Raw genomic sequence first — 144,179 nt, forward strand, 5'->3', positions numbered from 1 at the left:
GGTCGCAGGTTCGATCCCTGTATGGGACTGCTGCATATTCCTGCATTGCAGAGGGTTGAAATAGATGGTCTTCAGCATCCCTCCCAACCCTACAATTCTATGATTTATGAACATAGGATGCCACGAACTCTACTGCCCCAGCTAAACAGACTGCTTCTCTGTAGTGGGGAAAACAATAGTCTCCTGACGAAGAGTCTCTGGCACAGAAAGCTCATCCTGCACATTTTTTCAGGTCCAAGCTGGTACATAATTGGCCATGTGGTTTTAGAAAAATCAAGAACAAGCTTGTCATCCTGCCCCAGTTTAATGATTTTACGTGTCACAAGACCGGCATCGGGAGTCTTCGTGTTGAGGCAACTGGCCTTCAGTTTTTTGATGTGTTGATTTAAACAATATCTGAGTGTTTTAGCTCACTTCCCACCAGTGTCTCACAAGATTCACCTGCAAAACCCGCAAGGTGTAGAAACATAGCCCCCTCCGCAATAAGACAGAACAAAGGTGGTGTATGATTGGGATGGAGGAGGCTTGCTTACGTTCTGCCAGCCTGCAATGTGACCAGTCTTCTCAGTTGTGGTCACAACATCCATATGCAGACAGATTGAGAAGAGCTCTCTGTGCCAGGTACAACCTGCATCAGAGTTACAGGAATCAGCAAGAGGCCAGGCAACTTCCCCAAGAGTGTGTATATGGCTAAAGAGGCAAGAATTGTCCCTGGCCAGGCTGTTGTGCTCTCAACCCTTAAATGAGAGATGGGGAAGCCACGGCTTCCCAAAGGTTCCTGGGCTATCCAGTCCTACAATCCCAGACCACACTGGCCATGCCAGCTGGGGCTGGTAGGAATTGGAGTCTAACAAGGGTGGGTGGACACCAACTCCTCGCACCCAATGCAGAGAGAGGCGCTGATGGAACCGTTTTACCTTTACCAAAAAGAAGAGCCCATGGCACTAGTCCTGAAGATGCGAATACTGCAACGTGTGTGGGGTGCATGCCATGCAAACAAGGCTTCATCAGAGTTGGTAAAGGGACCAAAGTCGCCCTGCCTTCTGTCTTTCCTACTAACAAACTAATGGCAAAGCATCTCCCCTGCCCATTGACTCCGTTCGTTTGCCCCCCCACGTTCCAAATTAAAAGCCTCCTGACCACGTGACCCTTAGTCCTGACGGGGTCCAGGCGACAGCTGGAGGCTCCTGACTCCGAAGGCTTCGGCGCTCTCCGCCTCCTCCTCCTCCTCCTCCTCCTCCTCCCTTTTGCGTAGGAGGGGCGGGGGCGGCTCCCCCTCCCTCCAGGCCCCTCCCACGGCGCCCTGCTTAAGGGCCGGGGTCCGAGCGCCCTTAAAGGGACAGGCTGCGGAAGAGGACCTTGGTGGGACGCCAAGCTCTTGGCTGGGGAGCAGGGAAGAGCGTGGGCTCGAGGCGCGGCGGGTAGCAGAGCATGGCAGGAGCGGCGGGAAGAAGGAGGGGAGGTGGGCGGCCGAAGGGCACAGGCGAGCTCCTGCCGGCTGGAGCTTGGGGAGAAGAAGGGAGGCAGCGGCGGCTGAGCGTCGGGGGAGCGCGGGCGGTACGCCGAGCACGCGAGGGCTCCTCCGGCCACTCCGCCGATTAGCTCGCAGGTGTGTTCCGCGCTGGGATCCGCCTGGCTTCTCCCGGTCCCACCTCGGGTGCGTGCTGGGTGCTTTAGAGCCTACGAGGCACCCTCTGCCTCTTCGGGCCGCCTATGGGCGCCGCACGTGGGGACACCTCGGTCTTCCGACGGCGCCGCTTCTTTAAAGGCGAGGTTGCCCTGCGTGTCCTTTCTGGGGAAGGGGGGCGATCGAGAGGCGGACCGAGGCCACCGGGCGAGCGGAGGCCAAGGCCACTCGCCCGCTTCCCGCCCCGAGCGCCCTCCCTCTCCCTAAACTGGGAGCGGTGCCCGCGCAGACGGAGCGAGGCAGCTTTAATCGGAGCCACCTGTCCCCCTCCTGGGACTCGCTGGCCCAGCGCCTAGGCGCCAAGTTGCAGGAGGGTTCAGGCCGGGTTAGAGGGGAGGGGAGGGGATGGCAGCCCGGCCGGCCCCGCGCGCACGGAAGGACATCTGCCCGATCTTTGTGCCAGCGCCCTGCGCAGCCTTGCTGCTGTCTAAGATCCTCTCCGCCGTCCCGCCCGCCTCCTCTTCCTCCTCCTCCTCGGCCGCGGAGATGGAGAAGAGCCGCGGAGGGCGATGAAGCGGGCGGGAAGGAGGCACTTGCTGGCATCCCGGGCGCGCGGCCGTCTCGCCTCCTCCAAGGGCGACCCTCGACGGAGGGCAAGTCCTCCGCCTTGCTAGCCGCCGCCGCCGCTGGCTGCCCAAGTTGGATCTCGCCACCTCCCTCGCTCCAAAGCCGTTGGGATCCCTCGGTCCCGTCCCCCGCGTCCCCACTCCTTGCAAGGATACGCTGGTGACCCCCGCCAGGCAGCCACGGAGAGCCCTTCGCGCCACTCGTCTGGCTCCGTGGTGGCGACAGGGAAGGCGGGAGAGGACGCGCGGAAGAAGGAGCCGAGGGTCGCTTATGCCTCGCCCAGCCAGCCGCCAGAGGGTTGGCGAGCGGACAGGGGGGCCGACCCCCGACAGCACCCGCCTCTTCCCGAGACCGCGAGGAGCCCAGACGTGCCCCGGAGACCAGGGGATGCAGCCCTCCGCCGCCGCACTTGCCCTCTAGTAAGTAGCCCCGGTTTGTTTACTTCTCCCTCCGCCGCCGCCGCAGCAGCAACAGCGGCGTCTGGCTAGTAAGTAACCCGAGAGGCGCCCATCCCGCTGCCACCTTGTCAATGTCACGCCTGGAGTTGTTCCTGGAGGGCTTTGCGCAGCGCCAAGTCCGTGGCGCTTTCCCCAAGTTCTGCACCCCCGAGGAAGAACTCGCCCTCCCTTTAAAAAACAACTCCCTTTCCTTACTATCCCTCTCTCTCGCATTCACTCTGAAAGCAGCTCCCATCCATCCACCCTCCGGGTCGTGTTGGGAACGTTTCCACGAAACACCAAGGTTGGCTTGGTTGGAAGGCAAGAGAGTTTGGTTGGGGTGTGTGTGTGTGTGTTTTGGCGCTCGCTTGTTCTCCCCTCCTAAATCGCCGAGTGTCGGTATTTTTACATCCCCCCCCCACCCCCCTTCCAGCACCTTGCGTAACATCGCATCAGGCAGGACACTTTGCATTTATTTTTGGTTAATCCATATGCGACCTTTTTAAGCTGCAATTTTTTGCCTCGCTCCCTCCCTTCTTCCTTCTTGCGTGTCTGAGCCGGAGCCCGGGAGGGAGGGAGTCTTGTCCCGGTGACAAATGGTCCTCTCTCCCTCTCCCCCCCCCCTCCTCCATGTTCCTCCTGGGCTTCTGGCATTTGTCTACAAACGATTAGGGTTCTAATTGGTATTGATAACGCTCTTCCTCCCTCCCGCCCCGTCTCCAACTGTTGCTGCGGGAGGAGCAAAGGGGAGACAGGGGGAAATTACATAAGAATGCTATGAATAATACGGTTTCTACTAATAAGGCGGACATACATTAGAGCATCGGGGTCTTAGAGGAAAGGTAGCTGTTGGGAACGAAGTTTTTTTTGGGGTGTGTGTGTGGCGATTATTCATGCGCATCCGGAAGTTTGGGGGGGGAGAGAGAGAGGGAGACCTTTTGGGGGGTAGAGGAACAAAAAGTCAGACAGGATAATGGGGCAGAGTGTGGCATGTCATGGAAGTACCTTCCTGAGGGGAAGAATTACATCACCATCATCTTCTCCCCTCCTCAAGTATCCTTGGAAGCGCTACAGAAGTACTGTAGATTCTCCTGAATCTCTCCCCCTGTTCCTTTTTCTCCTTCTGTTCTGTAATCTCAGTTTTCCACTTTGTCCTCTGTATATCAACAACGGGCACTATTCCCTGCTACCCAGTTCTAACTAACTTTCCTCCCTTCCTTTAGTTATATTCTCTTAAACTTGGCGGTGGGGTTGTTTCCTGGAATGGGATCATTATAATGCAAGTGATCCTTCTAGCCCAGTTAAAAGACATCAGAATCTCAATCGTGGAGGAGGGAAACCTGTGCTTCACTCCATCCTCAAATTTAGGATTTTAAAAAGTTTGTAGCTTTGGTTAGTGCGGTACGGTGGTTAGATTATGGGGCTAGGACCTGGGAGACCAGGGTTCAAATCACAACCCAGCCAAGTTGGGCATCCTTGGGCCAGTCACTGTCTCTGAGCCTAACCTACTTAACAGGGTTGTTGTGAGGATAAAATAGAAAGGGGGGCGGGTAACCCCCTTGAGCTTATTTTCAACACATAACAGTAGTAAATAAACAAAATATAACTCTCACACAGATAACAGGTAGATTTAAACGTACAGATATTTTAAGGAATTTTCATCATCCACAAAATTAAGGGGAGTTAAAATAATTTCCACTGACAGTTGTGTGTGTTACCTGGAGATACGTTTTGGAAGGAGAGGAAGGTGATAGTAAAGTGAGGTTTATAAATAAGGTCGTTTTGTTCCCCATAACCACCTGCCATGACTTTATATGAGTGGCGAGAAAGAAACTGAATCTAAAATGAAATATTCTCCAGGTTGGTTGGATATATTTTTTTTTAATGGGGGGTGGGGGGAATCATACCATTAAAAAGAAAAGAAAAGAACAACAAATCATACCATCAAGTAAAAAAACTGAAAACTGAAACCTTAACATGGGAGAAAAAAGCAGAGTTAAAACCTTCTTTCATATATTAAAGATGCATTAAAAGCTATGCAGAATCGGAATGTTTTCACCCGCAGCCTGAGCGCTGTCAGGGATGGGGTTAGTCTCACCGCCTTTGGAATTAGAAACTGGAAACTCTGCTCCTACTGGAGGTGAAGAGGGGGCACCCAGGAGGTTCTCTTCTGCAAGCTCCATGGATATACAAGGGAAGGATCTGTTCAGTTTCCATTCATTTCCACTGGAACTCTTTGCTGCTGTTCTTGGGGTTTTCCTTCTTCTCTTCCACCTTTCTCTGTGTACTCTTTAGCAATCCACAAAATGTGTGTGTGTGTGTGTGTGTGTGTGTGTGTTGGCAAATGCAGCACCAGCAAAATTCACTGTTTACGGCAGCACCAACAAAATTCACTGTTTACGGCAGCACCAACAAAATACGGCTGCGACAGGTTTGCCTATGTATATTATAAAACAATATGCTTGAAAGGTGTTCCCTACAAACGGAGCATTGCATGCAAAATGTTGGGAGCTGTGATAAGGTAGATGCTCTTCCTCTTCTTCCTCCTCCTGGGAAAGAGAAATACGCAGTACTGGGTTTTGAGGGCTTTCTCAAGAAGCCATCAGCCTTCACTTTCCTTGAGCTCCACAGAGGTGAAAACGTTGCCCTTCCATTGCGTCCAATAGCAAAAAATCTCTCCGACTTCAGGACCAAGGCCCAAATCTGCTCCCACATTTCATAAGGTGGCGGTGGGGACATAGGCCAAGATTTGCTTCCACCTGAATTTATTCCCTGCACCCACGGCCTCTGCCTTGTTTGAAGAGGGAATGTAGTAGCTCTGAAATGCCTTGGGGTTGACCACCCTCAGCATAGCAGCAGTGACTTCCCAATCCTTTCGGCTCATAATCTCCCTTTTAAATAATTTTCCTAAATAAGTACTTATGTGATGCTTATTTAGAGGGCTTTAGGAAATATGGATTAAAGAGGCTGTTTTTTCCTCCCTCTTTTTAATACATTTTTAAAAAGTACAGTCAGAGCAGGGGGTGGGGGGTGGGACTCTGTAGCATGCAGGAAAACTGGACAAGCAGGCAGGGAAGCAGGATCGAACCATCACCAACTGCTCTTCCTGCTACGTATTTCCTGGGGAAAGAAGAGAGAAAGGCAGAATTGGTGGTGTTCCGTGCGGCCACAGCTTGAAACTGACAGAGGGAAAGCACAGCACAGGAGTCTATACTTGCTTACAACTCTCATTCTTGAAATATTTCCTTGGGTCTTTCTCGTTCCCTTGTAGTTTGGCAAGACTTGGATCACTTGACATACCAGTAAAAATAGGAAAAAGGTATATTTGAATTTAGCACATTTGGAGCCTCTTGGTCCCTTTTCCATCCATTCTGTGCTCTGGGTTGAAACAGCAGCATCGTGGAGAGTCATCTCTGAGACACAGGGGTGATTGGAACTGCTTGATTCCAGCCGTAGCCTGAGATGGGTGCATCAAGCCTAGATAGTTACTGACTTTATACATTTTCTCAGTAGTTCATCTTTGGGTTCTGTTTTGCCGCATTCCTTTCACCCCACAACAGGGAGGAATACCTTACAATTCTGAATTGCTGGTCCTCTCTCAGCTCTTCATATCTGCTGTTCAAATTTACTGTCCACATTCTCCTGCCCTTGACATTACTGAAATGCTACTAAACATTTCAGGTCTCAGCCTTTGGAAGAGTTAAACAAACACAATTCTGTTTACGCTCACTAAGTGCCATCCTTGCAACAATCTCCAAATCACTTTAGCTCCAGACACTTTTGACTTCTTCAGCCTTCGTCACACTTTGCAGAGCTAGGCAGGGCTTTTTTTCCAGCCAAGACTCAATTTTGGCACCTCTCAGTGGGCGCCATTCCCATTATAAGAGAATAAGGGGGTGTTTATGGCGAGTTTCAGCACCTCCTTTGCTAGAAAAATAGCAGTCATCCTGTGTCAGTGGCGTGGTTCTGTCCCCAGCAGAATGCTTCAGAGAAATTGCTCGCCTCGCAGCTCCTCTGTGAAATGGCGACGTTGCATGTAGGTTGTGTCAAGGGATCCCGATACAAATGCAGGGAGATGGACAAGTGAGTGGAAAGCTGGAGAAAGATCTAATTGGATTTATGGAAAGCAAACCAATGAAACCTGATCACAACCACCCACCTGCAGCAATATTGTTGTGCTTGTGCTTCCTCTGTACAGTGGTACCTCAGGTTACAGGCGCTTCAGGTTACAGAGTCTGCTAACCCAGAAATAGTACCTCGGGTTAAGAACTTTGCTTCAGGATGAGAACAGAAATTGCACAGCGGCAGCGGGAGGCCCCATTAGCTAAAGTGGTACCTCAGGTTAAGAACAGTTTCAGGTTAATAACAGACCTCCAGAACGAATTAAGTTCTTACCTGAAGTACCACTGTACAGTGGTACCTCGGGTTACAGACGCTTCAGGTTACATACGCTTCAGGTTACAGACTCCGCTAACCCAGAAATAGTACCTCGGGTTAAGAACTTTGCTTCAGGATGAGAACAGAAATCGTGCTCCGGCGGCACAGCAGCAGCAGGAGGCCCCATTAGCTAAAGTGGTGCTTCAGGTTAAGAACGGTTTCAGGTTAAGAACGGACCTCCAGAATGAATTAAGTACTTAAACCGAGGTACCACTGTAGTTGAATATTGCACAGCTCCATGCAGGTAATTGTGACGGGACAATCTGGAAAAGATGTTGTGTCTATGTGGGCAAGTAGCTTTTTCACGGGTCTCGCAACTTCCTATTGCTGCTGTTGCTGTGCAATGCGTTGCAGCTGCCCATTGTTGTGTCAGTTAAACAGACCGGCACGCTAATGGAAATACCGTTTTTTGCATGACCACCCCTTGGAAGATACTAATTCAGTTAATGACTTTTCTCTTTTGCAAACAGTGGAGGCTATCAGTGGGGGTAGTTTTTACTTGTTTTATGGTGTGTTTGTAAATTGCCTTGAGATGTGTGTAAAAGGCAATCGATAAATTAGTAAATGATGATGATAGATAAGAATAACAGAAGCCTTAGCTGGCAGTATCTGCAGCTGTTCACAAGTACTGAATATACTTTCCCACAATTTCCCTCTGCATTTGCTTGATCAGGGATATTAACACATCAAAACGATTTTCACGTGAGAGAGGCGCTTCCCGCATGGAAGCTGCTTACATAATTCCTGTGAGTAGTTCATCAGCTGTGATGAATGCTTGGTGGCTATTTTGATACAGGTATGTTCAGCAGGAAGCCACAACTGACGGTGCAGTGGAATAGATGCATTGTCACATTCATATTTGACAAACTGCACATGGCACTCATAAAGTTTCCTAGGCAGAAGTGATCTCCATGTTAATACCTTTTTTCTGAATTGCCTTCGATCAGGAACCCCCAGCCTTTTGGGGCCTGGGAGACACATCTGAAATCGAAGAAACTGCCATGGGCACCTCAAAATACCCATTTTGCAAAAGGAAAACTGACTAATCAAGACATAAATGCCAAACAACAAGCAAACACCTATACTCCCAAAATAAAAAAGATAAAAAGCTGCCTGCCAAAAAGCATTCCCCCCAAACAAACAAAATACATATTTTAAAGTAAAAAAATAAGAAGGAGCAGTGGAAACCTTGGTGGACACCAAGGGATGTCTGAGGACACAATGGTGCCTATGAGTGCCATGCTGGGGACTATGGTCTTAAATCTTTATGTCCCATTCTCTTGGTATCTCTGCCAAGAAAATGTGTGGCAGGTGGTTACTGGGGACAGGGCCTTTTCAATGGTGGCACCCTAGCTATGGAATGCTGTCCTCATAGAGGCTTGCCTGGCATTCACTTTGTGGTCTTTTGGGCACCAGGTGAAAGCTTCTTTTTATTTCTTTCGCAGGTTTTTTAAATTTTAAAACCTGCTTGGAATATCTTCTGGTGTTGCTTGAGAGTAGTTCTCTACTAATTCTAATCTCTGCTGCTGGAGTTTTTATGCTTCAGCATTGTTGTTTTTTATTAGATGTCTCACCTGCCCTTCACCACAAGTTCCCAGGGCAAGCTGCAACAGTGTAAAACAACAACATTGGAACCAGCTAAATTGCTAAAACAATTTACAATTAGAAGCATAGAGGGGTGCCCTTAAAATACAGGTATATGGTGTGTCAAAGGCCAGGGCAGGAAATATTATTATTATTATTATTATTATTACTTCTCCACCCACCTGGCTGGGTTTCTCCAGCCACTCTGGGCAGCTTACAGCATATCTAAAAACATCAAGCTTTAAAAATCTCACAATACAGGGCTGCCTTCAGATGTCTTCTAAAAGTTGTGTACTTCTTTATCTCCTTGACACCTAAAGGGAGGGCGTTCCACAGGGAGAGCGCCACTACCAAGGAGGTACATGTTTAGTATACAACTGAACTGATTTGCCTCAGTGTGTCATCTCAACCAGGCGTGAGGTCTGTCTCTGCCCCAGACAAGCCAATAATTATAACCAAGGTTTTGTTCACCATATACAGCTTGTGGCCTGTCTGGAATGAGACAAACCTTGAGCCCAGGTTCAGATAACATTCAAAGCAAAACCATGGCTTTGCTTGCAGGAGTGCAGCAACAGCAGCAGGATCAGAGGAACAGCAAAATAGCCACAATCTCCTCTCCAGCAGCTTGTGCATTTGTGCTAAGCCATGGTTTGGCTTCACATCACTTGTCTCTGACTGAATATGTCGTTGGACCCTGAGTCTTAAGCAAATAACATTTTCTTGGCAAAGATGACTTCTCAACAGAATAGAGGCTTCTTTCACCTGTCCAGTTGGAGGAAGTAAAACTTCAGAATATTATCCTTGGCTAACTAGACTGCCTTTTAAGCAGGCAACAATTCTTATTTCAGGGCAGGTCTGTGTATGGAGCAGAATGAAGTGGCAGAGTCCTGCAGTTTTAGAAGTGACTGTACCACTCCAGATTGCATAGGGTGGTGGTGGGGGACATGATTGGATGCCCGCATTTAGAAAGGAAGAAAGCAAAAGCCCTTGCAAGTTACTTTGCTATTTAAAACTGCCCTAGGAATAAGCTGGGCTGTGTAAACTTGATTTTTAAATTGTATATGGCGGGAGGGGTGGGACATTCACAAATGTACTCTGAAACAGTGCAATCACTTGTACCATCTTGTTCTGCTGTACTTGTTGATTGAGCCTCATTCACACAACAGCTGTGTGTGCCTGCCTCGCATTTGTTTTCCTCCCCACCCTCCTTGGAATGAAGAACTGAGATTGTATGATTGACTCGCCTGTGGCTGATTTGTGATTTGAGCCCGGGCTGCAGATCCCAAGCCAGCTGCTGCCTTTACGTGATGGGTTTTGGAAATGCTGAGGAAGATGGATGCCCTGTGAAGTTGCGGGGGGGGGGGGAGGTTTGGAGTTATTTCCATGAGCTGGGCTAGCCATGAGTACCCAGCGATATGGATGCAACACTGATCACAACTGCTTCTCTGTATTAACTGTATCAGTTAGGTTCCCCTTTGTGCTTCTAATCTCAGAATGACAGGAAGACCTAATATCCCTATTGTATAAGAATCTCTGTGTGAAACTTAAATGGGCTACCACCCCCTGTGCCCACATGAGTGGGAGAGAGGATTATTCCATGCAGCAGGAAACTGTCTCAGCCTTTTCTCACTCCTTACAGAATGCTGTGATGTCACAGCATTCTGTAAGGATTGGGGCGAGGGATTTGACGTTCTCTTGCATGAATTGGACCCGAGTCTTTTCTCCCACTTATGTAAGTGTTTTCTTGAGGGGTAAGACACATCCTACAAGAGAGGATGAATTCTTTTTCAGTTCTACCTCTCTTTCAAATCAGAACCAGTGAAGGCAGTGAAGGTCCTGTGTGAGTGCCTGGAGGTGGTTGGAGGATGGATGGCGGCTAATGGATTGAGGTTGAATCCTGACAAGGCAGAAGTACTGTTCTTGGGGGACAGGGGGCGGGCTGGTGTGGAGGGCTCCCTGGTCCTGAATGGGGCAACTGGTCCCCTGAAGGACCAGGTGCGCAGCCTGGGAGTCATTCTGGACTCACAGCTGTCCATGGAGGCGCAGGTCAATTCTGTATCCAGGGCGGCTGTGTACCAGCTCCATCTGGTACACAGGCTAAGACCCTACCTGCCCGTGGACTGTCTCGCCAGAGTGGTGCATGCTCTAGTTATCTCCCGCTTGGACTACTGCATTTCGCTCTACGTGGGGGCTACCTTTGAAGGTGACCCGGAAACTACAATTAATCCAGAATGCAGCAGCTAGACTGGTGATGGGGGCAGCCGCCGAGACCATATAACACCGGTCTTGGAAGACCTTCATTGGCTCCCAGTATGTTTCCGAGCACAATTCAAAGTGTTGCTGTTGACCTTTAAAGCCCTAAACAGCCTTGGCCCAGTATACCTGAAGGAGCGTCTCCACTCCCATCGTTCTGCCCGGATGCTGAGGTCCAATGCCAAGGGCCTTCTGGCGGTTTAGGATCCTAGATGGGCTTCCTTTCCAGGTTGATGAACCCCATCTGTCCCTCACTTCTCTCTACAGCACATTCAGAAACCTCCTTCTTGACTGTTGGGTCCAGTCTTGGTCTCATCCGCTCAATCTGCCACATCTTCGCAAGTCCCTAACTCGCTGAGGGTTTGAGACCCATTGGCTACCCTCACCTGGTTTAGCCGGTCAGTTGAAGCCATTTCCAGGGTGTGGCCACTGTCGTATACTGACAGCTTCTAGGAGCCACAGGTGAGAGCTGAGTACAGGGTGGGGTCCAAAGATGGACAAACCACCCGAGAAGGAGCACAACATGTCCCCCACTAGCAGTATTACACTTCCCCTAACACCCCCTACACTTTTTCAGTAGGGAGCCAGATTTGACTGGTGCTGTTGCGAGTTGGTTTGGTTTGGTTTGGTTTTGCCCAAATGACTGCAAAAAGAAATGTCCTCGTTTTGTCTGTTGTATGGACTAATCCAGCCTTAAAGGTGGGGCCAAAGTGAGTAAAGGATGACGATTTGAATAGGGTCTGGAGTTTAGGTATGCTTGTTTACTTACACTCAGTGAAAGAATTGTCGTCTCTCTGCTGGTATATCAAAGGGAGAAAAACAGAGGGGGGGGGCTTGGTGCTTCTAGTGCTACTTTTGGTCCCATCTTTGTTCGAAAGGGGTTGTTGCTGATCGAAAGAAGTAGATCAGTTTGTGCCTTGCTACTAGTCAAGAGGACATAGGTGGCGCTGTGGGTTAAACCACAGAGCCTAGGGCTTGCCGATCAGAAGGTTGGCGGTTCGAATCCCCGTGATGGGTTGAGCTTCTGTTGCTCGGTCCCAGCTCCTGCCAACCTAGCAGTTCGAAAACACGTCAAAGTGCAAGTAGATAAATAGGTACCACTCCGGCGGGAAGGTAAACGGCGTTTCCGTGCATTGCTCTGGTTCGCCAGAAGCAGCTTAGTCATGCTGGCCACATGACCTGGAAGCTGTACGCCGGCTCCCTCGGCCAATAAAGCGAGATGAGCACTGCAACTCTAGAGTCGTCCGCAACTGGACCTAATGGTCAGGAGTCCCTTTACCCTTTACCTTTATTAGTCAAGAGGGTAAGCGGGTCCTGCAATGAGACATTGCAGTGTGGTACACTCCTGTTCAGGGTGCCAGACCACTTGCTCCATTCCATTCCTCCCTCTCCCCCAGCTTTTCATTACTAAGAATCCTGTGGTTGCTGAGCATCTTCTGTTCTCAGTGGTCCATTGGGGAGATTTCTCTCCCCTTTATCTTCCCCTCAGTAGTGGCAGGGTGGAGTTTCAGAGCTGCCCTCTTCGCACCACCAGTGCTGCAGTTTACCTGGGATTAGGGTGGTGTGGTGGTGAGGTTGAGGCTGCACGGGTGCCCTGGTCTAGCCAAGTCTGTGTTCCTCCAGTCCATGTGCCCACACAATCCTGACCTTGCAGCCACCCTGCCCATCTCCATCTAGGTCAGCTTCATTGATGATGGCAGTGTTGGGAGGGAGGCTCCGCAGTGCAGCCCAGCCACACAAGCTGCTACTGCTTTCCCCTAAATGTATTTCATATTTCTCCAAACCCTGAGGGTTATGCCAGACATGCCGACACCTCTCTTCTGTTTCTCGGCAGTCCCATTTGGGCTTCATAGCTGATGGCGCTCGGCACTAGAGTTTGTTTTTTATGAGATTTATAAACCTGCCCATCACCAAATGGTCCCAGGACAGGGTCCATACATTATTAAAATCAAATTAAATGCAATCTAGGCAGAAACGTACCCGCCATCTAAAACATTAAACCTACTGCAAGTGATGGACAAAGTTTGCCTGCTTTTGCTTGGGATGTCCTTAAACCGTGGAGTGTTGTCAGAACTTCAGGACCTCCCCTGAACTGGCCAAAGAGAGAACTTTTCCAGGGGTTTATTAGACCAGGTGAATGTTGTGATCTCCATTATCTGCTTCTCACTTATCTGAACTTATTGATTATTCCATAGTCTATGTTGTCCATGAGCTCCTTATAAGTGTTGTTGCTACAACACTTCAAACTTTTCATATTCGCAAATTCTGGATGTCCTTCAGAATATCTGGGTGTCAACAGAACATTGTGTCAAGCAAGTGTTATTACCACACTTTGCAATGCATTTCCCCATCACTTTCTTTATTGCCAAAAAGCCAGTTTAGGACAGTGGGGTTTGTTACGCAAGAGCAGCAAATCAACTTTGAGTGTGCTTGTCTGGATTTTCTGCAATGTGATTGAATTCCCCTTGAGCCCAGCACCACCAGAACTGAAGAATTCAGAGCCATCCGTTTGTTTGGAGTTCCAAAAACAAACACACAACAAGCTCAAAGTCCTGCTACACAAACCAGGTTACTCTCCCCTTGCCAGCTTCCTTAATTTCAGGGGAAGTCACTTCATTGTTGCCACTGCTAAATATATGTGAATCAGAAATCCTAGCTGATCTACCTCAAATTACCCAGGGATCTACCACTAGATCATGATCTCCCTTCTGCCTACCCCTAGTCTACAGAACAGAAGATATATATACTGGTTAAGCAGTAATTCCTCTCCCTGTGGAATATTGGGGCTGGTAGTGTTCTGTAGGCGGGTATTTAGAACTTCTAATGGATTTTTTGCACACTGTGAATCCCAGGATTCTTTGGGAGGGGGCAGCTATCACAGTTCAGCTATCAATGGGCAGTTCAGCTAATATAAAGCCAATCTCTGTATGTAATGTAGATGTTGCCCGCAGGCTCGTGAAGGATGTCTCCCCAAGCTTTGCTTTTCATAATGCTCCTGAGGGGGAGAATTGGGAAAGGCACTTTCACAGATCAGGGGTGTCTCCTTTGAATAAGACAATGGGTGCTATTGAGATTTGGAGTGCCTGTGACATTGCGTTGCAAGCTCAAGATGTTCCAAATGGGTGTGAATTGCATCCCAGTGCATTGTAGAATCAGAAAACAAGGCATCAACCCTTGTCTCGGAGGTGCCCTTTCCCCAGGTTCTGACCACTTGTTGTCAATCATGGCACTCTGGTGCTCTGCAAGCAGAGCTGAAGGGTTCTTCTGGCTGGATTTCCAAAGTCCCAGCAATGTACTGACCTCAATTTAATTCTGTATTTAGAAATGGAGATGGCATCCTCGTTCTCTTTATCCTGTCCTTGGCTGTTTTTTGTGTGTGTGTGTGTGTTGCAACTTGGCACTTAAGGAGATGCTACTGTTTAGCCCTGGAATAGTGTGTATTTTAGAGCTAGGTGAATTGATCTTTGCATTTGCCCTTAAGAAGTCGCCTCTTTTGTGTTTTATTTTTTGCAGGTTAAGGGGCTGCTGTGAGATACAGGGGACAGTGAGATGAGGAAAGAGGTGAACAATCTGGCCCCAGCCCAGCAAAGCACTCAAGTATGATTATTAACATTATGCTTGTGAATAATCCCATTGAAGTCTGTGCTTAGTTTAAGCACATGCGTAAGTGCTTTGCTGGATAGGAACCAGGGTGCGCTGTACCTTAGAGCAAGGTCAAAGAGTTACAGGGCACCTTTAGCAAATTTCACAAGGGCGACCCTTTTTGGTCTGTATGAACCAGTCATTTATTATTAGTATTTTATTTGAAGAATTCAATTTATAAAAAGGTAGAGTGACCAAAAAAAGAAAGAAAAAAGTGAGTGAGAATGATAAAAAAAAGGGGGGGGGATACTCTGTTACATTTCCATACATTAGTATATAGATGTTTATAATCTTTTTATCCTAATACACACATAGTTATTGATAACCAAATATATTCTGTGTAAACTCATTCCAAATATCATTGTATTTATCCAAAGAGAGTCTGCATCTATAAGCTGCCCATTCATATGTTGCCAATATTGTCATGTTGTCAAGTCATTGATTAAGGGGAATTGTATCTTTATGCTTCCAATTCATCTGTATCTGCCTCTTGGCCACCATTAGGACGTAAGGAATCCATTTTCATTTTTGGGCACACTGCAATATCGCAGCCCCCCCAAAACCAACTTTTTTTTAATGGCGAGTTCTCAGCATGAAATTGTGCACTTAAAATGGCCACTGTACTCTTGCAGGGGGAAATGGGATGTTCTTGTTTTTCGGGACACTTGTGGTGTATGCGCACACACACAAACACCCGCCCGCCCCCATAGCTCAAATGACATTTCATGTATGATATGTTCAGGGGATCATAACATTACTTTTGTTGTTCATTTCTGGTTTTCAATCTATCTCTCTGGCTCTGGATCTTCATCTTAGCATTGAGTAGCGAACTTGATGTTATGAAGGAACCATGGAGTTTCCAACCTCCTTTTCACTGTCTAACATTAATATGCTCAAACCACCTTGCTATGGTGAGCAACCTGGCTGCTGAATTTTGCACTAGCTGAAGTTTCTTCTTTGGTCATGACTCATAGTCGAGTAAGATTGTCTTCCATAAACATGGTTTTAACAATGAGTCGTAAGGGACTGTGGAGGCCAATTCTGGATCCACACATCCTTCCACAGTGGGGACATTGGTTTCCTGGCAGGGGTTGATCACGGTGTGGATTTGCTAAGCATGCCTCCCTCTTAGCACATTTCTCCCTTGCTTCCTGAGTTGCGTCCTGAGTGTCTTCAAAGCCCATGACACCTTTGGTAAAGGCTGTTCTCCAGTTGGAGCGCTTGCAGGCAAGCGTTTCCCAGTTGTTGGTGTTTATACTACATATTTTAAAAATTTCCCTTGAAACAGTCTTTAAACCTCTTTTGTTGAACACCAGCATTAGGCTTCCCATTTTTAAGTTTAGAATAGAGTAGTTGCTTTGGAAGACAATAATCAGGCATCCACACAACATGACCAGTTCAATGAAGTTGATGTTGAAGAATCATTGCTTCAACACTGGTGATCTTTGCTTCTTCCAGTACAATGATATTAATTTGCCTTGTCTTCCCAAGTGATGTTTAAAATTTTTCGGAGACACGTTGATAGAATCTTTCGAGGAGTTGGAGATGGCGTTTATAAGTGGTCCATGTTTCACAAGCATACAGTAAGGTTGGTAGTACAATAGCTTTGTAAACAAGCATTTTGGTTTCCCTGCGAATGTCCCAGACCTCAAACACTCTGCACTTCAATCGGGAGAAAACCACGAAAGACCAAAGTCTGTCCCTGCTTCTGTGATACTTGAACGTTGGCTCTTCTTCTGTTAAAGATTAAGTCCTGGTATCAAGCAGGCCGGTTCTGGTGTGCATAACTCTTCTCACTAGACAGAGGTAGCCTTGAAGCTGAAGATGGAGCTACAAAGCAGCTGAAGCATGATGCAGGAGTTTCTGTAGTGTTAGTGGTGCATCAAATCTGATACAGAAGAAACTTATTAGCCTCTATGGGGAGAAAGTGCTGCCTACAGTGTGTTTAAATGTCCTTGAAGTGAAATTAAAATGGGCGAATCTTGGATTTAAGAGACTCCGGGCCTCTTTTTTTGGGTGTTTTTTTTTAAACTGGTCTCAGGTAGTTGATGCCATAATCACCATGAATTATTGATCACAGGGCTAAAAATACTTGGAAATTCACAGCAATGAATAGAAGAGCCTTTCCTACCAGCCTGGCCCAGCCCAGGCAGGGAGGCTGGAGTGTGTAAACTTGAGTATGTCATGTTACGATGCCTTCACAAATTTGATGCAGTCACAATAACTGCGAATGTCAGCTCTGAGAAGGTATCAGGTGTCTGTTTGTATTGGCTTCAATGCCTTCTCCATTTCCCCATGCTGAGGTTGAGGAGGATCGGGCAGGCACTGGGACCTAGGAACTACCTCCTAGCTTAAGACGCTTGAGAAACTGGCCCAGGATAGTAGCATCATTTAGGTCCCACCTTTTCTCCTTGCTGAGAGTCAAATATTTCACTGCCCCTTGCTTCTGCGATCCCAATACAACTCCTATACGTCCCCGTGGCAGGCCCCCTTTTGCCCCATATGTGCTGAGGACCGACATGTCTTATGCTCATGCAATGTGGCAAGAAATATGAAGCCTGCATTGTAATAGCACTGATACGCATCACATTTCCTGCTGGCAGAATGGGAGGTCTCTGTTCACAGAATCTGGATCCTCCCTTTTCTTAAGTTTGATGCTTCTAATTTGTTGTTGTTTAGTCATGTCCGACTCTTCGTGACCCCATGGACCAGAGCACGCCAGGCCTTCCTGTCCTCCACTGCCTCCCACAGTTTGGTCAAACTCAAGCTGGTAGCTTCGAGAACACTATCCAACCATCTCGTCCTCTGTCGTCCCCTTCTCCTTGTGCCCTCCATCTTTCCCAGCATCAGGGTCTTTTCTAGGGAGTCTTCTCTTCTCATGAGGTGGCCAAAGTACTGGAGTCTCAGCTTCACGATCTGTCCTTCCAGTGAGCACTCAGGGCTGATTTCCTTAAGAATGGAGAGGTTTGATTTTCTTGCAGTCCATGGGACTCTCGATGCTTCTAATAACAAGGGGTTATGTACACAAGGGTAGCTGCGGCTGGAAGCCCTGCAACCCTCGCCAAGGGTAGGAACCGCCTGTAGCTGTTTGGTGCGCAAGCCTAGGCCATCAGGGCTGGCCGAAAACATTTTGCCGCCTGAGGCGCAAAGGACAAGATGGAGCTCCCCCTCCTCCATTCGTTGTACAAAGGCCAACCAGATGGACGGTTAACTCTTAATTCAATGTCCGTGTTGAGACAGCATCCTTTGCCACACCTGAGGGCAGCAAGTTAACATGGTGAACAGGGCAGCCACCTTACGTGGCTTAGTCCTGCAACAGAGGGGAATGTCTGGTGGTTCAGAAGGAATAGCTGGGGAGGAGGCAGCTGCTATTGCCACCAAAGCCCTCAGTGGCCTCCCTCTGCATCTGAAAGGGTGTGAAGGAGGGTGGCACATCAAACAGGCTACAGTTTACTGCAATTCTAATTCCTGTTCCTAGTGAATTAATAAGGACCTTGATGTACTACTGAATTGTCCTGGCTGTTTTCTCCTTTGGGTTCCCCACTTAGGCCTTAAAAGCCTATCCTCTTTTCTTTCTTTTTTTTCCTTTGCAAAGCTCAGATGCATACTTGAGTACTGAACCTTTTATTATCAAATTTTCATTAAAAGTTTTCTGCGTAAAAAACAGGAAAATTCAAACTAATCTAAAGAGGGGGTGGGGAATGAAAGAGCAGAAGTAAAGAGAAAAGAATAAAAAGGAGAGGGGGGAAACGTTAAAAAGAATACAGAGCCCTCTGTCAACAATACATTTTAGCTTTTATTCTGTGTCATGAGGGTGGACCCTCCCAGCTCTCACCTGGGATCCTCACTCGTCTTCTGCCTAATCTCCCACCTTGAAATATCTTCTTTTTAAAAGCCTATCCTCAATGCTAGGCCATCCATGTTGTTTTCCTTTTAGGAAGCAGCCTTATATCAGGTTTAAGACTCTTTGGCTATCTAGCCCAATCTTGTCTCATCTGACCTACGGGACCTCTCTTAGGATCTCAGACAATGAGGCCTACCTGCTATCTCACCTAATCCTCCTAACTAGAGATACCAGTGACTGAACTGGGTGCCTTCTGCATCCAACACATGTGGTCTACCACCGAGTTATAGCCCTTCCTTGGTATCAGGTATGAAGGCGGGGGAGACCTACCTGCAATGCTTAAAGGTGCTCTTATGTTCTATTTGGCTGGCTGGTTCCTAAAAAATAATAATGGGGGGAGGGAACAAAAGAGGCAAAGTTGGCCTTACATTAGGATTGTCCATCTCTTTGCTTTACCTTGGACATTTAACAGCAGCCAGACTGAGGACACCATTTAGGGAGAAGGAGGTTGGGAGCAGACACTTCTGGTCTTCAGGCTGCATGTGATAATTCCTCAGGAATATCCATGTCTCTTGTCACGAAGTATTCTAATTTATCGCAATTTTATTAAAGCCAAAAAGAGTGAAAGGAAAGGAGGAAGCGTGGAAAAGAAAGAAAAGCCCATCAGCTCACATTCGCAATGCAATAACCATCAGTTCATCTGTCTTAGTTTACACATAAAGCTTGATCTATGTCATCCAAATGTCCAGATAGGTATCCAAGTGAAGTTAGCCTTTATAAAAAGTAGTTTGAAATGCAGCAAGGGCATTGAGGTCTTCTGATAGCAGACATTTAGCCTTCCAGGTTTGAAGTAGAAATCTCTTAGCGGCCCATAATGGTTCTCAACACCCTTTTTCATTGTTATGAAGTATACAAGTAACAAAAACAAATGCTCTTTGAAAGATTCCAGATATGAGCTCCAAGAGCAGATCTTCAAACCTTGCTCTGCAGTTTGCGCTACCAACCTAAAAATCCACCCGCCCCCCTCAGCGCATGCATTTGAAAGAGTCTGAAGCAGCCCCCCTCCGCCTGACATGCAGAAATGAAAGAGCTGAAACATTTCCCCCATCATTTTGTCTCTGTGCCAGGGGAAGTTGATACAGTGGTACCTCGGGTTAAGAACTTAATTTGTTCTGGAGGTCTGTTCTTAACCTGAAACTGTTCTTAACCTGAGGTACCACTTTAGCTAACGGGGCCTCCCGCTGCCGCCGTGTGATTTCTGTTCTCATCCTGAGGTAAAGTTATTAACCCAAGGTACTATTTCTGGGTTAGCGGAGTCCGTAACCTGAAGCATCTGTAACCACTGTATTTGTTTGGAATGCATGTTTTAGATGCATTATATTCAGTGCTTTTTTTCAGGGGGTACACTCAAAGGTACACAGTAATGGCACCTCTTTTTCATTGTTAAAAAGTGTGGCACTTACAGTAACAACTACATGGCGAGTATCGGCACCTATTTTTCTAGGGGGGAAAGCAGGGATTATATTAGATGCAAAGTCTACTGCAAGGATAGCCAACCTGTTGCCCTCCAGAGGTTGGGCTAAAACTCCCATCATCCCTAATGAGCCAGGGGTGCAAAGATCCGCCTGGCACACACCGCCCCGGTTGCCCAGTCCCAGGCATGCAGGAGGGTGGAGCCGTCCGCCTGCCTCGGCGTCTCGCTGGCTCAGTCGCCCACAAACTCATGGCGCAGAGCCTCCTGCAGCAGAAGAGCCTGCTGTGGCGCTCTGACCGATGGGCAGGCTCTTCCTCGGACTCTCGGGCCCCGGACTCTCGGGCTGGCACCCCTGAGAGCCCGGCTCCCGGGTGCCCCACACCCTTAGTGCCTATGGGTAAGACGGCCCTGCTGTCATGTTTTGAACACGCATATGATGAACAGAATGCACCGGTGGGCGTACGGACAGGTTTGCGCTCCCCTCATTTCCTCCTTCCCAACTTCTGCGCATTCATCCATTATATGTGCATGGAGCCTATATGCATGCAGCGTTGCATGACTTGGAGACTTAAGCACCAACCAAGCACCCTGATTGCACCTCCTTGTGTATATAACTTGCGGAGATGTAGACTCTGTGCATACAGAACTGATGAATGCATGCAGCAGGGAGTGTGTGTGTGTGTGTTTGTGTTTGCAATCCTCCTTCCTCTCATTGTGTTCGTTGCACACTGCTCTAAACCAGTGTTTAAACATGCCACATTTAAGCCAGAGATAAGGATGGAAAATGATCCTCACATTTCAGCAGAGGTGCAAATCTTGAGTATCCAAAGCACCCTACAAATCTTAGGCCAAAGCCTAATACAGCCAACCCTTTAATCGTCACATCTGAATGTTTTCTATGGTGTGTGTATGGGGCAGGGGATCGGATATCCAATCCCTAGAGAACTTCAGGGAGACTCTAGTGCCTTCCCCTGTTAGGATTGACCCACTTGCATTGGTGTTGCTTAGTCTGATCATCAGAACTCCCCCATTCATAATATATATTTGGTCTCTTCCTCTCTTCAAAGTAACATGGAATGGCTGCATTGCTATAATTTGCAACAGCACAGAGTGCTTTCCTGATTTGTGCCCCCTGGGATACGCTGAGGATGATACCTTTCCGTGGAGATAGGCAGCCATGTGATTGTCATCATTAATCCCTGCTCTCCAGGCTGCATATGGATGAACATGTTTTGAGAAGAGTTATAACGCCAGTCGCATTGTGATGGATTTATTGGCCTTGTTACTTACCAAAGGAGGCCCTGCCATGAGGCGAGGCGAGGCGGCTGCCTCAGGCAGATGATTTTGGGAATTGCTAATGGTGGCCGTGTGGGGAGATAGACAGATTGGGCCCATCCAGGACCATAAGGTGGTGCTGTGCAAACCTCGTCGAAAGTAATTTCTATGGGACTTGTCCAGAAGAATTTTCTAGTAGAGTGGGTGACATAGTATTTTGTGTGTGTGATGTATTCCTCTCTAGAAAACAACAGAGAAAGACAGTGTGCAGGAGGGAAATCTGAGATTGCACTCATTCACTCGCCACACACCCAACTTAAATGCATTAATTCATGCTCTGTGCATAGAACTTACTGCACATGTAAAAAAAGGGAATTTACTGCGCATGCATTGTGCACAGAACCGGATACTTTTGTTTAGTGCACAGGTTTGAATTAACGTGTGGAGGTCAGGGATGGGACCCCATCTAGCGTTGCCGTATTTTGAAGAGCAAAAAAGAGGAGACATTTGCTGACTTAACTATCGATCGCTAGGATGACACTACCCATGAAAAAGAGGACATGTCCTGGAAAAAGAGGACATATGGCAACCCTACCGTGGACATGAATCTTACTCTCCTACCTGCGCACGTTCCTTCTTCCTCGGTTGTTACTTGAAAAGGGCTTCTACCTTTCTATCGTGTTGCATCCTGCTCTTCCTCTAAGAAGCAGCCCAGTTCAGCAGACCTGAGATTATCCCATTCTCTGCCCCCGCCCCAAATATATGAATAGTGAACATTTTCTATAGTGCTTATATAGCAGCCCCATCCATGCAGGAAGGGGCAGAATCGACAGGCTTGCAGGCTATAGAAACTTAACTAAGAGCAAGTCCCATGAAACTCAATGAGGTATACTTCGGACATGCGTAGGGAATGTGCTGTGAGTTCCTTCGTACTGGAAGGAAATGCCATAAGCAGACTCTCTTAATCACCCCTGCTGGAACAGCATCAGAGGTAATTATCTCCAGTACAATCATTACAGTTGGTATTAATAGTCGAAAGAACACTTGGGGTGGGGCAGAGAGCACTTTTTATGCACACCATTACAGATGTGAAGTTGGGTTATATCACCCCATTCATCATTTTTAGCAGTTGCTCACATTTTAGGAGATCTGCCCCGCAATATGAAGCAAATGTACTGTGAAAAGAGTTTATCCAGATTTTTTTTCCTTTTAATTGTCGCAAAGCAATTTCTCCTTCAATTATAATGGAAAATAGGAATTTTAACATGAATACTTGGAGGTGCTGCAATTTGGTGAAAGAACACATGCAGAGAACACAGAATTATCTGGGTTTCCCATCATTCCTAGCATCCCCAAAGATCTCAGATTGCAACGTTGAGAAAGACCTTTGCCTGAGACCTTGCAGAGTAGACAATATCGCAGGGCTGGTGAGCATCTAACCCTCCCGATTTTGCTGGAATCCCTGACTATTGGCTATGCCGGCTGGGCTGATGGGAGATGCTTAGTCCTGCCACACCTGGAGAGCCCACAGGTTAGCTCCCCCTGCAATACTGAGTGGTTTGACTCTGTGCAAGGCAGATTTCGTTCATAGGATGAATCACCGACGGTGTATTCTGCGCTTTGATTGAATTACTCCATGTGCCACAGCTCTGTACTTAAATAATATAAGAATTAAAAGTGGTATGGTTTGGGTCCCCTAAAGCAGGCATGTCCAAAGTCCGTTTTGGGGGCCTAATCCGGCCCGCTGGTCGATTCCATCCTAAAAAAAAGCTCAACAATTTCAGTCGGTCCTCATGCATGTTCACTTCATCAAATCTGGCCCTCTTTGAAAAAAGTTTGGGTTCCCCTGCCCTAAAGTGTGTATAACACAGTCACAAGTCCTTTGATGTCAATGTTAGCTGTTGTACCTTGACTATCCGGGCTCCACATCAATGTTGGCAAATTTTGTTTTATTAGTGTTGGACATTCTCTCTCTGTATGTGAGAGAGAATCAATTGTTCCAGAAACAGAGAAGTTGTTTCAGGAATCATCAGAAGGCTGAGATTGTTTTTTCCTATGCAAGGACATTTTCTGTGGGAACTGTTTTTTGGACATGCACAATGTGACAGGAAGTACTGATAACAACTGTTCTATGTAACTTGTAGCTTGTTGTGAGTCTCTTGCTTGCACCTTGCGGGGAGAGAAGCAGAGAGAGAGAGAGAGAGAGAGAGAGTCTTGGACTCTTATTGGACTCAAGTTTGCCTTTACCATGGTAGTGGTGAATGATTGCATATATTTGCTACCAATACACTTTTATACCTGTCAAGTAAACTTCTGCACTTGACTGAATCTTTATGGCATCCATGAGTGTTTATTGTCTACTGTGTGTACCTTCAACCCGAAGGAAGGAGCTGCGTTGAGCTGTAACTCTGCTGAGTATGGATACGGGCACACATGCACAGCGAAAGTGATGCCGGACCCAATCCTACTAAATCATCCATCAGAAGTTGATGGATTGATCCATCAATTAGTTTACGCAGTTCCCCTGGCAGGGGTCTTAATGCAGACCTGCAGCAGTGTTTCACTTAAGCCAGATGAAGTCTGGGGTCTGGGTGGCACTTAAGAAAACAGTGCAAAAGTTAAAGGGACAGTGTACAGTACATGAAGAGTGCAGCGCAGATGACCTAATATGTTTGGCTTCACTAATGCAGGGAATGGCTGGGCAGTTTATAATATGCCAGATTCAAAAGCACCCCTGCTAGAATATGGTTTGAGCCCAACCTAGTTCAAGAGAACGATCTTCTGAGTGTGTGCATGACCTTCCAGTGGCGTAGCGTGGGGGGTGCAGGGGGTGCCAGCTGCACCGGGTGCAACATCTGGGGGTTAGGGTTAGGGGGCGCAAATCCACAGGTTAGGGGGCGCAAATTACTTGCCTTGCCCTGGGTGCTGACAACCCACGCTATGCCACTGTGACCTTCTAGTATCCATCTTCTGAAAAGAAATTGGGCCTGGTGGGCAAGTGCCGAGGATTGTGCTGGGAGGTGCCAGGAGTGCAACTACCCTGGGCCCTGCCAATGCCCTGTTTCCTCCAGTTGTTTCTCAGCTAAGTGCTTGCATCTGTCTAAATGGAGCCCAGCAGGCAAAGGTCCGCCCAGCAAGGGATGTTCTCCCCACAAAGCAGCACCGTATTTGGAAATCCAGTTTTTAATTACAGTTGGTGCTTCCAAGACTCCTGCTGGCAGCTGACATCTTGCAGCAAAAAGAGAGAGGAAGAGGGATGGAGAGGAAACCAGGATTAGTGACAGAGCAGGAGCCCAGGGCAAAACTGATTCCCGCCCTCTTCCAACCCCGTTAATGCTTTGATTATCACTGGCCAAGTTTTTGCCGTTAAATTTTTGCATTTCCTTTTCCAAATGCTAACATTTGCGCTTGGGGCATCAAGCTGGTGTTAGCATTGGGGTGGAATGGAATTTTGCTCAGTGAACGTTGGGCCTGCCAACTTGCTCACTGGCCCTCTTCCTCCTCCTCCTGCTGCTGCTGTGCCTTTAAACTGTAACCTTGCATGCAGAAATTCAGTCCATGAGGTTTTCCTGGCACAGAGAGGAATTGTTTGGGACAGGTTTTGCTTGCTTAAATTTCTGCAGGCATGTCTGTTGTAAAAGACACAGGAACCAGAGACAATAAAATAAATAAAATTCTGCATCTCAGGGATGGGAGTGTATTACATATGTCTACAACACACACTGCAATGTAGTGTGTGTTTATGTATGTGTGTTGGCAATATTTTCCTGAGATGTTTCCTGTATCTTGATGGGGGAAAGCTTCACCTGTTGATTTTCTACCTGCTATGTCACTTTTGAAGATACAGAAAGCTTCCAAGGTGGGGGAAAATGACAACCCTAATCAACTTGGATGGCTTTGAGAGTGGTTGTGGGAAATAAGGATGAGGAATGTGGTTTGGTAGCCTCTCAAAACTTATAGAGATGGATGGAAGAACAATGTTTAATGGCTGAATACAAACTCTGTTCAAAGTAAAAATCTAATCACTCTTATTAGAGTTTTAAAATGGTATGATGTGCTACATTCTAAATAATTTTTGTGATTTGCTTTGAATTTATAAAATGTTTCGAAAGATGGGTCATTATAGATATGTGTAAATATAATGAATAAAACCTAAATAGCCAGGAATGAAATGGTTGTAATGTGTGTGAGGGTGGTATTCAGCTAACTTTTTTTAATATTTAGAACAGACCCATTAAAGTTAATAAACATGACTACTTTGTCATGCTTATTATGAGTTCATTAGGAGTAAAACCTAGTTGAAAACCACCCAGTTTTTCTCACAGCTGAGTTAAATCACAATGCCAGAAGCTGAGAACAGCCAAATGAGGGAGTTGACGCCTCACCTGTTGGATCTTGTGTGAAGAGCAGGGAGGTTAAAAAGTTTGTCAAGCTTCCCCATTCTGTGGGCTGTATTTTGGGAACACCTGTCTGAGCTACACATAGGATTTCATCCGAAGGACCCAAAAACCCCCCAGGTAATGTAGCACATTCTGGTAAAATCCCTCAGTGGGATGGAAGCCAGCAGAATTCCTCTCAGTCCTTGTAGCTTGGGTAGTATGGCCTTGATGCTCTGCATATGTGCTTAGAAGTAGGTCCTCTCAAATGAGTTTGCAAAGAGGCCACTTTGGCAAATAGGCAAGGTAGTAATTGGATGAGGCAGTAGAGTTCAACCTTTTCAGACCTGGGACCCACTTTTAGCTTAACCATGCATTTGGGAACCTGCTAGCTTGCTTCCTTATTAATTTATTTTACCAAAAATGTGTATGGTGTTAGTGCCAGTGTTTGGACTTTACCTTAGTTCAGGCTGCAACCCACGCTTGGTTCCTCATAATAATAATAATAATAATAACAATAATAATAATAATAATAATAATAACAATAATAATAATAATTTATTATTTGTACCCCGGCCATCTGTCTGGGTTTCCCTAGCCACTCTGGGTGGCTTCCAACAAGCATTAAAAATACATCAAAATGTCACACATTAAAAACTTCCCAACCTTCTGCTGCACGAAGATCAGTCTTATTACATGGTTTAGTAACTCACACAGTTTCAGAAAAGTGCAAGGCTCACAGCTAGATTCCATAACTGCTTGTCTTGGGTTTCTGCGGTCTGTTGAAGCAGTTGAATTGGAGCTGGGACACCAAGCTAGAGCGGTTTGATTTGGTTTGGCCATTTCTATGCCGCTCAAAGCCATTTTGGAAAAGGGAACTGCAGGGACCTTTTTGAGGCAGCTGAGAAAGTTGAGCAGAGAGGGCTCTTCAAGCTGCTGGCTGCGACAGGGACCTTGTCCCCATTTGCCGGCAGTAGAGCTGGGGAACCTGTGGCTCTGCAGATGTTGTTGGCCTCCAACTCACATCGGCCCTAGGCAGCATGACACAACTGCCAGGGGCGATGGGAGTCCAGTCATATCTGCAGGGCCATGGGTCCCTCACTATCCTATGCTGACTAATGGGCAGCCCTATGGCTTGCAATTATTGCAAGAAACATTGATGTATTATGGCGTGAACGTGTGGCGGTGGGAAATGGATATGCATGCCTGTTGAAGCACCGCTATGCTAATCAAGTTTCCCAGACACTCCTAAAGGTGCTTTTAAAAGATGCATATGCATGCATCTTTTATTTCCGCGCTTTACGCATTTGTGAACACTAGCAAAAGGGCAGGTGTTTCACGGAGCCATCCAAATGAGTAGCCCGGCTCTAAGTGAAGTCAATGGAATCTGAGTGTGATTGTGCTTAGGATTGGGGCGTGGGGACAAGGCTAGCTTTAGGGACCGCTCCCAAACCTGTGTGTCTTTTGCCCTGTAGCATTCGTTCCCAAGACCTGCTGTTTTAACTGCTGCCTCATCCAAAGAAGTAGTTAGAGCTAATTTCTTTCCCTTGAAGTGTTTTAAATTTTTTATTATTACCGCTGGTACTTAATCTTTGAGTTGATGGAACTGAAGGTGCCTATCAGGCTGTGAAATAATTTTTTTTTAAAGAAGAAGAAATGAAATGGTGAAGACAGGCTACGTTGCGGCAGCTCACAGCCAAGGGACAGCAGGAGTCATAAGACCAGGAGGATGGGCAGCAGGGGGAGTGACAAAATTGCTCCCCAACATCATTTTAAAAAATAAAAAATTGCTCAAGGACACTCAGAGACTGAACTGCTATGGAACCAAGGGCAATGTGGAAGGAAAGGAGAAGAGGGTTTTTATTAACTGCTCAGGAAATAGAGGAAAAAGAATTGGGGAGTCATGGAGCAGATTTCCTTTGTGGCTGGAGGGGGGAAAACAGAGAGAATGTTTAATTTGCAGGGGCACTTTATAACCCAGTTTTAGAACTCTAGTGGGGCACCATTTTCTCTCTGGGCACTTCCAGGTGACCTGTCTATCAAGCATTCATCCTGATTTGTTTTTAGAGTGATTAGACAGTGGCAGCCATTATATAATGAGCCTTTGTTCTGATTTGTTTGAGTAATGTTTAGGTAGAATTGCGTCAAAATAAGTGTGGATCCCCCACTTTTCGGTGCATTTCCCCCTCACTTTCCTTATCGGAAAAATAGATGGGGGGAAATAGATGGGAAAGACCTCCCAATCAACTGTAATTGTGCAATCTGAATTTACTGGTATGTGACTGGTATTTGCCACCCAGCCCTACCGTTGGGTAAAGTGAGGTAAATGCCTCAGAGAGCAGGTGCAGAGAGATGGGAGCCATTACATCCCCTTGGCTGCTCCTTCCAGACCTTCTATTTTTTTCTCCACAGAGATGGGTCTTTCCATATCAAGTGATCCAACATTTTTAACTCTTATGCCTTGGTGAATCATATTCATTTTATTAATCACTTTTTAAAATGTTTTTTAAAATGTTGGGACGCGGGTGGTGCTGTGGGTTAAACCGCAGAGCCTAGGACTTGCCGATCAGAAGGTTGGCGGTTCAAATCCCCACGAGGGGGTGAGCTCCCATTGCTCGGTCCCTGCTCTGCCAACCTAGCAGTTCGAAAGCACGTCAAAGTGCAAGTAGATAAATAGGTACCACTCCGGTGGGAAGGTAAACGGCGTTTCTGTGTGCTGCACTGGTTTGCCAGAAGCGGCTTAGTCATGCTGGTTACATGACCTGGAAACTGTACGCCGGCTCCCTCGGCCAATAAAGCGAGATGAGCGCCGCAACCCCAGAGTCGGTCACGCCTGGACCTAATGGTCAGGGGTCCCTTTACCTTTACCTTTAAAATGTTAAATTTTGTAACTTAAAAATTACAGTAAGTCATATCATATTAAAGCCCATGACATTTTGAAGAGACTGGTGTTTTTAGTTTTGACACATCTCCATTTTGGGCTGAGCTTTTAAGGTTTTTGTGTAGCCTGGCAAGGCCAAAATGGTCCTTGTTTTTTGGGGGAAAATTTCAAACCCTCATAACTCACAAATGGCATGGGGAAAAGAGTAGAATGTTAGTTTTAGTTATGATCATTCAACAAGTGTACAAAATTTTTAGAAAATTGGATAATATGAGGTTAAAAAAAAGTTGCATCACTTGATATTTACGCTACATGGCCTGCCTTCCCCCTGCCCCCAAACTAGTCTGCTGCCTCAGCAGTGTAAGTTTAGTGTCATTTCAAAGAAGAAAATTTTATTTTATTTTTTAGTACTGTTTTCATTTTGAATTACATGGGAGGCACCATACTGTTTTCATGGCTTAGGTTCTCAACCTGTGGGTCCCCAGATGTTGTTGGACTACAACTCCCATCATCCCTGAGCTCTGGCCTTGCTAGCTAGGGGTGATGGGAGTTGTAGTTCAACAACATCTGGGGACCCACAGGTTGAGAAAGGCTGGCTTAGGGCCTCTGAAGGCCTTAATCTGGCCCTGTGCCTCAGGTACTGTGGAAGACATAATATCATCACTAGTGGTGAAGTCAGGCTCTACTGCCAGTCTGGATGACTTCTGTATGTGAAGAGGGGAGGGGGGTGCCTTTTGTTCATTACCTCAGGTAGCAAAATGTTTTGGGTGGCTCTTTCCTTTCCTCCCTTCTGCTTTGAGGGAGAGCTGTCCCAGCTGAGAGAAGCCTTTTGCCTAACTTCTCCATATTGTTCCCAGTCGTTCTTTATTAGCACCAACATCCATCTTAACATTTTTCATTTCTGCACCTGTAATTTTCTTTCACCTGGGAAGTACGGTGTGCCATAGAATATCACCGAATTACACTTTACAGTGGTACCTCAGGTTACAGACGCTTCAGGTTACAGACACTTCAGATTACAGACTCCGCTAACCCAGAAATAGTAACTCGGGTCAAGAACTTTACCTCAGGATGAGAACAGAAATCGTGCTCCGGTGGTGTGGCGGCTAATGGGAGCCCCATTAGCTAAAGTGGTGCTTCAGGTTAAGAAAAGTTTAAGTTTAAGAATGGACCTCCAGAAAGAGTTAAGTTCTTAACCCGAGGTACCACTGTATAGGCTCGGGTGTGTGTGTGTGAGAGAGAGCAATTTCTTAGACTGAGCATCAGAAGAAGGGAAACTGAGAGAGGGTGGAGGGAAAACCTATGTGATGGCAGAGCAGAAAGTTCGTCCTGCTTGCTGCACCGAGGTGGTATTTTCTGTATCAGGGGGTGGCTAATGTGTTGTTGTTGTTTTTAGCCTGAGAGCCGCATTCACTTTTGGCTAACCTTCCAAGGGCCACTTGCTAGGGGACAAAAGTGTGTGTGGCTGGCCACACTCTCTCATGCACAGGGCACACTCGCAGAGAGATGTGTGCTGATCAGTGTTGTGTTATGGCTCCCTCTCCACTCATCAAAAGATCAGTTCATAACTGTTCCACCCTCTTCGTCTCAGAATTCAGGTGCATCCTGGAGGAGCAGAAGGGGTAAATGTATAAATAGTATGTGGGGTGTATATCTGCTTTGGATGAGGCCCAAATATCACCCTGAAGTGGGCTGCTCTGCAAGTATTCAGACCTCCTCCAAAGCAAAGTAGGTCTTATAATTTGGGTTTGTTCAAAGTGAAGTGATCAGCTCTCCAAGCTTGAGACCCACCCACTTAGGGTGTTTGGACACTTTTCTGGTCAATGGGATATCTTTCTGAACCTCCCACAAGCTCCCCATAAAACGAGAATGCTAGGGAGGCAGGGAGGAAAGTGGGTTTTGTGTGAGTGAGTCAGTGTCATTTTGTGACTGACAGCTACAGCTTCCAACTAGGGCTTGACTTTACCAGGGTTCTCCAGTTGCAATTGGAGGGGATGATTACTCTTCTAGGAGCCGCAAAGTTGAAACAGTTTGAATTGTTGTTGGTGGTAGTGTTTTGCTTGTGTGATCTTATTCCAGTCCAGACCAAAGCTTTCTTGAAATCAATCCTATTCTTGCATCCTAATTCCTCTTGACACTTGCAGTTGTTTGTTTATGCCTGAGTGCTAGCAATTAGGCAAGTCACTTCCTTTCCCCCTCCACTTTCCATCCCATTCTGACCCTAGTTGCATTTGGCTGAAGTCAGGGAATTAAACACTGGGATGTCTGTGAATCTTTGGAGAACACCAATCTGAAATTTGGCAGGTTTTCACCCCTTCAGAAGCAGCTACACTACCTGTAAGTTTAATCCAATTCTGGCAAAAAGGTTTTTAAAAAAACCCAATTTTTTTTTTAGCCATTTCTTGATTTCTTCACTATAGTCAATGAAGAGACACATGGAGCTTTGGAAAACCAAAGCCACCCTTCACTGTAGATCTGAAGCAAAGCAGGTCTCATCCGAAATGGTCCGAAGCAGAGCAGCCCCTTACCCAAAGCAGATTTGCAAAGCATAACCCAATTAAATTGCCCTCGATGAAGCATAGACTTGGCTTGAGGAAGGGCAGTTTTCTTCCACTTCTGCTAACAAAGATCTTGCTTTGAGAGTATCCACTGTTAGGGTAAGATGTGCTGATCTTCCAATTCATGCAGCAGAAGGGGGAGAGAGATCCAGAACATTGTGTGACTGGCGGTTGCTGGCAGGGATGCCAATGAGTGTTGAATTTACAGTGATGATTTACAGTGCAGATGACTGATGGAATGGGAGAGTCTTCCCTCTTAAATATTTGATTGTCAGCTATACAAAGCGCCAAGCAATTTAGCCTCGAGCCTTTTGCATTGGAGTTTTTTTTTGCTTCTTCTTCTTTTTGCCTCTGTCTATCCTGTGTGTTAGAAGAGTCATTATTCTAACCAAAACAGGAACATAGGGAGCTGCCTTAAAGGGAGCCCAGACCATTGGTCAATACCGACTGCACTGGCTGGCAGCAGCTGTCTAGGGTTTCAGGCAGCTTCACCTGGAGATTTCAGGGACTGAACCTGGGATGTTTTGTCTACCAAGCCTATGTGCCCTATAAAATATACCAAAGAAGAAGAATAAAAATGGAGATCTCTGCAGTGAATGTTTTAAAAAGGGAATATATAATACACGAGCAGAGATTGAATGACGCTAAGAAATCAAAGAGACCCGTTAGGAAAAAGCTAGAACGAGGAAGCATTGGGAAATGGCCACTGGGTGGCAGCAGAGGGAAATTTGGGTTGAGGAAAGTGTAGAAGTGGCTGGGATTAGATCAGGGATGGGGAAATTTGTGGCTTGGCAAAGGCTGCAGGAGTCCATCTCCCATCAGCCCCAGACAGCGTGGCCAGGGGTGATGGGCTTTGTAGTCTTGTTAACTTCTGGAGGGCCACAGATTCCTCACTCCATCCCCCCACCCCCGGATGAAAGGGCGTCCAGGATGACGGAAGGAAACTTACCCGAGTGTGGATGTTTGGGAAGAACAGGGTTGTGATTGGAGAGGAGCTTAGTGGCAAGAGAAAAGGTGGAAATAGATTCAGAAAGGGCAAAGGATTGTGAGAATGGATTGACTGCAAGGCTGGGGGGTGGGATCTGGGGAAGGAGGGAGAGTGAAAGCTGGGGGCAGGCTGATAAAGAGATGGGGTGGAGGTTAGCTGGAGAGCTGATCTGACATAGGGAATGGGTGAAGGAGGTGCGGTTGGGCTTGGAGGGAAGAAAGCATGGCACCAAATGTGCCTTATATTAAGGGGTGGGAGGAATAGTGTAGCGACTGCTTTGTGGAATAAATCCACCTGTCGCTTTATTGCTCAGGGGCCACTTCACACGGGTCTTCCCCTAAATTGTTCTTTTTTTTTAATGTGCAACTAAAAATGCAAAGCATGCACACAGCAAGCAGGTGTTCAAAAGTGGCACATCATGCAGACAAGCTTGTCGGACGGCTGGGATTGGCTCCCTTGTCTCCCATACGCTCGGTGGCTGGCCCACGTTGGTGGCTAAACAGCTGTGTGCGGTTGACTTTAGATCTGCTGGCAAAACAGCATCTTTTAATGCCTCCCTCCAGCTCCCCTTCTGGATCCTTTGTCGCTGTCCTTTTCCGACCGATGTCTCTTTTGTCCTGGGTTGCAGGCAATCCATGGTGGACATGGGCAGAGCTCTGACAAACACCCTGGTGCTGTCCATGGTGCTGGGCTGTTCAGCTGTCCTAATGGATGACTCGCTGCCAAGCTCCGGGGAACCAGTGGTAACGGTGGCAGTGGTTTTCGGGGGCTCTTCCTACCCTGTCCACATCCGCAGCCGGCTGACGCACCAAAGCTTCCTGGATATGCCTCTAGAGATCCACCCGGTCACCGTAGTAGTGAACGACACCAACCCCAGGACTCTCTTGACCCAAATCTGCAACATGCTGTCCAGCACGAAAATTCACGGGATCGTCTTTGAGGACAACATCGGCACAGAAGCCGTGGCGCAGATTCTGGACTTCATCTCGTCCCAGACCAACGTCCCCATCATTAGCATCAGTGGAGGATCTGCTGTGGTCCTAACACCCAAGGTGAAAAAACCTTTACGTTATTTTGGGAGACTGGGGGTGAATGCAGTGCACCATTCATAAATGTGTCGGGTTATAGCAGTGGATAGCCACTAAGAACCTGACTCCTATCAGCAAAATATATAACTGCCCGTGACAGTCGTAGTAAAAAAAAAGAAAGTACTCTGAGCATGTGCAGTTAATATCTCGAACTCGCTTCTCATTGCATTTTGCTTGTTTCCTAAGTTGAGGCAGGCAACATCTCTCAACCTAACCTACTTTGCATGGCTATTGTGAAGATATAGAAGGAGGAATAAAGCTGGTGCAAAAGGGAACTTAGTGCTTGTATCCTAAGCATCAAAGTTTGCTTCCTTTAACCATAGTGATGTGTCATTGCACTATATAGTTTCGTATTTTTTCCTGGGTACCCCACCCCTGCATTTTAGTACAGTTCTAAGGTTTCAACTAGTCTTAATCTAGCCTGGTTATTGTTTTTTTTCACCGATGCATAATCCCTATGTTCAGTTGCACTCCAGAAGGAGTTGCCTTAGGCCTGTAGCCACAGGGGAGTGGGTGAGGTGCTGTGAAAAGAAGAGGGTTGTACATATATATATATATATATACACTATTTTAGTTTTATAGGTAAAATACTAAGGAGTCAGTATTTTCCCTAACTGCTCAGTTTAAAACAGCAACAATACTGGCTCCTACTTTATAGTGTTCTGCCCCAACTGCAAAACCACTAAGATCTGCCGGGATTTTTAAATGTTACAAAATAATGTTTATTTTATTAATAACGTGTTAAAATTATTGTTGATTTTATACCGCTCTCTCATAAACTTAGGCTGCCTTTAATATCTGTTTGTTTTGCCTTGATACTGGCCCCATCGCCCCATCGCCATCAACCTTTTTGCTCCTTCCTCACAAGACAGTCAAGGCTATAATCCTGCACTCACTTACCTGGGTGCAAACCCCATGAAACACAAAGAGACCTACTACTTTGAGTAGCCATGTAGACCATTGTATTGTTTAGTTAACTATACAGTGAATTCTTCATGACTGCCTGGACTTCAGCTTACCTGCGGTGTGGTAGCATTTGCAGAAAACACCTTGCAAAGAATACCATATCTCAGGTGAAACCACCAGAGCAAAGAAGCGCAAAGTAGCTTCCTGTCCCTCTCTGCTTGCCACCACACCCTTTCTGAACCTGCTCCAAAGGATTGGGGGAACCCCCAAAACAGATTTAGTGGGACTTGCAGGGAGATGAGAGGGAGGGGACATTGCACTGTGCAGCCAGAAGTCCTTGCACTGGCAGTGCTACTTGTCTGGATACCACCCATTCTGTATGGCTGTATGGTCCATCTCTCTCTCTAGGAAAAGTCTAAGGCTAGACGTTTGGGAAAATTATATAACAGAAGAAGTATTTGTGTTCTAAACAGGTTACTCTCATCCACTTGTAATGTGAATATTAATTCCCAGTATGTTGCCAAATGTCTCATACACCATACAAGCAAAGTCAGGCTGTAGCAGTTCCATTACAGTTCCATTTCCCTAAGCCTGTTGCTACTGTTTTTATGGCCAAAGGCTATCAGGGGTCAGCAAACTTTTTCAGCAAGGGGCCCTCAGTCCCTCAGACCTTGTGGGGGGCCGGACTATATTTTTTGGGGGGAAATGAACGAATTCCTGTGCCCCACAAATAAACCAGAGATTCATTTTAAATAAAAGCACACGTTCTACTCATGTCAAAACACCAGGCAGGCCCCATAAATAACCCAGAGATGCATTTGAAATAAAAGGACACATTCTACTCATGTAAAAACATGCTGATTCCCGGACCGTCCTTGGGCCGGATTTAGAAGGTGATTGGGCCGGATCCAGCCCCTGGGCCTTAGTTTGCCTACCCATGGCTATGAGCTAATAGTTACCAGCATGCAGAGGGACAGGGTCCAGGGTCCTGATAATCTGTGTTGTATTCTCCTGGCCCTGAATGGCCAGGAACTGTTGTTGTCGCTTTAGAGACCAATGATCCAACCAACCATTTATTTGTTAGCTGCTGCTAAAACTGTCTTGGTCAGGAAATGGAAATCAGATAAACTTCCTTTGATTATGGAGTGCCTACTGAAAACCTTCCGTACTGCTGAAATAGGGAAAAATGGACTGTCTCGCTTCGTAATGAGGGGAGGAAGCTGAGTAGCCAATGACTCTGTCAATATGTGATGTCCGTTTATCGATTTCTGGACCAATTGTTGTAAGCAAGTCCCAACAAGTTATTGTGCAGAGAATGCTAATGTTGAGGAGAGGCTAGTGGGAAGGAAGGCAAAATGCCATCTGTTCTGCATCCGTCCCAAAGCCATTGTGATGTAGCTCAGGTGGGCGAGGGTGGAATCCAGTCCCATGTTTCACCCCAGCATTTACCTCTTAAATCACCAGCTCAGAGCACGTGCAAGTTCAGCGCAGTGGTTGCTGTAGGGCACCCTGATTCCTTACAGGTGGGCTGTGCGCTGTGTAATTATTTTTGGCTTGCCTGCCTGTCACAGGATGTCAGCGGCGGTTACTGTCACCTGCTCAGGGGGAAATTTCTCTGAGCCTCGTTCTATGGCAGCACAACTTACATAAGACCAATATCATGTGTGATACTTACCTTGAGGGGTGGGGGAAGCCTTTAGGACATGATTAGGAACAATAAGGACCACCTTGGATCAGCCTCCTCACCTTCGCCATGTTCCATTAGTGCTCATTCCCCTGGCAACATGTGCTCCATAAAGCAATTCATGGAAATGTCCATCGCTGGCTACTAACAAGTTATTGCTCTCCAGTCAAAAAGGGCCTCTGGGTTATTGACAGGAGCTTGCTGCTGGGTCTCGCCAAATTAAAGCCATGATTTCTAGAAGAGCTAGTAGGGCGACGTCTCATCATGCGGAAGCTGATCCCTGTGGTGGCTGCAAGCAGTCCCATCCATAGCAGCCTATCTGTTACATGATGTAACAGTGGCAGAGGGAGAGCCCTGGTGGATCTTGCCACCACAAACCCACCCAAGCATGAGTCCGTGACAGTGGGGTGATAGCTGTCGCCTGCATTTCCAGAGGAGCATCTTACCACATGGAAGTGAACATCAGAGGAAGCGGCCAGTCTATGGTGCAGTAAGATCATTTTAGTCTCTGAATTTCAGGGTCTCAGGGTGGGGTGCTCCTTTAGATGGTAAAATGTATTCCTTCACTTCAACATGTGGTCAGCCCCACCCTGATGCATTTGGGGATCCTCCTGCTTGTTTTGCTAAATGGGGGGTGGTTTAACTTCTGCCCCAAAGGCCTCCCCCAATGGCATCACTGAAAGCCCACTTCCTGGCCAGGTCTTCAATTTTGTTAAACAAGTGCATATTCCTCTCATTTGAAGACCAACTCTGTCCCAGGTTGAGTTCAGTCTCCTGCTCCTCATATAATAGTGGTGGAAACAGGTGACACATTATTCGCTAACTGTTGTTGCATTGGAGTGAGGAAATAGCACCGTGCAATGAGATCATATTTCAATGGCTGTAGATTGAAGGTGAAGGAAAGCGAGATTAACACAGGGGTTGCCATTTTGGGAAGCCGCCCCCCGCCATGTACTTTTCCACCTCTGTTCCACCCTATCAGCACACACACACACACACACACACACACACGGCAGGAGCTCAGATGCAACGGAACTGTTGTTCACATGTCCACTGCAAGAAAGTAGTGTGTGTGTGTGTGTGTGTGTGTGTGTGTAAGCAGAGAGGGTCAGCGGGCTGAACCTTCACCCATCCTCTGTGCTTCCTGGTTGCCTTGTTTGCTCCAGCTCCATTTCTCTGTTTCTGTTGGTCCAGGTTCCAGAGGTAAACCTGGAATTGGTGTGTGTGAGAGAGACTGAAACAGTGGACTTACAGCCAAGTAAGGCAAAGGAGGCAAAAGGGCTCAATGCTCATGTCCTGCATGATCCTGTTGCTGCTAAAGGCTCCCTGCTCTCAACCCCAAAGTTAAGCGTACATGGGAACAGGCACACGAAAAGAAATACGCCTCCCACCATCAATGGTGGGCTATCATGGCTGAGGGGGCAGTGTGAGCACGACAGCCCTGCCAATGCAGCAACTGAGGTGCTCTCCATGGTGCTGAACATTGTGCTCTATTGGGAAGGCCTTAAAACACACACAGAGAGCCATTATTTCCAGTGTTTCTGACAGTAACCCAGATCAGTGCCTCGCAACTTGCTAGCTGTTCACACAAGGCTTTCCAGCACGTTGATCCACACGGTCCCTTTGCTTACCACTGTTCAAAGTAGTGTCATGTCTGTAGTGAGCAGGAAGAGAAGAGGAGAAGCTCCAGAAGGTGCCCCCTTGCCCCAGAAGAAGCTAATGCTCATAGGGAATGGACGTTGGTTATAACGTTGGTTGAGCTGCCTAATGTGTTTCCACAGTGTTTCCTCAGGGCCAAGAACAACAGGAGAAGTTCCTTTAGAGCATTAGCATATTGCATCCCCTCCCTCCTTGCCAACCTCCTTCCATGATGTGCGTCAGCAGCAGGTCACAAGTAAATGCTGCATGGATTACACACACGCGGCGACCTTTCTGAGCACCCAGGGCTTGCACGTTGAAGGAGAGGACGAGAAATGCTTTAATGCATGTGAAAGCATGCTCACCTCCCCCCCCCCCAATCTAATTTATTTAAAATAAACTAAAATAATGTGAGCACTTCACTCAAAATGACACCCAGGCACAATCAAGCTCTTAAAAAGAGCAGGGGGGGGGGGATGCTAATCACTGTTCCTCCCCACCCTTTAGCTAAACACCAAGTAATCATTTATATAGTTTCCATTTATAGCAATGCAAAAAGGGGAGGGTTACGCTGTTTCACCGTTCTCAACTGGATCTGATCAACAATTGAAATTTTGTTTTTCTATAAGCAGAATATTTTCATTTCAAGTGTTTTAATTCACTGATGCAAACACTGATCTCATAGGAATGCTGGCTCATTTTTATATTTTAGCATAGCATTTGAATACATTAAGGCATGATTATGGGGTTGCGTTTTGCAGCACAAATGTTGACTTTCTTGGGGACATTATAAATTGGGGTGGTCCTCCAGATGACCGTGCAGGATGAGGCCGATGAGAGCTGGAGTCCAGCATCATCTAGAGGGCCACAGGCACCCAGTCCCTATCATAAATAATCATCACCAACAGCTTGTTTCAGAATCAGTTCCATGTTTTTGAGCTTTATTGGAGTACTCTTAGGGGAAACTTGTTCGTTTTCACATCATATTGTTGGCGTTCTAGTTTTGCTGTCACATTTGCAGTAATGAAGTAGCACCTTCAGTTTTCATTAGCCGCATTTAGATTTAATGCTAATGTATGGCTTAGCATTACGTGCATGAGTGCCTCGCTTGTTCACTTCCTTCTCCCTGCCATCGTCTCCAGCGTTGGCCACAAGGAAGAGATCGGAAGCTTTTGCTTCCATTTTAAATAAACTGGAGCTTTGCATTACAGCTGAACCTTAAGGTGAAGGGACCCCTGACCATTAGGTCCAGTCATGGCCGACTCTGGGGTTGCGGCGCTCATCTCGCTTTATTGGCCGAGGGAGCCGGCGTACAGCTTCCGGGTCATGTGGCCAGCATGACTAAGCCACTTCTGGTGAACCAGAGCAGCGCACAGAAACACCATTTACCTTCTGATTCAGTGTTCCTATCCCACCATTCTGCTGATGTACACCTCTGGATCAAGGAGTCTTCTGTCAGTAGAGGGGGCATGACCCTTTATAACAAGCCAGGGAAGCTTCAAGGAAGAAACCTTTGTTGAAAGCTAGATCTCCCCTTCCCCCATGGCAAGATAGTCTTCAAAATAGCCCCTGTGGTGGTATCTGAGAGATGGAAAGACCACATTCACTGGAACTCCAGGAGCTAAATGGTGAGCAGCTATCCAGGTTGTTTGGTCTTCTCTCTCTCCCCTCCCCTCAGGGCAAGATGGTATGGTCCTTAGGTAGTGGAAGTTGGGGGAGGGAAAGGCAAGGAGCAGAATGTCACCTACTGCCAAACTAGTGGTTTTAATGTTCTTTAGAGTGCTCATTTTTCAGGGGAGATCTTTCTTCAAGGTCCTAACTGATTTAGGTTTGATCTTGGCAATTTGTTTTCCTCATTTTCATCCAGTCTTCGCTGCTGCTGCTGTCCTGGGATTATATACCTCTCTGAAACCCATTTGTTTTCTCCTTGCTCTTTCACTTGACAACCCCTATACCTCTGCTGCAACCTCATATTCCAAGGCAGGCCAGGTCCTCTTCAATCCACATTGACTATCTCAATTTGCCTACTAAATCTTACCTATGTGGTTTTGTCTGGAACTGCTTTGCATCCCTTTAGAAAACAATTATTTGGAAACTGCAGCAAAAAAAATCTTGCTGAGTTTCCAAGTGAGTTTCTTCCAAAAAAAAAAATAACAGAACACCTCTCCAACTCCAAACTATTTTGTAAATGTTTTAAAGATAAATACCAATCGGTTAATCTTGTCCTTAAGAGGGCCAGGCTGAGCCAAAGAGGGAGATTAGACAAATGAAAAATTCAGATGGATATCCAGCAAATACTGACTGAAAAACAGAGTATTCAACAAAGTCAATTCTCCATGTGATTTCCCCCCCCCCCCTTTGTGTTTTAATACTTGAAGGTTTGGTTCTGCTTTTAAAATAGAAACATACACAGAGGGTAAGAATGAACCCACTGACTGTTTAGGCTGATTGACTTGGCTAGGAAAATTTTGACCCTGCCAAATGTTGACTCAAATGAGCTTAAGTTCCCAAATGAAAATACTCTGGACCAGGCACAGGCAAACTCAGCCTTCCAGATGTTTTGGGACTACAACTCCCATCATCCCTAGCTAACAGGACCAGTGGTCAGGGATGATGGGAATTGTAGTCTCAAAACATCTGGAGGGCTGAGTTTGCCTATGCCTGCTCTGGACCATGTTTCATTTGTGGATTGCGACATTCTCCATTGCTTTGTAAAACGGGATGTTCTGGAAATTGTGTTGTAGGTGGCGGAGCAACTGAGTCTTTTGAAAGTTATTGCTCTGTGAGTATGTATGGGTGTGTGCATTTGCCCAGATAGCAAGAGAATCAAATGTTCATGTAGGAAACAAGAACAGACCAGGAATAGCCATTAGGAACTGGGGATGAAAGAGACCACTTGTAACAGCTGGCCCAGGCAAAGAGCAGCTGAGGCAGAACAGGAAATAAGTGCCAGAAGTGATGACACATCTTCTGCCTCTATATATCATCATATAAAGATTGACTAATTGAGTTCCACAATAGACTTGCAGATTTTAATGGTGGGGTGTGTGCTTCCTGTTTTAAAACCGGAGAGCTCTGAGCTACAGAGAGAGTTCTGCTGATGCACCCGGGCTTATGCAGCAAGCAGGTGGCAAATCTGGAAGCAAAAGGAAGGTTTTGCACCTCACTGCTCATATTAAATTGGGAAAGGGTGAGTGTTGAGAACAAGAGAGGCCATCAAGCCTGCTATTCAAGGTCTGTGAAAATAGCTAAGAATAGCTAATAGTTTTATTTTTAAAACTATTAATGTACCCCCTGTTACTAATCCATCTCTCTTCCCCTTTCCTAGGAGGCTGGCTCTGCCTTTCTACAGCTGGGTGTCTCAATTGAGCAGCAAATACAGGTGATCTTCAAAGTCCTGGAGGAATATGACTGGAGCTCCTTTGCCGTTATCACCAGCCTATATCCTGGATACAGTGTCTTCTTGGATGTGATACGGTCCTTCACAGATGCCAGCTACTTTGGCTGGGAAATCCAAGATGTCCTCACCTTTGAGATGTCCCAGGATGGGAGCAACTCCAAGATCCAAAGGTTGCTGCGTCAGCTAGATGCTCAGGTGATGATTGTGTACTGTTCGCGAGAGGAGGCGGAATACCTCTTCCAAGTGGCAGAACAGGCTGGTTTGATTGGACCTGGCTATATCTGGATTGTGCCTAGCCTGACCGTGGGGAACATGGATGTCCCACCTGCCTCTTTCCCAATTGGCCTCATCAGTGTGGTCACGGAGAGCTGGAAAATGAGCCTGAGGCAAAAGGTCCGGGATGGTGTGGCTATCATCGCCCTCGGAGCAGAGAGCTATTTTAGGACCCATGGCTACCTTCCCATAGTGGGTAGAGACTGCAACAACAAGACACCTTCAAGTATACCCACAAACAACACCTTCTACAGGTCAGCCCGGGCAACAGCCTATTAATTAACACGATTTAAACCCTGTTGGCTACTGGTGTGCATCAGAAATTAGAATTTGATTTGCAGCAACCATTTGTAAGGAAGATTTTGTGCCTTGGTAGTTAGAGAGACTTTGGTTTTCATACACTTGAGAATTCTGCAATCATAATCCTGCATTACGGCCCATTTTCTACAAATGCAATTCTCCAGCTTATTTCACATTCCATTCCATTTTAAACAGGCATGGCTCCCCCCAGGTAATTCTGGGAGCTGTAGTTAAGTGTGCTGAGAGTTGTTAGCAGAGTCCTATCCCCGCCACAGAACTACAATTCTCAGAGTGATATAACTAACAGTGTCTCTTCACAGGGAACTCTGGGAATTGTAGCACAACAGTAAAGCTCACCCAAGAGTCATTGCGCTAGCAGACAAAGGATTTTGGATACCACCCCCTTTGATATTTTGAAGCTCTTTGCTATTCTTCTTTCTGTCGTTTGAGCTGATCACCATAGTTTCAAGTGGGTTGTGTGGTCACTGGTACAGCAGTGAAGAATGAGAGAGGGTGGGAGGGAGAAAGAAAGAGAGTCGAGGAAGGCTCAACTGTTGTGAGTCAAGGGATGGCAAAAATCTAAAGTATGAAGAAAGCTAACTGAGCGAAACATTTTTTAATTTCCCGGTTTTAATGAACAGTTCTGGAGTGTGACACTCAATAATTGAGCAACGGCTTTAACTTGGGAGTTATGTAAATCTTGGGCTTTGCTACTAATGGGTACTTGCACAACCTTCAAGTCACTCTGTGGGTATAAATAATAGACAAATAAATGGGACTGGTGCTGGTGGAGCAGCCTGAAGATCACAACCTTGGAAGTATTAGATGTGGATGAGTCGGCTAGAAGGCAGCAGGGCAAGTGCAGGAGCCTTTAAGGAGGGAAGGATGATGAACCTGGATACATTGAATGAAGCTGAATCTGGGAAGATTCGGGGCAGACAAAAGAGCATCACAAAGCAGATCGCTGTGGAATTTGCTCCCACCAGGGGCAGTGATAGCCACCAACTTGGATGGCTAAGAGGATTGGACAAAACCATGGAGGTTTAGTCTGTCAAGGCCACTAGACATAGCATGTTCTGCTTCCACTGTTGGAGGCAGTGATGCAGCGGCGGAGAAAGCTGATCAGGCTCCTGGGGCAGCTCACGTGCCCTGCACCCAGGGGTGGGGCCAGCCACCTGCAGGGGCGGGGCGAGCAGGGGCAGGATGCTCCGTGGGGTCTCTGAGGAGTCTGCCTGCCTCCTCCCACTCAGCCGCCCTACAACTGAGGGGGAGGCAGCAGGCAGGCTGTTTTGGGCAGCGCGGAGCCTGCGGGCGCCCAAGCTACTGCGTCACTCCAGGAGAGATGCATGGCTCAAGTGCGCTGCAGGCCCCGCGGTGAGTGCCACCTGGCATTTTGTCACCCCCTTCATGGTGACACCCGGGGCGTAGAGTTGTAGAGTTGGAAGGGGTCCTGAGGGTCATCTAGCCCAATTCTCTGCAGTGTAGGAATCTGAACCCACAACCTGAAACCATACCAGATCCTGGTCTGCTTTGCAAATGCGCTCGCATTTTTATTGCTGCCGTGTGCTCTCCCCATAAGACCACCTGCGAGAAGGCTTTTCTACTAAATTCTTTCTAATTCGCTCTTGCATCTCTTGGGGAAAGCAATGTCTGAGCTCATAGGGAGGCGTAGGCATTTTTGGTAAAATGCACTTTAACCATCTTGCTCTGAACTGATGAGGCCTGGGTGGTTGTTGCAAGGTCAGCATGTGAGAGAGACGGAAGGGGAAATGTTTTCTCTCAAAGGAAGACAAATGGAGCACATTGCACTGATGAAATGGGGGGACTTCTCGCTTGCCCTTTCCCTCCTGGCAACATCAAAGTGCTTTTTGTTTCCTCCCGACAGGCATTTGCTCAACGTGACGTGGGAAAACAGGGACTTCTCCTTCAATGACGATGGCTTCCTGGTGAGGCCCACCTTGGTGGTGATCTCATTGAACCGGCATCGCCTCTGGGAGATGGTGAGGGCTCCTTTTTATTTTTCTGGGCAGCCTTCTCTGCGAGCGGAGGCACAGTCTCCCTTCCTGCCAGTGTAGTGTAGTGGTTAAGAGCAGTAGACTCTCAATCTGGTGAACCGGGTTCGCGTCTCCGCTCCTCCACATGCAGCTGCTGGGTGACCTTGGGCTAGTCACACTTCTCTGAAGTCTCTCAGCCCCACTCACCTCACAGAGTGTTTGTTGTGGGGGAGGAAGGGAAAGGAGATTGTTAGCCACTTTGAGACACCTTCAGGTAGTGATAAAGCAGGATATCAAATCCAAACTCTTCTTCATCTTCTTCTTCTGCAGGAGGGTCTACCCACCATTCAAGCTCCAGGCTCTCCTGCTTTAAGGGTTTCAGGGTGACACATACCAGTGCTTGTGGAGGGGAGGAAGGGAAGGAGAAAATCAATGAAAGAGGGGTCTTGGCTTTAAACCAGGAGCCAAAGGCAACCCTCCAAGTCTCTCTATACCTAGACCTCAGAACTCCCCCTAAGCCACAATCCTCACTTTCCCCAAGTGTTTTTACTTGGCTGAAATGTACTCTGATATTGCTTCTTGCTTGTCTGAATGGAGGATCGTGTGTGTGTGTGTGTGTGTGTGTGTGTGTGCAGAAGCTGCAAAATTTGCACCCATTGCTCCACCCACTTTTGTCTCTGGCCCTGCTCCCTGCTGGTATGGGACCCTCAGAATCTTGCCCAGAAGGGACTGTGGCCCTTGGGCTGCAAAAAGAGTTCCCTGCCTCTGCTTTAAACCAAAGAATGACTTGGAAGCCCCCAAGTTCTGCTTCCTGTTGCCTTTCCCAGTTGTGCTTTGTGCTCCTCCCGGCTCTTGCCATCGAGGTGATGACTTAACTGAATGATTAAAAGCTGAAAACGACGCTTTCTTCAGGATCTGCATGGCAATCCAATTTCATTTCATAAACAAATGGAAGCACCATGAAATGAAATGAAATTTGGGATTCATTTATTCAGTGTTACACAACTAATTTATTTAATTTGCGGCGCCTTGGTAATGTATCACATGCTACGGGGCGCATAGCTCAGTTGGAGAAAGAGGGCAGCAATGCCCTTGTTTGCGCGAGATTACTTTGTAGTTTCGTTCGTGTGGAATTGAATTAAAAAACAGAACTGGACAAACTATGTGAAGGCAAATTGGCTTAAGTGAGTTACAGATCAGAGATGAGGGCAACTGCGAAGCTTGTCAATCAGTTGCGTTCATCAGAAGTTGAGAACAAATTGGAACCCTTGTGGCAGGTGTGGCTAACCCACGGCCCTCCAGATGTTATACTCCAACATCAGTCAGCCCCAGCTAGCATGACATGGGGTTGGGGTGATGGGGGTTACAGTCCAACAGTATCTAGAGGCCCACAGGTTAGCTGGCTTATGGGATGAAACCGCTGGTATCCAGTGTCCTCCCTCAGGTATACAATAGGAGCTCTCCAAAATGCTGCACAATAGTGAAGGAAAATTTAAGTAACTTGATTCCCATGAATTCCAATACAGAGTGACTTGATCCACACCTCCTGGACTGGAACATAATTACCTTCATATTTTGCACTTCTCTGAACTTTTTGATACAGTTCTTGACTCGGAGAAAAGTACCAAAATGCATTAAAAGGGAATATTTTAAGATAAAGTGCATTTAGAAATTGAGATAAAACAGAATTTAAATAGGGTGGGGTGGTTTTTTTTTTTAGAATAGGTATTTTAAATTGAATATTCTTTTTTAAGCCACGGTTTAATGTAGAAACAGAATATAGAGCAGAGTTGTGACCGAACACATGCAAAATTGACATGGAGCAGAAATAGACTTACCCATCTCTACCTCAGAGGGAGAAAGGGCAAAAGATAGAACAAAGTTCTGTTTTTAGATAGTTTGATATCCTGCTATAGACATTGAACGTTAATTCCCCACCAGTATTTACACTTTGTGTGAGACTCTTCATTCTTTTGTCTAGTCCACAGGTCAAGTCCTACTGTTAGCCAGAGTGAGGCGGCCCCCTCAGGCAGATGATTTTGCATGTCGGGAAAGGGCAGGAAATTGTTAGTTGTTCCATTTATTATTGGGACATTTTTATGGTCTGGGATAGGGGAAAGGCCCTTGTCAGTTTCCTGCCTCAGGTGTAAAATAACTTAATTGGCCTCGGATACTGTGCTGCTTGGGGTAGAAAGGGCACCATTTTCTGCAAAATGTCACAGGGACATGCAAAGCTACCTTATACTGAGTCAGATCATTGGTCCATCTAGTTCAGTACTGTCAAAACTGACAGGCTGTGGCTTTCCAGATTTCCAGATGGGAACCTGAAGATTCCAGGGTCTTAGATTGGCCCTGTATAGTCAGGATTATAGTCAGGATTAATTTTGGGTCGTCCACGGTTATTGGCTTCATTTATCCTTGCATGGTTTTACCGGTTAGGAATGCTCCAGTAAGTGTAGGCTCTTGAACAGTGCCATAGGCCCAGTTTTGTGTCAGAATGTTCCAGAATCTGCCATTCCCCTGGCCTTACGTTCTGGCAATTAGACTGTGCTGGGGGTCCATACATGCAACCAAATCCTACTGCTGATTGGAGAACTGGCATTGTCTCCCTGCTCCATGGTTGGACGTTTGAAGCATTTGAGACTGGGCCATTATTTTCTCTCTTCAGAAGTGGCGAAACCTAAGGGAGGAAAATAGAGCCAGTTGCTTGTGATGGCCAAGTGTGTGTGTGTGTGATTATTCTATCTGACAAACATGTGTTACTAAATATTTCTGGTTGGGTTTTCTATTCTTTTTGGAAGAGTGCCATAAGTACTTTGGCCCGAGATGAAAGCTACCAGTGGAATAATATTAGTGTTAATTAAGTCAACCCTGCTGTTTGAGTAAATGTTTTCCATTGACACTTTCCCTTTATGATATGACTGGTTTGGGCTGTTAAAATGCTCTCTCGTGTATCATAGCAATTATTACTATTGCTTTGTCAATACTTCTCTTAAGAAACCAAGAGTACAATGCTATAAACACAGTCGATACAACTGCATTTGCAGTGTTAGGATGGACTTGTCCTAATATTCTCTCATTGAAGGTATTGAGGGAACTGCCAAATAGCATATAAAGAGAACACATCTATCTTCTCAAACAACAATAAGCCTTTATCCCATCCATCCTAGTTTGCTGCATTCCTTTTGTGTTTCTAAGAGCAAAATCAAGTTTGAAAGGTATAGTTTGAATTCACCAAGTCTGCACACATACCATACATTTAAAGTCTGTTCCCCACCCACCAAAAGGAATATTGGGAACTGCAATTTACACCTTGCGGAGTCACAGTTCGTAACAAACTACTGTTTCTAGAATTCTTTTGAGCTGTGGGTAGGAGAATGTGCTAAATGTGCTTTAAATGTATGGTGTGTACACAGCCTTAAACCTGCATGCCTCAGATTAAACATGGCAACTTCAGAATTTAGGTAACTACATTCTATAATTTCATTCTAAAAATTCATTTTTTGAGGAGGGATGGATAAATAAATAGTTTTCAGTTGATAATGTTCAAGTTTCAGTAGTGAAAGTAGCCAAGATTACTACCTAAATGCTAAGTGTGTAAAAATGTACATTATATGATTTTTCAATGAAATTTGGTTTAAATGGCCTGGCTTTAAAATGTGGCACATCCGATGAATTGGTTGTTGCTATCTGAGCCTACCAGGATGCTGAGATAATCTCTGGAGGTCCTAATTTGGGGCCCCAATTGATATAGATATGGTGGGCTGGTCACTGAGGAGGACAGGCTTTTATGATGCTTTGCTGGTGTCATTTCAACATCAGTTGAAAAAACTTTTTCATTCCTGCAGACGTTTTAGCTCAAGGATAATTTAGGGGTCAAGTTGCTCACAATGTACTTGGGGTGAGCTTTGTGAGCCCTGAGACTCATCTTTCTGAGCAGGTCTTGGCAACATCTCTAATGTCAAGTGATTCATGCTTGACTTGGACCATACTTCGATCTTATCAATTTATTGCAAAGCTTTTGTTGTCACAGTATATAAATAGACATAAAAATAAACTCTAATAAAAATGTAATTTCAGTAAGATCACAATAACTTGAGTAGATTTTAAAAATTCGGAATCCTAGCCACCACCACCCCTTTTTGCAACTTAGATCTAGCAAGGTTTTGACCCATCATTCCTTGAGATACCCAGGATTGGTTTCTGTAATAATCACCTTTGGGATGATTACAGAACTATAAAAGAGCAAGAGCTTTTTAGTGGAGTGGTCCTTTTAATCCATGTCATGGGAATCTCCTTGCTCATGGATACGAGGTTTGATTTCTCCAGGGAAGTACAGTTGTACCTTGGTTTTTGAACAGCTTAGTCCCTGAACGTTTTGGTTCCCGAATGCCGCAAACCTGGAATTGACTGTTCCAGTTTGCAAGCTATTTTTGGAAGCCGAATGTTCGACGGGGCTTCCGCGGCTTCTGATTGGCTGCAGGAGCTTCCTGGAGCCAATCAGAAGCCGCGCTTTGGTTTTCAAACATTTTGGAAGTCGAATGGACTTCTGGAACGGATTCTGTTCAACTTCCAATGTATGACTGTAGTTCTAGCCTCCAAGCTTCCTGGGGAGTGTGATATCCAGCTAAGTAACAGGTTGACCATGGAGAGCTCAGATGAGGAGCAGCAGACATAGAGTTAACAGTGGGGCCATAGAGTGTGCTCTGTCTGGTTACTGGAGCCAGACAGCTGTCCCAGAGCAAAAGAAAATCTCTCCACACAATGCTCTGTTTAAAACCTAAGTTCCTCCTGCCTGGAGTTATAGCTAGTTTGTGTTCAATCTCTGTAAATAAATAAGAGCCTCTATAGCCAATTGCTGCCGGGCCATTTCAAAATCTGGCTCATTTGAAACTAATATCACAAATTCTATTTCCAAAATGACTGTTATCTCCTGAAGTCAGTTGCAGCGGGAGTGTGGTCCCCCCCCCCCCACAAAAAATCATCTCCATTCAATCAGGGAAACAGAAATAAAACATCTGTCTTCTGTATCCATACAAAACATACTGAATGCTAACTGCCCTTCCAATTGCTCTGTTGGCTTGTCATCAAGTTGCTTGGCAAATTGTTCTAGGTTGGGACTGCCTGGAAGCTGCCAATCTCTGCCGCCTCCCCAGTCAGGGCAGAGGCTGCCAGCAGCATGCATTTCCTGTGCCCCCGGGGGCCTGTGTTGACTTCTGGGTCCGTTTCACGGTGTTTGGTTTCCTATGAGCTGCACAGAGACCTGGCTCTGTCCTATGTTCTCCTCTCCTGTCAGTCTTACAGTCATTTGCAGCAGAATTTTCCTGCTGACAACAGGCTATTTAGGACGGCACAGCCGGGGTGTCAAAGGTGTGTACATGGCTGAGGGCCTCGTTTTGCTTGGTTCAAACTGTGTCCCTTTCTTTCTGCCCATTGCACAGGTGGGGAAATGGGAGAAGGGCATCATCCACATGAAATACCCGGTGTGGCCACGTTACGGATCCTTCCTGCAGCCCATGGCCGACAGCCACCACCTCACAGTAGCCACCCTGGAGGAACGGCCCTTTGTCATTGTGGAGAAGACGGACCCAACCACCGGAGTGTGTGTCCGCAACACCGTCCCCTGCCGGGAACAGGCCAACCATACCAAGAGGTAAATAGGAAGGCAGTTAAGGGTTGGGGGGCTGCAACAAGGATTTCTGGGACACACTTAGCACAAGTCTATATTTAGGGTTGGTTTGTGGATATGGGGTGCCTTTTGAGCATTGAGCTCCCTGCTGCCTCCCCCCGCTGGCCAACTCCCCAGCATAACCCTGCAGCAGGGTTAACCAACATGGCGCCTTTCCATTGCTGCTAGTCTACAAGCTCCTGACCATCAGCCACAATGTCTAGGACTGATGAGAGTGGATGTCCACCAACCTCTGGAGGAAGCCATGTGGGCCCCCTCTGCCCCATAGGCCTTCCCATTGTAGCTGAAATAGGGCAGTATCCCAACTCCTGCATCTCTATAGCTCAGATATTTCCACTTGTGCAGTGGGACATCCCATGCCCTCCCTAAAATTGCTTTGGAGGGTTGGGGGAACCCCTGGAACAGATTTAAGGGGCACATGGGAGAGTGGGTGGTGGTTTGGAGTGGGAACCTTTGCACTGACAGGACTTATTGCTGCTTTGAGAACAGCCCGCAGGGTTTCTTTCTTTCTTAACAAAGGGTTCAAGTTGTGGGCCGCTATCATTCACCTTTATGCCTTCTTTCTTATCATAAAGAATATTCAGCAAGGCAGCCATGATCATGTTTGAATTCAGTGGCTTGATCAGATGGCCAGAAGTGGAACTCAGGTGTCCACATTTTTGGATAATTCATAAAGGGGTTGATAACCCTTTGCATAATAACCTTTGGGGTTGTTTCTTCAATGGCATGAACATTCCAGCAGGGTCCGTGGTTGAGCTGGTGGCACCTTATGCAACAGACTCAATTCTTGTTGCCCTGCTGTTCTCTGTTCCAATCCTCTGCCATGTGCTGACAAGTCCTTCAGCTGCTATGTTCATATTTATTTATTTCCCTCCCTCCCTCCCTCTACCCTCAGGTCTCGGGGCCATAGCTGTCAACTTTTCCCTTTTCTTGCGAGGAATCCTATTCAGAATAAGGGAATTTCCCTTTTAAAAAGGGAAACATTGACAGCTATGCTCAGGGCACTTCACAGGATAAAATCAGAATATAAAACCACAAAATACACAACCAAAATAAAAACAACAACCCAATAATCACACACACACACACACACCCCATTTTAAAAGGGCACAGTAGTCTTGGGACGAGGTGCTTGCACTTCAAATAGCTTAGTTGCAAGTAGGGCTTGGCGATATCTGGTTTTCAGCATTGCGATATATCACCAGCTAAACATTGCACTATGCCAATATATCGCAATGTCTATAATAAGGATGGGAACTATGTAGAAGCAAACACGAGTCTACCAACTCAAATAATGCCAGCATCATAAGCCGTAGATGCTGAAAGTTCGGCTTAAGCCTATTCGAAGTTTGTTGGCTCCTCAGTATAAACTGGACAAGCATATCATGTTTGAAGCAGTCTGCCTGGCACTGACTTGCTTGCCCACCCACCACTCCTGCTGACCCAAAACCACAGAAACGACCCTCTGACTTTGTATGGATTTCTGAAATGGGGAAGAGCTGTACCCTTCCTTTGCTGGCTCTGTGTGAAGCAAGAAGATCAAACTTGTCATACCCTCTGCAGTCTCCAGAGCAGATCAGAGCCTGTGGCTCTCTTTTCTGTATCTCTGGGAAACATAATTAACTTTCCAAGACAAAAGGTGGCTGTGTGAGTCCAAGAGAGGCAAGCCACCTGAAGCATGGAGGGGCAAGAAGATGGACAAATTCACTGGTGTGCTGACTGTCTTTCGATTCAGTTGCAAAGCTGAGAGGAAGCTGCTGGGAGTCTTCTTTTTATATGATGCCTTCCTTCATCCTTCTTGACTCTGAGTGTGTGAGTGATAAAGTTATCCTTCCTGCTGCCTGCCCAAGGAATATGAGAATCTGCCCCAGGCAGGGCCCCAGAGAAGTGTGCTCAATATCCAGAACCACAAAAGAAGCACATCAGGACTTGACATATTTTAATTTACATCACACAATTAATTGAATTTGCATAAAAATTACACAAACATGATGGATGCTGGGCCACTGGCTGGAGGAATCATTGCCGTTAGTTTGAAATGCCATTTGTTTGCTTCCCAGGGTGGCACTAGAAGTGGGAGTCATCTTGATGGATGAAAATGATTATCAGTCAATGGAGATCTCAGAGTTTTTTTTTTTACTTCTGAAAAATTTAGCAGGGAAAACAGAGAAGTTACCTTGAGTGTTCCTGGCTGGCTGAGTCTTGGGAATCAGAGCATTCTTATTGTTTCATTTCTTTCTCCATTTTTTTTAATTTACTGTTATATTTTAAAATAAATATAGAAATAACAAAAAAGAGAAAACTTGTATGCAAATCTCAATGAATCATAGTTACATCTGCTATGTATCATATCCTTACAATGAGTAAGGCAATTTTAAGAACCAGGTAGTCAGAAATTAAGATAAACCTCCGTTTTGCTAAATGATAGCAAGATTATCAAATGAGATTATTTTTGTGTTTACTTTAAATTATCTTCTCCTTCCATAATAAGGGTCACTGTGTTTTGAATAGTTGCATAACAAAGTCGAATTCAGTTCAGCGCAGCTTTTCCTATCATTGCATTGGAAAATCTTCACTTGCTGACTTTCTCTTGGACTTGCAGCTTTCAAAGACAAAGAAACTAAAAATGCTGGCAACTGTAGTGTAGCAAGGCTCCCAGTGAGAAATGCTGCTTCCTCTAAACCAGTGTTTCCCAAACTTGGGTCTCCTGCTGTTTTTGGACTACAGCTCCCATCAACCCTAGCTATCAAGACCAGTGGTCAGGGATGATGGGAGTTGTAGTCCCAAAAACATCTGGAGGGACGAGTTTGCCTATGCCTGCACTAGGTGATACTTTAAATTGTAGTCCAAAAACAGTGGGAGACCCAAGTTAGGGAAACACTGCTCCAAACAGAGGTGGGGAACGTGTGTCCTGCTCCCAGCTGCTGCTAGACTCCAGTTCCCATGTACCCTGACCACTGGACATGACTCCTGCAGCTGATGGGAGCTCAACTACACCTGGAGGGCTATAGGCTTCGCACCCTTGCTGCAAAACATGGAATGAATTTGAAGCAGCATTTTCTTAATGGGGGAAGGACTCCCGTCCCAACACCGACAGCTTGGTTTCTCTAGGCAAGATGAGGCTTTGGGGTGGAGGCTCTGGATGAGGTGTCTCTGGCTTGCAGGTAGATTTGAAACCCCAGCAGCAGCATCCTCCCCTCCACTTCTATGTCTATAAAGGTAGCATTTTCCCAGCAGGCTACCTGGTGAGCTGGCCCATCAATTACACTTCCAGGACTGCATACATGTGGTGACCCAGCAAGCAGACTCTCAAGGCTGTGGCTGCTCCTTGGAGGCAACTAGCTGGAAAGGTGGTCATGGCAGTCAGTCTGCCTCACGCCCCCACCGAGACCTAACCTGAAAAGTCTGCCCATAGTTATTAATCACCTGCCTGTTGCCGACCTCTGCAGTCCTCTGATCAAAGTTGTGTCAGCCAACCTGCTGGGTGAAGAAGCAAGCTACTTTCCCCAGCTCAATAAATGTAGGTTAGAAACTATCGGAAGGCTTTTGCAGAAACACAGATTCTGAAACTAACTTCCAATGGGCAGTATATTCACAAGCACCCTGGGGGGAAACGTGGTCTGGCAAGCCAGTTTTGAACATATGAAGCTGCCTTGTAATGTGTCCATCCATATTGTCATCTGTTTATTGGAAACATTTCTATGCAATATTTAAAGGTAAAGACCTTCTCTGTGAAATGAAACAAAAAAAATGCAATTAAGGAAAATGACAGCATTCAAATATTTCAAATTTCAATAAAGAGTAACCTAGTTTTTTTCTACTCTGACCGGCAATAACTAAGGCTGTCTTCTTCAATCTGGTGCCCTCCAGCTGGTGCTGGACTCCACTCCCATCAGCCCCAGAGAGTGTGGGCAGTGGTTGGGGATGATGGGAGCTAGAGTGCCACAACATCTGGAAGGCCCCAGAGTTGGGGAAGGCCAAGGCCTCTCCTAGCCTGATTACTTGTTACCTTTTAGCTGGAGACGGTTAGGATTTGGACCTGAAACCTTCAGGGAAACCCCATTCTCTCCCAGTGAGCATTGCCCACTATGTGTTGTTGGCTGAATTGCCCTACCAGGCAGAGAAGTGTTGTCCCCATGCTTGCTTTTCTGGGGTTTCTAACCAGGTGCAGAAATGTGGCAAGATTCTATTTCCCTGTCACCAGTTGGAATTAAGCAGATGGCCTGTGCGCCAGGTTGCCATGTGGGGAATGTTCACCTGCATCCACGGCCTGAGATCAAGTGATGTTGCTGCTGGTGGCAGCAGCAGCCACAGCAGTGGAGCACCCCCTTCCTTCCCTGTCCTTTTGAGCAGAGAGGAGGCGAGGACAATTCCCTTGAAGATCAGATCAGTACAAAAGGAACGAGTGAGGTGCCGACACTCTGACGTGTCTGGCTCTGACATGCAAACTGGCTGTGAGCAAGTGAGACTTCAGCTATCATTTCCAACAACAACAAGTACAATCTTTTAAGCAAGTCTAGTTTTAAGGTGGAACCTAAGGGTGTTGAATTGTTTCTTTAAATGTAAAGGTTCATCATTGTTTCACCCGATGTGTATATCTTTAAGGGGCCAGAGCAAAATAACGAGATCCAGCTTTGCAGCTGTGAGGCATAGCAGGTGCTGCTGAGTTGCATTGATTAAGCTGTGTCAGGAATTGGGTGTAGTACATAAGGAGCAGCACCTAGCTCTGCCATTACCCTGGGGGATGGGTTCGTGGTTGGGTCATGTTTGTTTGTTAATGTATTTAGTGTAAAAGGAGTTTTTGTTTTTCTTATTAAAACCTTGTTTAAGTTATTTTTGAGTCCCTTTTTAATGCATGGTCTCCCCAGCAAGCTCTCTGCAGCGCTACTATACTGCAAAAAGCCAACAAAGGGTTGTTGTTTTTTGTTTTACCAGGCCTGTATCAAATGCTTTCTTGTCAGAGCCAGAAACCCTAATCTTTCCTCTCTTTTCCTGGAGTGGTCTCTGACTGGATGTTTCTTCCAGACTGTTTAGAAGACTGCTCATCTCCCCGCATCCCACTGTGGTGTGCAGTTTCCCAGACGTGATTAGCATTTTTCCTAGTGCTAAGGATAGCATGTCCCCTTCCTTAGGAGTTGAGCAAAGATTGCCAGACACTCTATTTCCCCCTCTGCCCACTTCCTCTTGAGCTAGGAGGCATCCCCTCCATGAAGCTTCTTGTAATCAGTTACTCCTCCCTTCCTCCCTGCCTGCTGTCACCTCTCCCTCTTGCATGCATGTGACCCCCCCCCCCCACCTTTAAGAAGGAAAAGGATTGCACATACTCAAGGGTGAAGGAACATTTCTGCAGATGGGACTTCAGCAAATTTGCAAAAAACTGTCTGCTGTTTTTTCTTTGGGGCAGTAAGTGGAAATGAGCAGGGCTAATAGCCCTCATTTGTTGTTGTTGTTTAGTCATGTACGACTCTTCGTGACCCTGTGGACCAGAGCACACCAGGCACTTCTGTCTTCCACTGCCTCCCGCAGTCTGGTCAAACTCATGCTGGTAGCTTCGAGAACACTGTCCAACCATCTCGTCCTCTGTCGTCCCCTTCTCCTTGTGCCCTCCATCTTTCCCAACATCAGGGTCTTTTCCAGGGAGTCTTCTCCTCATAAGGTGGCCGAAGTATTGGAGCCTCAGCCCTCATAGAGATGGGTATTTTGGAATCTGCTTTCTATAACTATCAAACCTAGTTGCGTGCCTCTTATCACTCATTCTACCTAGATACCTTGACTATGTGTGCAGCCCAGCTAGGCTGCGTGGGGCTCCAGAATGCCAGAATCTCACAGGTGCTTAGAGGGCAATGGCATGGGACAGAACATGTTCTGGGACAGAACATGCTGACAGCTGTGTACTTCGTGAGAGCATTTGCGTGCAAAGTTGACTTCAGTAATGGCCATCACACACACACACAGGGAGAGAGAGAGAGAGAGGTTTGTGAGATAGGAAAGGTGGGAGCATCAGCCTCTCTTGCCACTGATAAAGTTATATTGCAAAAATTGTATGATTGGGATGTGGCTGGCTGCCACCTCCAAATGACTGGGTTCTAGCCCCTCTGAGAAAAGAGTGATGGAGTCAGTCGCTATAGTGTTGCTCTGAGTAAACAGGGAAGGGGCTAGGGAGTTAGGCGGAGATCACCCTCACGCTTAAGAGATCATTGGAGAGCCCCAGCATGGCCACAATGCAGGAGGCAAAGGACTACTAAGCATGTCCTATGTGTGTGTTTTTAATATATCCTTCTTTCAGTGGAGAAGAACCAATGGATCCCTATACCAAGCTCTGCTGCAAAGGCTTTTGCATTGATATTCTAAAGAAGCTGGCCAAGACAGTGAAGTTCTCCTATGACCTCTACCTGGTGACAAATGGGAAACATGGGAAAATAGTTGATGGCTTCTGGAATGGCATGATCGGAGAGGTAAGGAAATACGCGAAGGTTGCATTTTCCTAGGAAAGTCTCTGCAACACCTGTATAGCGAGGAACAGAGAAGTCATCGGATGTGCAAGATCTGGGACTCTCCTGATGCCTCTGTTAGAGTACTGTTTCCCAGACTCATTTTTGGACAACAACTCCCATCACCCCTAGCTAGTAAGACCAGTAGTCAGGGAAGATGGGAATTGTAGTCCGAAAACAGCTGGAGACCCAAGTTTGAGGAAAAACTGTGTTAAAATGAGAGTGGATATAGAGTTGGATCAATCCTTCTTCCCAGAGAATTTTAGGAATTGTAGCTGTTGGAGGGGAATAGGGGTCTCCTAGCAGCTCCCAGCATGCTTAACAAATTACGGCTCCCAGAAGGACTGTTTCAAGTGGTATCATAGTGCTGTAATGTCTGGTGTGAATGTGGCCTCAGTACATCATTTGTTAGAAAAGTTTGTTCCATGGGTTCAGTTTACATTTCTCTAGCTGTTGATCATACATTTTAAACCCCGTCCGTATTTAGATGCCATTTGCAGCATGGATGTAACAGCCACATTCAGAAAAATCACATGGTGCAGTCCTCCCAGGACTGTTCCTATTCACAATACAAACTGGGGTGGTGAGAGCTTATAAGACAGAGCTATTCCGCCTGGCTTTCAATTTGAATTTAGCCTGATCTTTTATTCCCCTTCCTTTCCTCCCCCTCCCCTTTTTATGAAGATTACCTGTTCTGGGATCCCACAGCTAATTCTCCCCCGGTCTCCTCGCTGGCCCAAATAGGTCTAATTTAGCCAGCTAGCCCTGGTGATCATCTAATGTTTATTGGATAGATTTCCCCCCTAAATTGATTTTTGAATTCTGAATTTATTGTCATTCACATTTTATACTGTATTTATTGCTGTTTTTTCTTGCATCAATTAAGTGTTTTAAATTTGTTGAGCCCAGTTTTCTGAACTGGGTATAAATAAAAAATTATTTATTTATTTGTATTATATGTAGGAACACTTATGTCACAAATGTCCTGTGAAACAGGAAGGAAGGTTCTAGCCTCCCCTTCTTCCTTATGCCCTTTGTGTGCGGCAGGAGATCTCCAGGTAGAGCAGAAATGAAACGTACAGCTTGGCCAGTGCTGTCATGTCAGAATTTGCAACCAGGGGAGAGTCAGTTTTATCTGACCTGTTAGAAAAGGGATGGAAAAATATTGACACATTACACCAGGCACAGCTTTGGTGTGCTCCAGCTGCTTTGGATCAGCCCGGTAAGGAGCCATAAATCCATCTGAACTGGCTGAGTCACCAGAGCAGCACTAAGTGGCCACTGTGTGTGCTGGCAAATACAGCTAAGCAGCCCTAAGGGGGGGGGGGGAGGCAGTCATTGGCAGCAATGAAATTGGGAGTGGGGTATTAGGCATGCAGCCCCGAATTCTAGCTTGAACGCTCGCTGTTTCTCCATAAGTAGAAACTATTCTCGCTCCAGGATTCCAGCTATTAAAATTTTCCACTAGAGAAAATGGGACAAGACTTCAGAAGAACCGGGAAGCGCCTGTGATCTGAAGCTGCCTCAGAAACACATGGCGGGAACAGTTTTTCAAGCGAATCTTTCTGAACTTTCAGTATTGCTAGCTATGGGTATTGCTAGACTTGAGGGGTTTAAGATGCAGTGGGCAAAACGAAACAAGAAGAAGAGTTTGGATTTGATATCCCGCCTTTCACTCCCTTTAAGGAGTCTCAAAGCGGCTAACATTCTCCTTTCCCTTCCTCCCCCACAACAAACACTCTGTGAGGTGAGTGGGGCTGAGAGACTTCAAAGAAGTGTGACTGGCCCAAGGTCACCCAGCAGCTGCATGTGGAGGAACGGGGACGCGAACCCAATTCCCCAGATTACAAGACTACCGCTCTCAACCACTACACCACACTGGCTCTCAAACAAAACAAACAATTACAGATTGGCAGATACTCATGTTAGAATATTTACAACTAGCAAAACTGATGGGAGGAGTTAGAGGAGTATTGAACCAGAAAATATTTGGATAATATTTAAGGATTATATAAGGTCATATTGTACCAACGATACATATTGTGCAAACGATACAGTGAGGCTTTCTTATTGCAGTTGTGGAGGGTCTCCATTTGAACTCCAGACTGAGAAATGTCTTGGGCTGCCACTGTCTTTTGCTGAGGGAGGAAAGGATTACTGCTCAGACAAGTTGCAGATTATAGCAGGGTCCACACTTGAGATTGAACTGAAGGTTGCAGGTTCAATTGTTGTAGATCCTGAACTTTTGAATTGACACGAATTTTCATCCCGCCTTAACTACCCCAGCCCTGCATTTACAGCCTCATTTCCTCACTGCCACTATTTGGCTCTAATGCTTTCTTTGCCTTAGGTCTTTCTCCATCATCAACATCATCGTCTGTTGCAGGCATAGTGTTTTGGGTCATGTCATTCATTCATTCACAGGGCTATTACTGACTCACCCGCAGTTAGCTGCCCTCTCTGACCTGCCTCCCCACCAGCTCCCCTGGTTCTGGGGAGAAGCATCTTAGCCTGGTCGAAAGGATCCCTACACTAAGTGGTCTCGAGAGCGGAGCTTCTGCAGGCGGGGAGTACAAAGAACCTTTATATAGCCACGGCAATGTCATTTCTCCTGCCTAGGTCGCAAGAGTGGAACAAAGCATAATCAGATGTTCCCAAGGCAGACAGAGCAATATTAAAGACAAGATGATATTTCTGACAGGAAGGGGAGAAGGACAGTGCACCTGACATCAATATAAAAATGCTGTGCAAATAGAAGATTGGTGTCTTGGGAGGGAGGGTGCGCACTGCCACCTTACCATGGGCCATGAGGACAAGGAGCCAACGCAGACAATGCTAGTCATTTTGCACATGGAAATCTGCCATATTTGGGAGGCATCTATGTTAGAACCATTTCCCCTTATTATTTAGTTTCCTATAGCCGATGGTGTGTTTGTGTGATCTGTCCCTTGCCCTGTCCTAGCTCCTGCCAACCTAGAAGTTCGAAAGCACGCCAGTGCAAGTAGTTGAATAGGTACCACTATGGTGGGAAGGTAAATGACGTTTTCGTGCGCTCTGGCTTCCGTCACGGTGTTCCGTTGCGCCAAAAGCGGTTTAGTCATGCTGGGCCTAATGACCCGGAAAGCTGTCTGTGGACAAACGCCGGCTCCCTTGGCCTGAAAGCGAGATGAGCGCCACAACCCCATAGTCACCTTTGACTGGACTTACCTTTGACCATACAGGGGTCCTTTCCCTTTACCACTAGTACATTCATGCAGATAGGTTGTCCAAGGAGCAATTCTATATACATTTCCTTAGGGCAATGGTTCTAACCTGTGGGTCCCCAGATATTGTTGGACTACAACTCCCATCTTTCCTAGCCAGCATGACCAGTGGTCAGGGATGATGGGAGTTGTAGTCCAACAACATCTGGGGACCCACAGGTTGAGAATCACTGCCTTAGGGTAAGTCTCACTGTATTCAGTGAGACTTACTCCTATAGGAAGCTGCCTTATCTGTGTCAGACCAATGGTCCATCTAGTTCAGTGACTGACAGTGGCTCTCCAAGGTGATTTCAGGCAGGCTTCTTTGCCAGCCCTACTTGGAGAGCCAATGGAGATTTAACCTGGGATATTTTGCATGCAAAGCTGCTGATACCACTGAGCTATGGCCCTTGCCAGACGTGTGTGTATAAGGTTGCAGCCTCTTCCGCTTGTTAGAGATGCAGCACAAGATAGGGAAGGGATCAATGAGTGCAAGATGCTCTGCTCAGTTTGTGTGCAGCTGGCTCTGCTGCGGTGTTTTGTGTGTGCGTGGTGGGGGATTTATTCCTGTCGTTTCATTCTTTTCTAGGTGTATTACAAGCGAGCAGACATGGCCATTGGGTCCCTCACCATCAATGAGGAGCGCTCGCAAATTGTGGATTTCTCTGTGCCCTTTGTGGAGACCGGCATCAGCGTCATGGTAGCAAGAAGCAATGGGACCGTCTCGCCTTCTGCTTTTCTAGGTATGAGCACTGAAAAAGAGGGACTTGCTATAAGTTGTTGCTGCAGAATGGGGTTCCCTTGTTCACTGTTTCAGCCAGCCATGCCTTTTGCCATGATATTCTGTTCCTTTCTCTCTCCCCCCCCCCCCCCCCGCAAGTGTCCTGTACCCATTGAACATATTCGTTCTTCATTTGGCTTTGAGGTGCTGGTGGTGGTGGAGTCCCGTCCCGTCCTGTCCCCATCCCCTCCAATTTTATTTTTAAATTTGTCTTGTACTTCTATAAACCTCAGTGCCCCCCACTCCAGGCTGCTGATGCCTCCTCCTTGTGTGCAGATGATGCTGTTTGGGCTATAGAGTAGAACCTCTACTTACGACTGTCTCTACCTGAGCCCAATCCAAGTTGCAACCACGGCAAACCCAGAAGTAAATACAGTGGTACCTCTGGTTGCAAATGGGATCCATTCCAGAGGCCCATTTGCAACATGAAAAGAGCGCAACCCGCAGCGGCGCATCTGCACACACACAGATTGCGATTCACTGCTTCTGCACATGCGCATGACGTCATTTTGCACTTCTGCGCATGCACAAGCGGTGAAACCCGGAAGTAACCCTTTCCAGTACTTCTGGGTTGCCGTGGGATGTAACCTGAAAGAACGTAACATGAAGTGGACGTAACATGAGGTGTGACTGTACCGGGTTTGCCCCAATTCGCACATGCGCAGAAGCGGCTGCCGTCATCTGCACATGCACAGGAGCACGCTGCCGCCGAATGCGCCTGTGCACAACGGTGCTTCTACCAGCGCCCCAGATCGACTTACGGACGGACCTCTGGAACTGATTACGCCCGTAAGTAGAGGTTCCACTGTATAAGGATTGGCCCTCACCTCTGATCATCACAAATAGAGGAGAGGGTTTGCTGATGCCAGATCCAACTCATGTGTGCTAGAGAGAATTGAGCACTTTTATAACTGCCTAGATATTTGGGGTGCTAACATTCAGTTGTGGCTGTACATAATGCTTCCCTGATTTCAGTTTTCAAGCTGAAAACTACGATTTGTGGGAGAATAGAAATACTTCCAAAAGGAACACTTAGCACGACCGGTCGATTTCATAACATTGTTTGGTGTTGTTTCCCTTGGTTAATGTTGAGTCTAAGCTGTTTTTTCATTGGCTGATTGTGGAAGCAGTGATATGGGTGATTCCCAACAGTTGGGGAGCATGTAATGAACATGTAATGAGTGACATCAAATGCTAAATTGCTAATGAGATGATGCAACTGAGGGCAGGTAAAGGTCGTTGAGGGAGTGGAGAAGAAGAGAGGACAATGTAAATTGTAAAAGAATGGAGCGTCAACTTCAAAAAGGGAGGTGCTGTGCCGCTTTGCCTTGAACCAGAAAATTGGGCAACCAGTTAAGAGATTAATAAATTGATACAAACAGGAAGGAACTGGCTGAGAGAACAGAGGCTGTAGGTGACCTGGGAAGATCTTGTCATGAAGTGATAGCTTGAGAAGTTAAGGTGAGGCAGTAGGTAAAAGAACAATGAGCATGAAATAAGGTGTTGCTTTGGGAACTGACAGGAAAAGTCACATGTTTGGAAATGCTAAAGGGAAAGGGTATCAAGGAAGGTTGGCTGCAAGGAGATACCATCAGATGTACAGTTGCCAGCGATTCCCCTTCCAACACCAAGGAAATTAGATAGCAGGGCTCGGAAGAGGCTGAGCTGTCAAGATATATGATATTAATTACACCCCCTTATCTATTAACATGAGTTTATTCCATCAGTGGAGGAAACTAGCTTAGCCTGGCATGATTTGTTCTTAACAAATTCATGCTGATCTCTGGTAATCACCCTGTGTTGTCCTAGAGTCTTAGAGATGTATTGCTTCATTATCTGTTCTGATATTGTAATGGTTCTAGGGGTTGCTCGTGCCTAAGCCGGTGCTTATCTCCCCGGCTGGGTGCAAACACCTGGCTGGGTTGCCTAAGTGAACCTTTTCTGTCCGGACAGCCACTCACCCGTGGCTGACTCAATCGCTGGCAGAATCCGTCAGTGGGCGTTTCTTAAACTTCTTCCAGCAAAGAAGCTCTTTGACGCCTAGTCTCCGCCTACCCTCTCTGCACGAAAGCCTTCTGCGCAAGGAGGGTGTGGGCAGCGGAGGACCCCTACTCTCCCCGCTGGTCCCAGGCAAGGAGTCATGGGACCGCCTCACCGCTTCCCCCATCTGCCCCCCTTCTCCACTGGTGCTACGCTGTTTCTCTTCCCCAGAAGATGGGCTGCTTCTCCCAATCCCTGGACGCTCTCTGGAATCCCTCTGGCTTTTGCTCTCTCCCTCCGGCACTGATGGCAGATCCCTGACAGATATGTTTCCAGAGACTTAAAGCGCCAATACATTCTCTTGTGTCCCTTTCATTTCTTTTGGAAAAAATTAACCTTTTCCCAGTGGAGTCTCATTCACCTTTCAAAATCTGCCGATAGACCAGAGTTCTCCAGAAAGAGTGTAGAAACTTCATTGTGAACTTCTCAAAGGCCCTCAGCAACATTTGACACACACACCCCAGCTCCCACACTGCTTTCCCAAAGCCAGGCAAACAAGGCGCTGGGCTTTGGGAAGAAGGCATGAGGGCTCTGACATGGTCCTGGAGTTCTCCCACCAACCTCCCAAAGCCTAGTTAGTGATCTCCCAGCTTTGAGAAGGAGGTGGGAGGGCTCTAGGATCCTGTCAGAGCCTTGCGACCCCTTCCCAAAGCCTGGTGCCTCACTTAGTGAGCTTTAGAAAGGCAGTGCAAGGGCGTGCGTGTGCGTGTGTCAAATTTGGGCCTTGTGGTGTGTGGCCTGCAGGTTCTGTGTCGAAGTATTCTTGCGGCTCACTTGGTATGAAAAGTTGGGCTGCCCAGCTGCAGAGCAAAGCAGTAAAAAGCAAGTTCATCAACGGTTTTATAGTGTACTCAGTGCTTCTTGGATGAAATGTACTGTAGGATAAAAATTTATTGCTCTAATGATGTCTCCTGACTGATGGGCGCTCCGTTGATGCATTGCTACCAAATGCATCAATTACTTGGCAGCGCCCATAGAGTAGTTTGGGACAGATACAGTGTGGGAGGCGGCACTTAAGTTTTAAACTTGGGTGCTGGATTATCAGCGTTAAGAGTTCATTTCCCACTTAAAGTATTGGTTTTTTTATCATGGGCCAATTAGCTTGCTAGCACTCCCCTCTGGCAAGCTCTTTCATCTGTTTAGTGCTGGATAGCTTGAGAATTGTGCTGAAGCCAGCCATATAGCTTCAGTTTATACTGCACCCGTGGTTCCCAGAATCTCCCGTGTCCTTCCTTTTGTTTATTGTGGTCTAAATTCCTTACATCATTCCCACAGTGTAGAAAGTCTAGCATAATACGGTCTCTGCATATTAAACATAGCAGCCCTTGGCGGTGGCGACTCTTTTATTGGGTAATTTGCTTGCAACCCTTGTTTACAAGGATGTTGGATGTATTGTTATGGCTGCTAGCCAGCCATTCCTTTGTCGGGGAGATGGCTGGTTAATAGCCTAGGATAGCTGGTAGTTGACTTTTAATGGGAGCTAATCATTAGACAGACTCTTGATGTAGAGATCTCTCCAAAAAAGTTTCAAATAGAGGATGGCTTGGAAAGTGAAGTTATCTCCCTCCCTGCAGCCAGAGGGAGAGAGCTGGTGTAAGGTGCATGCGTGTAGCAAGGTAGAGTCAGTATGCATGAAATTGCAATTGTCTTTCCATATGCCAGGCAGCGGGACTATGTGCTGTGGTCTAAACCACTGAGCCTTTTGGGCTTGCCGATCAGAAGGTCGGTGGTTCAAATCCCCACGATGGAGTGAGCTCCCGTTGCTCTGTCCTAGCTCCTGCCAGCCTAGCAGTTTGAAAGCATGCCAGTGCAAGTAGATAAACAGGTACCACTGTGGCAGGGAGTTAAACAATGTCTCCGTGCGCTCTGGTTTCCATCACGGTGTTCCGTTGTGCCAGAAGCGGTTTAGTCATGCTGGCCACATGACCTGGAAAGTTGTCTGTGGATCAATGCTGGCTCCCTTGGCCTGAAAGCAAGATGAGCACTGCATCCCATAGTTGCCTTTAACTGGACTTAACCATCCAGGGGTCCTTTACCTTTTACCTTTTGACTATGTGCCTGGCTCTGTCTAGATTACACTGTGTTCCCCCCATGTTAGCAGCCACAGTGTAGCTCAGTGGGCAGGGATGGACCGGGGCACACCATTTGTTTACTTTTCCTCCCGATCAGATTTTTGTTTGTTTGTTGTGTGTGTGTGTGTGTGTGTTTAATCACACTTTTAAAAAATGCTCCTGCACAATTTTAAATTGTGCTCCTGCACAATTACTTCAGTAATATCAAATAATCTTCAGAAGCATTTAAAAGCCAAATAGAGGGAGAGAGGCGTAAAAATGGTAGCAGTAAAGCAGCAATAGAGTTGTGATTGCACAAAAGGATGGGTACCTTTGTAGGTGCGCTTGAACACATCATAGGCTCATTTGAAACAGCGGCTGCACATACACAATGATGAAGATGATAATTTTACTATTTGTATTCCGCCCATCTGACTGGGTTGCCCCAGCCACTCTGGGCAACCTCTAGCATATACAGAAACATAATAAAACATAGAGATATTAAAAACTCCCTATACAGTGGTACCTCGGGTTAAGAACTTAATTCGTTCCGGAGGCCCGTTCTTAACCTGAAACTGTTCTTAACCTGAGGTACCACTTTAGCTAATGGGGCCTGCCACTGCGCCGCCGTCGTGCAATTTCTGTTCTCATCCTGAAGCAAAGTTCTTAGCCCAAGGTACTATTTCTGGGTTAGTGGAGTCTGTAACCTGAAGCATCTGTAACCTGAGGTACCGCTGTACCATACATCTAAAACAGGTGACTTCCTTGAAGAATGATGGGAAATGGTAGCTTACACTTCACAGAGCTACAGTCCCCCAGCACCCTTAACAAACTATAGTCCCAGGGTCCTTTGGGGAATGTCATGTGCTTTAAATGTATGGTGTGTGTGCAGCCAATGAAGTGCAGGCCCCTTGGGCAGGGGCGGAGCCTGCTGCTACATGGTCACCTCTGTGAGTTGTGTTGTTTATCCATGGGTGTATCATAGCTGAAAAGGGCTTTCTCCTTTTCCCACTTGGGAGTTGAAAGATATGGACAAAACCAGACGCTTTGGTTCTAGCTTGTTATATCGCGGAATTTATTGTTTGGCCTCGAAGGAAGGGATGCATTTCCTTCCACTCGACGGAGCTCCCTTGGAAACGAATTGCTCAGTGCCAGGTGAGGACACTGGCTTCTCATAGGCTCCCATTAAAGCCCCTCTGAGGCAGGCAGGGCTTCCTGAGAGCTGCCCCTCCTCCTTCCTGTTGTGAAACAAAAGCTGTCACTTCCTTTCTTGTGTTTCTCTGGCACCAACCGTCATCTATGCCGAAAGCTGAAGGCACTAAAATAAACAACAAAATAAACAACAGGGAGGCAGAATTATCGCTGCAATCAGTCGAGGGGGGTCATATCAGGCTCTCTCTTGGAGCGGCAAACACATAATTACGGAAACAAAAGGGAATCTTTGTTGAAGATTAGTGAAAACAATATCCATTGGGAAGATAAATTAATGTAGCTATGCATCTGCAAGAGCCTTGCGTAAAATATTAGCTTTTTAGCTATGTTGAGTGAGTGCTGGCAAATGTTTATGTGCAAGAAAGGTGGTCACCTGTCTTCCGTCAGTTGCTGGTTCTGAAAAAGAGGCACACGTATTATGTTACACGAGTTAGCACCTCGCAGTATGGTGCTGAGCAAGTGAGCTGCATCTTCCGGATCCAACGTCATGCTGTTGTACTTTGGAAAGCTTTGAAATGCCATCCTCGATTCACAACAGCTGTGTTTTGCCTTTTGACACGGCAAGTGATTGATTGGTCTAGTATTTCAAATAGAAGCTTGTTTAACAGTCGGGGGGGGGGAATCTATTACACCTCATGAGAGGAGCTGTTTTGCAGAAAGGCAGGCAGTGGCTGATTCCCGGGGAAGTGGAGATTTGTTGAGTCCACTAGAGGATCAAGTGCAAGTTCAATTTAAAGGAGCATCCAGTACTCCTAGGGAGAAAAGCAGTAGCGCACCGATGGCATACGTTTAGCAGGGAGTAAGTGCATTCGGAAATCAAGAGGGTACCATTTTGCCTACTGTTTTACAGGTGGGGATTGCTGACCAAAGGCACAAGTACTATCAAAAACCCATCTGGCAGGGATTTGGAAAGTTGATAGTATTGACCAACAGATGTGCATTTGCTCAGTGAACCAGCATCATCCCATGGCTCTGAGCCGAGTTCCCTTGTGCCTTCAGTGTGGGTGGAAGCAGCCCATTGCATGCCTGGTCCACAGCCAGAATATTAAAATGGAAGAGGCAGGAAGCTGTTTTTTAAGGGCCGTAGTGGCTGGTAGAATGGAGCAGCATTGCTTACCATTGCAGAGGGTGCCTCTGGTAACTGAGATGGGGGAGGCAGTGGGGAGGCTGGCATGATGTGGGTGCAGCGCTGGAGTCTGTCCATTTGCTCCCACTTTGTGCCAGCCTCCATGCCAGCTCCCCTCTGGTAGTGACCTCTGCCAGCCTTTACTGGTTAAGGGTAAGGGTGGCATGTAGAAGTGTACAGTGGTAACTCGGGTTAAGTACTTAATTCATTCTGGAGGTCCGTTCTTAACCTGAAACTGTTCTTAACCTGAAGCACCACTTTAGCTAATGGGGCCTCCCACTGCCACCGCACAGCCGAAGCACGATTTCTGTTCTCATCCTGAAGCAAAGTTCTTAACCCGAGGTACTATTTCTGGGTTAGCGGAGTCTGTAACCTGAAGCATATGTAACCTGAAGCGTATGTAACCTGAGGTACCACTGTACCCCCCCCCCCTTAGAGGAATATGTACTTTATTTTATTTTTTTAAAAAAAGAGGAGAGGGCTTGTCAGAAACCTCTCTCGGAACCTTTTACTTACCGTTCAGAAAAATAAAAGAATCAGACATTTTAAAAATTCCTCTAGGACAAAGACACTTCTCTGATCTGGATTTAAAAACACACACACATGCACAAAAACCTGAGAGATTCTACATGCCAGATCCTCTTAGCATCACAGAAAAGAGTGGCTGCCTCTTGCATTCACGGTCCCCCTGGTACACAGTAATTACCTGTGCTATAGTTATCATATAACACACTGTGTGTGTGTGTGTGTGTGTGTGTGTTTGTACCCCCACACATTTTGGACTGGGAACCTGAAGTGATCATCTCTAAAGCCTTTCGGAAGCCATAGAAATACTGGAGCAACTCAAAACAAAAAAGGCTCTTAAGAATGGGGGGAACATAAAGGCAAGAAGAGGGGAGCTACCTGCCCCCATCTAACCATCAGGATGCAGGGCAGGGTGGTGGGGGCAAAACTAAGCCCAGAGAAAATTAGGGGCCATTCCTGCTGTTGTTCTTGGATTCCCACCCAGCGCTGCTTGCTTTTCTGGATCTCTTCTCTTTCTCATCTGCCTCAACATGCTAATGAAATGCATCTGATGCCATCAGATAAAGTTTTTGTCCTCCTTGACAGGGAAGGACAAGCTGACAAATGGGCCTCTGTTGCTGTATTTTGAGGGCCTGAATTAATCCCATCCTTCAGTCTGCCCTTTAACGCTGGAGCTCTATCTCTCAGTCTGCTGCTGTCATCAGACAACTGCTTGGGCTCTCTGTTTGCTCCTCTTCCCCTCCTCTCCCCCCTGTGTTGCTCTCTTCCTCAGTTTGATCACGTCCGCACGGCTCCTGCTTAGAGGAAGAGATGTGGTGTCTCAGCACAAGCCAGTCCTCACAGTATACGCAAGCAGGGGAACCTCGGCCTCAGCTGGCATTCCCCCAACCTCAGCCCACACTGAGTGATAACCAAAAGAGCAGCAGAGTATGTGCATCTGGCTTCCTCCACCTCCGGCCCTTTAAAAGCAGATTTGCGGGCACCTAGGGCCCGACAGAGGGACGCGGGTGGCGCTGTGGGTTAAACCACAGAGCCTAGGACTTGCAGATCAGAAGGTCGGTGGTTCGAATCCCTGTGACGGGGTGAGCTTCCGTTGCTTGGCCCCTGCTCCTGCCAACCTAGCAGTTCGAAAGCACATCAAAGTGCAAGTAGATAAATAGGTACTGCTCCGGCGGGAAGGTAAACGGCGTTTCCGTGCGCTGCTCTGGTTTGCCAGAAGCGGCTTAGTCATGCTGGCCACATGACCCGGAAGCTACGCTGGCTCCCTTGGCCAATAAAGCAAGATGAGCGCCGCAACCCCAGAGTCAGCCACGACTGGACCTACCGGTAATGGTCAGAGGTCCCTTTACCTTTACTGGGGCCCTACAGATGTTGTTGGACCGTAGCTGCCATCCTCCCTGACCACTGGTCATGCTGGTTGGGGCTGAAGGGAACTTGTTTATTTGCAAATATTTCTATCCTCCAACATTAAGGGCGGGGGGAATGGTGGCGAAGAGCATAAAATAAACAAGGAAGTTACATTAATAAAAGTTCAAAATGCATCACAGATTAATACATCAGCACAGCTGGATCACCCATCAGAGGAATTCTGAGTGAACAGAGGAGTTTTAAGCAGGTGCCTAAATGTCAGGAGGTGCCTGCCTGGTGTTCATTTGAGAGCACACACCAAAGGGGAGGTGCCGCCATTTCAAAGACCTTCGATCTTTGTGGACTTAAGACAAACCTCAGGAGCAAATGGCACCACAGTGGTACCTCGGGTTAAGAGCTTAATTCGTTCTGGAGGTCCGTTCTTAACCTGAAACTGTTCTTAACCTAAGGTACCACTTTAGCTAATGGGGCCTCCCGCTGCTGCCGCGCCACCGCCGTGTGATTTCTGTTCTCGTCCTGAAGCAAAGTTCTTAACCTGAAGTACTATTTCTGGGTTAGCAGAGTCTGTAACCTGAAGCGTCTGTAACCCGAGGTACCACTGTACTAAGGAGTGTCTCTCTCAAGAATTGAGGTGTCCAGGCACAATTACAAGGTAACTTGAACCCAAACTGTTCAGGGGTATATGATAATAATAAGACCTTAATGACGGCACATTCTGAGGAAGCTCTACAGAGACTTGTCAGCCATTTTGCCCAAGCCTGCAGGCAGTTCAGTCTTACCATCCGGCTGACGAACTCCAACATCCTGGCTCCGGACATTGCCAGTACTCCACGCATCAGCATTGCTGACCACAGACTCGAGGTGGTAGATGAGTTTGTCTACTTGGGTTCCACCCTAACCAGCATCCTCTCCATTGACACTGAGCTGGACAAGCGTATTGGCAGTGCAGCTACGGCAATGGCTCACCTCTCCAAAAGGGTATGGGTGAATGTGATGCTAACATCTCATACTGTGATGAAGGTCTGCCAGGCTTGAGTGCTGAACACGCTGTTTCATGGAAGTGAGTTGTGGGCAGCTTACAACTTCCAGGAACGGTGCCTCAGTGTGCTGCATCAGGAGGATTTTGGGAAGAAGAATAATTTTTGTCACTACACCACCTGTTTGCAGTGAAATTAAATGACCCCCCCCCCCAAATACACTCAGTCTTCTTCGCGCTCTGTGTGCTTGTCGGAAGTCAATTGCACCACTATTTTTTTCCATTCAGCAGCCCAACAGCCCACGGATAAAAACTGTTCTTTAACCTGTTAGTGCGGCTGACTATATTTCTGTATCTCCTGCCCGAAGAGGTGCTGGCCAGGGTGTGAGTTGTTCCTAAGAATTTTCCTCGCTCTCCTGAGACAGTTGTCTCCCACAATGTCATCTAGTGAACTCTGGGGACAGCCCATGATATCATGTGCTGTATTCACCACGATATCAAATGGCAGGACAGAATTCCCGACAAAGATGTGCTCTCCCGAGCCCAGCATGTTCGCACTCCTGTCCCAGTGACATCTACATTGGCTTGGTCATGTCCACAGAATGGAAGATAGCGGGATCCCCAGAGACATGCTCTACGGGGAGCTGGTTTCAGGCACCAAGCCCGTTGGCAGACCAATGCTGTGTTACAAAGATGTCTGCAAACGCGGCATGAAGGCTGGCAGCGTCAACCATGGGAATCCCAATCGCAGTGCCTGGAGAGGGCCAGTCAGGTCGTGCATCCTTACCAGTGACCAGAGGAGGAATGTTTGGTGGGAGGAGCGCAGACAGAAGAAACGGCATGGTGCATCTGCAGCAGCACAACTGGATGCCTTCACCTGCCCCAGCTGCAACAAAACATGCCTCTCCTCTATCGGTCTCTACAGCCACAGCAGGCGCTGTAACCTTCCAACGAACGGTTGAACTTCACCCCCAAAGGAGCACTCCTCCATTGTCTCCCGAGACAGACAGATGCCAGCAACTTAGTGTTTTTTACCTTGGTGTTTTTGCATCCAGTCACGAGTCCAGTTGCTGCATCGCTATGCCTAATGGGGAGCCCGTGTCTCTCCATATGCTGCTGGACTTTGACTCCCATTGGCAGGGCCAACAGTCGGGGTTGATGGGAGTTGTAGTCCGGTAATCTCTGGAAGGCCACAGTTCCCTCACTGCTGACCAAGCACTGATGAAAAAGACATTGAGAACACCGGTTAGCCCTGTGGCAAAGACACAGGAAAACCATTAACCAAGCCACCTGCATGCACTCACTTCTCTCTTGACTCTCCTGGTGCCCAGAAACAGGTTCTCACCCAGGGGCAGAAACTGCTTCTTTCTCCCACTGCAGCTATCAGGCAAAAGTGATCATTAAACCCATTTTCTAATAACCAGAGCCTGAAAAGCAGGGCAGGGGAAGATCCGAATTCTGCAAAACTTACACGTACAACCCAGGGATGTTGTAGTCCACTAACACCTGGGAGACTACAAGTTCTCCACGCCTGATTTAGAACTAGGTGGGAAATGTAGCAGCTACGGCTTCATCTGTTTCTTCTCTGCCATGTACATCCTTTTCATGCCCCCTTTCCATGCTGGACCTGCAGGGCAGGGGACTTCCGATGCAACTTTTTCAGTCCTTAAAGAGGTACAGCAAATCACCAGGTTGTAACCTTGCAACTGATCCTCTTGTAATATGTGCGTGTGCATCAAAAATATATAAACAAAATAGAAGAGTTACATCAGAATAATTACTAACAGAATGAGATGCCTTTATAATATGTTTTTCCTCTTTCTGTGTAATTAAGCACATCTGTAAGATGCGCCGGAAGCTTGGAGATTTCCTGTATACTTCATCATCGTATTACAATTTGTACTTATAGTTTCCCTCCCACTATCTGCATAAGGAATTTGATAAATATTGCTGCCCCAAAATTACCTTTAAAGTCATTGTGGTGGGTTTTGTTTTTCTTTCTTTCTTTGCTCACAAAATACCAGTCCCGGACGGGAAAATATTTCATAAGCTGAAGCAACTGGTCACGGGGGTGGTATTTCCCATTATTCTCTGCCTGAGCCCTGCAAAGCACATTCTGTTCATACACCTTGGTGTGCAAAACCGCATTTGACAGGTGAAGGGAAAACCATATTAATTTTTCTCTTCTGATAAAGGCAGACAAGTAGCTTTGGGGTGTGTTGTGTTGAAAAATATCCCGTTGACTTGAGAGCCTGTTCATTCTTTCAGCTTTAAAATGTGGCTTAGGGTTCCTAAATGCTCCTGAAAATGCTTCAGCCTTAGTTTTAGGAATAGTAATATTTACTGACAGTCCTGCACAGTGGGCCCATCTTCCTAACACCCCCCCCCCTTCACAGAAAAGGAGAGAGATTTTCTCACCAAGAGGTTACCTTGCAGAGAATCTTTTGGTTCAATAGAGATTTTCAAGTAAAGACTTCCATTCCATTATGCTTCAGAGGGGGAAATAAATAAAGATCTGGCCTAATTTGGAACTATTATTATTATTATTATTATTACTACTATTTTGTATTAAATTTGTATTCTGCCCTTAATCAAAGATCCCAGGGTGGTTCACAACAGAAAAATACTGAATGAGAATACAAAATGCACAATAAAACAAAGACAGAAACAAACCCCAAACTCACCTTCCACAAACACATTTAAAAAAACCATCGAATGTTAATCAGCCGAATACCTGGTTGAAGAGAAACATTTTCACCTGGTGCCTAAAGGTATGTAATGAAGGCGCCAGGTAAGCCTCCTTGGGGAGAGCATTTCACACAGAGGAAGCCACTGTAGAAAAGGCCTGTTCTTTTTTTTTTGCCACTCTCCAGACTTCTCTTGGAGGTGGCGCACAAAGAAGGGCCTTAGATGATGATCGCAGGGTCTGGGTCCGTTCATATGGGGAGAGGATTCCCGCTGACTCTCTAGGACATACCTGATGGACATTAGTTGCACACTCTATGGTATCTGCTGCAACCAATGAATGCAGCAAATGGGTGCTTTAGTTGAGATTCCAGCATTGCAGGGGGTTGGACTAGATGACCCTCGGGATCCCTTCCAACACTATGATTCTATAAGAGGCACACACAACCACCAAATTTCTTACTCATGTCTGTCTACTGACAGCACTGGGGGGAGAGAAAATAAATGTCCTGTAGAGATGGGAATGAACAGCCTTTTCCAGCTTGGTAAGGACATCTTCCAAGGTCTTGGGTGTCACCTTAATTTCCTTTGCTTTGTTGTCAAAACCATCGCTGTGGATGATGCAAGTGTTTGTGTGGTGTGGTGCTATGGAAAGGTTATGTACATAAATTTTAGTGAAGTTGACTCTTTAAGCACCTATCACCGGGGGGGGGGGGGGGGTTGTACTACTCTAACTCTTTCCATACCTGATGCTTCTCTCCCTGCTAAATGAAGGGGCCTCCAGTAGCAGACTGTCTGCTACTGTCTCCCTGTCTACCTGTCTCCCTGTCTTCATTCAGATATTTAATGAACTTGCATAGATCGGGGACAGAGTTTCCCCCTGCCCCCATTGAGTACCCAGGGCAACAGCAGCAGCATATTGCCTTAAAATGGCTCCTGTGTCTCTTGGGCTGTAATTGGGCGCAGGGGAATGGTGGGAGGAACCAGCTGGGGGACCCTCAAGGGAAGAAGACTCAGCGCCAGGGGATTAGTGGTGGGATGATGATAGTGGTCAAAAGGAGAAGACTGGGAGGAGGAGGTTTTGGAAGCTAAAGAAGCAACAAGGCTAAGTGAGCTGGGAGAATCTGTGTCAGAGGGAAGTCCAGAATCGGAGGCAGAAGCTGAAGCAGGCGAGGGGGATGAGGGAGGACAAGAGGCAGAGAGTGTCTTGTTCTCCTGCTGTGAAAAGCTTCCCTCCCTCCTTGTCTGCAAGAACCAGAAGGGGCATGAAAAGGGTGGAGGAAAGGTTGGCTTCACACCAGCGCAGTCTCTGATTGCTTGGAGAAAGCCCTGGAGAGGAGGGAACTTTGATGACTGTGGGTAGACGGGGACTTTCAGTCTCAGCACATGATCCATGGGGCTGAGCTGCTGTGCTCATTAGGCCTGACACTGCACCAAGTCTATGCGGACTGTGTTCTGACTAATGAAGACTCAACTCCAGCTTGAGCAGTGTGATTTACTGCCGGCCTGCTCATAATATGGGCTCTTGTAAGTCCTGCATGGTGTTTGATATTGGTGCTGGGGTGCACTTCAACAGTGCCACCACAGCAGCCAATATGCACCCATACCTGTTATCAGCATCGCTACACACACAATCACCGTTCTGTCCATTTTCAGTGTTCAGACTGACAGAGAGGGAGGTCTATCAGGAAGCTCAGGGGAATCCCACTTCACAGAAGTATTTAGAGAAAAAAGAGAAGAGTGGGGAGCCCCACAAAACAGCCCAAGGGGGACCAAGCATGTTCAGTGGCCACTGGATGCTGACCCACTGTTTGGTTTGGGGAGAGGAGGAGACTTCAACATCCATGCCACTCTATGTTTTATTGCAGGTCTCACTGGTTCTCTGTGCTTCTGATGTTTGGGGTGTTTATGTAGCCGTAGCAGAATCAAACCATGGAGAAGAGGGTGCCAATATTGGGGAGGGTGTGGCTGATTGTCTGGTGCAGTGAATGGAAGCACTCCCTGCTGCAACAATTCATTGCAAATCACACTCACAACTCCTATTGTCACATGCAAAGAATGAGCACAATAGAGGTGCATTTCACAGCACATGTTGTTGACTTCTCTCTTTTCTCTCTATCAATGGGCAGGGAGGGGGTGTTGCAGCATTGATGGGTGACTCTTAACCTGTCACTTGCCCTGGGTTGACTGGCTTCCTCTTGTCTCCTAGAACCCTACAGTCCAGCCGTGTGGGTGATGATGTTTGTGATGTGTCTCACTGTCGTTGCCATCACAGTCTTCATGTTTGAATATTTCAGCCCTGTTGGATACAACCAGAATTTAACCAGTGGCAAAAGTAAGTAAGTTTCCAAAATTGCACACAGCAAGTGAGCCTTAATTTTTTGGTGGGGGCAAAGACAAAAAGCAGGATGTAATAAGCATGAGCCACCCTGCTATTATACACTCCACGTTTAAACAGTTGCAAAAGATAAACAATTCTCAGCATCTCATCGAAAGCATTGACCTTTGGAAAGAGAGCCCGTGGCAATCTCCAGCAGGTGGGATTTCTCTGCCTCCCCACCACAAGAGTCCCATGGCATTCCAGTTTCTGGTGTAAGGCTTCCTCCGTTTATTTATTTACTTACTTTAGTTGTGGCATTTCCAGACATCTCCTTTACCCAGCAAAACCAGGGTGCAGTACAGCACTCTGTGGCGACCCAACGATATTTATTTCTTTATGGTCGTCGTCTTTTTCACACCACCAGCACCGATAACATTTCCATGTGCACACATAAACCCCAAACAAGAGAACAGAAATGCGGCAAATGAGACTGGTAAAGATCTCCGCTGAAATATGTGCCGTTGTTAAATATTTAAGACCTGCCAGACATTTTCTGCAGTTCGTGACAAAATCTGGAAAAACAACCCTATAGATTTTAGGAGAGCAAACTGAAAAGCACCCAAAATGCCCACTTAGAGTCCCCTGCTGTGGGGAGAGAGACCCAGGAGCCTTTCAGGCAAACTATACGAACACTGGCAGGACTCCCTGTCCTGTTTATTTACGTGTGCATAGATGGACCAGGTGTAAAAGCAAACAGGGCTCCTGTGCCTTTAAAACAGATGCACGGAAGGGAACATGTCGATGCAGATTTTCTCACCTCTGCATGACAAAGCTGCAGAAATTCTGGCTTCTTTGCAGCTATGGAAGGCACCAGATTGCATCTGGTAGTCAGCACATGCGAAGGCTGTTTAGAGACAGTGACTCCTTCCTATAGGATATAGTGCCTTTGGATCTCTTCCGAATCAGTCTAGAGGGTACCAAGGAAGCCCTCCTGATCACCCAGGAGCTGGTCCTTAAGTGCTCCTCCTGCAAGGGCAGCAGCCTTAGGTCAGTCTGTCCTGGGCTCCTGTGCAAAGAAACAAATGCATCCATTGCAGGCTGATCCGAACCAGCTCTGAGTCATGTCAGCATCTTTTGTGTCTGAACTGTCAACAGCTGGCCGGATCAGCCAGCCTGATTTGTAGGCTCGCCTGTAAACTCCGCGAGCGGCTCCTCCTGTTAACAGCTTCCGCGTCTTAAGTGAGCTGGGCAGAAGATTTCTCACAGCTGCTTGGAGAAGCTGTCAGCCCCAGGCCAATCCTACCATCCCTGCCCTTGATAAATGCTCATTAAAACTTACACATCCTGACATGTGGGGAATGAAAAGGCTCCTCGGGTGCTGAGAGATAGGTCCCACACCCCCCCACACCCTCCAGCCACCTTTGGCTAGCCTTTTCCCTGGGAGAGCACTCCAAATGCCACCGTCCCACTTGACCTCTGAGAATTTGCTGCTGAAGGTGGATCAAACAGAGGTAAAAGATGCTGGAAGTCAGGAGGAGACTGGTAGCTACAAGGAGAGAATAGCCTGGAATAAAAATATACAACCTATTTTTAGCTTTCATCATCCAACTCTGTAAAAAAAACACCAAACCTCTGGCAGAGTGTGAGTGGCTGGTACCCTGCTGATTCCTTCCTTCCTCTCACTGGAAGCTGCCTTTGAACCATTCTAAACATTCTGGGTTTCTGATTTTAGGGTGGGGTTTTTTTTTTCCTTTGGCTTGTTTGTTCAGTATTGTTGCATTCTTAATTTAGAAATGGCAGCAGAATCTCATAACTGCAAACAGGAGGGGAATGGAAATATGAAGAACTCCTAACTGTGCCACCGTCCCTCCTTTGGCCTCATTATTACCATGACAAGGGGCTGATGTCAATGTCCCCCACCTTCAAATCACCTTATTCATGCCGGGTCAAGAAAACAAGGTCCAGAGTGTGGCCTGCCATGTGCGTTGGACTGGTGACATGTTGGGACAGCTCCATGGTTGTCAATGGCGGCCATGAAGTCCTGAGATACCCCAGAACCAGCTGCCTTGGCATGGATGTTGAAGTCTCCCAGAACCAGCAGTCCGGGACTCCTCAGCACTGCCCCTGAGACCAGCTCTGTCAGCTCAGGCATGGAGACTGCTGGGCAGCGAGGCGGGCGGTAAACCAGCAGAATCCCTAATCTGTCCTGATTGCCCAATGCCAGGAACACACACTCTAGATCCCTATAACTGGACAGAGAGCCTGGAGATAGAGAATCTCTATAGACCACAGCAACTCCCTCTCCGACCCTTGAGTCTGGCCTGATGCTGTACTGAGTACCCAGGTGGGCACAGCTGGGTGAGACCAACTCCACCCTGTTCACCCACCCAGTGGTACATTCCAGATCAGCTTCCTCATCCATAATCAGATCATGGATGAGGGAGATTTTATTCTGGCATTCAACAGCAGCAGTCGCATACCCTAGGGCTGACTGATATGACAATCACAATTCCCCAGGTTGGAGGGGGGACGGGTACACGGCAGTCACTAACTGCCTGTGCTGTGTGCCCCTCACGCAGCTTGCTCCTCCTCCCACGCCATACCTCCCCCTGCCCAGAACTGCTGCAATTGGGCCTTTCCCTGCTCTCCCCCGCTCCTCTCCTCCCAGGCACATCGCAAAAAATGCCCTTTGAAACAGTTAAAAAAACAATTTAAAAGGATATAAAAGAAGAAGCCCTTTCTGCTGAGCAGCAGCCCTTATAAAACCTATCAAGCCCTGCCCTGGGCCAGGTGGAGAGAGGCAGGAGCAGGGGCCTCTGGCTCTCAGCAGGGTGGTCCTAGAAAGTCTGAGATCTGCTTAAGTGAAGCCCCCACATTAATTGTTTGGGTTTTGAAGCTTTCCCCTGTAGTCATAGGGTCTAGAAACCTATAAACAATAAATGATGAAGATTCTCAGAATTCTCAATAGATTATACTGGAAAGGCACTCCAAGTAAGATCGTGGTGCTTATTTGGGTCTTCTTCAATGTCGTCTCGCAGGCAAGCTCTGCTGCTAATCTGCCAGCATTCTCAATACTGTGTCTGAGTTGAGCAATAAAAAGGTTGCAGCAATTGTTGCAATCCAACAAAGGTCAAACAGATTATGAGGTCTCTTAAGTACATTGTTGGGTTCTGGGTTGCCCTGGTTCTCTTCTTCTTGACCTTCGGCTTGTCAAACGCTGCTGTGCTTACATCTTTAAATACAAGTGCATGTCTTTGCTTAACAAATGGAAGAAGCAATCCCTTCCCAAAGCAAATTCTGCTCACGTGTTGAGCCTTAGCAGAAATGGCGGCCAGAAATATTTTAGCAGAGATCTCCAAAGTAACTAAAATGGCACGTGTTTTACTTCCAAAAGCTTACAATGAACGAAAAAGGCTTCTTATTTCTAGCAGGAAAAACCTGCTGCCTACAAATCGCTTTCCCTTTCATCTTTTCTAGAATCTGGGGGGCCTTCCTTCACTATTGGCAAGTCCGTCTGGCTGCTCTGGGCTCTGGTTTTCAACAACTCCGTTCCCATTGAAAACCCCAAAGGGACTACAAGTAAAATCATGGTGCTTATCTGGGCTTTCTTCGCCGTCATCTTCCTGGCCAGCTACACTGCTAATCTGGCAGCTTTCATGATCCAAGAGCAATACATTGATACTGTCTCTGGGCTCAGCGATAAGAAGGTGAGGAATGCTTGAGCAATGGTGGCAAAGGGAATGAATGTTGAGGCCAGGGGTGCAACGTTTTGTAGCTTGGAATATCCCAGAAAGAAGATGTGCTAGTGCTGACTGAATAGCAGGACATAAACTCAAGTTGGTTTCATTTGCTGGCTTTGATAAGCAGCTAGAGGAAACCAAAAGATAGCTTTTGGTTACCAAGGAAAGTTAAGCCCACACAAAAGTTTCCCTTTCTGTGCCCACCTTTGCATCTGTAAGGCTGAAGATAACTCAGTGGAGCTGCTTTTTTACTCCCAAAGTTTCTGACCTCTGTATTACTGACTCCCAAGACACTGTTGCAACATGGACTATAAACTGAAATAAGTAAATGTAGAAAATTATGTAGAAAATTATGCTAAAATGGTGGTACTGAAGTACACACTCAGGTTGCCTCCAGACTGTCAGTTTTATACAGTGGTTAGAGTGTTGGACCAGGACTTTTGAGACCAGGGTTCAAATCCCCACTCTGCCATGAAGGTCACTCAGAGACCTTGGTCAAGTCACTCCTTCTCGGCCTAACCTGCCTCACAGGATTGTTCATGAGGGTAATATAGGGGAGGAGGAGAACTATGTATGCCATCTTGAGCAAAGATGGGTTACAATGCAATACATTAAATAAATAAAAACTTTTTGTAGGAGGGATTTAAGCACATACCTAAAATTTAGGTTTGCAGCCATTCAAGTGGATTAAAGGGCTCTGTCACCCTGGTGCAACAAACCTGGTTTTTTTTTTTAAGGATCAGTTTTTTGTGGCAAGGAAATGCATTGAAAACTGTGGGATGAACAGTTGATTTAATGGGAAGACATATAACCACTGTACAAACAAATCAGGATGAATCCATGATGAAGGCTGATGGTTGTATAACCTCCCCACTACCAAATTGGAACAAGTGCCCAGTAAGGGCCAGGTCTAACCTCCAACTAAGCTTTGTGCAAGCAACTCAGGGTTGAACGCTCAGTAGTTAGGTTGGAGGAGCCCAGAACCTTTCTGAAATGCGCATCCTCAAGTCTGAATAGAGGGATGCTGTTTCCATTCTGGATCTGGCAACAGACTTGTCTTTGTGGTGTCCTTCCCAGTTTCAAAGGCCTCAGGAGCAGTACCCCCCATTCCGGTTTGGAACAGTTCCCAATGGCAGCACCGAGAGGAACATTCGGAGCAACTACCATGACATGCACTCGCACATGGTGAAGTACAACCAGCGCTCGGTGGAGGATGCCCTGGTCAGCCTCAAAATGGGGTAGGTTGCTGCATTTCCCCATAAGAAAGAGCAGCGTGCAAAAAGGCCTCAAGGTATCTGTGCCACACTGAGTTCATTCATGGCCAGCCCTAGCAAATATAACAGGATAAGTAAATATACTGGCATATACTTCAATAATGACGTTGAAGTTGGTTGTTGAAACTGGCCCATTTCAGCTTCTGGATCTTGTTTTCTGTTTGCTTGTGAGCTTCTGCTTCAGTGATGACAGACTCAGGAAAACATTCTGATCAGTTTTGTGAATGTTCCTGTATGCCTCTCACACAGATTAACACTATGGCATGCTGCATTTCTGACCACTTCCTTGGGGCATTTGCAGGACTGGCCACCATGTCAAAAATGGGCAGCCCATAGCAACTTGATCAGGTCACCATCTTATGAACAGGATCTTTATTGACTGAAGTTTCTCTACACGCTTGATGCTGTGTGAGATTAAACCATAAAGAAGCTCTCTGCTAATGATGACTATGTTTCAGTATCCTGTCACATAGCTGGCTTACTCTCTGAGTGTTGACTTAAGTTCCTGGTTCTCACTGTGAATCGCTTCTCTCAATCAGACTCCACAAACATGTGAACTGGGTATCTATATTCTGTCCAAACACGATTATGTTTGTTCTGGGTGGAAGTTTGCTTCCTGCTGTTGTGAGGTAAATGTCACAGACCAAGTGCTGGCCATGAGATGCCCAAGTATCTTGTTTTCATACTTTTCTAACAATCTGGATGTTTTGGAGTATGTGTGTGTCACATGTAAGGTTCCTGTCTTTACATGTAATGCAAAATTTAACAATTTTGATACCCCGGTAGGCTGCTAGGTCAATCAAAACAATGATTCTCAAGCATCTTTATAGAGGTTTCCTTTGGTGTGTGATGGGTGCATGCCACAGTGAATGCTTGTTTCACTCCTGTAGATGTAGCTAACAAGCCTCAAAATATTTAGTGCCTCCTAATTTTAGCAACAAAAGTCTCCACATTTCCAGATTTTGAATGTATTACTCATTAGTAGGAGAGTCTTCTCTCTGCTACCAGCCTCTAATTCGCCCTCTAATTTCATTTGCTCAATTCCTTTCATTCATCCCTCTGTTGCTATCCTTTGATCTGTTGACCTCTTGTTGTCCTTTTTAAAAGGCAACTTGCACAGCACAATGAAGCTTGAGTGTGATGTGGTATTCTAAAACTAAGGGAGTGAAAGCAGTGCAAGTTGACTGCCCTGTTGTTTATGACAGTGGGGTAATGGTTGCTTTCCCCCAAGGCCATACTTTTGATATGGAGAAAGTGATTGCCCCCCAAATCACTCAAATTGTGAGATTTTGCAGCTGGGAAAAATGTGATTTATCTTCCAAACTATTACGGTTGTGGCTGCCCTGGCAAATATGCTAGATACCACCATTTTGTGAACTTTTTTTTTTTACATGAATTGTTTGAACAGTGTGCAGTCCCCATCTTCAGTGTTAAGAGAGGCATGAGTTGTTTCCGAAAAATTGCAAGCAAGACGATGACATATGCTGTCTTCTCCTGCCCCTTGATTGCACTGCAAGACTAGGTTACTCTCAGCGTAGCACTTTTTCCATTGGATTGAAGCTTCCGGGACTGTCCTACAAATATGGTCAAGCCCACAGATGAGAACAGCTTCGCTTGCTTTCTTGCATCATTTTATAGCCTGGCACTTGGCACTGTGTGACCTTCTAGCTTACCAACCCCCCCAGTGTGGCTTTTGTAGTTGCTGTCCCTTAATTCCCCCCGCCCTCTCTCTGTTTGATTCCAGAAAGCTGGATGCATTTATATATGATGCTGCGGTGCTCAACTACATGGCGGGCAAGGATGAGGGTTGCAAGCTGGTGACCATTGGCAGCGGGAAAGTCTTTGCCACCACCGGCTATGGCATTGCCCTCCAGAAGGACTCCAAGTGGAAGAGGCCAATTGATTTAGCCCTCCTACAATTCCTGGGAGATGGTAAGTAGTTCTCTGTCTCCTCCCTGCAAACACACTTTGTTCCCTGGCACAATCACAACAGTTCTGTGTTTATTTAAAATTGTATTTATTTTTAAATATGAAGGCGTTAAACCCGTCCCCCCCCAAAAAAACCTTCCAACAGCCTGTCAAAACCTCAGACCCTGAGGGGCAAAAGAGGCACAAGGATGGCCACCCCCTCACAAGTCCCTCACCCTCCCTCCCTCCCTCCATTATAGCGGTTGCTTTAAAAGGCATTTTCACATGCAAATAATAACCAGAGGATAAACTGGAATTTAAATTGAAGCTGCAATTTTAAACATGTTTACTTGAAAGCTAAGGCTGCATTCCTAAACATGTCTACTGACTTCAGTAGGGCTTGCTCCCAATTAAATGGGGTTAGGAGTTCAGCCCTACACCATCAAAATTAGTACAATTATACTGTGGTACCTCAGGTTACATACCCTTAAGGTTACATACTCTGCTAACCCAGAAATAGTACCTCGGGTTAAGATCTTTGCTTCAGGATGAGAACAGAAATTGTGCTCCAGCGGCGCGGCAGCAGCAGGAGGCCCCGTTAGCTAAAGTGGTGCTTCAGGTTAAGAACGGATCTCCGGAATGAATTAAGTTCTTAATCTGAGGTACCACTGTATGATGTTTGTGGGTGGGATCATTTATCCCACGTGGGACAAACTTTGCCCCCACCCCCATGCATTTTGCTCCTATTATGCCTCCTTCAATATATATTTTTTCCTTGTGTTGCTGCTGGCCAGGGCTCCCGTTGCTGCATGTATTTAGGCCTCGGTTGTCTCCTTGACCCAATTTCCTGACCACCATGTGGCAGTGCCTCCCGTCGATTCTGTCTTGCTGACTGCTTCGCCCCAGGGTGCTAGGACAACTGTATCCTTGGATTCTGGCTCTCTCCACTCCAGCCTGTGACCAAAGTTCCTTTCTGGCCATTAGGGAGAATTCTGAGAAGGTTTCAGAGTGCTGTTCCTCCCTGCCACACCATTTGGTAGTCCACATTAAATCAAGCACAACGTCTCCTTGTCAGGTGTCTGGGAAGTTATCTCGCTCTGAAATCACTCTCTCTTCCCTTCAGTAGGAAATAAAGCTCCCTTGTCACTCTGGAGACCTTAACAAGTGATCTGTGTGCAAAAAATGTTTTAAAAAAAAAATGTGTGCAGGGTTGGGGGAGTTCAGATGGAAGTGTTTTAAGGAAATGTCGAACATAATGGGGGATCAGAGAGCCAGAAAAGGAGACAGGCTATGAGAAAAGGAGAGGAAAAGGGAAGGTCTGTACACTTATACGTATGATCAATGACAAATATGCTGTTATATGAACAAAAGCAAATAAGATTAAAGCACACATCAGAGAGTCCCTTTAATGAGTTCCTGCCACACAGTCTTGACCTGTTGTCTCTTCTCTGAACACTGCTTCTTGTGTTTTAAAGCAGAGAGGTGTTCAGTGGTGGGGCGACAGTGAGGAGCACGGGGTGAACATCCCACATGTGGACAGCTGCTCCCAGGACTCTGGCCTGGGTGGAGACCATACCTTCTGGCCTGATTAAGGAAATGCACTCTGCACTTGTACACAGGAGCTTTATATAATGGGGTGACCCACGTGGTCCCTTCCAACTCTACAGTTCTAGGATTATACTATAAAGCCCATGAAGCTGGTAATCTTAAATTTAAGCTCTGTTGTCTGGGGAAAGGTTTTTCCATGGTATAGACCTCCAGAAATGCTTAGTCCTATGGAAGATCATGGGAACACAGGAAATTTTACTTGAGTAGCCATGGGTATCTTGACTGAGGTGGACAATGAATACTACAAGCCAAAAATAATCTAAATTTCTTCAGGTTCAGCTATCTGTGATGTCAATCAGAGGAGATCCCTTTGCTAGGATTTGACCGTCTTCCCTTCTTGTTATTTGTTTCCCAGGTGAAACACAGAAGCTAGAGACTGTGTGGTTGTCAGGGATCTGCCAAAATGAGAAGAACGAGGTGATGAGCAGCAAGCTGGACATTGACAACATGGCAGGCGTCTTCTACATGCTGCTGGTGGCTATGGGGCTGAGCCTGCTCGTCTTTGCCTGGGAACACCTGGTCTATTGGAAGCTGAGACATTCTGTACCCAAGTCTCACAAGCTGGATTTCCTTCTGGCTATAAGCAGGGTAAGGATGCCATGTAGATATGTACATACCCCTTCTATGTCCCCTCTGAGATTATTCCTAATGTGACACATAGACACTTTATTCTTCCAAGCCGCTGGTCATCTTTGAGCAGAGGGCTTAAACCACAGTGTTACCCTGCATGCATAAGTACAAAAGAAGGAACCAGTGCAAAGTGATAGCTCAAGCATTCCCCTCTCCTCTCCTGTAGTTGGGAGGTGGAATAAGCCAATAATTCAGTTTCACTTTGTCTGATTCCTGGTCTGTCCCCACATTCATACCAGGAATGGTTAAAAACAATCTATTATTCACTTTCAAAACAAGGGGTATGCAGGTGGCTTAAATGAATTAGTTTTTATTTATTATATTTCTTTGCTGCTTTTCATTCAGATAAATCCCAAAGCAGCTTACAAACAAAAAATAACACTAACATTACAGATCATCACAAATACAACATAAATCTCATAGAATAATTAACAAATCATCCGTAGAACATTTGCAATCTATAAAATTTACAAATCAACAACTACCATATTTTTCGCACCAAAGGACGCACCGGACAATAGGACGCACCTTGTTTTAGAGGGGGGAGAACAAGAACAAGAATTCTCCCCCTCTCTGCCAAGCGCCCCTTCAGCGAAGCGGCAGGAGGCGCTGCGCAGAGAGAGAGGGAGAATTTTCCCCCTCTTGTTTTCCCGCTCTAAAACAAGGTGCCGTTTAAGGTGCATTCAGGCGGCTACCTTGGAAGCCTGGAGAGCGAGAGGGGTCGGTGCGCACCGACCCCTCTTGCTCTCCAGGCTTCAGGTTCCTTTCAACCTGCTGTATGGGGCTGGCGGGGGGAAGCCCACCACCAGCCCCAAAGAGCAGGTCAGAGAGCAGTGGAAAGGCGCAGCGGAGAGGCTGCGGCCATAGTCGCACGTCACTTCTCCAGCTGGGAGAGGGTCGCGCGGCTATGGCTTCTTTAGCCCCACACACGCTCTCCCAGCTGAAGAGGTGGCGTGCGGCTAAAGAGGCTCCTGCCATAGCTGCGCGTCACCTCTCCAGCCGGGAGAGGGTTGCGGGGGGCTGCTTTAGCCCCGTGCGCGCTCTCCCGGCTGGAGAGGTGACGGGCGGCTATAGAGACTCCTTCCATAGCCGCCCGTCACCTCTCCAGCTGGGCGAGGGTCGCAGGGCTATGGCGTCTTCGCTCCATAGGACGCACACACATTTCCCCTTCATTTTTGAAGGGGAAAAAGTGCGTCCTATGGTGCGAAAAATACGGTAATAAGCTAAACATCACAATTCAAGCCAGTCACATTATATGATTAACAAACCAATACAGCATTTATAATCCATAAAACAATGTTAACAACATTAACAAAATAGCAACCAAAAGATAAGCTGAACACATTCTCCACACATACAGGTTCCATGGACAGCTTCCAGTCCTCCTCATGCGAACCTGAAATTTTAAATTTGAAAATGTATTTTATGGAAATTAGTTTTTCCATACATGGTTCTGGAGGAATGATATCAACCAGTTTTAGCAGTAATGATACCCATGGTGGCTACAGCTAACAAAGGAGGCAGAGTGTAAAAACAGAAGCCACCTCTGCCCTGCACCGTTTTTCTTTAGGGCCACCTGGGCCTTGTTAACAAAGAGTGCTCCAACCAGGCACAACCTTCTGCTAGGAACTCATCTTTGGATAATGAACAATGCTGCCCACAGCTGCCTGACCTGCTCCTTCTGAGCAGGGTGTCAGCTCTTAGGCAGCCACAATTCTTTCAGGTCAAAAATGCAACATGTGGACAGGGCAGGCTCAAGAACGCCTTCCGTAGTCAACCTGCCTGCGGATAAAGCAACAAGTGTGCTGCTCCTCATGTACACTGAAGGAGCCGCCTTATCAGTATTTGTAGCCCAGTCATGACCCACTTCCCTAGTACTGGTAAGACAGAGCAAGGCTTTCTGTGACAGGTTCGTGAAGCAATTTGTAGAGGACTGCATCACTGCTGCTTAATTTGTGTGAAATGTATTTGAAATTAAACCAATCAAAAACCAATCTTTTCCCAATTAGAAATTTACTGGAGAAAAGACCAGGAAATTGATTTGCCTGTTCCTGGTTCTACTGCATTTACATTTCGAGGCTGCACTGTCTGCTCCAACATAAAATGCCTTAACTGTTTCCTGCCAGTGCCTCACCTGATCAAAGTAATAGGTGTTTGAAACTATTTAATGTTGAACAGAAGCAAGAGAGAGATTTGTTTCTACATAATCTGGATTGATAGCTAGTATCAGAATAGGCCTCTTTCTCATTACAGGGCCTTTTATTGTCACCTCTGTCCTCAATCTGTTCTTAACTTTAAAATGTTAGTTACTGTATATACTTGAGTATAAGCTGACTTTTTCAGCACATTTTTTATGCTGAAAGAGCCCCCCCTTGGCTTATACTCGAGCGAGAAAGGAGCCCTTTCTCACCACTGGTCCCACCGCCGCTGCTGCCCGTCTCTCGCAAGGGCAGGCACAGGAGCCGCGGTTGGGAGAGGTGCTGTCCTGTGCTGCGCCTCTCCCAGCCGTGGCTCCTATGCCTGCTCCTGCGAGCGGCAGAGGCGGCGGTAGAGGGACGAGCGGCCCGAAAGCAGTCTTTTGGGCTGCTCCTTCCTCCTCCGCCACCGCCACCACCAGGTTTGTGATGTGGTGAACCAGCTTATACTTGCGTCAATAAGTTTTCCCAGTTTTTTCTGCTAAAATTAGGTGCCTCGGCTTATATTCGGATTGGCTTATACCCAAGTATATACGGTATTTAATCTTGTCGAATGCCATCACCTTGAGGGCCCTTAAGAGTAATGGGACATAATAAATTATTATTATTACTCAAATTCATTATTTATATGCCACCCATCTGACTGGCTCCCGATAAAAAACAATAAAAACACAATACAACATCTGCTGGGAGGGGTATCCCACAGGGTAGGCGCCACTACTGAAAAGACCCTCTGCCCGGTTCCCTATAACCTCGCCTCTTGCAATGAGGGAAACACCAGAAGGCCCTCGGAGCTGGACCTCAGTGTCCGGGCTGGATGATGGGGGTGGAGACGCTCCTCCAGGTGTACTGGGCTGAAGTTCAGATAACGAGGATTCAGAAAGTGTAGGATCTTTAAACCTGAGGGATGGAAAGCAGGAGATAAACATATGAAATAAAATTAATCTAGTACAGTGATTCTCAAATGTGTAAGCTTGATACATTTTAACAGAATTACTTCACCTCCAAGAAACGAAACAGGAAACCTGCAATATTTCATAGAAAACAGTACATGGCAATTGGAGACTGGAATGCCAGAAGTAGCGAGAGGGAGTTGGATCTGTGAATGCTAGAGTGCCTGTGGGGTCAGACATGAACAACCTCCTGGGCAACCTGACTTGGTCAGCAGAAAAGGAGGAAACATATTTCTTATCAACCCTGTTTGGTGATCCAGCCAAGCTTATAATGGAATCCTGATCTTTCACCCAAGTTCTGAAACTACCTCGGGTTAAGAACTTTGCTTCAGGATGAGAACAGAAATCGTGCTCCGGTGGCACGGCAGCAGCAGGAGGCCCCATTAGCTAAAGTGGTGCTTCAGGTTAAGAACAGTTTCAGATTAAGAATGGACCTCCGGAACAAATTAAGTTCTTAACCTGAGGTACCACTGTATTTCCTTTGAATGGCTGAAGCACTTGGTTTGCAACAGGGTAAGTAGGACTGTCAATATAGCTAGCTTACCCAAGTATCTTGTTGCTCAAACATTTTCCCAGTTCACTCAGAAAAATGTGGTCATTTGTAATGTCTGTCCTGCATGACCTTGAACATTAAGCCAACCTGCCCTCACCACCCTCCAGCTCATCCCCTTTCCAATACATGCCTACTTAGTCACTGCCTTCCCTCTTCTCTTTCTTTCCAGGGCATTTACAGCTGTTTCAATGGAGTCCAGAATCTGGAGAGCCCTGCCCGCGTCCACAAACCAGACGTCACTGCTAACTCTGCTCAAGCCAACGTGTTGAAGATGCTACAGGCCGCCAAGAACATGGTGTCGACAGCCAGTGTGGGGAACTCCCTGGAGAACGCCACACGGACCATTGAGAACTGGTCAAACAGGAGCGAAAACCTCCAAACCACCTTCTCCCTAAGGACTCCTCAGCTTGTTGTGCAGAACACCAGTGGGCCTACCAGGCCAGCTCATGCCTCCGATGCAGCAGCAGCTGAGAGGCTTGGGAGGTCTCTCCCACAATCCCTCTCTCCGCTCCAGCAGTCTTTGGTGCCAGCCAGTGAAAACTGGAGAGGGACACTAGAGCAGCCGCAGATTCTTCATCCGCTGAAGTTCCGAGGCAGCTATTCTGAGGACAAGGTGCTCCCCGGTTCCACTGTGAACAGCTCCCCCCACTACATGGTAAGACCCACACCTCAGACCCATGTCAGAAACCACGTGCCACTTGGAAACCACCTTAGTGCTGCTCCCCACTCCCCAGTAGGATCTGCTAGGGAGCTTCCTCTACCTGAGCATAAGCAGAAGCTGGCCTTGGCCAGAGGGCACACCAAGGAGAAATTCCACCACCAGAACGTTCACCTGGTGTACGGAGAAGGTGGTGACGACAGCTCAGCCCAGGTGGAGCGGCTGGCTTCCACTTCCGAGAAGCGAAAGGAGTTGGAGAGCCACTTTCCGCCTCATGCCTGTGTCCACAATTCCTTCCCCAAAGCTAACAGGACTTGCAGACCCTTTCTGTACAAAGAATCTGACTCAATAGAGCTAAGGCGAGAGAAGCCGAGCCACAGAGCTAATCTCTCGAGGTCCGGCTGGGAGCAGGAGAGACCCCAGTCTCTAGGCCTGTGGAAACATCATGGGAAGTCCTCAGCCTATGGGGATGTGCCAGACCTCTTCCCCAAAGCTGGCCGGGCTCCAAAAACAATGTCAGTGCCTGGAACGCATTCCTACCCTCCCGGTGCCCTTAGGCCGAGTTATACATGCAATAGGAAATGTGTGGAGGCCAACGGCTTACCTTGGAAGGACCAGCGGCTGCTGCATTCGCAGTCCACGAGGCTCCCCTCGTACCGGGAGGCCTGCCTACACAACAGCTCAGGCGTGCACAAGGCTTCTTCCACGGTGGTGCACAAGCAGTATGCCTACATGAACTCGTACACAAACCTGCCTATCTACTGGGGGCGCCTTTACCCAGGCTCCCCGCAGCTGTGCGAACAGTCCAGTGCCACCCAGCACAGCTTCAGCCGAGCTCCCTGGTCGCCTTGCAGCAGGGACTTCCTGGTCCACCAGGATGGCCAGAGGACCATGTACTTTGGTAGCACCTACAGAGACTACAGGGACCGCAGCAGGGTGGACCCGACGTTTCTTCAGATGGTCAATACTGAGCGGAGAGACTTCCTGAGCACCCAGAGGATGCACAGCCCTTACGCAGGAAGATCGTGGAGGCGAATCTCTAGCCTAGAGTCCGAAGTCTGATAGGGGGAAGATGCTGGGGCTCTTGATGCTCAATTGGAGACTGCAGAGAAGAAGCTCATCCAGGAGGGCAAGAGACAAGGCCTTCCAAGCCAGCGTTCTGCGTCTCCCTGTTAAGCTGGTATCAGCAGAAAGTTCTTTGTCTCTTCACTACTACCACCCCGGATCAACGTAAGAGCAAGTGACCTTTCTCCATCCTCTAATGGACCAAAACGCAAAGCGGGAGCAGCTGAAGGCACTTTATTGACTGATTCCAAAGTCTTCCATTGCTGGGCACTGGGATGCCCTCACTCGCGTACAAGACGACTCTCTCATGGTGGTGATTCACAGTCATGCTGCCTCTGTGGATAGCTTATGAAGCATCAGTTGCAGTGTCAACCATCTACATTTCAGTGCCAGTTTATCGTTCAGAGCATGGCTGTCCGTGACACAGTGGGAAATGCCCAACAGCCTCCTATTAAACAAATAAACAAAATGATTAGGACTATCTTGCTTTCCCATAATGCACTGATATAAATGGAGACTGTATAGAGGACTGAACAGGGGGCATAGTATGATATTTTTAGTGTTTTACATTACTTTCTGGATCTTCGTAAAGAGCCCAAAATGCCAAATGGAGGTTATTAAATACACACTTCTTAAAATGTATTCACACACCCTTCCTTTCTCATTCTTTCTTTTTGGCCACATTGACAAAGGCTGCCGCCTTCAACCTCCCTTGAGTCAAATGCACCAGGACATGAGACATCCCTAGATGTTGCCTTCATAGCTCTCTCTCTCCCCCCCCCCCCAAGCCCGACCAGGAGAAGAAGAGTGTGTGAGGTGGGGCGGGGTTGCATTTGCCACCTTTAGTTCAAGGCAGAGGATCCTTGGCTAGATAAGGCGGCAACAGTAGATGAGTGGGGGGGCATGCACCAAACTCTCCTCTCCTTGCCATCGCTGCTTAATTCACATTAGACTGGGACTAACCTGCCACTGTTTTTAACCTAGGTCCTAAAACACACCTTTAGCAATAGACTACCATCACTGCACCAAGGCCTCATCTGCACTATGAATTAAAAGCAGTAGCATACCACTTTAAACAGACATTACAACTGGGACTTGGCAAATCTTGTGATTAGAATGAGACTAGACAGCATTACTTAGAGCTCTTATCCATCTTCACAGAGTTTTTGAAATCTTAGAATTAGAGAAAGGGACCCCAAGGTCACTCATAGGACACAGGAAGCTTCCTTATACAGAGTCAGTTCCTTATTGTCTACACCAGTGGTTCCCCCTGGGGGTCTGCGGCCCCGTCCCTTGCCTCCCCCAACTATTTTTTGTCATTTTTGCATGGTAATATCACAAATTTTATGGTCTGGGTTTTTTTAGTATACCTAAAATCCTTTGCTTATTAGGGGCTACCCCAAATTTTGTTCAAAAAATTGCTTTGCAGAGGCAACTACAATATAATTATTAAATTTTCAAAAGTAGGGGGTCCTCAGTCATTAGCTAATTGGGAACCACTGGTCTGCACTGCTTGGCAGCAACTGTCTAGGGTTTCAGACAAGAAGTGTCCTTCTCCCTACTTGGGGACTTAACGTGACTCCTTCTGCATGCCAAGCAGATGCTCTGCCCTTAGCTACTGCTTTCCCTGTTCAAAAATTCTGAACCTCATGCTAATAATCCTTGAAAATGAGTGAGTGACGCAACTTAACTGGGACTAGCATCCGTGAAAGTATGCAGGACTGTGAGTGAATTTAAATTTTTTGGGTAGGGTTATTAATAGTTAGGTTTTCAGTTCTGCGCAATAACCTGGTCTCCCAGATCCATTAAATGAAGACTGGCCAGCCGGCCAGCCTGCCCTGGGTAGCCTTTCATGCCTGTTGGAAGTGCTCTCAAGTTATACATTCTGTATGTAATTCGGGCAATTTGTAACCCTATTGTCTATGTCTGCTCCATGGTGTCTTGAATTGTAGTGAGCTCCCTTCCCAGGCAAGGTCCTGCGGGTGCACTCAAGAGCTGAGGATCAAAATATAACCTTACATTGAGCCAGCTCAAAGATATGCCTTGTAGTCCCTATCCTAGCCAACTATAAAGCTTCAAGTACCTGAAGTGCTGATTACTGAATCCAAGTTTACTCTGGTCCTTTTTCAGGCAACTGATAACAACGAGGCTCAGACAGCCATCTAGTCAGCCTACACTGCCAGTTGTGCAGTTCAGGCTTTCGTGTGCCTCCCCAACCCCAAATGATAGGTGCACAGGGACTGGTTTATAGCATTGTTTTGACTTCTGCTTGTAGCAAGCTTTGCAAACCATAAAGCCAACTATTAAAAGCATCATAGTCAAGGAAAAGGCAGCATGTTCCCTTCTGAGCAGTTCCTTTGATCAAGTGAGGACCATCAGAAACGACGCCTGTAGCAACCCTGCTTCTCATTTAGAGATAGTTTGTTTGCAACCCCCTGGGATTCTACTGTCATGGATAGATCTCATAAATTGGCCATTTTCCATAGGAAAATATGACATGCAGATCTTGGAGATAGTAGGGCTGAGCAACATCTGGCTTTCAACACTGCAATATATCACCAAATAAACATCGTGATATATTGATATATCACAATGTCTGAAATAAGGATGGTGCTGGTTATCAACTTCATGATTATCAGTATTACAGTGTTTAGCTGGTGATATATCACAATGTTTGATATAAGGATGAAGCAATGTAGAAGCACTGCCCGGCTTCACAGTCCCCCCCCCCAATGTGATTTTTGCACAGCACACGTGCCCACACACACATTATGATTTGCAATATATTGCCAGGCCAAAAAATATGAAACTGAAATCATGATATGGACTTGAAACTGGTTTTGGGCAATATATCAATATACTGTCCAGCCCTGGAAGGTACTAGTGGTGAAACAAATCTGCGTCCTCCATGGAGGATCCTGCAGCCCTCATTGCCAAGAACCATTTCCAGCAAACAGGAGAAGTAAAGAGTGATCTTTCACATGGCATTACAGAAGCAGCACAAACATGCACTAGCAGTGGGCAAGTCAGGTCTCGACCAGAGCCTGTCAATTATATATTCATAAGCAAAGCAACCCCACCAGCTTCCTATGAGCCTTACAATATTCACCTTGAGGCTACATGAGATGATAATCACTTCTGAAGATAATGAAATATATATCTTTTTTTAAAAAAGTTCAATTTCTTTTGAAAATGGGCTACTAGCCTAATATTTGGAAAATATCACAGCTCAGCAATGCCCCTGCCTAGCCTTCCCCGCCCTCAGCAAACTTGACAGCATGAAAGTTGAGCTGTTTTAACAGAAACCGGAGGAAATGCATTTAATTTAGCTCCAGTCTGTTTTAAGAAGAGAGAGAGAAGGTAGAGAGAAGAGACCTTTGATATTTTGCCTGTTCATTTCTACAAGGCTTGTTTTTTTGAGATTCATTCACTTTGTCTCATTACAGTCACAGTAGGATCAAAGGCCTCCTGAGGAGCCATCACCTAACTGCTAATTTTTCACTTAACACCACAAGATAGCTAGGGGTTGGTGTGACTAATGCACTGCCTTCATTTGACTTCACTCTCAGAGTTGCCTCCTTTCCAAACTGGAGTGCACAACGCCTGCTAAATACCTGGGACAAAGTGCCATGGAGGGTGCAATGAAGTTCATTAAGGCTGAAGAGCTGAACTGCTTTTCTTACTACTGGAGGGGAGTCATTTCAGGTTTGGTTTGGGGGGAGAACTCTCCCCTCCCTCTTTTTATGTTTTAATGAAGCATAATGACCATAACTCACAATACCCAGATGCCATAGCAAGCGGCATAATAATAATAATAATAAGAAGAAGAAGAAGAAGAAGAAGAATATTTTATTTATACCCCACCCTCCCTGGCCAAGGCCAGCCTCAGGGCGGCTAACACCAAATATAAATTACAAGAAAACGTAATAGAAAAAAACACACAATTAAAATAGAGCTTAAAATGCAGCCTAGTTTTAGTAGTAAGGGACGCAGGTGGCGCTGTGGGTTAAACCACAGAGCCTAGGACTTGCCGATCAGAAGGTCGGCGGTTCGAATCCCTGTGACGGGTGAGCTCCCGTTGCTCGGTCCCTGCTCCTGCCAACCTAGCAGTTCGAAAGCACATTACAGTGCAAGTAGATAAATAGGGACCGTTCCGGAGGGAAGGTAAACGGTGTTTCCGTGCGCTGCTCTGGTTCGCCAGAAGCGGCTTAGTCATGCTGGCCACATGACCCGGAAGCTGTATGCCGGCTCCCTTGGCCAATAAAGCGAGATGAGCGCCACAACCCCAGAATTGGCCATGACTGGACCCAATGGTCAGGGGTTCCTTTACCTTTACTTTAATTTTAGTAGTAGCCCATAAATCAAGACTGTAAAGGGAGGAAACATCAGATATTACCTGACCCAGCTATCCATGCTGGTCCTACATGGGCCAGCAAAAAAGCCAAGGGAAAATTTATATACCAAATCCCACATAAGGGGTCAGAGTGAGTCCAAGCTGAAGGCCATGTGGAACAGCTCCATCTTGCAGGCCCTGCGGAAAGATGTCAAATCCCGCAGGGCCCTGGTCTCTTGCGACAGAGTGTTCCATCAAGTCAGGGCCAGTACTGAAAAGGCCCTGGCCCTAGCTGAGACCAATCAAACCTCCTTGAGGCTCAGGACCTCCAAAGTGTTGTTATTATGTCGCACCCCATATGAGAAAAGAAAAAGTAGTGGCAACACACCCAATATAAAGCAAAACATCCTTATTTTCTAAGCTGGCATGGATAGTGGGTGAACACTGGGCATCTAAGTCTGAAACATAAGAAATAAAATCCTACCACATGATACAGAAGTATTCTGGGTCCTCCACATTTCTGGAGACCCGCAATTTAGGTGTGTCGCCCCCCCCCCCCCCCCCGTAGCCAAAGTAAGTAAGTTCTTATTCCACAAAGATTTTCAAAATGGCACCCTGCAGAGAAGAGTGGGCATGACAGATGACAGCAGAGGAGGAGGCCAACAGGGGTAGGAGGCAGATCTGCTGCCTCTGTCAGATACTTTTTAGAACGCAGCAGCAATTTGCTTCTGAGCCGCTAGGTGATACTTTATATTAGGGATGTCCAACAGGTCTTGAATCTCCCAAAATGGGAAATTTCCTCCCTAAAAAAGCTTAACAACTTTGACCTGAACCCCCCCTAAAAGGGGTAGATCACTGCCAGTTTTTAATTGTGTGAGTAGATCACAGTCTCTTGGAAGTTGGCCGTCCCTGCTTTAAATCATTCAAGTGAGGATTTTCTGTGTGCAAGAGGACGGACAGAACCTTTGCATCCATATCACACTACTTGTTTGCTTATTTAGTTATTTATTTCTACTACTACTATTATTCCTGGTCTTTTTGTATCAACTGTAACAAGTGCACAGCTGAAAACAATTTAGAGCTGCTTCTGGCATGATGCTTCCTAACTTGCACAATAGGGGAAGGAGCTATACTTCAGGAATATCCAGATGAGAATCTGACACTGACACCCACACCCACCCACCCATGGTGGCAAAACACCTAGAGCTTCCCTGCTGTTTCATGCACCAAAGCACCCCATATTTAAAAGTTAAAGATTTGAAAGTTGCCTGTAAATATGCAGTGCTACAAAACCTGAAGTGGCCATGAGCTCAGATCTGACCACCTCCTTTTTTCCCCAAGTTGCAAACTTCCTCAGCTAGGGGTGGGGAGGCTCACTAAGCACTTCTGACCATCCAGCCAATTCCTCTGCTGTGCTTGAGAGAGCCTGGGCAGTGCTTGTTATTATCCCAACCAATGCCAGAGTCCATGAATTACAGTAAAATGAAATTAGCCTGGACAATTAACTCACAGAAACAGACACTGAAATACTGTCAAGGGAATACCAGGCTTCCAGGGTTGATGGAATTATCCCCACCAAAATCAAGCACACTCTTACTAAGAAGAAGAATAGTAATAGCTACAGTGTACTGCAAATAGACTTCAACACATTCTTCTGCCTCACCTAGGGATGGTTAGGTTCCATGTCCGTCTAGGCTCCACTTCCACTGCAACATTAATTCCATCTGCGTCAGCATCTATTGCAGGCACCAAGATGTCCAAACCTGAAAAGAAAACACAAACACAAATAGCACCCAATTAAACCAGCCTCTGGAATAATTGCTCAAAATCTGTGCAGCTGCAGCCATAAAACACAGAAGCCAAACAATGGAATAAAGGGGGAATTTATTGGGGGCTAAAATTGGGAAGGCAGAAGAGGAGTTTACACTAGAGCAGTAAATCTGTGCTTGGTCTATGCCACTTCAGGCTACAAGCAGGGACCACCCTTAGTGAATGCTGCTCTGGACAAAAAATTCCTGCACATGGAAAAGTAGCATGTCAGGGAAACAAGCTAGACAAGAACTCTTCTCACTGGTATCAAGTTTTCTATATGGAGGATGTTGTTGTTAACAGAGCAGAATGAACCCCACCTAAAATGGTACAGCTCAGACCCAAGTGTACCACTTCAGAACTTGCTAGCCTAGAGACAAGAAAAGGTGAGAGGATAAAATGTAGTATTTCTGACACCCTAGACAGAATTTAATACAGCAAAATACTCTGGTGCATTAGCAGTGCCAACCAAGTCAGATTATAGCTCATTGCTTCCCTGGAATACAAATGGGACACAGTTTTAAAAACAAACATTTAGAGGGTTTTCTTAAGCTGCCCCCCTCCCCAAAAATTGCACTGGAAATGTTTGCAAGCATTTTATACCTTGCTCAAGAATATCCTTTGTTCAAACCATGAGCACCCGGGCTCCAAATAACTTTTAAGGTTCAAATAAAAGGATTGCCTTAGCCTGGGGCTTTTGTTTCTTTGGGTACCTAAGCCCTATGACCAGGTCAGAAACTGCTTTTGACACACCCACACCCACCCCCCACTGCAAAAGTAGTTTGCTGATTGGCATTGGGGTGTGTGCTTCTCATGAGAAACAGGTCTTCAGTGTCCTTCAGGTTTCTGGCTCTTTCGGTCCTAGCAGGGTAGGGCAAGTTGCCCAGGACTGCATGTACCCTTGAATTTGATTGCCAGATTCAAAAGCTACAAATACACAAAGCTACAAGTTACATGTTCACTAACATGGCTGTACATTCGTATTTTCCTTTTCTGTTAAGCAGTCCTCCAGCCACATCTCTTTGGTATGAATGTGTGTGTGTGTGATATCTATCTATCGATCGATCGATAGATAGATAGATAGATAGATATAGATAGATGATATAGATAGATAGATAGATGATAGATAGATGATAGATAGATAGATAGATGATAGATAGATGATAGATAGATATCTCTCTCACACACCCACACCCATTTCCCTAAATTAGTTTGCTTACCTTCTGAGTAGTCAAAGACAAGGTTTTGTTAAGGTGAGAGAATAAAATGTAATATTTCTGGTATTTCCTAGACAGAATTTAAAACAGCAAACCTGGACGTCACAGACTGCTTGGATACAGATGAATGGGGGGAGGAACCAGCTGGGGAACCCCCAGGGGAAGAAGGCTCAGAGCCAGGGGAGTGGTGGTGGGACAACGATGAGTGGTCAGAGGGAGAAAACGGAGGAGGTGTTTAAAGCTGAAGAGGTAACAGGGCTTAGTGAGCTGGAAGAGTCTGTGACAGAGAGAAGTCCAGAATCTGAGGCAGAAGCTGAAGCAGAAGAGGAGGGAGGCCAAGAGGCAGAGATGAGTCTGGCTGTTGAAGAGGCACAAGTGTCTCTCTCTCCCACTGCAACAAGCTCTCCTCCTCTCTGGACTAGAAGAGGCATAAAGAGGCAGAGGAGAAGTCAGCTTCGCACAGGCACAGTCTCAGATTGCTTGGGAAAAACCCTGGAGAGGATGGGACTTAGGCAGCTGTGGGGAGCCGGGGACCTTCAGTCTCACAACTGCTTCATGGGGGCAAGACCTGCCAGAGATGTGTTGCTATGCAAATTAGGCCTGGCACTCCTGTGCAGATCCTGTTTTTGGTAATAAATAGTTAACTCCAACTTGCTTGGTTGATTTCCTGCTGGCTTGTTCCTGTCACTGGAGATGCTAGGGATTGACCCTGGGATCTTCTGCCTGGAAAGCAGATAGTCTACCATGGTACCACTCTACCTTTTCTATAGCCTAGCTTGTGACATCTTCTTTAATCGGTACTAGCATCCATAGTTGAAGGAAGCCAAACCACTTTTATGTTTCCCCCACCTTAAAAGAAAACACACACACAATGCACAGGTGCACACCTGAGTCATGGAGCCCGGAGCATGCTGTAGTAAAACAGGACAGAAGATCTTTAAAATCCCAGAGCCAACACCACAAAGGGCTTAATGGTGCGACAGGGCAACGTCCAGTTTGCCACATGCCGCGCTCTCAGCAGCGTTGCCAATCGCTCCCGGGGAAGGAGGGGCATGTGGGGAGGTGAGATAACAGGATCAGGACTGCCCACGATGCCGTTGTCTTCTGAACAAGCAGCTTTGGCAGAGAGAGCAAGAGGGGCTGCTGGTCTGGACAGCCGGCTCAGAGGGTATTACAATAATCAATCCTCGTGGTCACAAGGGCAGGACTTGCTGTCACAGTGTCGTCATGGGATAAATGAGGGCACAGCTGGAGCAGATTGCACGGCCTGGCAAGGAAAGCTCGCGGCCACGTGTGACACGTTGTGGGCTCTGCCTGCAAAAGGGCACAGGGAAATGTGATGCTGAGAGGAACTGATTCTCCCACGAGTCAAAATACCAATAGGCAGTGCGGGGATAGTGTCAGCTAAAAAGGAAGGAAGGAAGGAAGGAAGGAAGGAAGGAAGGAAGGAAGGAAGGAAGGAAGGAAGGGAGGGAGGGAGGAAGGGTGCTGAGCAACTCTGGGCAGGAGCTGGAACTCTGGGCAGTGGAGGGGAATTTGGGACATTATCTTTACTACAGATTGCATGACGACATCCAGAATCTTGCATACACATGCATGCACGCATGCACCCACTTATCTAGCATAAGATGGATTTTATTTCTGGAAATGCAGGAACGTGTTACTACGGTGTGTAAAATACGTCAGCACTGCACTCTAATCCTGCCCAAACGGCTTTCTGTGCTTTGCCATGCCGCAATCATAAACATATTTCCTCAGGATAAGTCCTCCTGAAATGAACTACATTAAATTATTGTTGGTGGGGTTTTTTTGGGGGGGGGGGCAGGCGGGTTAGACTTGCTTGTTTGTTTATGCCAGGCATAAACACCCCTTGTTTTCCTGTCCCTCTTGCTTCCCACTTCCTTCCTCTGTCAAACACAACAGTGTGTCAGAGCTCGTGTAAGCATGGAGGAGCTCCAAACAGAACTGGCAGCCCAAAGATTTAAATGTGCAAGGATGTTTGCATGATAAATCAGAGGAGAAGGTTAAGGCTGCTTCGTTCTTCGCAGAGTACATCTATAACATTTTCTTCCTCTGCGGATGCTACAGGAGTGCTCCCTTGGTTAGGTGACAAGGGGGAAGTGAATAATAAAAGTGACAGAAATAGAAATGCAGAGGGAAGAGATCTCAGAGGCTAAAATTTATTATGTATTTATTTAAAGCATTTTTACCCTGTTCTTCAGATGAAAAGTCTCCCAGAGTGGTTGACATAAGATCAATAAAAACAAAACAGAAAAATAAATAAGGCAGCTGCTGCCCACAGATTTCCAACCTAAAAACACAGCAATGAAGGGAAAAGGGAAGAGGAGGGAAGAGGAAAACAAGCAAACTCAGAAACCTGTTCTTGAAACTTTCAATAATCAGCTGGAATGGAGAGTTCAGGGAGAGGAAAAACAAAAGGAGTCAGTCTTCAGCCCTGCTTCTCTTCCCTGCCTCTGCTCTGCAGCTTGTTGTAATGGGTGCTAATAGATGACAGTTGAAGGAGGCAGGAGTCAATGGAGCTGATCTGTCAGCAGAATGGATGGACACAAACCTACCCTCTTTTTGTAAACTGCTTTGAGGTTTTCCTTTACATGGTATATAAATGTTATGAAATAAGTAAAACAGCTCTGGAAGTATATTCAAGACAATGTCCTGAATCCTTACATTTCTTCCGTGCACAGAACAGAGTTTAAAATTACCCTCTCCTTTATGTGGCTGGAGGAAAGACGGCACTTTTGGCAGACGCCTTCTAAAGAGGCATTTCTGTGCCTGCCCATCACTCATAGGCTCCCGTCATCTTACCGACATGTGCACTCCTGCTACCTTGTTTCACTTTTGTCACTTTATGCCATTCTCGCAGTACTATAAATATTCAGATACTGTGGTAAATAAAGCAAGCATATGGGCTGAATTCATTCATCCAAATCAAGGAACCCGATATGCACCATTTAGGGTCTGAACAGGAGTTGTTGCATATTTTGTCTAAGGAAATCAAACCTGAATGACACCCCCTCACGTATGCACACCTCACAAGGCATTTAACAGATGTACTGGCCAGTGCACTGAATGCTAATTCAGTCATCTGTCTTGCCCTCCCCCTCTGTGTTATTATGCAATGGGCAAGCAGTGTGGATTTTTTTTTTTAAAAAAAGATCAACATGAATGTTAATTCAACTTAAAGTCTTGTTCCTCACTGTAGTTTTGTTTTAAGGACACAACTAATAGCTTTTAAAAGTTGAAAACCTGGAAGGGTAGTCTTGTGATGTCACCCAAAGGCCACAAATCAGTACCACTCACAGCCCCATCAACTGCAAATGGAAAGAGCGGGTTCTCTAAACTTATGAAAGCATGGCACTTCCGACCCAAATTTGGTGGCTGTGCTGCCACAGTGGAACTTGCAGACAGTAACAGCTGCTCAACAGTGGAGCAGACTCCCTTGGGAGGCGGGGCACGCTCCTTCCTTGGAGGTGTTTAGACAGAGGTTGGATGGCCAGCAGTCATGTATGATCCAGTTCAAATTCCTGCACTGAAGGGGGCTGGACTAGATGACCCTTGGGGTCCCTTCCAACTGGACAATTCTGATTTTGAAATCTTGTTGGCAACCTGATTTTGTGCATAGCAGGATGCAGATGATAAAACTGGAACAAAGTTTCCTAAGAAACAAAAAAAACCACATAAAATAAAAATAGTAGATTGTAGCAGCGCAGTCAGCTTTCTGAAATGCTAATAAACACTGAGCAGGGCAGATCAACAGGCTTGGCTGCAAATTAAACCATGTGGAAGTGTCATTTCATTGGGAAATAGCTTATTCCCTTGTGCCACTCAAAAGCTCTACCCAGGGATAATATTGAGAGCAAGGGTGCCTTGGGGGAATAAGAGTTGAGGATGACAGAGTGGGAGGCATTTGATCTCTTTGTAATGGGGGAAAGCAGCTTTCAGAGAGCTGCCTTCTGAAAGAAGTTGAAACGTGGGAACCACCTACTCTTAACAAGGCACTTCTGGGTCTGTGCATATCACATGTTTTGGTCCCTGGCTCCCATAATATTCAGTACAGTAATTATCTCGTGTGTTTATCCTGAAGGGGATCAAGGTATTTCCTCCGCCAGCCTAGAAGCATTTGATCCACTGAGAAGCCAGGCAGCATCAAGTGCTTCTGAGGCAGAATCCGCATCCCAGTCAGAGGCACAATCAGACTGTCCACCCATTGCCAGAATTACAGCGTGATTCTGTACATGCCTAGCACTCTGAAGGAAGAAGCCCCTTTGTAGTCCCACTTAAACACCCGGGTCAGTGGGAGTAGAGCACTTCAGCCTTGGTTGTTCAGATGATATACCTCACAGGCAAGAGGACCACTAGGCATAGGTGCCAACTCCCTGGGTGACTGACCACCCACCAAATTCCCCATGAAGAGGCTGGGCACCTACAAATTTTGGTGCCAGGGCCATGCATGCTGCATGCACCCATGGCCCTGGGCAACCACAGTTGTGGGGCCAAGCTGGCACTCCTGCAATGAGGGTAGGGGTACTTCCTTGTCCTTTCCTAAAGTTGGCTGCCTGTATCTTGTCATAACAGTCTATGACTCGGAGACACAGTAGGGAGGCTTCTGTCCGTGTCACAGTTATTTGTCAGCAATAGCCCACCCGCAATCTGAAAAGTGAAGGAGGCTTAGGATGGTAACCGTTTCTTAATAAAAGAAATAATCTGAATGTATTCAAAAACAGCAACAACAAACCCTTCATAGTATTACTGCTACAACACTCCTTTTCTTTCTCATAATCTTTATGCATCTTCTACTATAGTAACATGCTAGGGAACTGAAAATAAAATCTAATCTGCTGTTGAAAACACTTATAAATGTCCACTATATTTTTGGTTTGTGCTCTAATCCATCATTCTGTCACAGACAAAGAAAATCATTACCCAAAAAGGGTGGGGGAAGCACACAAACTCATGGCCCTTGTATTTTTATTTTTTATTTAAAAAAAAAACCCAAATTCCAAATATAAAGCAAACAAAGGCCCAAATCCTGCCATGCAGCTCAGGAAGGACTGCAAAGTCTGGAATACAAAATCCAGCTTGCTGTAAGCTACGGTCCAAAAAGGGAGAAACAAGTCCTGCTTGCACCTCTATTGATGCTACTAACTCACCAAGATCCCTTCCCAGAATGCAAAAGGAGCTCAAGCAATGGAACAAACAGCTTTGGACAAGCTTTGGTCTCTCAGTGACCTGGTTTGCATGTAACACTATGGCATGGTGTGAACGAACAAGTGCACAGTGCTCAGCAAAAAACATCATGGCTGCTTTGCTCTTCCTCTCCCCTGCTGCCACCACATTGTTTTGGTGAAGTGTTAACATCCGAACTCAGGCTCATGGTTTGTCTCACTCCAAACAAACCGTGAGCCATAACCAAGAACTGTTCTTGGCTCACCACTCATGGTTTGTCGCCCAGTAGCCTGGCAGCAGCCACAGGGGGAGAAGAGAAAAGCAGCTTTCTCACTGTGGACTGGCAGGTGTGCTCATTCCTGCTAAACCATCGTTTGGTTACATGCTGGTGAGGGCACTCTGAAAGGAGCCTATGGGAAGCTTGTCCATGCACAAGCTTCCTCTGTGGTTGGTTTCACAATGTGGGTGGTGGAGGTGGAATAGATTCCCGTAGAAAGAGGCACTGCAAGGCTGTTTGATTATGCCTTCTGCATTGATCCTGCTTGCTAGGTCCAAAGACGATAGCAGCAATTAGTCACAGCACCTGTCTGGTTGTTGTGTTGTTGTTTAGTCGTTTAGTCATGTCTGACTCTCCGTGACCGCATGGACCAGAGCACGCCAGGCACTCCTGTCTTCCACTGCCTCCCGCAGCTTGGTCAAACTCATGTTGGTAGCTTCGAGAACACTGTCTAACCATCTCGTCCTCTGTCGTTCCCTTCTCCTTGTGCCCTCAATCTTTCCCAACATCAGGATCTTTTCCAGGCAGCCTTCTCTTCTCATGAGGCGGCCAAAGTATTGGAGTCTCAGCTTCAGGATCTGTCCTTCCAGTGAGCGCTCAGGGCTGATTCAAAAGCATAAATTCTTCGGCAATCAGCCTTCTTTATGGTCCAGCTCTCACTTCCATACATCACTACTGGGAAAACCATAGCTTTAACTATACGGACCTTTGTCGGCAAGGTGATGTCTCTGCTTAGGATGCTGTCTAGGTTTGTCATTGCTTTTCTCCCAAGAAGCAGGCGTCTTTTAATTTCATGACTGCTGTCACCATCTGCAGTGATCATGTAGCCCAAGAAAGTAAAATCTCTCACTGCCTCCTGGTATATTGGCTAAATCAGGGCTTCATGCATGCACTCCACATCTTTTATCTACCATAAGAGATGTTCTGGGTTTGATGAAGCCAGCAGAGACGAGGAAAAGCAGTGGAGGAAGGAGGCCAGCAGCAGTTCCAAACAGGGTGACCAACTGTCAAGGACAACAGGGTTCCACTGCCTTTATGAGCTGTGCAGAAGCAGAAATTTTAGCAGGTGCAGCCTCTCTCATTTTTGCACAATAAGCCACACATGCTGAAATTCTGGTCCTACAACAGCTATTCAGGTTAGAGGAGCCCTAGCTTCTTCTTCTTTTTGCACTTGGCAACCTTCAGCCTGCTTCAGATATTGAGATTAATCCCCACTATATTCCAATCTAGGGATCGAGCAGAGTTGCCAAATCAAAACCTACTGTTTGTGAATGCTTTCTTGACACTGCATTTTCACATAAGGGTCTGTTTCCTTAATGTTGCCAGATCAACACCCACCCACCCCTGGGAGGCTCCACTGCTTTAAAAAAGTGGCAGCAGACTTGTGTTTCCCCTTCTCTGCCTCTCTTAAAAGGAGCCCTCTTGAGATCTGTTCTTGGCAATCTTATTCTTCCAAGGAGCCCAGCCCTGGATAAGCTTGGGCAGCCTGCTGTCACTCCTTGCACTGGCTGCTCAGAGCAGGAGTTCATCTCTCCCAACGCAATGCACTCTCCTCTGCCATCTCCTCTTCTCCCCATCCCCCCTCCCAAAGCCAAATATCTCAAAAGGCACTTCCGCCATCATGGTGACATTTGGCTTCGCAGCCTGATGGCTTAATTGTTCTTTATTCATCAGTGCAATTTTGTTTTAATTGCTCGTATGCCACCTTCCAGAGCATCGCAGAGAGGGTGAGGCAGATGGGGGCTTTATAAATAAAGCAGGCAAATAATATGCAATGCCATCTTCCAGTTTTTGAAAAGCCAGGGAGGGCTGGATGTTTTCTAGGCCAGAGAAGATGACTGACTCAGGAACTTAGGAGGTGGCCCTGATGGCGGAGATGAAGGACAGCATCATCAACTCAATACCGGTGTCCTTGATCTAGTATTAGCACTTGAAAGTACGTTGCAGGCATGAGATTCCCTTGCTCTGATGTTGCAAAGCACTTAAACTCATGCTCAAATCCTCTAGATGAAAAAGAGTTCCAATCATGTGCTTAAAGTTAAGTACTTGCTTGGCTGAAGTGCTTCTTAATGCATCTTCTATCGCAGATTCTGTCCTGGCCTGGCAGGGGGCAGATTGGCTGAGCTGATAACTCAGTATCTCTACCTAGTTACCAGCATGGCAAAGCTGGATAGATATCTACACCAAGGACCTCAAAGAGCAGGGTGGGATGATATTCAGCCCCAAAGACACAGTGTGCGAGCATTCAGAGAAGCAAGTATGTTCAATAATCAAAGCAAATATGCTGTAAGACAGCAATGGGGTGGGGGGAGAGTCTGCCATATCATCGAGAGTCTGCAGATGATAACTGACATCCACTCACTGAAATTGACATGACGACTGAGTACAGATGGCACAAAATTGGTCGTACATTAGGCCAATTGGTAGCCAGTGTCAAATGTGTGATAATATCATAAATATCATAAACTCGGGAGAATATAATCAGCAGAGAGGTGATCAATAGAACTGTTTCTGAATCACCCCTGCATTTTCTTTTACCTCAAAAGACATGGGGAGGGGGGGGAGAAGAGAAAGAGCAGGAAGATCTACAAACCACACATGCTGCTTGCTGCCCTTCACAATCAAAGCCAGAAACTGACCTGTCAGGATAGTGAAATTAAAGGGAAACAATGCATTTCATAGAATCATAGACCTGGAAGGGACCTCAAGAGTCATCTAGTTCAACCCCCTGCAATGCAGGAGTTCTCTAATTGCTCTTCTCAGCTCAAAGCAAAGACCCTGGATAGCTCAGTTGGATAGTGTGAGGTACCAATAATGCCAAGGTTGCAGGTTTGATCCCTTTATGGTACAGCTGCATATTCCTGCACTGCAGGGGGTTGGACTAGCTGATCCTCAGGGTCCCTTCCAACTCTACAATTCCATGATTCTATGAATCAACAGGACTTCTTGTTGTTGCATCTGTAGGCTACTTCCAAATGAGTCTCGAAAGTATGTTTTATGTCTCCCGGGCTTAGATGCTGTGAGGATCAGTTTTGCCACCAGCTCAGTGCAAGTGACCACCTGCAGCATACGGGCGCTGTTCAGCTCAGAAACGGCAGCAGTGCAAAACAGAACAGCATTTAATTCCTGGGCATCAGCCCAGAGTCAGGGGCTGAGAGCCTGAACACTAGAGATAGCAATGCACTGCTGCCCCTAGCTGCAACCCAATGGCTGCGCATTCTGGCAGGGAGTGGGGAAATGGTCCTTTGCATCACACAGCCTCCTCTCAAATGGAGCAGGGGGAGGGGTGCATATTGCTCATTATGTTTTTGGGGGCTCCCCCACCTTTTGCATTTAGGAAGACAACAGGCCCGCTGTGGCAGCAAGGGTGTGAAGACCCCAAAACGGGGGGCTGGGCTCCTTTGCTTGTTTATATGTTGCTGGAGGCTGCTGTAGAAACTTATTTTCCATTCCTCCTGTCTTTGCCGGTGTGTGATAATGGTAATATTTATTTGGGCATATCTGTCAGGCAGTTATGTGAGCCAAGGGCCACTTTCCCAGAGCTGGGGTGAGATCTACAGCCAACAGACCAGGATGTAGGGAAACAGAGCAAGATGAGTGGAAGGTTTGACCCAGAGCTGGATGCACCATACATTTAAAAGCACAGGACTTTCCCCATAGAATCCTGGGAACTGTAGTCTACCTCCACAGAGCTACAATTCCCAGCACCCCTAACAAACTATGCACCCTAACAGCAATCTGCACACTGCTTCTTAGAATATTTTAAAGAACACTTGCAATCAAAACCTTATAGAGGTATATATTGCTTCCTTTTTAAAGTGCCACAAGTCTACCATCATGCTACCCCTGCTGGAATATATCATCTTCTGCCAAAGCAGTTTAACTCCCAGGGAAGCCGCAATTCACATCCAGGCATTTTAAGTGGACAACTCTGGAGAGAGATATTGAACGTACAGTACAAGATTTCTAATTTTCAGAAAGCTGATAACCAGCTGGTAACCAGACTGGTTATTTCCTATTCTTCATCAACAAGGGATCTGCTAAAGCAAACCCCTCTTGCAGCTGCAGTATCAAAAATACTCATTTCCTTCCACTTTCATAATATATTCTAGCATGCACAATTTGGCTTTCCTCGTTGCAAGATTATGTTGCGGAATTTGCAGAGCAGAATTTGCCACCAGTTTGCGCATGCACCTGTAGTGGAAGCTCTCCAACGGGTGAGACACACGGAGAGAAGAAGAAGAAGAAGAGTTTGGATTTGATATCCCGCCTTTCACTCCCTTTAAGGAGTCTCAAAGCGACTAACATTCTCCTTTCCCTTCCTCCCCCACAACAAACACTCTGTGAGGTGAGTGGGGCTGAGAGACTTCAAAGTGTGACTGGCCCAAGGTCACCCAGCAGCTGCATGTGGAGGAGCGGAGACGCGAACCCGGTTCCCCAGATTACGAGACTACCGCTCTGAACCACCAAACCACACTGGCTTTCTAAGCTCATTTGCTACAAGGCTTCTCTGCTACCACCCTCTGGCACCAGCAAGTTTTAGATGCAATAGTCTGCCGTGGCTGGTCTGAACCTGCCATGTCAAACCAGACTTTCAGGAGAATCTCTCTAAGGAGCCCCGAAGCACAGCTGCCATTGTCATTATAACCCCGGCAGAAAAGCAAATGGAAGTCAATCTTCACTTGTAAGTGTTTGAGTGAAATAGATGAGAGTTTGGGGGATGGCGAGAGGGGGGTGGAGATGGTACTCTCCAGCTCTGCCAATAAACATGCAAGTTGTTGCAGCACTTTCCTCTCTCCCCCCTCACTCCTGCAGTTGGGGAAGGTGGTGGAAGAACATCTCATAACCTCAATTATTATAAACTGGCCTGTCACAAGGAATGGGGGGAGAAAGGCGTATTTGAAAAATGAAATTGGGCCAGAGACATTCATCACAATCAAATTAAAGAAATGTGGCGCTGGAAACAAAATGCTTGTCATAAGGCAGGCACCGGTTTTGCTCACTTCGGAAAGTGAGCTTGGGAATGTAAAACCAAGCAAACTGCAGTAGAAAATGCCTTGATTAAAGAAAGCTCACCTGCCCATAACCACCTCCCCAGCTGTAACCTTTTCTGGTTTCCATAATGGGCTTCCTGCACATATAATCATGCAGTTAATTTGGTCTGTCGAAATGCCACCAAGCATTCGCTACCAACAAGCAATCATCATAAATCTATCAGCCCATGGTGGGGTGGGGGGAAACACCATCGCAACATCAGGGTCCCTTATGTGGGTGGACTCACCCCACCACTGCAGCAGTTTCCCCACAAGTAGGGCTTAAATCACCTTTGTACTTTCACACACTACTGATAAGAGAGTGTTGTCCCATCGCCACTTTGCAACCCTGAAATTTCACCACTTGAAAACTCAGATGTGCTGCAGGAATATAGTGGTACCTCGGGTTAAGAACTTAATTTGTTCCGGAGGTCTGTTCTTAACCTGAAACTGTTCTTAAACTGAAGCACCGCTTTAGCTAATGGGGCCTCCCGCTGCTGCTGCGCCGCACCACCGGAGCATGATTTCTGTTCTCATCCTGAAGCAAAGTTTTTAACCCGAGGTACTATTTCTGGGTTAGTGGATTCTGTAACCTGAAGCGTCTGTAACCTGAAGCATATGTAACCCAAGGTACCACTGTATCTTATATAAATTGATGAATCAGTAACTAAGGTGAAAACCAAAATCTTGACCTTCTGGTCCAATTTAAGTGTGCTGCCCCCTCACCACACTGGCTACCTCTGTGTGCATCAACATGCAGCCTGTCATTTAACTGTTGTAGTAGTAATTCAGTTCTAGAAGATGCCAACTGCTTTCCCTTTCCCCAGATTTATGGGCATTATGGGGCATACCACACCTATTAAACATGCAGGCAGCTTTGTAGAAGTGAGTCATAGGGACCGATAGCCTGGTGTTCAAAGGGCTCTGCTATTTCTGAGAGCAGCGTTGTTTGATGAGGAAGGTGTTGGGATGTTGCTTTTTGAAATAAAGAATGGGTGCACCTGACCTGCACTTGCAGAAGCGACTGCAGAAGTAAAGAGGCAGCAAAAACATAAGGCAGCTTTTGAGGACTCTTGCCATTTGCACAAGAACAGAAAGACCCACTCGACTAGAAGCACTAACAATGTCATTAGCACAGTGCAGCAACTTTGCATCACTCACATTTACCAGATGTCATCATGTACAGAAAGTGCTTCAGGATATGCCTTCCCATTTCGTTTCCCCATATCTCCTGGGTAATGCATCATTCTCCTCCCTCTCACTGCACCAGCGGAAGGCAGTTTGCGTTCTTATCCCTTCACTCTCCTGAGCACTCAAACCTACATCCTATCTAAGGCATCTGGGTCCCTCTTGGATGCCAGCTCTCCCTCCCTCCCTTTCCACCCCTTTGGAGCCCTCCTGCTTCAACATGCTTTTTGCTACCCCCCCTCCCACCCCTTTGTCTTCTTTCCAGCTCCTGCTAAAACCATCTCTTCCTCTCCTGGCTCCTACCCTGCCTTTGCAGATGAAGATGAGCTGGGTAAATATTAGGATGGGAGGAGCTGCCAGTTTCAGTTTTCTCAGTTTCTCATTTTTCCAATGGTAAATTCAGTTCTCCACATTCCTCCAGCAATTTGAAATTGTGTGGGTTTTAAAAAAATAATCCTCCTTTCAGAGTGAATTTCTCCTAAGGAAGAAATGTTTGTATGCAGCTTTGACTAACGTACACATTTTATCAAGCAACACAAACCAATCAATGCATTTTTATATGTTATTTTCACTCATATGTTTGTTTTTATGCACCCTTTCCCCTAAGATATGCATTTTTGTGAACACTGGCTGGAGAACTGCATCACAGAATTTGGGAAAGTGTAAATTTTGAAGGATGCCTGAGCTTTGGTTCTTGTGTTGTTTCAGAAAGTGCAAATTTGATAGATGTGGCTTTAAATGTGAATTTAATTGAACTTATCCCCCATCCTTAGTTAGTATGGCATAACAGAAGAACACTCATCTATGGACACAAAGGGGGGGGGGGAGGAGAAAGAGACTGACTGGATGGCTTACCATGTTTGCATATAAAATATCTTGCATGGGGCAGATATGATGGATTATTTCACCTGGTATATTTTCCCCTACCTGCATTTTAAGACTTGAGTAAGAAAGGGGACAAAATCTAGGGGTGTGTGAACACCCCCTGCCCCCAACGTTAAGCTCAAAACTATCACTTTTCCCAGTGAATGTTCATTTTAAACACTTGCAAAAGCTCTTCAGCTTTTAAAGGTAATCAAACAACTCTGCCCCACAAAAAGTACAATGGGGTGGATATTCCAGTCTGCAAGTATAAGGATCCCCCATGTGAGTTGACTCCTCCTTTCGCCCCCCCCCCCAGCAGTTCCCCCAGCAGCAGCAGCACTTAAATCATCCCTTATGTACACTGATGGAGATGTCCTCTCCACTGATTTGCAGCACAGGGTAACTGAAAGGCTGTGGAACGTGAACAGAATTGAGGCATGGCTCTGCTCAAGATGGGCAACGTGCCCACTTCAAATTCTGCTTGCAACAACTGAAGCAGGCGAGAGGACAGTCACAGAGTTATAGACCCTGCTTTGAATTCTTGCCCCATCCCTAGAATCAAGACACACACACATCGTCACAATATCCGAGGGTGAGTTTGATCAAGTCAGAGCTAAGCTAATGAGACCAGTTTGGGGATTAGGTTAGGGATTAGTCTATATGAGCTTTGTGACCTCTTTGTTCCTATTAAGAGAGCCAGATGAGTCTGTTCGTGGTGTTTCCTTGCAGGAAAGCTCCCTGTGCCACACAAATCTTCTGTCCTAGAACTAAAAACACCAGCACTGAAAGCGACTGAAGAGTTAAATTAAAAAACGAGAGTATTGCAGAATGAGATATGCAGAAATGACAGCCTCCCTCCTATGGCTGATAGTCCCAAGAGTCAAGAGGGCAAACCCAGACAATTTAACTTCAAAAGGTCTTCTGATATCTCCTCTGCTTGAATTTCTAAGCTAATCAGCCAGACGGCAGAATACGGAGGCAGAGGCAAAGTCGGCACCTCTTTCCCCTGCTGCAAATATATTCGCACACAACCCAGTGCCTTGCTCAGCCCAACCGTAGCACCATTCTGTTCTGGATGAGCACCCCACCTGCACCCTGCAGCGCTTGCAATCAGCCAACCTGGAGAAATGCTTGCTTAATACCAGTCCATTGCATCATTGCATCAGTCCTGCTAAGAGCTTCTGATTGGCCAGGCCCATAACACTGACAGATTGGGGGCATGTGACCTTAGCATTGATAAGGAGCAAGCAATTTTCTGTCCCAGCTAAGAAAATAATGAAGAGGGAGGGAAGGAGGGAAGTGCACATGGATCTGGTGCGGAATTTTCTCCAGAGATAGCTCTCTCTTTCATGCTTAAGAAAAAAGACTCCCTAATCTGGAAATGTTAACCTAGGTAAGGCTGCGGTGTACTATTGAAGCAGCTCCCTTGATACCTCATTCTGGCTCCTCTGAGACCTCTTTCAAATTATGCTCAAATGACATCAGCTCTTTTTTAGAGAAAGAGAAAGGGATCATCCATATGTTTCTGGGAGAAACGCTATGCAGGATGCCATAGAGCTGCCAACAGGGATCCCTGGAACTTCAGAAGTCCCAGGGAGTTTAGGACAATGGGAACACGCTGAAAAGCCTTTTGTGACTTTAGAATCACAGAAGTCCAAAGCAGGACTCTGTTCTAGATTTGATTTTTCCTCTTCTAGTTTCCTGTTTCTAAGAAGAAACAAGGGGCTCAAATTGTCTTGTGCAAATTCCAACTATCACCCCCAAACCACTGCGGAAGCAGCTCAGAGCCCAAGAGGTTTTCCCGTTTTAAGGCACACTCGCTGGGTGACACATTCTAGCAGCCACTCTTAAACAGGGGAGCATCGGACACCATGACATATGCTATCCTTTTACTGACAATCACTTGCTGCCCTTCCACAGAGCTTCTTAAAAAATAAACGCTCACATGCCATGCTCTGAAAACATTAATTAAGCCTCTCAGCACCCCTGCATGGAAGGTATTATTATCAGACACCTCACAGATGGCATGAAGAGGGTAAGTGAGTTTCCCAAAGTCAAACAGCAAGGCAGATGTATCAAGGAAGAACAAAAACAGGAGCCACTGTGAAATGTGATAAATATTGCAACCCTAACCAGCTCTCTTCTAAAAGGAGCAGCATCAGAAATGCAGCAGCCGTGCCTGTCATGGAAGAACTCCTGCTACCCTCTGTCATACTGAATCAAGAACTGCTGGAAAAGTTCCTTTTAAAAAAAAAACTCCACACACAACAACTTTACTTACACTTTGACATCCAGCACTACTGGGAAAAGACAGACTTGAAAAGGAAGCTTGGAACTCTGTTAATTAGGAAACTGAGCGCACACATTTATAAAAGGATCTTCGAAGACGGGCTTTTATCTGATGCCTGAGATACAGCCTGCTTTGGTCTGTGCTTGGGATTATTGTCCTCCTCTGAGGCTAGGGGAGAGACAGCTGTAGTTACTGACTAAGGACAATCCACACATTCACAAATGTAGGGGTTTGAGAAGCATTTAGCTACCTAACATAAATCCTATTTGGGATGCAAAACCAGGTTTGACTCTCAAACGAATCTTGCTTCAAAACTCCTCAATCACTTAAGGCAGCAATGGGGAAGCAGTGGTACTCCAGATGTTGTGGTCTTCCAGCATCTTTTGGCTATTGGTCACAGTCAATCCAGCAACATCTGGATGCCCACTGGTTCCCCATCCCTGCCTTAAGGAGAAAGGGGATTATCCTGTTCCACACACACCCCTCTCCAAAGCAGTGAGGGAATTCAAGGCAATCTTTTTTAAAAAGAGGTTTATTTTGTTGGTGGGGAGGAGGGAGAAAGAACTCAGAGACATGCTATATTTATTACAACCTGCTTAACAATGGCTCAGCTGAGTCAGGCATTAAAGGCTAGAAGCAAAGAACCCACAGGTGGCTGATGCGTAGGGTACTTTCAAAGGAAAACACACACTTCATAGGACACCAGGTGCCGTAACACAGTGCTTCCATTTATGCAGCGCAGAAAACATGCAGCTTTTAAGGGAGCAGAGTCCACCCTATCTTTCTGCCAAATTATCAAAAGGAAATAAGGCAAAGAGAATAGTGTGTTATAATGGTGTCAATTAAAAATAAATGAAACAAATAAAAGAGAAAATGCTTCTGGCTATGCTGACAGTGCATCAAAAAAGCAAAGAACAGGTGGTTTGGGAAACGAGTAAAGTGGTAATGCGGGGCTTTTTTTATACAGTAAGGTGTGTACCAAAGAAAGATAAAGAGAGCCGAAAAAACAAGAAATCTTACAAGAAATCAAAAGAAAAGAAAAAGAATTAATAAATTCCCCACGAAAAGAGATAGCGAAATAGGACATTAAGTTATTGCAAACGCCAATATTCAATAATAATAAATCAGGAAACACAATGGGAAATTAAATATTTGGAACAGAAGCAATTTGAACAGGCTAATAAGCCAGGGAAACTAATAGCTTGGCAAATAAAGAAAAAACAAGAAAAAAACTGAATTAATAAAATAAATATTAAAACACTTGGTTTCTTGAGCACAAGAATGTGGCTACTAACATTCAAACCACATTTTATTTTAGGTGGGGAAAGATGGGTCTACCTGAAGAACCATCTTGCCCTGGGGAGAAGGGAGAAGAAGCAAGGAGAGCTTTTCCTAAGAAAACATGTTGTCTTTTCTCTTCTTTTCTAATGGTGCTTATTGTTGTAATAACCTAATGCAAGCAGTTTTGTGAGGTCCTCCTGAAAAGTGGTATAAAGTGGTATAAAAATACTCTTAATAAACAAATAAATCTGGATTTGTTTCACCAAACACATATTCCTAGAGCTGTCGCTAGAGATCCGTAAGTGTTCTTCCTCTTAGCAAACTGGCCAGAAAGTAAATATTTGAAATATCCTCAACTGGTCTCCACCCTGCAGGTTGATGGAAGAACCAGGCCGGCTAGGACTATGAAGAGCAGGTTGTTGCTCAAAAGAAGAGTCTGACAGGATTAGACCAAAGAGCTATCTAGACTAGAATCCTGTTTTTACAGTGGTTATCCAAATGCCTTTGGAAAGCCCACAAGCAGGATGTGAGAGCAACAGCCCTCTCCCATGTAGTATTCAGAAGTATGGAGCTAGCATATAGCAGTGGTGGCGAACCTTTTGGAGACCGAGGGCCCAAACTGCAACCCCAAACCTACTAATTTATCACAAAGTGCCAACATGGCAATTAAATATGGGATAATAATTAATATAAAATGAGCTGGGGTGGGGCTGCCCCGAGTTGTTGAGCTTTGGGGGGGGGCATTGACCAGAGTTTTTAGGGGGGATTGCCAAGACTTGCAGATCTTTTGGGGGCGGGGGGGGGGGGCCTTGGGTCACAGTTGTGGTTTTTTTGGGCGGAGAAAAACAGTCACGAATTACAAATGCTTCCTATGGCATGCAGAGCAGAAACAACACATAGAGCTTTTGTGGGGGCATTGCCCAGAGTTTTTTGGGGGGGTTACCAAGACTAGCAGAGCTTTTTTGAGTGGCTTGGATCACAGGTGTTTTTTTTTGGGGGGGGGGGAGAAAAACACTCACAAGCATTATAAACACTTTCTCTGGAGCAGAAACAACACAGTTTCAAGAATCACAGGCAGCAACCAGTCAACGAAAACCCTTGACAAACCCACCAATCACACAAACTACAACCTGCTGGCTGCAAAAAATCCCACCAATCTCGGGGGAGGGGGACGGGGAGGCAGGAATACAGCTGCTTTGGGGAGATAAACTGCCTCTAAGCTGCTGCCAGCGGGGAGCGAGCAGTTTACTCACAAGGTGGCATGGGGGGAAGTGGCTGCCCAATTTGAAAACCCCAAACAACGGCATTGCTGGTGTGATGGCGTGTGCCAACAGAGAGGGCTCTGCATGGCTCACTTTGTCACCCGTGCCATAGGTTCGCCACCACTGGCATATAGGTAAAGGTAAAGGTACCCCTGCCCGTACAGGCCAGTCTTGACAGACTCTAGGGTTGTGCACCCATCTCACTCAAGAGGCCGGGGGCCAGCGCTGTCCGAAGACACTTCCGGGTCACGTGGCCAGCGCGACATCGCTGCTCTGGCGAGCCAGAGCCGCACACGGAAACGCCGTTTACCTTCCCGCTAGTAAGCGGTCCCTATTTATCTACTTGCACCCGAGAGTGCTTTCGAACTGCTAGGTTGGCAGGCGCTGGGACCGAACAGCGGGAGCGCACCCCGCCGCGGGGATTCGAACCGCCGACCTTTCGATCGGCAAGCCCTAGGCGCTGAGGCCTTTACCCACAGCGCCACCCTCGTCCCTGTGCCACATCCCTGGCTTAGGAGGCCAGTGCCTTATCCATTAGGCCACTGGGGCTATATACTGGCATATAGCCATCATATATAACGCTACTGGTAACCTAACCCTCCATGAATTTGTTTAATCATTTTTGAAGATATCTAAACTGGTGGCCCTTGCAACATCCTGCTGTAGCCAATTCCATCTTTTAAGTATGTACAGCACTTATTCCACCATCTACAAGAGACAGAGCCATCTAGGGTAAGGAACGTCACAAAACTTACTCACTGCAGGTTGCCTAGCTCTGAACAGCCAAAGGGTTAACAGCAGGAGATGCTAATATTGTGAACTGTTTTCTTGTGGGAAACTATTTCCTTTTTTAATATTGGTTTCCATGTGTCTAAAATCTGTAATCATCACTCTTCCTTTGCCATTGACCCTGAGGGCAATTCATAAAACCCATTTTCAAATTCATTTGATTGAGACTCCAGTACCTGAGAAAATGAACTCTCCCCTCCCCACCAGTTGGTCTTTGTAATAATTCATTAACAATAAAGAAACTGGAAAAATATTTTTTCAGGGGGTGGGGGGAAGCTATGCTACCCGGTAGATACAATGAACAGAAAGATCAGAATGTTTGCTGGGTAATGAAACCCTCAGCTCCCCTGAGACACCGATTTTTATAGCTAGAACATAATCATCTTGTGGAGATCGAAAAGGGTAGTTTAGAGTAATGATGACTAATGCCCAAGGATCTATGGATTTAAGGGCAGAGATTTTAAGCTAGCCAGAGATACAAAATCCCTAGATGGAGCAAGAAACAGATACCCATATTACTTAGGTTTCCACTGCTCTATGTATGTTCAGCAGGGCACGTTCAGTGGGTCTATTTCCAAAATGAGGGTACCTAGGTTTGCAACTCTAGACCAGTACCTTTTTGTGTACCCTCGAAAACCTTGATGTCCCCTTGCTGCCTCCCTTTTGTGCAGGAATGGGGCTGTTTTTGGAGACCAAAGAATCTGTACTTGAGCAATGAGTTCACTCATTATTATATTATAATTATTTCAATATAACAATAATTAATAGTGATTAGACCAGAAAGCCTTTAAGCTGCCACAAGTCTGTTGTTTTTGCTGCAACAGACTAACAGGGCTACACCGCTGGAAATTGTTTTTGTGGAAAAAGAGCAAAACCCAAGATTTCCAAACAGCCTGCAAATGGTTGCAAAGCAGCAAGAGAAGAATAAAAGGAATGATGAGAATCAGCACGGAAGTCAAAGATGAGCCGAGATGAAAACAAGTTATGCAGGGGCCTCAAGGGGCACACAGGGAAAGTTTAATTTGATGTGCAAGGAGATTGCTTTAGAAATTATTCACTGTATTTTGCTTTCACAGGATATTACACATTGCAAGCAACTTTGGATTAAACCTAAAGTGGAGACTAATTCAATTTTTGAACTTCAAAAATCAAAACCTAAACCTCCTATAGGACAAGTCAACCTCTCATTTTCATCATGCAAAAATGCTGATGATGGTCACAATATTTTTGAATGATTTTGCTGTATTTTAATAACTGGTAATTTGCAAGTTTTAAACTTTTAATTCAGGAATTCCCAGCACTAAAATCTTGCTGACTGCATTTGAGCTGATGCTAGGCACTAGAGAAATCCTTTAATCAATGGAAATTTTTCAGAGACCTCAGAGAATCCAAGTAAGTAGATGCAAAAACAGACTGCAAAATTCTGACTGACTTTCATGAAGCCCTTTAACACCTTGTTTGCATCTGCTTAATAAAACTGTATCCCACAGTTCTTTGAACCAGGGACTGGTTTGAACTCATCACAAGCTAGGAATAAAAGAAGCAAAATACATTCCCACTAGAAGCAAAAATCCTCACTGCAAATTTGGCAACACCTTTGAGTTTTGCACCAGATAAATTCATTAGGTGTATATTTTTCTAAACTCAAATCAGATAGTACCAGAGGTGGGGAAACAAATAAGCCTGGATATGCAGATGGACACACCAGAAAGCAGTTGCATGATTTGGCAACTGATGGTCAGCAGGGCATTTCTTCCAGCTGGTCACTCCTTCCCTCCTTCTGTGCTTGTTGAAGCTCTTACCCTGATTCCAAAACTACAATGTACACTAGAAAACACTTCTGAGTCACTCTCAAACTGGCAATAGCGAAAGTGTCTGCAACATTTTCTGCAACACTCCTAATGTTGTCTCAGCAACAATCCTAATGACTTTATTGCTCAAGGCCATCATATAGCACACATGAAATGAAAAGAAAGGAGAAATTACAAAAAAAAAGTTTTCATTTTAGTTGAACAGATTCTCAAGCACTTACCATTGGGCGATGGCATCATGTCTTTGGCAATTTGGGCTTGCTACTGAAGGCAAGGACTTAAATTGGTTTAATGGGCCATGGGCAGGCCTCTTGCCTCCTTGGAAGAAGCTCACAGCAAGGGGAAGGTCAGACAGGCAGCAGATACAAGGCACTAGCTTGCCCTCTCCCTGCCAGAAAAGGACAATCATCTCCAGCTGAAGTTGAAGCATATTCTGTCCTCTGCCATCAGCCAGGGGACTAAGGGCAGCTGGGTTGTGGGTGTGTATTTCTACTTAAAGACAGGAAGGCCCACCTGTCCACATCAGGTTATACTGCTGAGGCTAAATAACTTGCAAGAACTGGTAAGTGAATTAGCTTCCTTTGCCTTTAAATCATGGCTGTTAGATTGCAAGCCTTTAAATTTTGTAATCATTTAGCAAAATTATTATGGCATAAACTTTCATGGACTGGAATCCACTTTATCAGATGTATGAAGACAGATTAACCTTTAAGGTGCTAAAAGACTCTTTGCAAGATGACAACAACAGCCATAGCCATTCCCCATTCCCAGGGAATTGTGGTTCTGCAAGCGTGAGGGCCATCTAACACTGAATTATCAGCACCCTCACCAAACTAATTCCCAGGATTCCTTAGGTGAAGCCATGATACTTAAGACTGGTACAAAAAAAAAGATATGTTTACAGCAGAGCTAGGGTGAGCTTACTGCGCATATGTAGGGCAGCCAAAACAACATGAGGTGACTATTTCAGGATTAGAAGCAACAGGCAAAGGTCTTATTAAAAAATAAGGACAATAATTTTAAACAAAATGTTCCATGAGCCAAATATTCTTTCAATAAGGTCTCTCTGACAGTCTCTCTTAGCAGCTTAGAGTCTACTTAGAACAATTGCCTAAAGCTAACTTTAATTGGAGGAATATCATGGGGCGGGGGTGAATGTTTGCATTATAATCAGGAGTCACTGGACAATTGGAAGGTACCAGCTGACCTTGTTCAAAAATGGAAATTTCTATCAAGTATGCTGCTTAAGTGACTTAGAACCTATTTGCATATGCAAAGAACTAATTAAAGCACGGCTTGAAAAAAGGAGACTCCCTACCCATGAATATAGATACCACTGGAGCCAAAAGCTGTTTCGCTTGGAAATAGTTCCATGAACTCAGAGGACCATAGATCCTGGGTCAGCGCTCCAAAATGAGATCAAAGTCACTATTATTAGATAGCACTTAAGAGATTTCTAGAGGACCCACCTTTCCTTTACTGGACATTGGCTCTCATCAGACCCTACCTACCCCAAATCCCACTTCTCACCTGACCACTGGTGCTTAGAAAACTAAGAAGAATGATTTCCATGGTGGGAATGGCAATTTTTGCTAATCCTAATTCTGTTACATTGGGAGAAGTTTCTACAAAACTTTCAGATGGATGAAGTGATACCAGTTTGTAACGGAAAATCTGACCTACAAGCCCAAGATAGGAACTGTTCAACTGGATCTGCCCCCACTGCCTAGCGCTGCCCTTGTCAACCAATGTGTTGAAAAAGGATTGGGATTATAAAGGTTATCCATTACGCAGTCAGCAGGCAGGCGATTTGGTACCAGGAGTGATAGTCATTTTCAGAAATGCATGTGTCTGAATGTGCAAAGCAGCACTTTAAGAGTTGCAAACTTTCTCTACTGCCAAGGTGGCTGCGACTGATGATCATACAGCCTTGACCTAGTTTTTAGGCCACCACCTTCACGGCTTCTCTCCCTGCCCCCCACTGCATAGATTTGCTCCTCGTCCCCAGAAGCAGGTGTTATAAGGTAAAAGGTGGCATCACGCCAGGACTACCCTCTACCACTTGGCAGTACATCCTAGACTTCCATCCATCTTCTACTTTAACTGGCACTGTGTAATTAACTTTCAACCCACCTCTTTTCCCTTAGTAAGAGAGGCTGCCATAGTCACATCTAGGGTACAGAAGAGGAAGCTCTGATGGTGGCAGCTTAAAGTTTTCACTGCTGTTCTTTATTAACCAAAAGTTGAAAGGTTTATAAAGCGGCTCAACAGACAGCAATGTGACTGTAACCACAACTTGCTTTGGCCATTATTAAAATGTGATTAAAAGCTTGTCAGATTAATATTATTGATTAAAAATTAGAGATCTGCAGAAGATCTATAAATGATCTGCCATAGGGGAAGATGGCAAACCTAGTTAAATCTCTGGTTTTCAGAGGGCACTGAGGGCAGATCCATACCATATATTTAAAATATATCCAACACATATTAGCACACATGACTCCCCCCCCAAAGAATCCTGGGAACTGTAGTTTTCGCTCAGAGCTCCTTACAAAACTACAGTTCTCAGGATTCTTTCACATCTGACTGCATAATGCTTTGATTTCCTTTTGTTTTCTGATGTTGTCAACACTATTCCTCCACAGGTTTGTCCCCATGAACATTTTTCCCTTGTAACTGATGCTGGCAGCATGGAAACACTGCATGTAAATACAGAACCAGATCCTAAGTTCCTGTTTCCTAGGACTGCCATTTGTCCAGAATTTCCCAGACATGTCTGGGATTCATTTGTCATTTGTCATGTCTGGGTGGAATTTCTGAAGATTGGGAAAACCCTGGCGTATAGCAACCCATGTTGGAAGTGTTGATTTTTTGGTGAATTTCCTAAAAAAAAATTTTTTTTAAATAGCTGAGCAACTTTGGAAAAAAGAGAAAAGGTTCAACAACTTTTGTGTCTGGATTTTCACTTTTTGAAATATGGCAATCCTATTGTTGCCAGAATTTTACTGGGAGATTTCAGAAGTAAATACATAAGCAGCCTTTCACTGAGTCACATTGAAATGTTACCTTAATATGGGAGCATTAACCATTAGCTTCTCATGAGGCTGCATTCTAAATGGTAACAGTGAGGATTCCCAACTCTGTTAGCCATGAGAAATGAAGCAGGGAGTTCTTCCTCCCCAGAATAACTAATTGAAAATAAGAGTGCGAATCTGCAAATCGCCTGAATGAAAGTGACAAAAGTTGCTGCCATCTGGAGTCTGGTCAGTGGGCTGTGCTCAATGACTTTGAGATGTCATTCAGGTTCTTACTGGAGCATCAACATTCCAAAACCTCACAGCTGGTATCCTCAGTAGAAATGGGGAGAAAATAAATAGGATAGGGATGAAGCTAATTTCCCTCCTCCTTTGACTCCAACTCTCATAAATACATACAGCTAGAGACACAGTGCTAACTGCAGAACACAATGGCAGGGATTCAGAGTTGAAAATGCATAATGGGGTTGGCACAAACTGACTCCCATGCCCTCTTCTCCCCACGGGAGTCTTCCAGCCTCCCAAAAAAGGCTTGCAAAGTTGCCTTCACCCGATTTTCAGCGATATACCTTTCCTGTGACATAGTCTACCCCATAAAGCAAGGGGAGAACAGGGAGGTCTACTTGTGCCAGCACCATTCTAACCCTGATAGAATGTGTCAAAACTCTCCTTTTCCTTGCAAGAAAAGCCTACCCACACACCTGCCATGTGGCAGAAGGGAATAGCAGCACACATATCAAAAGGGGGGGGGGGAATTATGTGCAGTGGGAGCCAACCGATTCTGTTCATTCTATCTTTGTTATCTGGATTAGGACCTGTGCTGGCAGGATGAATCGGGCTCCTTCCTGAAGCAGATGGACTAGTCAGAGTTTGTGGCAGGGACTTGTCCAAAAGAACACTGCACATATGTACACAGATCTTCCCACCTCACATCAAGTGTTGGGCACACCCTCTTGATTAGACAGGCCATTTTTCTTCTAAGCATCTGGGCACCAGCAAATCTTATTGCTGTGTCAGAAGAGATTTTGCCACACACGAATGCATCATTGACACACCAAGGCAGACTCCAGTCATTAGCCGCTGAAAGAAAGAAGCTGCCCTGCATTCAGGGTCCTTGTCACACGGCAATAAGAAATGAGCTGCTTGTTCAAAGGTAATGGTTCTATAAGGGCAGAGAAAATGAGGGCCGCCTAGGAAGAGGAGATAAATACAAATGCCTTGCCTCAAACTGTGGCACTTTACAGTATGACCCTGGTCTGCGAGTAAGTTGTTTTAAAAAAACGCTTCTCTAAGATCTGGTCTATACAGCGGTACCTATACTTAAGTACTTAATTCGTTCTGGAGGTCCGTTCTTAACCTGAAACTGTTCTTAACCTGAAGCTCCACTTTAGCTAATGGGGACTCCTGCTGCTGCTGCGCCGCAGGCGTGCGATTCCTGTTCTCATCCTGAAGCAAAGTTCTTAACCCGAGGTACTATTTCTGGGTTAGCGGGGTCTGTAACCTGAAGCGTATGTAACCTGAAGCGTATGTAACCCGAGGTACCATTGTACAAACATCAGCTAGAAGCGGTGAGGTGAGCTGTACCATGCCAGGCTACACATAGGGGGCATTCACACATTATTTTGGGGGGAGATTTTTCAAATGCAAAGCCACCCTGTAAATTCTCTGACACCCTCAACACATTACAAACTTCTATCCCAGCCTTCTCTTCACTATTGCCAGTGATGTGGTTTTTCAACTTGCAGGAAGCTTTTTAAATATTCAAACTTGTGACCCCACTCTGCAATGATGCAGTCCATTATACTAGATGCTGCTCAATTGGTGCTAACCCATGACAGGGCCTCTTTGGTGGCAGTTCCCCATTATGGAAGACCCTCTTTGGTGAGGTGCTCCATCTCCCACATTATTGACATTCAGGAGGGATTTTAAAACATTCTTGTTCAATGGCATTTAATGGCTGAGAGGTATTCCTGGCAATTTTAAATTATTAGCTCTGAGGGTATGTGACTGCTTTCAAATGTTTTTAGATGTTCTTATCATTATAAATGTGTTATAATTAAGTTTTGAACTGTACTGCTTTACTACATTGTTAGCTGCCCTTGGCTCCTTTGGGAAAAGGGCCAGATATTTAAAAAACAACAAAAATCCAGTAAGACTGACTAGTATTCTATCACTTGCTTAGTTAGACCATTTGCTTTGAGCCATCTAGTTCACTAGATAGGATTGTACAAGGCTTATCTGCATGCTGTGGTGGGTGGTTTTCAAAACATGCAATATACTGGGCACTTTATCTTATGAATTCCCAATCCAAATGAGACATGTATTTTTCAACTAGACACCGAGAACTGGGCCGAAAGAGCAGTCTGTTCTCTTGTGTATAACCACTGAACATAGTCTGATGCTTTAAGTAAAAGTTCAACTCTTGGCTGTATTAACTTTTTAAGCAGATCAAATCGAGCAGTCAGGGACCTCTTCAGGGCTATTTACACAGGACTTTAATCAATTTGCTAAGTGTTTTACAATCCTTATATTATTATTTTCAAAAAGAAAATCCTATGAGAAAGAGTTATTCATCCAATTTTACAGATAGGGATCCAAAATATGAGAGTGAATGGTTTGTCCTAAGCTACCTAGGGATTTTTTTAAGAACTGACTGGAGACTGGACTCACTGAGCCATGCTGACATTTGACATTTTTCTACTTCCAGAAGCTTCACTGCAACTAGTATAACACTACAGGTGAAGCTCATGATTCCCCCCAAAGGCCTCTTCTCAAAGTCTGTTTCTCAAACCTGATGCCCCTTTTCCAACTGTCTCACTTTTAAGGGTGGCTCTTTCTCCTCATGGTCTTTGAAGTGTAGAAAGACAAGGGATTTAAGCTCCAGTGGCACTTTGATTTCAGATTTACAGTCCACTTCCCTAATAAATCCCATGCCACACTTTAATTCCTCAGAGGGAAAGAACGGGTGAGCCACAGAAGGAGAAAGTAGAAACTGTTTATTTCCATCATAAAGATGCCTTTTAATATTTTAACATAAATCAAGCTGTGCTTTATGATGATAATAAATTTACCAGAAGAAACTTCATTTGCTGCCTGAGGCAGCAAAATGATTCAATTTGTTTAGTTTTTAAGCACAAGGAAATGTAATTGAGTCGGGTAAGGTACAGCTGTTTTAATTGACTTTTCGGAGAACACCTAGTGCTACAGGAAGCAGGAGGCTAATACGGAGGGACAAGAGAAGACAAGGATTACTCCACGAGCTGCTGCCAGCATGGATGCCCCCCTGGATGCCCCCCTCCCCTTTGCTACTTCTGCCAACTGATCCGTCAACAGAAACTAATTCAAGATACACTGCCTTAATGTATGCAGGAAAAGGCCAAACCACAACAGATGCATAATCTGCATTTATTTCTTTATGCCTTTCTGAAAAATAATTACATACAGGGACAAGCTGAGGACACAGAGCAGCAAAGTGCCATAGTGAAGAATTGTTACATTTTAATAGGCAATTAAAAATATTGTCTCATGTTAAACCAGATGGGAGAAGGTATCAGCCACTGCATCATATTCAGCCAGGTTGAGCCCTGGATTCATAGAATCGTAGTGTTGGAAGGGATCCCAAGGGTCCTCTAGTCTAACCCCGAGATGCAAAAGTATCAGCTAAAGCATCCATGACAGATGGCCATGCAACCTCTGCTTAAAAACCTCCAAGGAATGAGAGATTCTACCACCACCCCATCCCTTGGGGTTCTTGTAATAGTGCCAGTAAAATAAACACACACACAAACATACATTTTATCCATCTTGGTCAACCTCAATCTCTCTCATGTTTTAAGGCATATTGTGATACTAGCATCAAACTTTTCCTCCTCTTGTAGGGCTTTCACCATTAATTGAGGTAGACACCTCCACTGCTCACATACTGAAGGCACCTGGGAAGGTACATCAATACAAATCCATCAGAAAACAGGAAAGGAAGTTCTTCAAGGTGAGAGAGGAATGGAAGGTACTACTGCCAAGCCATTTCAAAAGTCCTCTTCCTATTCATGCAGAGAGAAAAGTCATCCCTGACTGTCAAGTTTCTTTTGAAATCAAAGAGGAAATTTCACATTTTATAACCTTTGGAGCAACATAAAAGGAGAAAAGATATAATCTAAGCCAAAAGGGCACATAATGCCATATGGGATTTAGATAAAAGGGGAAGGGAGAAATCCCAAACGACAACGTATAGCTGAGGTAGTGGGGATGGGGAGGCTGTCCAAAGGACACATTTCTTGTGCAATACAGGCAATTAGCCTAATTGTGCTTTGTAGTACACCTTTGACAAGATGGAAAACAGAAGTCCCAGACTAGGCTTGCTGTTTGGCTGTAACCTTAGCAAACCTTTCTGCGAAACCCAGTGCTTTCTGTTCTTCTGAGATGGCTCGTGGAGAAAACGAAAAGGTGTGTCAGAAGAGAAGAAACCTCTTTGAAGATTGCCGGTGAAGATGTGCATTAAGTGACCCATATTATCTTGAGAGTCAAAAGCACAGAAAAATTCAGTGACCGCTCCATGGGGCTGAAGTAGACACAATGCTTGCGTTATTCAGCACCTTCTGTGTTGTTGGCATCCGTCTATCTCAAGAGGCAATGGGTCTCTCTTGGGGTGAAATCAAACTGTTAGGGAATTAAAACACCTGCTGCTGCTGCAGAGAACCATAACTCATAACTGCTGCCTCCCATATTGTTTTAGCTGCAGTAACAGCACCAGTGTCCTCCCGGGGGAGGGGGAGCCTGGGCAGTGTGTATGAAGGTCCCAGGCTGCCCCCGCTCGGCCTCACTGATGTGGTCCAAAGGAAAGCAGAGCAATACATTTGGCACCAGCTTGGCTGCAGGGGTTGCTGGAGGGAGGCATACAATATATCATCCAACAGACTTAGGGACTCCACTTCAGATTTGTGTAGGGTTTCCTCTTTAGGCTTGTCTTCTCCCAAAGATGTCCTGCACTGCAGCAGCTAAGCACATTCTACAGCCAGCCAAAGATGAGATTGCCACAATGCAATTTCCATACATTTACAGGTCATTTCTCAGGTACATCTATTCTGCTGCCAAAATGCCAGCAGTGATACTATCCTTGCCTGTCTCATATTGCACAAGGGCAGGCTTGGGCCTCCATGCGACAGCTCTGCTTTCTCACTTCCAGTCTGACAAGAGTCTTATAACAGTGATGGGAAAGAGTGACAGAAGGAAGCAGTTGTTAAACTTCTGAACCAATTGTGGCAGGACGGTTCCCATTTCAAATGGATTGTGCACATAGAATCTTAAAATCTGTAATTTTGTTTCCCCTCAACCTGGGCACTGTGTAATTCCTTACCAATTCACTCAGAGACAGTTCTCAGAAACCTGGTGTCAAAGGAGTAACATCAGCTATCTGCAAGCTTTCAGGTTGTATAGGTGACTCTGATGCACCAGCAAGGACTGCCAAGTACAGCTTGAGATGAAGAAGAGAGGGATGTCATCAGGTTTTATTGTCCCTGGAGCAAACTCCCCCTAGTCGGCAAACATAGCTTTATGCAACATATCAAGGACTTTTGTTATCTATGAATAGAGTTGCGTTACAAAATTTGCTGTGTTTGTTTTTAACACACCTTCCAACAATCTGTTTTTTTGCAGCAAAACCAATTTGATTTTGATAATTATACTTGATAGTAATTTTGATTTGTTTTTTTAAAAAAACCACTGAATTTCTTAACTCACTTTGATGAAATGTCAAATTTAATATCACAGCTACACCAGGACGGAAAAGGCAAGCATAATCCGGGGGTTTGGAAGATGAAATTTAATAACAGAAAAAGCAGTTCAAACATATTTGAAGTGAAAAGAGTTGGAATTTCCCTCATATTAAAACCTTTGTGACCCATGACCCCTTCTAAGCTCTGCAATCTCCTAAATGCTTTTTGTGATTTCATCACAGAATGATGGTCAGTACTCCTTGTCGGCAAAGGTCCTACAGTCCGAACTACATGCAATCAGGAGCAGACCTGTGTCTTTAAATCCAGACCTTTCCCCATCATGTATAAAGCAGGGAGGTGGAGGATGAGAATAATTTAAAGAGCAAAAGGGATGTGCAGGTGAAGAGAGAAGCTTCCCTGCAGATTTCCCCACCAGGAGTCTCTCTCTCACACTGACTTACTTCTGATATAGCAGCCTGGCCAAGGGAAAAGTGACATTAGGGGACAGAGTACGGGGAATAAGGCACAGGCAAGGGAGGAGTTAATAGCCCCCCTTCCTATCTGCATTTCCTTTATGTTTAGCATAAGACCCCCTCACAAGAGACGCGGGTGGCGCTGTGGGTTAAACCACAGAGCCTAGGACTTGCCGATCAGAAGGTCGGCGGTTCGAATCACCGCGACGGGGTGAGCTCCCGTTGCTCGATCCCTGCTCCTGCCAACCTAGCAGTTCGAAAACATGTCAAAGTGCAAGTAGATAAATAAGTACCACTCCGCCAGGAAGGTAAATGGCGTTTCCGTGCGCTGCTCTGGTTCGCCAGAAGCGGCTTAGTCCTGCTGGCCACATGACCCGGAAGCTGTACGCCAGCTCCCTCAGCCAATAAAGCGAGATGAGCGCCGCAACCCCAGAGTCGGTCACGACTGGACCTAATGGTCAGGGGTCCCTTTACATTTACCTTTAAGACCCCCTCACACACATCTCTTAGATTTACCTGTGGCAGACACAGGTTTCAAGGCACAGTACTAGTCAGATGTAGCTTGAATTTACATAAACTGAAAATGAGGTCATGTTGAAGGCAAAGTGGTGGGAACCTTAACAAAAACAACTATAAACCTGGGATGAGGTGGGAGGTTAATTTTTAGTGAGCGGGAGTGAATTCTCTTGGCAATTTAGTGTGCTTTAGGGAGTAATGATTGCCTTTATATTCAAACAGAAAACAATGGCTGTATGAATGTCTCTTGCTTTAGCTTCCACTCATGATTTTATTCTCTCTGGTAACACTTACTCATACGATTTCTTCTTAAAGACCCGGTTAGGTGCTGCCCTCCACATCTGGCAACACACAGGTGAGGTGCTAGGAAATGAGAACTGTGCTTCTTTTACATGTCACCCATGCAGCAAGTAATTAGCACCTTCGTGCCTGCGATGGAGAGTGCTGCAGTCAGGGCCTGCCCTGCTGCCTCAGGACTGGTGTGAAACAGAGGACCACGGTGATGCTGAAGCGACTCAGCAGCAAAAAAGAACTGTGGAAACAGGCTTTCCCTTCAATGCTTCATGAAATAAGGCTTTGGTGGTACCCACCCAGACTTAACTGCAACCTCATTTTCACCCTCTGCATAGAATCAAGTATGGAGGGGATTGGGCATTACATACAGAAAACACAAAAGCGGACAGAAGCAAAATGCTCACTAGATGAAAAGTATTCATTTAAATCCACAGTAACATCTATGCATCTGATCCCACATTACATGCAGCAAGGCAGATGTGTGCTGGAAAGACTGTAACAGAAATGGAGGAAACAACAGTAGTATTGGAGTGGGAAGAATCTAACCCTGGGCATTTTCTCCCTCATTTTTTTCAGTGTAGGCTGACCCCACGCCATGGAACATTTGAATGAAATCTGATTCAACTAGTTGTGTCCATCTTTCTCTTGATTCTTCCCTGTTAGTTGAGGAAAAAGGAGAGTCACCTCAGGGGACATGAGAATGATAAGGAATCATTGCTTGCTTTCATTGGCTGCTTGCTTGACTGGTTTCAGCAAGGCTCATCCCTCCATCACTCTTGAGGGAGAGATGCATATCTGACAGCCTCTGACATATCATAGGACAAGAGAGGAAGACAGTTTGTATGGGAATCTGTGATCAAGGCAAATATAGAGAGATGCTGTGCGACCACAGCAGCCTGGTGGAGTGATCACACTCAAAGCGTTATACTTTGAAGGGGAAAATCTGAATTAAGAACAGAACCAGACAAGCAGCACTGCACCCAAAATTGATAAAGTGAGCATCTAGCTCAAGACGGTATTTTTAGGAGGTGCAAGATCAGAAGGAGAAGTCTCAGAAGTCACCTCCAGTTTCTTTGTTAACAAACAGCATCGTTCCATCATTAGAGCTTAGTTTCACTCAATATTATATTTGCAGTCACAAACAGAAAGCAAAAAAGTCCCCAGAGTAGGACAAACCCAATCCAGAATGTGTGCCGGAAAGGGGACAAATGTTTATTGAGCGTGCCATTTCCAAAGATCAGCTGAGTGTCTTTTCGGCTGCAATATGCTAAGAAAGCAGGGATGATATACTGGATCCCATTCCCAGCATAGGCTCCAGTAATGCCCACCAAGGACTCTAAATCGTGGGTGCAGAAAGCCACGATAATGGGGGGAATGAGTGTGATGACTGGGAAAAAAATCCTATCTACTACCCATGGGTAGGTTCCCCCTTCCCGGTGGAAGAGCGTCTTCCAATTGTTCCTCAGAGTCACAGCGATTATAGGAAAGTTGGTGCTGATGGTGAAGACAGGAAAGAGGCCCAGGAAGTAGCGGATAACGGCGATATTGACAATGTCACAGCTGGTGAAGTTGAGCGTATACATATCCATGAGAGTCCCGTTCTTGAAGCAGTAGATAGCAGTGAAGGACAAGAGGCTGTAGAAACCCAGGATTAAGGTGTAATCCAGCAGGACCAACTTGTTAACGTGTTTCTTCTTGGAGATGGGAGTGATGAGAGATGGCAGCGAGTGCTGGCACATGAAGGAATAAACGCACACCCCAAAGAGATTGCGGATCCCTGAGAGTTGCGCTAAAGGAGGGTGACCTTCCCCTTTCCCTTTGGCAATCCGGAGAAGGGCTATAATTATCATGACGACAAATGCTGGAAGACAAGGGGTGGGGAAGGAGAGAGAAAAGGAACATGTTGAAGTCAGAGCAGAAGCTATGCACACAAAAACATATATTTCCTCCTCTAATCTCTGTGCTGGATCACTACAGTCTATAGTGCAAGTGATAAGGGGACGACGACACTTGCTTCCCTGGAGAAAGCAGCGCTGCATACAAAGAAAAGATCTACAAGGAGATAAATACGTGTGTTCAGCACCAGGCTGTACACTGTGGGTGGGGACTCCAATACAAAAGTACAGTTGGCTATCTTTGAAACAGGGTTATCCAGCAATCACACTTTCTCTCAGGGGCAGCTGCCTCATAGGAAATGGGTTTGACCCATCACAGCTGCTGCTTGAGTCCTCAAAGAAATATAAAATAAAACTGTTGTCTTTGAACTCAACACCTTCTCTTTACCCCAGGGTCCCCAGTCTCATTCATGTTAGTAAAAGTGCACTGAAGACATTTCCTAGCATGAGCATGTACCACTTTGGCGGAAAGGGCATTTGAAAGATTGCTTCTGGGCAGCACAGGAGCGCACAAGAGACAATGCTCATGCCCTTTGGTTTTCACAGCATTTGTTTGAGGAGAGTGGGACTGTATTTTACATAAATGACACAGACAGGAATATTTGCAACTGGCTTATATTTAAATTTAGGGTATTTGTAAAGAACACATTGACATTGTTCTGCATAAGAAACAGCCAAACAAGCTGCCTGGGACTAATCTCAATTGGGAGAAGGTCTAACAGGGACTGAAAAGAAAGCACTGAAAATTGGAGTTGAAATGCAGGCATAAAGCACACACTTACTTGACATTTACTACAACAGCAACATATAATGCTGTTTATTTGCTTGCCGAAAGAAGATTTGCTGGGGCAAGGCAAAGCAGGTCTAATGTCATATATTAAACGTTAGTGATAGTAACAAAAATAGTTTTACTGAGCTAAAATAAAGAATAAATAGGGCCCTCAGATGTGCTTGAACAGGAAGTTGAGCATTATGATGAAGGGCACAAGGACCTTCCGTTTGAAGATTTGTTCCTTGACCACTGGGCACTCCATTCAGCTCCATTATGTTTTCTAAAACTCTAATGAATTAGCTAATAGGAGTGTGGGATCTTCTTCTCAATCAACTTGGTCCAAATATGCCCCACCCCTTCTCAGTGACATTGTGACTGATCCATTAGAGCAATTAGTGTGCTGCCCACCAATTTCAGTCTGCCCTTAGCCACCACCACCTTAAGCCTGTCTTCTTTCTTGGCTCCAGTCCAGGGGGTGGCCCTAGCTGCTGGCTGCCTCCTCCATCTCAGAGTTGCCTTTGCAGAACTTTGTAGGAAGGAGGTTAGGGACAAATCTTAGTTGGGCTTTACCTGTCTTTGGCTCTGCTATACCTACTGTTGTTCTCCCTGACTTCCACCCTACCAATCTTAATGGGCACCAGCAGCCACTGCCGTTTAGTCAATTTCTGCTTAAGTTTCTTTTCTGTTAAATTATTTTTCCTCTCCAATCTCCATTTCTTATGCTGACCTTTTGAGCCTTGCGATCATAACAGCCTCTAAAACAGAAAGCAACCATTTTACAAACCCAAACCTGAAGTGGCTGGAAAAAACCATTCATTAGTCCGTCATCATTTTGATTGTTTTTTCTTGTGTAGGTTACAGCCCTTGGTGTTCCAGAGCAGGGGCACCATTGTAGGGGGCAGGGGGCCAAGTCCCCCCCCCCCCAATTTTCAAGGAGGGGGCCAGGCAACCTCTAAATTCCATGGTGACCGTGTGCACACCATGTACATATGCTGCACGACATGCTGACATCACTTGCACATGCTGCTCACAACACGTCATCATGTCGCGCAGCGTGTGGAAATGACTCAGCAAGTCGCACGGAAGATGCACATGGCGGGCGGCACCAGCCCCCTCAATCACGGGGGCAAGCCAGCATGCTTGTTCCAGAGACTTGCCATTTTGTGCTTGAAAGGGGAACGTCTTCTGCTCCCTGCCTCAACTGGTGTATTCAGTGGGGAGAGTGGCTGCTTAGGATAACAAATGGGCCAAGATGGGCTGTTTTGGCATTTGTACAAACTGTCTTTAGCTGTGGCTGAGAAACAGAAGCCCCAAACCAATTAATCAGATACTGTAACACACAGAATGCTAATGCACACTTCCACTGCACAGAACATTTAAAGCCATTTAAAAAGACGGACTTTGACAGCACAGCAACCAAGAGAGGAGACACAGGGACTAAAAACTAGGGTGACTACCAGAAAACACCCAATTAACTGGCCACTCACAAGAACCCAGCTAAATCCAGATTTTACAGCAATGCTTGGGCTTATGGAACAAATGCTAGGGGGCTCTCAATTAAATCGACAAGCTGCACATTCTGAAAGGCCCTATAACAGTAGCTACAAAAAGGAAGACAGTCCCCCTGTATATTGAGTAGTGACTTATATTGCCTATGAGTATTATGGGATCAAACCTAAGATACAATATTCAGTAAATTCAAGTGCACTTTGAGTCATGTGTTCCCTCCATTGTAGCTGCCTATGCAGAACCACAAGATCACTCATTGTACCAGGGGCACATATGCTTCCCAGCATCCAACGTAACTCTATCTATATAAAAGCGGTCAACTGTCATGAAAAGCAGGCCTAACATGTCAAAGCCTATTTTGTTTTCCAGTTCATCATTTGAATACTGACATGCTCACAGAAAAATCTTATAGACAATATATTTCAAGGACTCCACTTTTTTATACCCAAAGCAACAAGAACTGAGCAATTTATACAGGTTGCTATCATCCTACCATCATTTCTTGTACTGCTTGGTGACCACCATTAAGTGTCTGGAGATTCCTCATAAAGAGAAGCTTCTTTGCAGCAAAGCATCACCAGATTGCCACAATTTTTCAAGGATCTGCTTTCATCAGACCACACCTGGAATATTATGTCCAGTTCTAAGGTAAAGGTACCCCTGCCCGTACGGGCCAGTCTTGACAGACTCTAGGGTTGTGCGCCCATCTCACTCAAGAGGCCGGGGGCCAGCGCTGTCCGGAGACACTTCCGGGTCACGTGGCCAGTGTGACAAAGCCGCATCTGGTGAGCCAGCGCAGCACACGGAAACGCTGTTTACCTTCCCGCCAGTAAGCGGTCCCTATTTATCTACTTGCACTTTGACGTGCTTTCGAACTGCTAGGTTGGCAGGCGCTGGGACCGAGCAACGGGAGCGCACCCCACCGCGGGGATTCGAACCGCCGACCTTTCGATCGGCAAGCCCTAGGCGCTGAGGCTTTTACCCACAGCATGACCCGCATCCCTCAATTTGTAGTTCTAGGCACTACAAATTAAAAAGGATATTGACAAGTTGGAATGTGTGCAGAGGAGAGCAACCAAGATTATCAAGGGTCTGGAAACCAAGCCTTATGAGGAACAGTCGATGGAGCTGGGTATATTTAACATGGAAAAGAGGAGACTGAGAAGACATATGCTAGCCATCTTCAAATATCTTAAGGTCCATCACATGGGATTATCAATACTATAAAGAGAAATTAGGAACCTTGAATAAATAGTGTTGTACATATATAATAAAAGATAGCTCAAAGGGTGGGATTTTAAGGCATGCGGGCCTTCCAGTTACAAATCTATCTCTATCCACTGGACCAGACAGGCTTTCAGTGCATATTACTATCATGATGAGGTGGAGGAGGAGGATTCATTAAATTTCTATACTGCCCTTCCTCCAAGGATGACGAAGCAATTTAAAATATAAAAACACATAACATAGTAACAATCAAAAATAACCACCATGAGATGTTCTGTACAGCAGAAGCTGTTAGAAACCATTTGCCACCTCTTTCTTTACTGGAGAATTTCCTTTAATTATCTGTCTTGAAGACACACAAAAAAAAGGGGGGGGGGAGAACCAAAGATTCATTATAAAGCAGCTGGAACTGCTCCTTATAAGTCTCTTCTATCAATGACAAATACAGAAAAACTACAAACCACCACAGCAAAGGTACAAAGCCCTTCAAGTCATCTAGAACCTGCCCAAGGACACCAAATATTCTCAACAGAGTTTAAGAGAATTGTGAGCTCGGACATTCTGACAGGAACAAAGGAACAAGAGAGCAGGAGTGACATGGAAGAGACAGCTCTCAAGAAAGAACAAGCAAGGCAGGTTATTCTTCTCAGAAAAAGCAAGCAGAAGATATCCAGATCTTTCTCTTTGGGGAAAATAATTTGACTTGTGGTGTCCAGTCCTGTATCTCTGCCATAGCTTAACTATATTTAACTGCAAGACCTCTGCACCTCTTCCCCTGCAGAGAGAGAAGCAGTAAATCTCTACTATCTCTGCTCAATCAAGGGTGAAGATCTGACCTATTTCCTTGCCAAGTTCCCTTATCAGGTACAGGCTGCTCATTTAACCCATTCTTTTCCACACCAGAAGCAGCATGTACTTTAAGGAATGCAAGCCACTCTTAGTATTTATTCATTCATGTGTGTCCTGCTCTTCAGCCCAGTGTCTCAGAGAGCTCATACAAAATCAACCTGCAAGAAAACAGTCCTTGCCCACAAGCTAACAAAACAGTGCTCGCCAACCGGGGGCCATATGCCTCCCTGGGGGCCCCCATGATATTCCAAGGGGGCCACAGGCAGAAATTGGATAAATGGGGGCCACGGCATGAGACTAGGGAGCTACAGAGGGAAGTGAGAAGTGAAAAAAACAGAGAAGTGACTGAGAAAAGAAAACAAAGATGTAGAGTGAACAGAGAAGTGACTGTGCTTCCCAATGGATGGAGCACCACGCACACTCTGCGGCAACATTGCTTCTGTTTCCTTCTCCCTCCCACTTCCGCACACCAATGCTGTGTGGCTGCAGCAGTGCTAAGTGTGCGGGGTGCTGTCTCTTCATGCATTCATGCAAGTATTAGTGCACAAAGAGATACGTTGCTGAATGCAAGAGTTACTCAGCCTCACGCGAAATCACCTTTATATAATGGACAGAGGTGATCTTTGGTTATTCCTCACAGCAATAGAGGAATATAAAAAAGCTTGTTTCTGGTCATCAAGCCCAAGGGTAACACTGATCGAGAAATACTTACATTTTTTAATGTAATTCTTTTTGTATAAATGATAAGAATTATAAATAAAATGCGTTCTATTTACAAACAAAACATTTAAATAGGAAGGAGCTGACCTTTCAGCGAAGCTATCGGCATGAACCCCATAGACTTTCCCACACCCACACTTTCCAGACTCTTGAATTTAATGCCTTTTATGTCAGCTGGTATGTCTCTGCATACTCCACTAATGAAAACAGGTAGCTGCTTGCTAGTCAGGGGGATCCTGCAAGGGCACATTTTTCATTCCAAACCTGCTTCAGGAGTCAGTCCAACATGCCATCCCTGTGCCGCACGGGATGTGATGGTTTTACAAGCCAGAGACCAATAGGTACACAAACATCAAGTCATGGTGGAATAAGAGCTTGGCTATTTCTCCTTTCTGAACCGGCAGGTGCTTTAAGGGTAGCCTACACTGTGAAAAGCTGACCTGATTTTGCCTTCCTGTAGAGAACTAATCCTGTGAATTGGTCGATTTCTCTCACCCTTTTTAAAAAAGCAAGTTATTTTTGTGATGAAAGTGCAAGGCCTGGTCTGCTGACTACTGAATTCAGTGAAATGACCTCTTCTTCCTATCCCACACTGGATATTTAAGGAGTATCATCTTACTTTCTGGGCAAGATGATGGGTACTTTTGAAATTCAGGCACCTTCTCCATTATGGAAGATTGTAACGTTGCAAAGCTATCAATAGTTATGCAACACTTACATATACAGATTGTCCTTTATGAGAACTGTACCAGCACTTGGAATAATAGGTTATTTTTCCTTTTCCAGCGGAGATCTGATCTGCCTTCCTAAATCATATCCTTTCAGCCGAGTTTCTTATTTTGAAGTACATGGAATTTTTTCAATGCACATTGCACAAAGATCTGGTGAAGTTCAACACTCCAAAGCTATCCTGGCAGATCTATTTTCCTAGTCAAGGGGATATAGGAGGACATCCCTTTCCCTTGTGCTGCTGGAACTGTACAGCTAAACATTCACAAACTAGATTTATCTTCCTGTCCCTATGTGGCAGCAAGATGAAGACAAAGCTCCAAAACCCAGTTATGTCCAGCGATAAATCAAAACGAAGAGAGGGTGATAGTCTGTAACAGATAGCTCCTGATAGACCAGGAGGGAAGGTGGTTTTGTGGGCATATGTGAAGCTCCACGCATCTGTATTCATGTAACGAAGGCAATGAGGATGAATACAACAACTCAAATGCTCTGGTAGTCTAAAGCAGAAGGGGAACCTCAGACCTGGAAGCCCTCCAGGTCTCTCATATCTGGCTTCTGGGTTTCTCAAGGCCACACCTCACCAGCCCTGTTTTATACCTTCCTTGAGTGTTTTCCTGGTTGAAATGCTGAAGCTTTGATAATGTCTCTTGCCTGCCTGGATAGAGATGGTGTGTGCACTTACCAGCCTACTATACAAAGGTAATGTTCAAATTAATTGCTCCGTCCACTTCTGTCTCTGGTCATTATCTGCCACTGCGGCTTCTAGAAGGGAATATGGCCCGCAGGCTGAAAGGGGTTCCACATTCCTGCTCTAAGCGATGCCCTTTATTCCAGCATTGGCTTTCCCAGCTGCTCAGCTCATGCTCAAATAAAGGTCTCATACAGCTAAAGAACATCAGTGGCCAAGTTTACCCTTTTCACAGAGATACCAGAGACACGGACAATGTGCCAGAAATGGAGACATCTGATAAAGGAGAATAAGAAGCAAAGGCAAAATATGTGGTAGTCAAACCTGTTAAAATTATAATATGGTTTTATTATTGTCACTAATTACTAAAAAAAAAATTCCCCAATGCACAGCCCACTTAGCACTATTTACAGCTGCAAAATGAAAAATAAAGCAATACTACCCCCATCTATTTAGGCTCATTTATCATTACTGAATAGTTACCTTCATCATTTTATAGTGGTACCTCGGGTTAAGTACTTAATTCGTTCCAGAGGTCTGTTCTTAACCCGAAACTGTTCTTAACCTGAAGCACCACTTTAGCTAATGGGGCCTCCCGCTGCTGCTGCGCCACCAGAGCACGATTTCTGTTCTTATCCTGAAGCAAAGTTCTTAACCCGAGGTACTACTTCTGGGTTAGCGGAGTCTGTAACCTGAAGCGTACCACTGTATTTAGAAAAGTGAGTGTAAGAAGCCAGGTTTTGTGAAAACGAGGGCTGATCAAAATTTCTCTGGAACTACACATGGCTCCTGGATAGTTGAGGACAGGCCCTCATGAGGCATTTGTGGAAACAGAAGAGAGAAAAAGCAGTGGAGGTGATGAATGGAGAGAAACCACATAAGGCAAAATACAGGGAATGAGGATTATGTATTACTTTTAAAGATAGCTCTTCTTCCTAAGAGCTCAGTTTGGTAGTTTAGTCTCACACCCCTGTGCGGTGGCTTAGTCACAGAAAATGTGATTTGCCCAGTGAGCTGCAGTACTGGGAGTCCTACTTCAAGCATTGGAAGCCCTAACCTATTAATACATAAGCCACATGAACATAACCAACCTTTGATATGGATAACAAAGGATGTTGTGTTGTGCTACTTTTTAGAGAACTAAAATAGATCCTGGTGCAATTCTGCAAATGGAAATAATAGGATGGTTATTTCCATTCCCTATTCTCTCACTGGCAAACACATGCTGTAATGATCAAGATGATATGAAAGGGCAACAGTTGCTAATTTGGGATGTTCTCAGGTTGGTCTGTGACCCTTGAAGGAAGCGAAAGGCCTCTGAATGCACTTCTCAAGACTTTCTCAGAGCATGTAGCCAACATGTCCTTGAAAGTCACAACCTCCTTAGAATTGTTGAAATGAGGATCTCTGGCAAGTCTATACAGCATTACCAACTGGGAAATCAGCAGAAGTACAAATCCCCAACAAAAAGAAAGGCAAATTCTGCAAAGACAACATTGGTATCATGAATTGGCGCATAATGGCAGGATCATGTTGAGGCAACTTATATAATAAATTTACACATGTTTTACTGAAGTATTAACACATTCTGTGCCACACGAAAAGTGTTGAGGGGGTCTCAAACCAAGGTTTCCAACAGTCAGTGTTCCAATGCCTTTTACTCCTTTATCCTCAACAATTCTGCAGTGTCAAAGCTAGTGTCTTACTGCCTGAGCCAGCTGCCACTCCTGCCTTGGGTTCTGAATTTTTGTTAATGAAAATGTTTGTAAGCTGGAGTCATGAAGGATCTGGTATATGCTGGCAAGCAGCTTTGCCTTGCTTGCTTGCAACCTACCCAGTCACAGAGAAAGGGAGGGTGAAAAGCAGCGCCACCGCTGCTGATACCTATACCTAAAAAACAAAAAATGGGCAGAGCAAAGAGAAGAGTGAAGAACCAAGAGTGGAAATGGAGTGACCGGGGAGGGGAGGCACTGGAAGACCCTCTCAAACCTGGTGGTGCCTCCAATAATGTCAACTGTCTCTCCAAGTTAATTAGGTCACACCAAGCCCCCAAAAGCCCTTGCAGCCTTGTCAGTACAAGCTGCCTGTCTAGGCCTCTGGTCTCCTGATCATAACTTGTTTGCCTTTGGCCCTTCAACCCCTGGAATTCTTCTTTCTGCCTGGCTCAAACTCATTTGCCTCAGACCCTACTATACTTGATCTGATGCCTGAGACAAAGCCCATCTGCAGCCCACCTCAGAGTCAGGGAAAGGCCCGACACATACCATTATTAAATATGATGTCTTCATGTAGTTGTTTTTTTAAAAAGGAGCTACAAAGAAGTCACAGTCTATCTAAGGTAGTAGTCAGGAAAAGAAAGCCAAGGTTTCCTGCTCAAGGTGCTCTAAAAGCATGTTCTAAAAGAAGATTTGCCTGCACAATATGACCAGGCCTTTAACACATGAGAGCAGCAAGGAAGGCACATAATGTCTTTTTCTTCCCTGCCCCTTTCCTAGAACAAAGAGAAAATCTGAAGGGGAACTCAAGAGTGATGAGACTTCCTCTTGCAAGACCTGCTGTGAGGAAAACAAATGCTGTCTGCCCAACTTGACCCAGAAGATGTTGATTTTAGAGAAGTGGACAACTCTGCTTCAGGGAACTGTTCTTCTGGCCAGATGTGGAATGAATATGTATGAGCCTATATCTAAACATTGGTACTCAGGGAAAGCCTGGAAGCCTGGGGATATTAAAAATTCCATTTGTGGCAGAAAGATAAGGACACGGATCTCCACAGGGAACACGGAAAAGTTAGTTTAGCTTTCCCAAGCTCATCAGGTATTGTTTGACAGAAAGTGTGAAGTTTTTCGGAATGAGTGCTCCTGTCACACATAAAGCAAGTGTAGGCCAACAGAGGCTTCAGACCACCAAGAAGAAATCAACAACATCAGGGACTGAAACGTTAAGTTTTTCTATGGAGTCTTGCACTGGTCACTACTAGATCATTCTACCTTCATGCTAATTGTTTGTTCTTATACTGACAATTGTTGGAGGATGTTTATACTTTTGGGTTATCTGTCCTGGTTTGTGAAACCTCATTCAAAACTATACCTAAATATCAAATGGCATTCCTATACAATTATGTTCCATTTTCATAAATGTAATGTTCATGTTACTTGCGGAGCTAAAATGTGTTGGCTCTTGTTCTGCTGATCTGGAATCCAGCAGTTATTCTGGGCAATTTGACTATATCTAATTGTTTCAATGCTGACTTTCAGTTATAAGCATTATTGGTCAAGCACATCAAGCAACGTTTCAGCAACTGTGGATAACTATGCTAGGTATCTGCAAGGCAACAAAGTCAAGAGCAATTTTATATGACTGTATCTGTGACTGGACTTAACTGTCAGGGGTCCTTTACCTTTACCTTTTTATATACACTCTCAGATAGAAACAGAAAAGGATCTTGTGGCACTTTAAAGACTAACACATTTGGTCCAGACTACAGTTCACATCATCAAGTGTTATCCTGACTTCCACACATGGTTGGTGAGGGAATTACCGACATTGAGGTCAGAGGGAAATGAAATGCAGAAAAGGACAGTGATAATTACATAATTTACTATGAACATCCACAAACCAGTTATTGATAACATAAACATATTGACACTACTAAGCTTTAATACGTGTACTGTGATAAAAATCATTTGTCTCAATTCAATTCATAATAAATCTCTTAATATGCTATAATTCACCTATGGACTAAATCAAGATAAAGGATATTTAACTTGCTGACAAAAGCAAAGATTTTATATTGTGATATGTTAAGGCCTACAGTTAATTAAACACAGTAGAATTCAACATCCTGCTTTTACGATCTTTCTGTATATGCAAGCATTACAGTTTGCCAGATCCCACTACTTTTCCCTCATATGTGCTGAGGGTTCTCTCAACCCCCACAGAGCCAATTTTGGGAGTTGCATGGAAGGAGGAAAAGAAGGACTGTTGCACAAGTGGAAGTATCCTGTCCATAATCATTACTATTTATTTCCCTCCATCCTCACTGTTAACACTTCCCACCATCACCATGTGTATAAGTACCTCTAACTATTTCCATGTGCCACAAAGCTCTTAGTTGGTTCTGCTGCAACAAAGTAATAAAAGACTACTACTCTGGAAATTCTTGGCCAGAAAAGCTCTCTAATTGCATGCAACAGGAGATATACACAGAGCAGGAGGTGTAAACTGAGGTCTCCCATTTCCCAGCAACTCAGTTATTCTACCTTCCCCAGAGCCATACATTCTTTAAGCTCAAAGCCTTGAGCAACACTGATCAAATGCCACTAGAAGGCATGAATGACACTTTCAGTTTTCACTTCTCCAAGTAATGCAGAGCAGATGAGAGCATGAAATTCCACCCCACCATCTTGACAGAATAGGAGGTGCCCATAGTCCATTCCTTCCCTCAATCCACTTAGAACTATTTGTTTAAGCAAGCACTGTGTCAAGAGTTTTGACACATTTCTGGCAGAGCTATCCATCAGTCCTAGCTGATGGCGTGACAGAACTTTCCTCCCAAAGCGGAGAATCAATACGCCAGCGCATAATGATAATGAATCACCCTCTTGCAGTACATGCCTCTTGCTTTGTTCCTCACCGAAAAAGTATCAGGATAGACTCTTAGGAGGAGGAAGCATCAGGAGGAAAACAGGAGGAGGAAGAGGAGAGGATATTGCAGTCCCTCTGAAGGTGGGAAATGCCCTTAGGAGAGGCTTCGGGGGCAGATTCTTCCTCTCACACTTGCACATGCTCCTAGACAGTTGTTGTCAAGATCCCTTAGTACTTAATTCGTTCCAGAGGTCCGTTCTTAACCTGAAATTGTTCTTAACCTGAAGCACCACTTTAGCTAATGGGGCCTCCTACTGCTGCCGTGCCACCGGAGCACGATTTCTGTTCTCATCCTGAAGCAAAGTTCTTAACCCAAGGTACTATTTCTAGGTTAGCGGAGTCTGTAACCTGAAGCGTATGTAACCCGAGGTACCACTGTATACGCAAAGGCTTGCAAAATGTTAGGGTGATGGCCTAGAGACCCCGCAAAACACTGGCACTGAGAGGTTCTGAGGTAAGATTCAAGAGAAAAGCAAACAGAGGGTAAATGATGAACAATACTGAAACACTAGTATCTTGTAAGCCACATTGATTGCAGTTCCCCTTAATTTCAAGTAATCATGTCTTTGATCAACTTTTTTAAAGTTTCCAGAAGGAACAGGAAAAACAATAGTCTTGTGGCACCTTAAAGACTAACAAATTCATTATGGTGCAACTTTCATGGATTAGAGTTCACTTAATTTGATGCATGATTATGTTTTTTGTTTTAAGTTATTTAACAATTCTCCTGCAGGTGGCACCGTCTTCTTCTTCACATTTATTTGAGCCATAGGCTTCATTCTATGCAAGCTTTCATAAAATTTATTACATATTCCAGTACACAACAGTGGCAAGAATAACAAACTATAAGAACTGCAATGTCTGAAATACATCATTAATATATCACTCTTAGGAACAAGAACTCAACAGAAATGACAAAGAAGTTCAGAATGTGAGCAGGCTCTGGGAAAAAAGTGTCCCCAAAAGAGGACACAGGAGCAATGTGGAGGGTCAGCCTGTAAGGAGACAGAAGACCAAGCAAGATATAGGGAGGCATTATAGTCTTATAAAAAAAGACTGCAGGCACCTAGTCAGCAAAATAGGAATGCTGTTTTGCCTAATTTATTCTCATCCAGTAGACAGCAAAACTCCACAATTTGGGGGCACTAGCATAACTATGTACTTGCTACGCTGCTCAATTTCAACTAAATGTACTTTATGAAATTCACTTATGTCGCCCCATGAGAAAAAGGAAGATATCTTATCCCTCAAACTTTTTTTTTTTTTTAATAAATATTTTATTCGTTTTTGCATAAAAGACAACAAAGCAAAACAAAACAACAAACAATACACCAAAAACATACAGAATTACACAAACATAACATACTACAAAAAACAGAAATAAAAACAATCTTATCTTCATATTAATCTTGCATTAACTTGTTTCTCTGACTTCCCCGAGTCTCCCTTCCCTGTATTCCAATTCATACAATTAAACAACAAATCCCATTCCTCTGTCATAATTAACCTCTTTTCTGATTTGAATGTCTTAATATAGCTTATTCAATGCTTAGAACTTAGAATGTTGGGTCTTCTGATCCTTAAAATTTTACTCCAATAACCTTCTACATTCAATCTGATGTTATTTTAACATTCATTAATCTTGTAGTGTTTCTGTAAATAGTCTTTAAATTTCTTCCAATCTTCCTCCACCGTCTCTTCACCCTGGTCTCTGATTCTGCCAGTCATTTCTGCGGATTCCATATAGTCCATGACTTTCATCTGCCATTCCTCCAGCGTGGGTAATTCTTGTGTCTTCCAATACTTTGCAATAAGTATTCTTGCTGCTGTTGTGGCGTACATAAAAAATATCCTGTCTTTCATACGTACCTCTTGGTTGACCATGCCCAGGAGAAAGGCCTCCGGTTTCTTTGGGAATGTGTATTTAAATACTTTCTTCAGTTCATTATAGATCATCTCCCAAAAGGTCTTAATCCTTGGGCATGTCCACCAGAGATGAAAAAAGGTACCTTCAGTTTCTTTACATTTCCAACATTTGTTATCGGGCATATGATAAATTTTTGCTAGTTTGACTGGTGTTATGTACCATCTGTATATCATTTTCATAATATTTTCTCTTAGGGCATTACATGCCGTAAACTTTAGCCCAGTGGTCCATAACCGTTCCCAGTCGGCTAGCATTATGTTGTGACCCACATCTTGTGCCCATTTAATCATTACTGATTTCACTTCCTCATCCTGTGTATTCCATTTCAGCAGCAGATTATACATTCTTGACAATACCTTAGTTTTGGGTTCTAGCAATTCTGTTTCCAATTTTGATTTTTCCACCTGGAAGCCAATTTTTCTATCCAATTTATATGCCTCCATTATCTGATGATAGTGGAGCCAATCACGGACTTTACTTTTTAATTTGTCAAAACTCTGCAGTTTCAATTTATCTCCATCTTGTTCTAGTATCTCCCAATATTTTGGCCAATTGGCCTCCATATTGAGTTTTTTGACTGCTTTTGCTTCCATCGGCGATAACCACCTTGGAGTCTTGTTTTCAAAGAAATCCTTATATCTAATCCATACATTAAACAATGCTTTCCTGACAATGTGAATCTTAAACATTCTGTGAACTTTAACCTTGTCATACCATAAGTAAGCATGCCACCCAAACGCATTATTGAATCCTTCTAAGTCCAGTATATCTGTATTTTCAAGAAGTAGCCATTCTTTCAGCCAGCAAAAGGCTGCTGCTTCATAGTAAAGTTTCAAGTCTGGCAGGGCAAAGCCTCCTCTTTCCTTTGCATCTGTTAATATTTTAAATTTTATTCTTGGCTTTTTGCCCTGCCAGACAAATCTGGATATATCTTTCTGCCACTTCTTGAAACAGTCCATTTTATCAATAATCTGCAGTGTCTGGAACAAAAATAACATTTTTGGCAATACATTCATCTTTATCACAGCAATACGACCTAACAGTGAGAGTTTTAGATTAGACCATATATCTAGATCTTTTTTTATCTCCATCCAACATTTTTCGTAGTTATCCTTATATAAGTTCCCATTTTTTGAGGTCATAATAATTCCCAGATATTTCACTTTTTTCACCACTGTCAAACCTGTCTCATTCTGAAACCTTTCTTTCTCTTTTTCTGTTAGATTCTTTGTCAAAACCTTAGTTTTTGTTTTGTTGAGTTTAAAACCTGCTAATCGACCAAACTCTTGAGTCAGTTCTAAAACCCTCTTCACACTGGACTCTGGCTCCTGCAATGTCAAAACCAAGTCATCTGCAAATGCTCTTAATTTAAATTGTTTAACTCCGACCTGTATCCCTCTTACCATCTGGTCCTTTCTAATCATATTCAGCAACACCTCCAGGACCGATATAAAAAGCAGAGGGGAAATAGGACAACCTTGTCGTGTTCCTTTTTCTATTCTGAACTCTTCAGTCAAAACATTGTTAACAATTAATTTTGCTTTTTGTTCAGAATAGATTGCACCTATACCATTTTCGAACTCTTGGCCTACCCCCATACTATGGAGATTCTTTTTCATAAAACCCCAAGAAATGTTATCAAAGGCTTTCTCCGCGTCCACAAATACTAAAGCTGCTTTTGTGTTTATTCTTTCCTGTAAAAGTTCCAAAATGTCAATTATATTCCTTACATTATCAGATAGGTGCCTTCCTGGGAGAAAGCCTGCTTGGTCCTTGTGAATCTCCTCCACTAAAACCCTCTTTAATCTTCTAGCCAAAATGTCAGCAAAAATTTTATAATCCACATTAAGTAATGATATAGGCCGATAGTTCTTAAGTTGGTGTTTTTCCGATTCTGTCTTTGGTATGAGAGTCACAAAAGCTTCTTTCCACGTTTCTGGTGTCCTTTTCCCCTGTAATATGTCATTACATATATCCTTCAAGGGTTGAATTAGCCAGTCTTTCATTGATTTATAATATCTTGCCGTCAACCCATCAGGTCCTGGGGACTTGCCAAGTTTCATATTTTGGATGGCGCTCTCTACCTCTTGTTCTGTTATCCTGCAGCTCAATTTAAATTTACTTTCTTGAGATATTTCCGGTAGCCCATTTTCTTTCAAGAATTCCTCCATATCTGCTTCCTTCTGTGGTTGTTGTGAATAAAGCTGTTTAAAGTATCTTTGAAAGGCACTCCTAATTTCCACTGGGTTCTGAATAATTCTTCCTTCCTCTTCTAAATTTGTTATTGTATTCATTTTCTGTCTCTTCTTATTTGCCATGCCAATAACTTTCCACATTTGTTTGCTGATTCGAAAGTTCTTTGTCTCATTTGTCTGACCTTCCATTCAATCTCTTGATTTATCATTTGCATGTATTGTACTTGATATAACTTTATCTCTCTCAAGATTTGTTGTGATTTTGGATTTGATCTCAGTCTTTTTTCACCTTCCTTAATCTTTTCCAATATCTTTTCTCTTTTTTCCTGTTGTAATCTCTTCTTGAGTGCGTTCTGTTGTATCAAAAATCCTCTCATAACAGCTTTACTTGCGTCCCATACAGTTCTTTTTTCCACCGTAGTGTTTAAATTTATCTCAAAATAGTCTTTCAGAGTTTTCTGGGCCTTCTTGGTTATTTCCTCATCTCTAAACAGAGAGTCATTCATCCTCCATCTGAAAGAACCAGTTGGTTGTAAGTTCATTACCATCTTTACAGCATTGTGGTCGGAGTAAGTCTTTGGGCAGATTTCTACTTTTTTTGTCTTTGGTGCCAGTCCTCTTGTGATCCAGATTTGGTCAATTCTTGTCCATGTCTTTTTGGCTTCAGAAAAGAAGGTTCCTTCTCTTTCTAAAGGATTTTTGGTTCTCCAGATATCCACCAAGTCCAGGTTATCAGTCAGTTCAAAAAAGGTTTTCGGTAGTCTCCCATCTTTGGTGACTACCTGCCGTTGTGCCTTGTCCATATTTGTAGAAACAACTCCATTCATATCTCCCATCAAGATCACATTGTACTCCAGATAGTCCATCAATGTCTCATGTAACTTTTTGAAAAATTCCGATTTTCCTTCGTTCGGTGCGTATACGCCAACAATCAGATATTTCTGTCCATGGTGTTGAATTTCAATTGCCAAATATCTTCCTTGTTCATCTTTAAAAATTAATTTTGGTGCTAGGCTCTCTTTTGCATATACCACCACTCCTCTTTTTTTAACTTTGTCCGATGAAATAAACTCTTGACCTAGTCTTTTATTAATTAGAATTTTTCTATGGAGCCTAGTTACATGTGTTTCCTGTAAACAAATCAAGTCCAATTGTTCTTTTTTTAAAATGTGAAAAATTGATTTTCTCTTAGAAACCACGTTTAGACCGTTGCAGTTCCAGCTTAATAGTTGCAGAGACATCTTGAAATTGGTCTGCTATATTCCTCCAGAAGCTCCC

The 144,179-nt window shown here is 45.5% G+C and overlaps 2 protein-coding genes and 3 long non-coding RNA genes across 7 annotated transcripts in view; 2 read left to right on the forward strand and 3 right to left on the reverse strand.

Annotated features, from left to right (window-relative positions):
- The first annotated feature begins 1,204 nt into the window (after positions 1-1,204).
- On the forward strand, positions 1,205-89,018 carry GRIN2C (glutamate ionotropic receptor NMDA type subunit 2C). Of its 3 annotated transcripts, none has more exons than XM_083430000.1 (13): positions 1,205-2,673; positions 32,632-33,055; positions 40,648-41,246; positions 43,178-43,292; positions 48,728-48,939; positions 55,262-55,430; positions 59,298-59,451; positions 73,682-73,807; positions 77,270-77,499; positions 78,610-78,770; positions 80,551-80,738; positions 82,678-82,910; positions 86,823-89,018. In XM_083430000.1, the coding sequence occupies exons 2-13, from the start codon at positions 32,639-32,641 to the stop codon at positions 88,371-88,373; spliced, it is 4,155 nt and encodes a 1,384-aa protein (XP_083286126.1). In that variant the 5' UTR covers positions 1,205-2,673; positions 32,632-32,638; the 3' UTR covers positions 88,374-89,018. The 3 variants fall into 3 exon arrangements, with proteins under 3 accessions (XP_083286126.1, XP_083286125.1, XP_083286124.1); XM_083429999.1 differs by having other exon boundaries at positions 1,320-1,609; XM_083429998.1 differs by lacking the exon at positions 1,205-2,673 and adding an exon at positions 23,410-23,457.
- On the reverse strand, positions 88,788-117,311 carry LOC310672645. The gene is made up of 3 exons (XR_014508704.1): positions 117,033-117,311; positions 94,373-94,472; positions 88,788-88,824 (listed from the first exon to the last, which is right to left on the reverse strand). It is a non-coding gene; the product is annotated as an uncharacterized lncRNA (long non-coding RNA).
- A 4,827-nt stretch (positions 117,312-122,138) lies between these two features.
- Positions 122,139-144,179, reverse strand: part of TMEM104 (transmembrane protein 104) — an 87,454-nt gene continuing 65,413 nt past the window's right edge. Inside the window, exons 10-11 of the mRNA XM_083430053.1 lie at positions 125,423-127,604; positions 122,139-125,053 (exon numbers count right to left, since the gene is read on the reverse strand). Of these exons, the coding sequence (XP_083286179.1) occupies positions 126,844-127,604 (761 nt within the window). The 3' untranslated portion in view covers positions 122,139-125,053; positions 125,423-126,843. The remainder of the gene's footprint in view (positions 125,054-125,422; positions 127,605-144,179) is intronic.
- LOC310672642 lies at positions 127,611-136,764 on the reverse strand. Its single transcript, XR_014508699.1, has 3 exons — positions 135,721-136,764; positions 131,608-134,258; positions 127,611-130,562 (listed from the first exon to the last, which is right to left on the reverse strand). It is a non-coding gene; the product is annotated as an uncharacterized lncRNA (long non-coding RNA).
- Positions 131,700-137,286, forward strand: LOC310672638. The gene is made up of 2 exons (XR_014508695.1): positions 131,700-131,778; positions 136,631-137,286. It is a non-coding gene; the product is annotated as an uncharacterized lncRNA (long non-coding RNA).

The sequence above is a fragment of the Podarcis tiliguerta genome (assembly GCF_965153285.1).
Source record: "Podarcis tiliguerta genome assembly, chromosome: 2".
In the NCBI taxonomy this organism is placed as follows: Eukaryota; Metazoa; Chordata; class Lepidosauria; order Squamata; family Lacertidae; genus Podarcis; species Podarcis tiliguerta.

Coding starts and splice junctions, on each gene's coding strand:
- GRIN2C (XM_083430000.1), top strand. CDS start 32,639: ATGGTGGACATGGGCAGAGCTCTGACAAACACCCTGGTGCTGTCCATG. Junction 77,500..78,609: donor CTGGGCTCAGCGATAAGAAG/GTGAGGAATGCT, acceptor TGTCCTTCCCAG/TTTCAAAGGCCTCAGGAGCA. Junction 80,739..82,677: donor CCTACAATTCCTGGGAGATG/GTAAGTAGTTCT, acceptor TTTGTTTCCCAG/GTGAAACACAGAAGCTAGAG.